Source organism: Bufo gargarizans, chromosome 8 (genome assembly GCF_014858855.1).
Source record: "Bufo gargarizans isolate SCDJY-AF-19 chromosome 8, ASM1485885v1, whole genome shotgun sequence".
NCBI classification, from domain to species: Eukaryota; Metazoa; Chordata; class Amphibia; order Anura; family Bufonidae; genus Bufo; species Bufo gargarizans.
Window position 1 is genome coordinate 133,863,883 of NC_058087.1, and position 144,179 is coordinate 134,008,061.

The 144,179-nt window shown below is 44.2% G+C and overlaps 1 protein-coding gene across 1 annotated transcript; it reads right to left on the reverse strand.

The window, feature by feature from the left end:
• Nucleotides 1–5,402: 5,402 nt before the first annotated feature.
• On the reverse strand, nucleotides 5,403–93,524 carry C8H16orf89 (chromosome 8 C16orf89 homolog). Its single transcript, XM_044304871.1, has 6 exons — nucleotides 93,502–93,524; nucleotides 62,244–62,361; nucleotides 37,398–37,536; nucleotides 11,029–11,133; nucleotides 9,092–9,172; nucleotides 5,403–5,522 (listed from the first exon to the last, which is right to left on the reverse strand). The coding sequence occupies exons 2-6, from the start codon at nucleotides 62,310–62,312 to the stop codon at nucleotides 5,446–5,448; spliced, it is 471 nt and encodes a 156-aa protein (XP_044160806.1). The 5' UTR covers nucleotides 62,313–62,361; nucleotides 93,502–93,524; the 3' UTR covers nucleotides 5,403–5,445.
• Between the last annotated feature and the right edge of the window lie 50,655 nt (nucleotides 93,525–144,179).

Genomic DNA, 144,179 nt, shown 5'->3' on the forward strand with positions numbered 1-144,179 from the left:
CAAGGCTCCACCGGTTCAGCAGAAGGGAGCTGTCTGTCTGTCCTATCGTCTGCTGGTCCTGAAGCTCCTGCTCCTCCTTCTCCTTTTCCTCGCCAGTCATTCCGCAGCAATCAATCACTGAAGCGATTGCCAAGAGACAGCAGTCTGCATGCACGCAACGTGCTCCTGGCCAAGTTGGTGATGCTGCAGTCCCTCCATTTCCAAGTGGTGGACTCTGCACCTTTCAGAGAACTGATGTCTTGTGCCAAGCCGAGGTGGAGAGTCCCAAGCTGTCATTTCTTTTCACAAAAGGCAGTACCAGCCCTACACACGTATGTAAAAAAGGTGGGCCAGCCCTTGAGCCTGTCTGTGTCTGCCAAAGTGCATGGTAGCGCCGACGTGTGGAGCTGTAACTACGGTCAGGGACAATACATGTCCTTTTTGGCCCACTGGGTGAATGTGGTTCCTGCACAGCCACACCAGCAACTTGGCCAGGTGATGCCACTTCCGCCTCCACATTGTCACACCATTTGTCCTGCAACAATGTCTGCTTCTGCCACCTCATCCTCCACCATATCCTCAGCCTCCACTGTAGGGACAGTGCCCCTCCAGCATTCCACATGTGCAGGGCACGGCAGTGTCACGCGGTTCTGCACCTGGTTTGCCTGGCTGAACGTAGTCACACAGGGGAGGAACTGCTCCGTGTCCTTCATAAAGAAATCGACAGCTGGCTTTCTCTGCGACAACTTAAAAATCGAAACCATGGTGACCGACAATGGGAAGAAAATGTTGTCGGCCCTCCGTCAAGTAAGGCTGAGCCATGCGCCCTGCATGGCACACGTGTTCAATCTGGTTGTCAAGCGGTTCCTGAAGTCTGCAAGACATCCTAAAAATAGCCAGGAAACTTTGCATGCACTTCAGCCACTCATACACCGCAAAGCACACCCTCCTTGAGCTGCAGTGGCAGAACGACATCCCCCAACATAGGCTGATATGCGACGTTTCCACCTGTTGGAATTCCGCCCTTCATATGTTGAACCGACTGTACGAACAGAGAAAGGCCATCATCGATTTCTTGATGATCCAAGCGGATAGGAGTACTCCCTTTTGTAACTTCGATGTCAGCCAGTGGCAGCTCATGCGTGACACCTGCCGTTTGCTCAGGCCCTTTGAGGAGGCCACGTTATTTGTCAATCGCCAGGACTATGGGATGAACGCCGTCATTCCACTGCTTCATGCCCTGGAACAGATGCTGGTGAATATGGCTTGTCAGGGGACTGGAGACATGGCGCCTAGATCTCACGGCCATGTGAGCCCTGTGGGGGCTTAAATGGAAGAGGAGGAGGGGGGGAGGAGGACATTGGAGCACAGGCAATATGTAGCTAATTGAGTGGTTTTTCTACTGCGGTGACAGGAGAGCAGGAGCAGCCGGAGTAGCAAGAGGGCGATGAGGAAGACAAGACAAAGGACCCAGACACACTGTGGCTGTATGCAGTGGAGATGTATGCAGGGAATCCCTCAGAGTCACTTACACAAATAGCTTGCTGCATGCTCACTTGTTTGTGTAGCGACAGCAGAATTGTCACCATTCGCCAAAGGGATGACTTCGGGCTCTCCACCATTTTGGACCCTCGTTACCATTCCAAAATGGCGGCCTTTTTTAGACCCACTGAGAGGGAGGAAAAACTGAAGTACTACAGAGACATCCTATGTCAGTTGGCCTCTGCCTATCTGTGCCATCGTCCATCCTCTTGCAGGTCTGACTTTGGGTGCCCTCTGCGCTCACATTCCACTGCCATGGCTGCTGGGGAGGGGTGAAGTGGTAGGAACAGTAGCAGCTCCATCAGCAGCAGCCTGAGTCTAGAGTCCATGATGAGCAGCTTTCTTCACCTGCATAGTGAAGAAACTACTCAGCAGCAGCAGGTACACCTGGAGCAGGACCTGAACCAGCTTGTGGTGGCATACTTGGACAGCACCCTGCCACCCCACATTGAACATCTGCTGGACTACTAGGCAGCCAAACTGGATTGTGCCCGCAAGTTTGCTCTGGAAAAACTGTCCTGCCAGGCCAGTAGTGTGGCATCAGAGTGGGTGTTTAGTGCGGCGGGGGCCATAGTTAGCCCAAAAACTTGCCTGTCCACCCAAAATGTGGAGAGACTTACTTTTGTCAAGATGAATCAGGCATGGATTTCCACCCACCGATGCCTGATGCAGCAGATTAGATCATCCATCTCCACACCATGTCACCATGCCACTCTGTGTCCTCCTGATGCTTCCATCTCCACACTATATCACCTTGCCACTCTGTGGTAACATGCTGCTGGCTGCTGTTGTTGCTGACATCTCTACAATATGTCACCTTGCCACTCTGTGGTATCATGCTATTGCTGCCATCTCCACACTATGTCACCTTGCCACTCTGTGGTATCATGCTGCTGTTGTTGTTGCCATCTCCACACTGTCACCGTGCCACTCTGTGGTATCTTGCTGCTGCTGTTGCTGCCATCTCAACACTGTCACCTTGCCACTCTGTGGTATCTTGCTGCTGCTGTTGCTGCCATCTCCACGCTATTTCACTGTGCCACTCTGTGGTATCATGTTGCTGCCATCTCAACACTGTCACCATGCCACTATGTGACCTCCTAATGCTGCCATCTTCACACTGTCACCTTGCCACTCATTTTTATAATGATGCGCTTAAAAGACCTTAGACTAATCACCCATCCCACAATCTAATTTAGGTTTTGGAACCGACAAACCCAACTTGCTTTTGAGGGCTGCATTAATCTGCAGGTTACCGTCGTACAGATAACTTTCCATCTGCATCTTTCTCAACAATCTGTGCCCTCAGTATATTATCCAGACTCTGTCATTGTACCACTATGTGGAATCCTAATTCTGTCATCTCCACACTATGTCACCTTGCCACTCTGTGGTATCATGCTGTTGCTACTTGAAGGTCTTGGACTTATCACCTGCCCCATGATCTAATTTAGGTTTTGGAACTGACAAACCCAACTTGCTTTTGAGGGCTGCATTAATCGGCAGGTTACCGTCATACAGCTCTACAGATAACTTTACATCTGCGTATTTCTCAACAATCTGTGCCCTCAGTCTTTTATCCAGACCCTGTCATTGTGCCACTCTGTGGCCTTGTCATACTGCTGCGAACTTCACACTGTGTCATTGTGCCACTCTGTGGCCTTATCATACTGCTGCAAACTTCACACTGTCATTTTGCCACTCTCTATCCTTCTTGACGCTAACATGGACCTGTAGAACTGAGTTAATACTTGAGTTATTTGGTCAGTTTTGGCCCTGTGACCGCCCAAATAAGTGAAGTGTGCAGTGATTTTAATAGCGACGTCTGGCATCTGCATGTCTGTGGCCTCCTGATGCTGTCGCCAATTCCAGACTCATTCATTGTGTCACCCTGTGGCTTTTTCATACTGCTGCAAACTGCACACTCTGTCATTGTGCCACTCTGGCCTCCTCATGCTGCCGCCACCTCCAGAATCTCTGTCATTGAGCCACTCTGTAGCCTCCTGATGCTGCCACCAACTCCAGACTCTGTCATTGTGCCACTCTGTGGCCTTGTCATACTGCTGTGAACTTCACACTGTGTCATTTTGCCACTCTCTATCCTTCTTGACGCTAACATGGACCTGTAGAACTGAGTTAATACTTGAGTTATTTGGTCAGTTTTGGCCCTGTGACCGCCCAAATAAGTGAAGTGTGCAGTGATTTTAATAGCGACGTCTGGCATCTGCATGTCATACTGACTGACAGTATTATTTCACTACCCCAGCACACTCCCTATGCATGTTACTGCAAGGCACAGTGTTCTACATGCATATAAAGGCTCTCTGCATCCCGGAAATAGCCATTTTTTAACGCAATTCGCCGCAAATAAATTCGGATTAAAGTGCATTTTTTGGGGACAATTCGTTGAACCAGCCGAATTGAATTTGAGAAATTCGCTCATCTCTACTCCACACACTCACTGATCATCTTTTTCTTGCAGCCTCTGATGCTGGAAATAGCACTGTGAATATTAAAGGGGTTGTTTCATCTCAGACAATGGGGGCTGTTGTCGCAAATTCTACGACACACTTCTTCTTTGTGTGGCTCCAAATCAGTTAGAATTATAAGTATGAGCTCATACAGCTTTCTCAATGAGACCAATACAGGCTGGTATCATGGAAAATATGCAGTGCTTTATTACAGTTACATACACTTATATAGGCAATATGAGGTAGAGAAAAGGGTGGTCCTAGATGAAAGTTTATTGGCTCTGTGACAAAAAGGGAGTAGTTTACTAACTTTATTCCTGAGTTTGATTGGCACATTTGAAACTAGCAACTTAACTCCTCCTTTCTTTCACTAATGATCTTAGAACAAAGAAAATGTGCACGAGGCACTTAATTGATTTCTAGTGGAGAATAATGTGTACTACAGCAGAGAGACAAAATAAAATCCTGTCTCTCACAGGGCCTATCTGTAGGATATGCCCCCATTATAGGTGGGGGTCCCAATGCTGGGATCCGCACCTATATAGGTGACAGAGCCATGCAAGGTGTTGGCTGGAGGATTCCGGTCTGGCCCCCACCAAGCGCTATCCCTATAGAAGTGAATGGGAGCACACTGGGCATTACTGGTCACCGCTTCTATTCACTTCTATGTGCCCGATGGAAATAGTTGAGCCAGCACTCGGCTATTTTCAGCGGCCCCATTAAAAATAAATGTAGGGCGGCTGCCCTCTACCATTTTCGGCTGCCCTCCACCACTTTCGGGGATCCGTTCTCCATATAGGTGCCCACACCTATAAGACAAATAGGGGCATATCCTAGCAATATGCCCCCATTGTCTGAGATGAGACAACCCATTTAAGGGCCTATCCTGAGGATAGGTCATGAATATCAGGTGCCTGGAAAACCCCTTTAAAAGGATTGTTCCATTACAACAGTGTATCCCTTTTACACAAGATAGAGCATAAATGTCTGATCTGTGGAGTAGAGGGCTTCAGGAGGAGAGACCAACACTGTGGCCCCCTGCCAATCACGAGAATGGGGGCCCATATTCCCAGAGATCTATGGGGCTCCCAGATATAGCCAGGTGCTTGTACTCGGCTAGCTCTGGCAGTCCCTTAAAATGAATGGAGGGGAGGACAAACATGACCTTTAAAGAAAATACCTTTTCAGTTCAGTTATGAATCATTCCTTTGGTAAATAGTAAGGACATTAGATATAACCCTTCTACTATTATGTATGTGTTTATTTTTCTGCATATTCTACATGCAGTATGTACAGCTTTCTGACAAATAAAAGGAAATTAAGTTGTCAATAATGTACCCTGCATAAAGTAGGTTCTAGTAGTATACTAAATAATTCCTGCAGTATGCAATAAAACAAACTTTTTAGCATTTTTATTTGAGTACATTACTTTACATTGTTTTATTACAATAAGTCACATGAATGTAAAGAAATACAGAAACCCCCCGAGGGCTCCTACTGCCACTGCTGTCTTGTGGCTCAGGCATACATCTGTGGGCAAACAGAAAATGTATTAGTACGTTATAGAAAAAAAATGCAATAATTACCAGTGGCACAAATACAGTACATAAATGAATAAACTAGGCGGTGACTAAAGATGAGATTCATTTACAACTTCCCAAAACTTTGGCTTTTGCGATTCGATTCGGGTGAACGGCTCAAAATTGCATTTGCCATTTTACAGATCAAAAGTCAAAAGATCAAGACATCTGCACCAAAAAGGGATAATTTTTGGACTTTTACTTTTAAAAACATACAGAATCTGACACTGCTACCCATGCATTTACCCATAGCCAAGTACTGTTTGTCACTGTGACATTACTAATGTTGTCTTTGAGTTAAAGTGCCTGAAAAGAATTGGATACACTTCTGCCCCAGATACATGACTTTTCAGGGCAATCTGAGCACTTTTAATTTGGATCATCAAATGTATCTGTACCATGTAGAATAATGTTCACATACATAGGTTACTTGTTTTGAGCAGTTGTTTGCTGAGAGCTTTATGGAGGCACACAAAGTACCAATGTGCCTGTATTAGGGAACTGTAGGCACTCGGTGCATCTCCATATGGTACCTCCATGAGGTATAAGAGCTCATTCACATGAATGAATCCATATTTTTTATATACAAATAGATCCATGAAAAACTGATAGCAAACGTATGTGTTCCATCAGATTTTTTTCAATAAATTGGCAAGTCTGATCTGCAAACATGGGTCAGAATATGACTCACTTTCAGTTTCCTCCCTGGATGCACTTCCGCAATCTGGCATGACATTGTCACTGAGCGTCAGGCAAAAGTACAGTTAAAGCCATACCGGGTACCTGAGGCTCGCAAGCCATCGCTGAGGAAGTGCAGCTAATGCTGCGGCTAGACGTCATCGAGGAGTCAAAAAGTGAATGGGCCAGTCCAATAGTCTTAATACCCAAGCCAGACGGGACGTTACGATTCTGTAGCTACTTCCGCAATCTTAAAGGGGTATTATCATCTTAATGATCACTGTTAAATCTGTTAATGATTTAACAGTGATCATTTTTCTAAATATATTTTATTAACAAATCCCCACCCCTTAGAAAAAAAATAAACCTATACTTACCTGACTGTTGTCTTCCGTCTCCCCTGGTTACGGCCACCGCTCTTCTCAGGAATCGCGGTGGCCGCGTGTGCGCAGACGACTTTTCTTTTCTTCTCCCGGCTGGCCGCGCGCTGTACTGAATGCGCACACCGAGTCCGCGCATGTGCCCTGGTGACTTCTTCCTGGCCAGTATACTATACTGGCCAGGAAGAAGTCACCAGGGCGCATGCGCGGACTCGGCCGGGAGAAGACAGCAATGAAGATGGAGCCCGCCCCCTGCCGAGTGCCGAAACCAGGAAGTGGAAGGCGCACCGGGACCAGGTAAGTATGAAATAGCCTGTGGAGAAAACCCCTTTAATGAGGTTTCCAAGTTTGACGCGTATCCCATGCCCCAAGCGGATGAGCTTATTGAGAAGTTAGGTCAAACCCGGTATTTCTCTGTTTTGGACCTCACCAAAGGGTACTGGCAGGTACCCTTGACGGAGGCTACCAAGGAGAAAATGGCTTTCATCACACCAGAGGGGCTGTATCAGTATAAGCTATTCCCCTTTGGTCTACATGGCAGTCCCACCACGTTTTAAAGGCTAATGGACATTGTACTCCATCCATATCATCAGTATGCTTCTGTGTACCTAGACAATATTGTTATCCATAGTACCGACTGGGAAAGTCACCTACCTAAGATACAAGCTGTGGTGGACTCCCTTAGGAAGGCTGGCTTGACTGCTAACCCAAAAAAGTGTGTGATAGGGTTAGAAGAGTCTAAATATCTTGGGTATGTCATTGGGCACGGAGTCATCAAATCCCAAGTAAACAAAATGGAGGCAATACGGAATTGGCTCCGACCTGTCACCTCTAGGCAAGTAAAGTCATTCCTGGGGATGGTGGGCTATTACATTAGGTTCATCCCGCACTTTGCTTTGATAGCCGCGTCATTGAAAGGACTTTTGAAGGGACATAAGTCTATGATTGTTTGCTGGGATGATCAGGCAGAAGAGGCATTCTCCGCTTTGAAGTCAGCTGTCACGGATAGTGTTGCAGAAAAATAGAAGACACAAATGAAGAGCCGACTGACTTGATCCAAAACTAAGGAACAAAAGGGTAAGCCCTGTAACAGCCCTAGCACTCTCCCTTACTGCTCAGCCTATGCAAAAATCTCTATGGGAGATAATTGCATACCCTCGTTCCTCGACTGTATGACACCTGAACACCCTATAATAGTGAGGGGACATGACCACCGGCTCCCTACACTTAATACTGATGGAGTCAGGGTCACCTAGGATCAAGACCACAGGAAAACAAAAATAAAGGAACAGACTTATCTTGTGGATGCAGCAGTAGCAGCTTCTAGCATCAGCACAGTCCAGGAAGTTGTATAAACCGCAAAGTGATGCAGTATGGGAGGGGATTTAAAGGGATGCAATTAGTGCAACTAGATGACAGCTGAGAGAGGGAAACGAGATGACAAAATGAAAGCAAAAGAAAAGAACCTCAAGCAGGAGGTTCTGAAGAACGTCTGTCAGAGCTTCTCAGATGTCTGGCGGTGACATCGGCCCTATGTGGGTCCCCGGTTTTGGTGACGTACCGACTTCAAGCGGGATTTTATAGTATAGACGGATGCTTCCGAGGTGGACCTCCGTGCTGTACTGTCCCAGGAAGTCAACGGGGAGGAGCATCCCGTTGTCTTCCTCAGCTGTAAGCTCACCCCAGCCAAGACCAGGTACAGTACAGTGGAGAGAGTGCCTGGCTATGAAGTGGCTCTCAGGTGGATGATCCAGGCCAAAGACAGAAATGCCTGGGTCACTTGATGGTTCCTGTCCCTACAGAACTTTAAATCTACAGTGGAACACAGGGCAGGCCAGTTACATGGAAACGCTGAATGCCCTGTCCTGAGTACATTGTCTGGTGAGTGTTCACCCCCTCAGGGTTGAACAAAGGGGGAGGGGTATGTGACACAGTGAAGGGTATGGTCTGGGAGGACAGGCATTTTCCTCCCAGTGTGTGCTACTGGGCTGATTTGCAGCTAGGTGTGGTCAAACACCGGTCTGGGTTTTGAAACACCTAGCTGTCCTTAAAAGACAGCTGGGCTCAGCAGCAAGTGTCTCTGTTTTGGGATCTGAGGCATGGTGCTGCGCTAGAGGGCTGAGAGCCGCATGCGAAGAAACAGGCCCCCTAAAGCCTGCTTTGGACCGCTGGAAAAACCTGCTAACAAGGTGACTATTTCGTTCTTTGGACTTTGCTTTGTGTGAACGAACACTAAGACTGAAAAATGTTTTGTTTTTGCCTTGTGTGTGAATAAACACTGAAGTTTTGTTTTACAAACAGTTTTTTTGCCTCTGTTTTGCGTCCGCTTACCCTGCCTACCAGAGCGAATTCCCACAGGAGCCATATTATATGTTTATGGGGCAAAAAAATAAGGCAAACTGTTAAAGACTACAGTAGGAGATTATGATAATAATGAATATATATTTTTTCTTCAACTTACCTAAAAACATTCTCTCTCTTCTTTTTACCCTTTTTGGAAAGGGATTCTCATTGGCAGCATTCTCTGAATCTAACTCATGTCCTAGGATGAATTTTGAATGACATTACATGGAAACCTTGATTTACTGTAGCCATTTATGTGTTTAGTGCTCTTTACTCTGGGTCATGAAAGCAGAATTATTTTCAGTGCAAGGGTTACAGAACACAGACAGACATTTGTAATAGTTTAACTGCAATCTGACCAAACAAAGGAAGAAAAACTAATGGAGAAAACATGCATTCCAGGTGCTAAGCAGCAATGATCAATCCAAAAGCAAGACGTCTAACAGTCTGCAAGGTCAAAAGGGAACCCAAGAAAAACTCTAAGCAGCTAAGGCCTTTCTCACATTAGCTAATGTTAATCTTCATGAGTCCACCATTAGGAGAACACAAAACACAAATGGTGTGCATAGCAGAAGAACATTGCTGCCCATCTGCAGATTGCCAATTATCACTGGAACATGCCAGAAGGCTATTGAAACAATGTGTTGTGGATGGATTGGACCAAAATAGAACTTTTTGGTATAAGTGAGAAGCATTATGTTTCAAAAAAGAAAAACACTTATTTCCAGCATATAAATGTTGTCATCCTATCTATAAATTGTGGTGGCATCATGGTTTGGGCCACTTTTGCTACATCTGGCCCACGACAACTTGCCATAATTGATGGAACGATGATTTATAAATTATACCAACAGATTCTGAAGGAAAATGTCAGGACATCTGTCTGTGAGCTGAATCTCAAAAAAGCAACAAGACGATGACCCTAAGCACAAAAGTCATTCTACCAAAGAATGGTTAAAGAACAATAAAGTTAAAGTGTTGGAATAGCCAAGTCAAAGTCCTGACTCTAATCCAATATAATGCCTCATTCACGCGTCAGTGTTTTTGTCAGTGATTTCCATCAGTGATTGTGAGCCAAAACCAGGTGCAGTTCTAAACACAGAAGAGGTGCAGATCTTTCCCTTATACCTTATGTTTATTGGAAGCTTCAATACTGGTTTTGGCTCACAATCACTGATGGAAATCGCTGACCAAAACACTGACGTGTGAATGATGCTTAAAAGTTGAAGTATCTGAAGCGAGCACTTAATGGAAGAAAACTCACCAACATAACAGAGCTGAAGATGTTTTGTACTGAGGAATGGGCTTAAATTCCTCCAAGCTGATGTACAGGACTAATCAACAATTACCAGAAATGTTTAAATACAGTTATTGCTGCACAAGGGGTTCACACCAGATACTGAAAGCAAAAGTTCACATACTTTTACCACCTACAGACATTTGATGATTTTCCTTAACAAATAAATGACTATGTCTAATATTTTTGACTTTGGTTATCTTTATCTACTTTTAGAACATGTGTGAATCTAAGGTTAAGGTCAAATTTCTGCAGAAATCTAGAAAATTCTGAAGGGTTCACAAACTTTCAAGCACCAATGTATATAATATAATGAATTATGATGAGAGCTTTGTGTAATATCATGACAGTTGCTGTAATCCATTCTGAAACCCATGAATATGCTGAGTTACTTTTGTAAAAATGACTCTTTTAAGTGTTCCTGGCCATTTACAATGATGGCAGGTGTTTGCATCTACGCCAAACTATTTAAATGAGGAGACTGGATCTCTTAATTGGTTTATATGTGACACTGACTTATAATCAAAAATATAATTATAGAGGATTCTGGTTAAATTGTAATAATGATCAATTCCAAATAACTCAGTGATTATACATTTTCTCTACAAATTAGCTGAAAATAATCCTGCTTCAAGAGAAATTTTCTGTAATAAAAAATAATTGTTACTGGAACCGAATTGCTGCTCTGAGTAACATAATGAAACCTATAGATGAACTATCTGTATGCAGAGAGCTGAAATGGCGACTATAAATCTCACCTGTCTCACTGAAACATCCAAGGATCGGATCTTGCCAGCTGATAATTTTATTCATCCATTCTAGTTTGTAAAAATCTGAATATCCACATAAACCACATAGCATTACTGCAAGAAAAACAAGAAGACTGTCTGAAAGCATAGAAAATATCTGCAGGCAAGTGATTTCTGAAAAAATAAAATAGACATATATTAGCTCCCGATATCCCCATAATTTTATGCATGAAGGAAAACTGAATAAAAAAGGGGCCATTGTGTCTTCTGATGTAACCAATATTCAGTTTTTTGCGGAAAGATTTCAGATTACATTTACTAGTCTATAATTTGACTTAAAATGTTCCAAAATGTGCCTACTGTATATATCCAAAGCCAGTTTTAGGGCTATATGGGATAGGTGAGAGGTAGGGAGGGCAGCAGCAGTCAGCCTGGAGGGCATCTCCACAATTCAGTAAATAGAAGACGGGGAGAGCTGCTAATGCAAAAATGAGCCACTTCAGGGTTATTTTTCTAATAAAAATTTGCAATTTCAGCAATTAAAGCATATTACTAGTGTTGGGCATGCTCTGCCGAACACTTATTTTACTCGAGCCTCCTCACATGTTTGTTGGCTACTACACAGCCAATAAACGTGCACGGGGGTACTGGCATTCACTGTAATAGTCGGCCGGAACTCATCATCGGATGCTATATTGCACCTGATGACACGTGTTCGGCTCAGTCTTAGGCTCCATTCACACGTCCGTGATGTGTTGCAACACACCAGCCCGGCTCCCCCATAGAAATGCCTATTCTTGTCCGCAAGCTGGGACAAGAATAGGACATGTTCTATCTTTAGCGAAGATCGGGGCCGCGCTCCGCGATTGCGGATGCAGACAGCACACTGTGTGCTGTCCGCATCCATTCCGTCCCCATAGAGAATGAATGGGTCCGCACCCGTTCCGCAAAATTGCGGAACGGATGCAGAACCATTTTGCGGACGTGTGAATGGAGCCTTAGTCAGGGAGAGCTGTGCTGAGGAAGGGACAGATAGTGTAGGGAGTGAAATAGTAATATTTTTGTGAAAAAACTTGTTAGAGACCCAAAAGTCCTTAAAAGGACTATTGTTGTATCTGGCAGCAATATAATTATTAGTGCAACCTGTGCTAAATTGCGTGGAATTGTTAGTGCTGCTTCTGATAGGGACGCAACCTCTGCTACATCTTTTATTTTACATTTACGCATCTTAAATATCTGTGACATTCAGCGCAATTGTTTGGAGCTGGTGACAGCGACATTACCAGCACTACATCTCCTGTATAATGTTTGCACATCCTAAATATCAGTGACATTAATTGAGGGTAATTTTTTTTTTGCCGCTGGTGACAGAGACATTACTTGCGCTATACCTCCTGTATAACGTTTGCGCATCCTAAAATTATCTGTGACATTCAGTGTACTTTTTTCAAAGACGCTGCAGGTAGCGACATTATCTGTGCTACATCTCCTGTTTAACGTGTGCACATCCTAAATATCTGTGACATTCTGCACTTCATTTGCTCATACACAAAACCTGCGCTACTGTACGTGTGACATACTTGGAAGCATGTATACCATTTAATATGTGCAAGGTGAGCAGTAAAGGACGGAGAAGTGGCCATGCTGCTAAAGGTGCACGCAGAGGCCATGGCCCTGGGCGCGGTAAAACAGTGCCTGCTGCCAGAGCACTAAAAAACACACTCATCCACAATACCTACAGGGTGGGCCATTTTTATGGATACACCTTAATAAAATGGGAATGGTTGGTGATATTAACTTCCTGTTTGTGGCACATTAGTATATGTGAGGGGGTAAACTTTTCAAGATGGGTGGTGACCATGGTGGACATTTTGAATCCAACTTTAGTTTTTTCAGTAGGAAGAGGGTCATGTGACACATCAAACTTATTGGGAATTTCACGAGAAAAACAATGATGTGCTTGATTTTAACGTAACTTTATTCTTTCATGAGTCATTTACAAGTTTCTGACCACTTATAAAATGTGTTCAATTTGCTGCCCATTGTGTTGGATTGTCAATGTATAACCCTCTTCTCCCACTCTTCACACACTGATAGCAACACCGCAGGAGAAATGCTAGCACAGGCTTCCAGTATCCGTAGTTTCAGGTGCTGCACATCTCGTATCTTCACAGCATAGACAATTGCCTTCAGATCACCCCAAAGATAAAAGTCTAAGGGGGTCAGATCGGGAGACCTTGGGGGCCATTCAAGTGGCCCACGACTACCAATCCACTTTCCAGGAAACTGTTCATCTAGGAATGCTCGGATCTGACACCCATAATGTGGTGGTGCACCATCTTGCTGGAAAAACTCAGGGAACGTGCCAGCTTCAGTGCATAAAGAGCACACATCATCAGTGTGTGAAGAATGGGAGAAGAGGGTTGCATTGACAATCCAACACAATGGGTAGCACATTGAACACATTTTATAAATGGTCAGAAACTTGTAAATAACTCATGAAAGAATAAAGTTACGTTAAAACCAAAAGTTGGATTCAAAATGTCCGACTTCAAAATGGCCGCCATAGTCACACCACCCATCTTAAAAAAAGTTTCCCCCCTCACATATACTAATGTGCCACAAACAAGAAGTTAATATCACCAACCAGTCCTATTTTATTAAGGTGTATCCATATAAATGGCCCACCCTGTAGTTTTATGTCCCAGTTTGCAGGGCGGCGCAGGACACCACTCTCGAAGTCAGACCAGTGCGACCAGGTGGTCAGTTGGATTGTAGCAGATAATGCTTCCAGGCGATTAGGAACCACCCTGTCTTTCTCAAAGTCCAGTCTCAGTAGCCAAGAGTCTGGTCAACAGAATCCTCACCCTGTTACTCCTTCCTCCCACCATGGAGAATCTTGGCAAACAAATGATCGCACACTCGGATATTCAGAGGAGCTCTTTTCATCGCCATTCCTTGATTGGGGCTTCTCGACAAGCTCGCTTGAAAAGGGACATGAGAAGATATTGTGCCCTGATTCCCAAACTCTTGAGCATCCACAGTCACAAGAAGATGACGGTGGGGAATGGCAATTCGGGTTTCACGAGGTGGATCATGATGATGAGACATAGTTGCCAATATGTCAACCACAATTAGTGTCTCAAGAGGTTCATGATGAGGATCATAAACAGTTGTCAATAACTGAGGTTGTTGTTAGGTCAACAAGTCAGGAGGATAACCAGAGTGAGGAAGTGGAAGAGGAGGTGGTGGATGATGAAGTCACTGACCCAAACTGGGAAGGTGGCAAGCCGAGCGAGGACAGCAGTACAGAGGGGGAGGGATCCGCAGCACCGCAATAGGCTAGAAGAGGCAGTGGGGTGGCAAAAGAGAGAAGGCGTGCCACAACAAACAAGCCTGCAACTGTTCCCTGGAGCACCCTCTTGTGGCAATCTCCCTTCCCAAGGTGTAGGTGTTCCGCAGTCTGGCGCTTTTTGGTGAAAGTGCGGACGATAAGAGAATTGTCATTTGCAACCTTTGCCATACCAAAATGAGGAGGGGCGTGAACACTAGCAACCTCACCACCACCAGCATGATCCGCCACATGGCATCAAAGCACCTTAACAGGTGGGCCGAACGCCTGGGTCCACAATCAGTGCCTGCGGGTCACACCACTAACTCCTCTGTGTTACATGCTGACCAATCCCCTGTCCAAGACACAGTCCCAGATGCCTCCTGCCATGCACCTGGACCTTCACAAGCATCATCAGCTAGCACATCCACTTGTGTGTCCCAGCGCAGCATACAAATGTCTATACCCCAGGCCTTTAAACAAAAGTGCAAATACCCAGCCACCCACCCACAGGCCATAGCACTAAAAGTGCACCTTTCCAAATTGCTGGCCCTGGAAATGTTGCCATTTAGGCTTGTGGACACTGAGGCTTTCCGCAGCATGATGGCGGTGGCCGTCCCTCGTTACTCTGTCCCCAGCCAATATTTTTCACGGTGTGCAGTTCCAGCCTTACACCAGCATGTGTCCCGTAACATCACCGGTGCCCTGACCAAAGCAGTTATTATGAAGGTCCACTTAACGGATGACACATGGACAAGTACTTTTGGCCAGGGACGCAAAATTTCCCTGACACACACTGGGTGAACGTTGTGGAGGCTGGGAGCGAGTCGTACCCTGGGATAGCACAGGTGCTACTGATGCCAAGGATTGCTTGCCCTACTTCCATCAGGGTTTCCGCCACCACCTACGTTAGTGGCTGCAACCCCCCTTCTCCTCCTCCGCCTCCACTTCCACTTCTGAATTATCATCTTGCAGCACCAGTTATCCATCAGTCAGTAGCTGCAAGCAGTGTAGCACTGCAGTGGGGAAGCGGCAATAGGCAAACTTAAACTGATCTGCTTTGGTGACAAACAACACACCGTCGCAGAGCTGTGGCAGGGGATAAGGGACCAGACAAAGCTGTGGCTCTCACCACTCAACCTACAACCAGGCATGGTTGTGTCTGATAATGGCCGTAACTTGGTGGCGGCTTTGGAGCTCGGCAAGCTCACACACATACCATGCCTAGCCCACGTGTTCAACCTAGTGGTTTAGTGGTTTCTCTAAACCTACCCCAATTTTCCTGAGCTACTGGTGAAGGTGCACCGTGTGTGTCTCCATTTCTGAAAGTTATCGACAGCTTCCGTCGCTCTGGCAACGCTGCAGCAGTGCTTGCAATTGCCAGCTCATCTACTGTTGTGCGATGTGAGCACACACTGGAACTACACATTCCACATGTTGGCCACGCATTGTGAACAGCAGAGGGAAGTTGTGGAATACCAGCTGAAACATGGTCGTTGCCTTTCCAGTCAGCTTCTGCTCTTCACAAGCGATGAGTGGGCATTGATGTCTGACCTCTGTTAGGTTTTACGCAACTTTGATGAATCAACACAGATGTGAGCGGCGATAACGCTAATATCAGCGTAACCATCCCACTTCTGTGTCTACTCAAACGCTCGCTGCTCACAATTAAGGTGGACATTTTGCATGTGGAAGAGTTGAAAATGGGGGAAGACAGTACACAGGGTGATAGCCAGACCATCCTCAGTTCGTCTTCATGATAATGAGGAGGAGGACCTCTACAGAGGGTAGTACCCATGGAAGTTTTATTCCATCTGTTCAGTGTGGATGGGTAGAAGAGGAGTAAGAGGATGAGAAGATTGGGAGTCATCCTCCTGATGAGGACAGCAAAGTCTTGTCTGTTGGGACTCTGGCACACATGGCTGACTTTATGTTGTGCTGCCTTTCCCGTGACCCTTGCATTTTACGCATTTTGGCCAACACCGATTACTGGTTTCTCACCCTTCTTGATCCCCGCTACAAAGAGAACTCCTCATCTCTCATTCCTGTGGTGGAGAGAACGAGCAAAATGGTGCAATACCAGAAGGTGTCACGACCATGGTCATGGCCGTGACTCCTGGAACCGCAAGCAGTTGCCTGCGGTCTTGTCTTGTGGTCAATCACAAGTGAGGGCTGAAGTATGTTGCCTCACGTGTGGTTGCCGCTGGCAACATGTTGTATTGGCAGTATAGCAGCCACTATTGCTAGGCAGCTTGCTGTCAGGTGCATGCGGTTGCACTTGGCAACCTGTCTTTGTAGTTGTGCCTTTTATCTGTTTGGTGTAAACAGGGTTTATGTGTATGTGTGTGCACTTCCCCTTTAAGTGGCTTCACTACCCTGTCTGGCGTTGGAAGGGTTAATCCCCTTTCCACTGTGTGTCTGTGTGGGTGTGGCTACTTGAGCTATTTAGCCTCTGCTGAGATCTGAAGCTGAGGGGTACTCCAGCCTTGTTGTAAGCTGGAGTCATCCTCCTGGTCTCTTATACCATCTGCCAGTGAGGGCCACCCTTGTGGCCATAAAAGTTATGCGTGATGTTTATTTTATGTTCTTGTGATGTCTTATCTTACTGCAGCTATGGATCTGGGTTCCTGTGTGTTTATGTGTGTGTGCTGTGTCCTTTTATGTTTGGTATGGACATTCAGCATGTGAGCACGGGATCCAGTCAGTGTGTCTGTGGCAGGTAGGTGTGGAAGTGGTTTCACTCACCTGCCATATCCATAGGCTTTTATGTTTCCCCTTCCTTGCAGTTTGTCCAGTTTAGACTCCTGTTCCTCCGTGTCTAGGAGGAACAGGTTGTCTTACCCAGCTCCTAGCTCAGGGATCTGCTGAGGGCTAGTAGGGACCCGAGGTTCCTGAGTATGAGCCCTCCTACCATCTGTTCGGCTCATACAGTTAGGAGTCAGGGTCAGAGTTAGGGACGCTGTAGGAGGTAACCTGCTCCCTAATTCTGTTGTCCTGGCCAAGCAGCTTCCACATAGGTTTAAAATCGCACGGCTGAGGGTTTCCCCCATCCGCAGTTGTGACAGAAGTTCCTTTTGGAAAATTGCTCCAAAAATTTCCAGCTGACAATGCTGGCAGCAGAGTACGCAATTCCTTGGCCAACTGAGGAGGGGATATGAGGGGAACACACAGCAGTTCCAACAGAGGCAAGGCAACAATCTCCAAGGTCTGGGACAGTTTTATAATACCCCACCAGCACCCTCAATCTTATGCGCGGCCTAGTGTCACAAGGAAGGAAAAATTTTGGAAGATAGTGAAGGAGTGTCATGAGCAAGGACCGCAAATTGCCTATGGTCTGAAACACGTAACAGAACTTAAACTGTCATTTGAAGATTTTTAACTGCTAATAAAGCTATGATTATTCGCTATCTTGGAGCTGGATTTTTCTTAAATTTTCAGCTACACAATTATTGCATCCAGGTGCGCTATCCAGGCTCACATAGTGGAGGGGAAGGTGAGACCTGCCTTATGCTTCCACAGTGAAGGAGTACGTAGCAGACTGTGTCAGCGTCCTCAATGATCCCTCTGTGCCTTACAACTATTGGGTGTCCAAGCTGAACACGTGGCACAAACTAGCACTCTACGCCTTGGAGGTGCTGGCCTGCCCTGCCACCAGCGTTTTGTCAGAGCTTGTATTTAGTGCTGCTGGGGGTATAATAACTGATAAATGCATCTGCGTGTCATCTGAAAATGCTGACCGGTTGACTCTTATAAAAATGAACAAGGCCTGGATTGCCCCTGACTTCTCTACTCCACCAGAGGAAAGATGCTGAACTTAAAGGCACTCTAAATGTGTCTTTTAAAGTGTACTGAATACACTGTATTCCCAAGCACCCCCTCCACCACTAAAGAGGGTACATGGTTTAATCTCCGTTTTTTCATCCTCCTCCTTCATCATATCAACATGCCTATTAGGCTGCCCTCGCTCCTAACGTTTTAGAGGGTCACCAGCAGTCCCTTGCCCATAATGTTTTTGCGGGTCACCAGCAGGCCATCGCCCATAATGTTTTAGAGGGTCACCAGGAGGCCCTTGTTCATAATATTTTAGAGGGTCACCACAAGCCCTCACCCCTAATGTTTTAGATGACCAGATCAGCAGCAGGCTCTCGCCCCTAATGTTTTAGAGGGTCATCTCAGCAGCAGATCCTCGCCCCTAATGTTTTAGAAAGTCAGATCAGCAGCAGGCACTCGCCCCTAAGGTTTTAGATGGTCAGATCAGCAGGCCCTTGCTGCAATAGTTTTTGAGGGTCACCAGCAGGCCATCAATCATAATTTTTAAGGGTGTGTAGGATGCCCTTCTTTATGTGTAATAAAGGGTGTATTGTAGTGCCGGTTCCTTGTAATTTTTGGCAGCCCTTTAACTTAGTGCAGGGGTGGCTAACCTGAGGCTCTCCAACTGTTGCAAAACTACAACTCTCATCATGCCAGGACAGTGTACAGCTATCAGCCTACAGCAGGGCATGGTGGGAGTTGTAGTTTTACAACAGCTGGAGAACCACAGGTTGGCCATGCCTGACTTATTGCATAGGCTTTATGAGTGTAGGAGTCCCACTATCTGAACAATTGTACCACAATGTGAATGAGACCCTCCTTTATGTGATATACAGGTTGTATCGGAGTGCTTCTTCCTTGTAATTTTTGGCAGCACTTTATATACAAGTAAATATACAGGAAAGAATGTTTCCTAACAATTTTTCCTCTAAAATCGATTTTATCTTTGGTTTTGTGCGTATTATTGTCAGTCTGTAAAAGTTGCGTACCACTCGGACAACATAGTTCCCAGCAGTGACCTGGGAGTCCAAGATGCATCTAGACATCCTCTCCATGCTGTTCCTGAACCATTTCAGTGGTGTTTCCATCAATTTCTGAACTTTTTCTGTGAACCAGACACCCTCCCCTCATCAGAGCAGGGACTGCCTGGTTTAATGCTCTGTTTCTCCCATTGACTTCCATTGTGCTCAGGTGCTCTGTAGAGCACCCGAGTATCCCGAGTTTGGTTTTTGACCAACACTAGTCATTGCCACTGCCGCTAAACATTATAAAAATAAAAATGACAGTTACATTTGGCTGACAAGAGGAGATCTTTATCATGCTGGTTGAACTGCAAATGACACTGAGATTCAAAGAGCATCTTCCTGTTGGCTGCATATGACCTTGGATGTCAAATGGTCATCTATTTCACTGCCCATAACTGTGGCTAGACACCAAGTAATTTGCTTTCTGCTGTGGGAGACTAGTTTGATTTCTGCAAGCAACGTGGCTGTTGTAGGCAGGTATAAAATATTCAGGTGAATGGGTTAGAACTGTCTGTAGGAAAAAAGTAAAGTAGTATTACGGATAAAGTTATGGTTAGCTCTCTGTTTTGTAACTACAGTAGTCTGTTCCAGCAAAGAAACAGACTACTGGAGTGAACATACAATCCTGATGAAAAGTTTAAGACCACTTGAAAAATGACAAAAAATCATATTTAGCATGGCTGGATCTTAACAAGGTTCCAAGTAGAGCTTCAACATGCAAAAAGAAGAAATGGGAGTGAGACAAAACATTTTTGAGAATTCAATTTAATGAAAACAACGAATAAACTGAAACAGGCTGTTTTTCAGCTGATCAAACTTTTAGGACCACATGCCTTTTAAAAGGCCAAATCTGTGCAAAGATAAGGATTCATTGTCATTTTCTGTCAGGTAGTCACACGTTTTGATGGCAAAGTAAAAAAAATCTTCCTTTTTGAACATGGTCGGGTTGTTGAACTGCATAAGCAGAATCTCTAACAGCGCGCCATCGCTGCTGAGGTGGGAAGCAGTAAGACAGTCATTTGGAATTTCTTAAATGATCTTGAGGGTTATGGAGCAAAAAAGTCAAGTGGAAGACCCCAAAAAATTTCATCAGCACTGAGCCGCAGGATCCAATTGGCTGTCCGTCAAGACACTGGACGGTCCTCGACCCAAATTAAGGCCCTTACTGGTGCTGACTGCAGCCCCATAACCATCAGATGGCATCTGAGACTGAAGGGCTTCAAAAACAAAAAAACATCTTCAAAGATTTAGTCTCCTTGAATGCCACAGAACTGCTCGTTTGGACTTTGCAAGAGAGAACCAAACATGGGACATTCAAATGTGGAAGAAAGTTTTATTCTCTGATGAGAAATAATTTAACCTTGATGGTCCTGATGGTTTCCAACATTACTGGCAAGACAAGCAGATCCCACCTGAGATGTTTTCTGCGCGCCACAGTGGAGCGGACGCCATAATGGTCTAGGGTGCTTTTTCCTTCAGTGGAACAATGGAGCTTCAGGAAGTGCAGGGGCATCAAACGGCCGCTGGCTATGTCCAGATGTTGCAGAGAGCATTCCTCATGACTGAGGGCCCTCGTCTGTGTGGTAACGACTGGGTTTTTCAACAGGACAACACTACAGTACACAATGCCTGCAGGACAAGGGACTTCTTCCAGGAGAATAACATCACTCTTTTGGCCCATCCTGCGTGTTCCCCTGATCTAAATCCAATTGAGAACCTTTGGGGATGGATGGCAAGGGAAGTTTACAAAAATGGACACAGTTCAAGACAGTAGATGGCCTTGGTGCGGCCGATTTCACCACTTGAAGAAATGTTCCCACTTGTAAACGCTTGCATTAAGCATGCCGAAACAAATTTTTTAAGTGATAAACAATAACAGCGGAGCTACTCATTACCGAGTTCATGTTTGGCAGTTGGATCTCTGTTTTGGGGGGTTTAGTTTTTTTTTTTGGAGGTGTGGTCCTAAACTTTTGATCAGGTAAAAAAAACAGCCTGTTTCAGTTTATTCGTTGTTTTCATTAAATTGAATACTCAAAAAATGTTTTGTCTCCCTCCCATTTCTTCTTGTTGCATGTTGAAGTTCTACTTGGAACCTTGTTAAGATCCAGCCATGCTAAATATGATTTTTTACCATTTTTCAAGTGTTCTTAAACTTTTGATCAGGACTGTATCTGGCATAGCCCACTTTTTCCTCACACTTTAATGGGATCCGAGGATGATCAACAAGTTTCTGGCATAAGTTCTTGCCTTCTGAAAGAGAAATACTGCTGCATGCAGCAGTATTTCTCCAGTAGAAAGCTGGCATTCATGTAGGATACCTGCCAAAACCCATTATAGCAAATAGGAATTTGGCGGAGGCTGGAGGTGTCTTGCTATCCTGGATACAGTAAACCTAAAACAGTTTTCTGAATAGGGTTCCCTGAAACCTGGGCCCAGGTTCCCCTAGACACAGTAGCAGAAAAACCTGGCACTTTTATAGCATGGATGGCAACTTTATCAAAGATGTTTGAAAAAAACATGCAGCAAATCTCAATCAGAATCTAATAGGTAAGGATTACATTTTGGATTGTTTCACCAGTCCTTACACAAAGCTTCTATGAGGTAGTAATGGGAATCAAGGTTCCCAGTGAATGCGAAGAATATTCATTAGAGGAATATTGTTAAAAGGCAATTATACTTATTCCACATTTTACTACTACTATTTTCTTTCCAGAAACATACTGTAAACTCACTAGAACTTAAACATTATTAACAGGATGTGGAATAAAATCTAAAATACATGGTATACTTCAAAAATATTTTCAGCTCCATACAGAGACTAATATGGCCCGGCTGAATGATTCTTTTATCAGATGCCAAAATGTATGTCTATACAAGAAATCAAAAGACTCTTTTTATTTTAAGTCTGAGCTTTTAAGGATGCATGTTGTTTCGGATAATCTGTATTTCCATACAGTTCTGTTTGTACAATGCTTAGATAATACCATTTTTACTGTACTCAAAAGAAATTTTTTGATAATTGAGGCTCTCTACTGAATTGTATTTTTCTGCAAATCATAATAATTTATGTAAAGTAGTCGTAGTTTTGCTTCATACTTGTCTGTGATATATTTTCTAAATCTTAGTAAAATGGAACCCTGGAATTGTACTCGATGTCCTTGTCAAGGAGACCTTGAAGAACTTGTCACATTTACAGTAGTAAAAAGTTTCAATATCTTTCTAATGGAATTTTTTTAGGATTTCATTTAATTTAAAGAGACCATTCAAGCACATCTTCCTTCCAATAAAACAGTACAGTCACATGCATTGCATATTGTAAACCTTTTGTCCAAGTGAGATTCTAAAGATGAAAGAGAACTGCAAAAGGATACTGTAGATAAAAAAATAATAATACATAACCATAAATTGGAATAATAGAGAATAAAAGCATAACAAAGGCTCAAGTTTTTTCTCTTTAAAAGAAACAGCTATATGTCAGCTATGTCAGCTCCAGCAGACCCATAGAGTTGAGTAAAGTGGTGGTGTGCATCCTTCAAGCCCCTGTTACAGTGATCGATCACCCGCTGACCAGATGCTTATGCTCTATCCCAGGCATGCTCAACCTGCGGCCCTCCAGCTGTTCCAAAACTACAACTCCCAGCATGCCCGAACAGCCTACAGCTATCAGCCTACAGCAGGGCATTGTGGGAGTTGTAGTTTTACAACAGCTGGAGGGCCGCAGGTTGAGCATGCCTGCTCTATTCCTATTATCCTGTCAATAGGGAATACGTTGTAAAACATAAGGATAGATCACAGGAACCATGGGTCCCTTAGCAATACCTATCTTTAAGCTTGATACTGGACAGGAGTTGCCAAAATGTTGATTTACTGCCTTTTTACTGGTGATGCTGGGATACCTTAATAAATTATTGTAATTGCTTCTGAACCTAGAAGTGATGTCGCACTTCTCTGGGGTGTATGCTTGGGCAAACTGATCAGGGACTGCCCTCATTTTAAAAAGGTAGTCACATCTGTGGTCTTCTGCTAGGTGTACATCTCTGCCTAGCATACCTTGTTACGTCACCGGAAGTATAGAAAAATCCCTTGCCCTGCAAGATGCAGCACGGGGCAAGGGGGAGCAAGAAATTCTCTGATGCTCCACTCATATATGCTGAATGAGTGAAGAGGATGTTATGTCGAGGTTCAGCTATGAACCCAGAAAACCACTTTAACCTTTGTAGAACTGTAACAGAGGGGATATATATGAACACTGGCCCTAATTAAAACACAGGAAGTGGAGACAGAAGCGGCCATGAACCACATTTTAACAATAAGAATTGAAAGTTTTTTGGGGGAATAGAACTGGGTTTTGACTTTACAATGTTCACAATACAGTATGACATGCAATTATGGTGACACCAAAGTGATATATTTTTTATGTTTTACTACTGTTACACAATAAAATAACTTTTTTTTAAATGTAATCATATCTTGAGAGGCATAACTTTTTTTTTTTCCCTCTGATGAACCTGTGTGAGGGCTTGCTTTTTGCAGAATGACTTGATGTCTTCCTGGCACCTAGGCTTTCTACTGCTTTAAATGAAAAATAAATTGGTGCCCCTCTCCCACAAGTGTTGTAGCTTTCCAATGTGCATGTCAGAAAATCCAAAGCAAATGCTCTTTATGTTGCTGAATTTTGCTTAAGATCAGGCATTAAATCCAAGCGCCATCATAAAACCCAACATGAGAATTTAGACTTTACTGTAAATTGAGGCTTGTCTTTAGAAAAAAAAAAAAATTCACAATTTGTATTGTCTTCTTTTGCGGTTGTTAGTAAAGGGGTTAAGAGTCTATGGAAGGGAATAAGTCAAGTATCTGGTGACCAATGGTTAGTCATCTCAGGCTTCAGTGCTCAGAACTGACCACAAACTGTATTCAGACACAAAACCCAGAGTAAATAGACAATAAAATAAGTACAAACTAGTGCAGGATTGACATCCTTTTCAATTTTCGAACTGAACCAAAAATCATGGTTAGCGCAAAGTTTTTACAGACATGCACCACGACCTGACAGTATATGGGACAAGAGTGGTACTGTGCAGTGTCCATATATACAGGATAAGAGCAGATACTGAGAATTACACCCAGTATACAGGACAAGAGAAGTGGTACTGTGCAGTGTCCATATATACAGAATAAGAGCACATACTGACAATTACACCCAGTGTACAGTACAAAAAAAGTGGTACTGTGCAGTGTTCATATATACAGGATAAGAGCAGATACTGAGAATAACAGCCAGTATACAGGACAAGAGAAGTGGTACTGTACAGTGTCCATATATACAGGATAAGAGCAGATACTGAGAATTACACCCAGTATAAGGGACAGGAGTAGTGGTACTGTGCAATGTCCATATATACAGGATAAGTGCAGATACTGAGAATTACACCCAGTATACAGGACAAGAGAAGTGGTACTGTGCAGTGTCCATATATACAGGATAAGAGCAGATACTGAGAATTACACCCAGTATACAGGACAAGAGAAGTGGTACTGTGCAGTGTCCATATATACAGAATAAGAGCACATACTGACAATTACACCCAGTGTACAGTACAAAAAAAGTGGTACTGTGCAGTGTTCATATATACAGGATAAGAGCAGATACTGAGAATAACAGCCAGTATACAGGACAAGAGAAGTGGTACTGTACAGTGTCCATATATACAGGATAAGAGCAGATACTGAGAATTACACCCAGTATAAGGGACAGGAGTAGTGGTACTGTGCAATGTCCATATATACAGGATAAGTGCAGATACTGAGAATTACACCCAGTATACAGGACAAGAGAAGTGGTACTGTGCAGTGTCCATATATACAGGATAAGAGCAGATACTGAGAATTACACCCAGTATACAGGACAAGAGAAGTGGTACTGTGCAGTGTTCATATATACAGAATAAGAGCAGATACTGAGAATAACAGCCAGTATACAGGACAGGAGAAGTGGTACTGTGCAGTGTCCATATATACAGGATAAGAGCAGATACTGAGAATTACACCCAGTATACAGGACAAGAGAAGTGGTACTGTGCAGTGTCCATATATACAGGATAAGAGCAGATACTGAGAATAACAGCCAGTATACAGGACAAGAGAAGTGGTACTGTACAGTGTCCATATATACAGGATAAGAGCAGATACTGAGAATTACACCCAGTATAAGGGACAGGAGTAGTGGTACTGTGCAATGTCCATATATACAGGATAAGTGCAGATACTGAGAATTACACCCAGTATACAGGACAAGAGAAGTGGTACTGTGCAGTGTCCATATATACAGGATAAGAGCAGATACTGAGAATTACACCCAGTATACAGGACAAGAGAAGTGGTACTGTGCAGTGTCCATATATACAGGATAAGAGCAGATACTGAGAATAACAGCCAGTATACAGGACAAGAGAAGTGGTACTGTACAGTGTCCATATATACAGGATAAGAGCAGATACTGAGAATTACACCCAGTATAAGGGACAGGAGTAGTGGTACTGTGCAATGTCCATATATACAGGATAAGTGCAGATACTGAGAATTACACCCAGTATACAGGACAAGAGAAGTGGTACTGTGCAGTGTCCATATATACAGGATAAGAGCAGATACTGAGAATTACACCCAGTATACAGGACAAGAGAAGTGGTACTGTGCAGTGTCCATATATACAGGATAAGAGCAGATACTGAGAATAACAGCCAGTATACAGGACAAGAGAAGTGGTACTGTGCAGTGTCCATATATACAGAATAAGAGCACATACTGAGAATTACACAAGGATATAAAGGACAAGAGAAGTGGTACTGTGTAGTGTCCATATATACAGAATAAGAGCACATACTGACAATTACACCCAGTGTACAGTACAAAAAAAGTGGTACTGTGCAGTGTTCATATATACAGAGTAAGAGCAGATACTGAGAATAACAGCCAGTATACAGGACAAGAGAAGTGGTACTGTGTAGTGTCCATATATACAGAATAAGAGCACATACTGAGAATTACACCCAGTATAAAGGACAAGAGAAGTGGTACTGTGCAGTGTCTATATATATATATATTAAAGCAGATACAAAGTATTACACCCAGTATAAAGGACAAGAGAAGTGATACTGTGCAGTGCCTATCTATATGTACAGAATAAGAGCAGATACTGAAAATTACACAGAGTATAAAATAAAAGGTAGCTCGCCTTCAGCAATAATATGACAAGATAATGAGCAAGCACAGATATTTTTTTTTACTCACAAGTCACAAAAGATGCTGAAAATGGTCCCAGATATATATATATATATATTATATATATATTTATTTATTTATACACACACACAGTATATATAGTTACATTGGTCTCAGTTCTCTGGGATGTACCATTCTTGAGATATTGCAAAAAAAAATATGTATTAGCCAATAGAGCTCACAGGTCCTTCACTCATATACTAAATACAATTCACAAGGCTTTCTCCAGACTTAAACACGCCCTCTTCCTCCTAAGTCATTGATCACAAATTTTTATCGCAAATTTCGTGGGAGCCCGCACGCAGCATTCGGGATTGCCCACTACTACATCCTCCATCTTCTGTATATAGAAGATAGGAGACGGAGGACACCTAGCAACGCTGTTTTAGCCACACCACTGAAATGCCTGGGGGAGGAAAGAACATGCTGCAATTACTAGGTAATTCAATACCTATACAAAAGTATTAACTAGGGAACTAAGGCAGACTTAGTCAGACCAATCCAATTACAAAAAAAATATGACAGTTACCCTTTAAGGGGGCAGTGTTGTGGAGGTCACTGTTAAGAGAGTGTAGGGCTGTGGAGATCACTGTTAAGGGGACAGAGCACTGTGGAGGTGTCACGCCGCCCCGGAAGGAGAGAGGGAGAGCGTGCACCCACTAGTCTGCCACCCATGCCCCTGTCCCTGCCTACTTGCACTTACCCATCCTAGGCGACGGAGCGCAACTAGGCGGCGATCCCTAACTTGAGTAAGTGCGGGAGGGACAGAGAAAAACAGAGACAGGCAATGGGCGGTGTACGGCGACAGGAGCGTACAGTAGTTGAGAAGGGTCAACAAATTAGCAAAGGTCACAACGAGAGGTCACGTCAAACTACGAGGGAGATGCAAAGACAATACCAATAACAAGCCGGAGGTCAAACCTGGAGGTTGCGTCAGAGTACAAGGGAGAAGCAGGAGCGTGGTCAAATAACTAGCCGTCGGTCAAATACAAGAGCAATGGAGCAGAGTATCAAGAGCCCATATAAACAATATCACAGGCAACCTGTGGCCAGCAGGTTGCCTGCTTATATACTGAAGGGCTAAGGTCATGTCATGTGGCCAGCGCCACATGACCTGTCCCAGGACTGATAGCTGAGTGCAGAGTGTCCGGCTCGGCGCTCAGCCCACACAGGTATCCTGGCAACAGAGGAGTATCCTGGCAACATAGAAGGAGTGTGCGGCCGGGCGCGCTCTGCCCTCCGTTGCCATGACAGCGGAGACAGAGAGCGGCTCCCCGCTCTGCGCGGAGGCGCCTCCTGCAGCCGCCGGAGAGGAACAGGACGTCAGCAGCGCCAGGGAAAGGACACGCGTCGCTGGCGTCCTGTGACAGGAGGTCACTGTTAAGAACGCAGGAAGCTGTGTAGGTCACTGTTAAGAGGGCATGGTGCTGTGAACGTCACAGTTAAGGGGGAGGTTAAAGAGGTTTTCTGAAACCTCAAGATAAGGTCATCAGTATCCGATTGGTGGAAATACGACACCCAAGATCCCTGCAGATCAACTGTTCAAGAAAGCAGTGGCACGCTCTCAGCTTTTCCCAGGCCAGTGAGAACACGTTCATCGGTCACATGGCCTGGGCACAGCTCAGCCCCATAGAAATGAATGAGGTTGTGCTTCAATACCGAGCACATCTATTATGAAATGTACGGCACTGTGCTTTGCGAGCTGTGAGAAGGCAGCGGTGCTCAGGAGCGCCAAAGACTACTCAAACAGCTGATCGGCTAATCCTGAGGATAGGTCATCAGCATAAAAATCTCAGAAAACCCTTTTAGGTCTCCTAAAGGCACTTAAAAGGTGAAAAAAAAAATAGAGCAAATGTTAAAAAAAAATGTATATAAATTAATCACACAAAAAAAACAAAAAATTCAAATTAATCACCTTTCTTAATTTTGCATATAACAATAAACAAAAAAAACTTGCTGCATCCAAAAATGCCCAAACTATTTATAAAAGTACATATTGTATGTGGAAAACAGGCACTCTTCTCCTGCCTGGTAGTGCACTACAAAGAGCAATGTAGACAGGTTGATGGGTAAAAATATGTATTTATAGCCTCCAACTTTTATACCTTTTTAGGTGATCACTATCACTGATGACTACATTTTAAATCAAATCCTACGAATTTATGCACACGATCCCCCCTCCCATTATATTATATACATCTTATTAATGATATTGATACCTAATAAATACATATTTTTGCCCATCAACCTGTCTACATTGCTCTTTGTAGTGCTCAGGTGAAGAGTGCCGGTTTCCACATACATTTTATTGCATACTCTTCCTCCCTGATTCGGTGAATCAGTCAAACCTAGAGCACCTACACATTGTATTGGCCAGGTGATCCACCAGCAACCCGTTTTCAAAAGTACATATTGCCTACTGTAAATGCTGTAATGGAAAAAATAAAATAAAAATGGCCGAATCACTGCATTGTGGGCACTATTCATCCCCCCCAAGATCCCAAAAACGTGTCAATAAAAACGATACCCTGCCTTCCCACCTTCAGGGTTTGCTCATGCGGTCAGAAGATCAGGGTCAGGATTAGGGCGGCTGTCGGTTGTGGCCTGCACCCTTCATTGTTGTCTGGCCTAGTAATAGTTCCCATTATACGGTGGGGGAGTTTCCCCCACTCCCCACCGTGACAGTATGTTCCATAAGGTGGCCCTCAAGGACTGGGCTGGAACACCCAGGCAAGGAGCAAAGCTCCAACACCAAGCAAGGCTTGGTAGAACAGCACCCAACCAGCAAGCCACAGGTTTATCTCAGGCTTGCGGCCACACCCATGAAACACCTTAATCCCCACTAGCCAGAAGATTAACCCCTTGCTCACCAAACAGCAGGGAGGCACACCTTAAAAGGGAAGTGCATGTGCAAACCACAAACAACACGTTGCCCCTGGCAACCAGTCTGCACGGCAACCGCGTCATGGTCAAACACCAATATGACCATGACAGCATGACATGTTTAACTACATTTTGCCATTAAAAAATACGTGTCCTGCAAAAAACAAGTCTTCAGATAATTACGTAAATGGAGACATAAAAAAATATATATGGCTCTTAGTAGGTAGTGGGGAAACAATTTTTTTAAATTTGCCTCATCTTTAAAGAGGTTGTCCTCAGGATAGGCGATCACTATTTGACTGTCTGGGGTCACACATCCACTCCCCTGATAATCTGTTGTTCTTCAGTAGTTCTGGCTATGCACTTGAACTACAGAGCTCCATCTGTTGTGCAATGGACAGACCAGGTTATTCAGTGCTGCTCCATTTCACTTCAACAAGACATACTGAAATAAATCATCATGGTGGTCTATCCCAAATGGAGAATATGAGGAAAACAACATTGCTTACCGGTAATCGTTTTTCTTGATACCCATGACGGCACCCTATGCGACTCAGGACCTCCCATCTGGACAGGAAACCTGAGATGATAAAATGGACCCCCCCCCCCCCCCCCCAAGCACCAGTGGAAGAAATAAATTGTTCTCCAGAGAGAGAAGTGGTACATATGTACAAGAACATTCACTTAAGGAAGGTATATGGAGAACTCCAGGTGGCTGCCCTACAAATTTGAGCTAGAGAAACATCTGCTCTCTCTGCCCAGGAGGTCGAGACTGCTCTAGTAGAGTGGGCCCCGAATCCTGATGGAGGAGGAAGCCCTAAGGAAACATAAGTCTTAACTATGGCCTTTTTAACCCATCTAGCAATGACCCCGGAAGACACCATGCACCCTTTGTGTTTGCCTAGAAACTGAACCAGGAGATTTTCCTTCTTTTCTCCAAAGGGAAGTGGCGTTTAAATAGGCCAGCAGGCATCTTCTAACATCTAGGCAGTGGAATTTTTGTTCTGAACTGTTGGAAGGGTTAGGAAAGAAAGACAGCAATACAATATCTTGGCTCCTGTGAAAGTCAGAGACTACTTTGGGTAAAAAGGTAGGAAGGGGTCTGATGACTACTTGGTTATCCTGAATAGTAGTGTAAGGAGGATAAGCCAAAAAGGCTTGGATTTCTGAGATACTCCTAGCGGAGGTGATGGCTAAGAGGAAAGCCATATTTATGGACAGGATGTCTATCGGAATTTTAGAGGTTCAAAGGGCTCCTGGGCAAGAGCTGTCAATACCCTGTTTAGATCCCAGGGAGGGGAGAGGGGTCTTAGGGAAGGATGGAGTCGAGCTGCTGCAGATAAAAAAACGCTTAACCCAAGGGTGGACAGCTAGTTGGAAGTCAAAAAAGTAGCTCAACGCCGCCACCTGCACCTTTAAGGATCTTATGGACTTCTGGAGGACTAAATGGATCTGGACTGGATCCCAAAAAGGAAGAGAAGATTTTGCAGACTCTATCATATTTTCTAGCCGTAGAAAATTTCCTGCTGCCTAAAAGGGTGGAAACCACTCTGTCGGAAAGGCCTCTTCCTAACCAGATATCCCTGTCAACTTCCATACTGATAACTGCAGAATCTCTGAATTGGGATGTAGGACGGGGCCCTGTGAGAGAAGATCCTTCCTTAGAGGAATGATCCAAGGGGGCTCATTGGATAGGTTTATCAGGGTTGAATACCACGCTCTCTTTGGCCATCTTAGGGCTACCAATATTATGGAGGCTCTTTCCCTCTGAACTTTCTTCAGGACTTGGGGAATTAGGGAAAAGGGAGGGAAGGTGTATCCGAAACTCCTGATTCCAGTCCTGAGCTAGACCGTCTATTGCTGTAGGATTTTCTGAATGATTTAGGGAGAAGAATCTTTCCACCTTCCTGTTTTCCGGGAGGCAAAGAGGTCTATTGTCGGAGACCCAAATTTTTACACAATCTGAGAGAATACTTCCTCGTTCAGACTTCATTCTGCTTGACTGAGCTTGACTCTACTTAGAAAGTCAGCTAGAATATTTTCTTTCCCCCTTAGATAGATTGCGGATAGAAAAAGGCTCCTCCCTTCCGCTACCTGAAAAATCTCCTGGCAGAGGGAGAGAAGGGATGGTACTTTTGTTCCGCCCCGGGCAATTTATATAAACCACTGTTGTTGAGTTGTCTGAGTAGAAGACCAGTTTTCTGTTTGAGACTTCTTGAATTGCAATTTTTAGGGCCATCACTACAGCTTTGAGCTCTTTGAAGTTTGAAGTGCATTTTCTTGTTTTTAAATCCCACCTTCCTTGCCAGTATCTTCTTTCGGAGTGTACACCCCAGCCGCAGGGACTAGCGTCCGTAGTTATCATGATGGGATCTGCAAAAGACCAAGGCATTCCCACAGAGAGGTTTTTTTTGGGATGTCCACCACAGAAGGGAGGATCTTGCTCTGGAGGAGAGATGGAACCTTTTCTCCAGTGTTTGTGGAAGTCAATTCCACGCCTGCAATATATCCACCTGCAGTGGTCTTGTGTGAATCTGTGCGAAGGGTACAGCCGGAATTGTAGCCGTCAAATGTCCCAGTACTATTATTGCTTCTCTGAAAGAACACTGGAAGGAACGAAACAGGCCCCAGACATGCTCTATGGTGGACGAGACTTTCCTCTGTGGGAGGATTGTCTTCTGGGACCTGGAGTATAACTGCATTCCTAAAAAGGTGCAATTCAGAGACGGGGTTAGACAAGACTTTCCCTGACTTATCTTCCACCCAAGATCCTTTAACAGGGAGCATACTAGATCTAGATCTTTTTGTAATTGGTCCTTTGTGTGGGCAATGAACAAGACGTCGTCCAGATAAGGTATCAACACTACCCTGGACAGTCGGAGAAAAGCCACCATCTCTGCCACTACCTTTGTGAAGATTCTCGGGGCCTGTGAGACCCCGAAGGGGAGTGTCCTTGTAACGGGGTTCTGAAGGCGCACTCGGTCTCCCATCAGCCGCAGACCTGCTGCTTAGCTTCAGGAGCGAGAATCTGTTTGACCTGGTTCCCAGGGTGGCTTTGCTAGCTGGGAGGCTCCCTGCTCCTAGGTCTGCCTTGAGTGCTGAGCTGATCACTCGGTGCTCGACTGGTCGTTCTGTCGGTCATGTGACGCTGGCCACGTCATATGACCCTCACTCCCCACTATAAATACAGGCAGCCTGCTGGCCACAGGTTGCCTGTTAATTTAGGTTCCTGGCAGTTGTTGGATACCTGTGTACTTACCTGATCCTGTTCCCTGACGATCCTTTGCCTGCTCCTCCTGTACTGCGCATCCTTCCTGGTATATTGACCTTGGCTTCCACCTGACTATTCTTTGCGGACTCCTTTGGTACTTCTCGACTCTCCTGGTATTTATGACTCCGGCTTCTCCTGACCTTTCTTTGCTTATCCCTCTGTCCTGCGTTGTCCTCTTGGTTTTGACCCGGTCCGTTCACTATCCGTTATTTGTCTTGTCTGTCCTTCCCACACGTATTCTAAGTTAGGGACTGCTGTCCAGTTGTCCCCTGTCATCAGGACTCGTGAGGCAAGTAGGCAGGGCCAGGGGTGAGGGTGGAGCGCAGTGGTCACTATCCTCCCCCCTGTGTGTGTGTGTACGTGACCGTTACAGCCCTGTATTGTAGATGCAGAAGCTGACCATACATGTTGACCGCTGTTCTAAAAATTTTTGGGGAGGAAGCATGAATTGGGATATGATAATAAGCATCCTCTAGATCTATGTTCGCCATCCAGCAGTCCCTGAGTAACAGATCTAGGGTATTTTTTATTGTCTCCATACGAAACCTTTTGTATTTTAAACTTGTTTAGCTTTTTTAAGTTCAGTATCATGCAAAAGGATCCGTTGGGTTTTTTGACCAAAAATAGAGGGGAGTAAAACCCTTTGCCTTCCTCCCTCTTGGGTATCTTGCAGATTACTCCTTTGTCTAATAATAAACGGACTTCCGATTCTAGCACCTTGGACTTTTGGAAGTCTCTTGGAAGGGGAGTGCAGGTGAAAGAGTCTTGAGGATAAGAGAGGAACTCCAACCGGAATCCCTTCCTTATCCCCCCCCAGGACCCACTTGTTCTGGGTAATCCCTGTCCAAGTCAGGAGAAAGTAAGATAACCTTCCCCCAACCTGGAGTCTGGCGTCATTGTTGCTTTCCTTTCGGTGTATTATCCTGGGTCTTAAAGAGGAATCCACCTGATCATTTCTGAAACCTGTCTCTCTCTTTTTGTCATAAGGTTTGCCCCTCTGTCTCCTAAAACCCTGCTGGGGTTTACGAAAAAAAGGATTCCTCTGAGGTGTAGGAAAACCTTTTTTCTTGTCCGAGGCCTTCTCCAGAATTTCATCCAGGCAAGATCCAAAAAGTCTGTTCCCTTCACATGAAAGGGCGCAGAGTCTGGCCTTAGAACCTTGATCTCCTTTCAATGATTTGAGCCAAATAGCTCTTCTAGCGGCATTAGTCATGGCCGAGGATTTGGCAGTAAAACGGATAACATCAGTAGATGCATCAGTTAAAAAATCTGCAGCCTTAGAGAATGTAGATAAGGATGCTAGGATTTCCTCCCTAGGTTTCTTTTCTTTAAGGTGAATCTCTAGCTGGTCCAACCAAAGACGGAGAGACCTAGATACCCAGGTAGCTGCGATAGCAGGTCTGAGACAAGTGGCTGATGTCTCCCTGGCACGTTTTGAATAAATATCGACTTTCTTATCTAGTGGATCAGAAAGACAACCTAGATCATCAAAGAGAAGTGCTGCTTTTTTGGCTATTTTGGCAACCGGGGCGTCCACTGTAGGAGCCTTATCCCATATTTAGGATACTTCTTCATCATACGAATATTTTCTCTTTACTGAGATGGGAATAAAAAACTTCCTGTCAGGATTTCTCCACTCTTTTTTGATTGTAAGCTTTCGTGCATAGTAAAAACCCTATGTTTCTTAGGGCCTAGAGCTTGGAAGGCTTGGTCCGCAGCAGATCTAGTTTGTTAAATATCTTCCAGCTGCATAGCGGATCTTACAGCTTTCAGTAATGGCTGCGTATCCTCAGGGGGGAAAAAGGATCTTCCTGAATATTCATCATCAGAGGAATCAGAGTCACTGGAAAACAACTGTCTTCATTCTTTATCTTCATTATCAGAAGAGTCAATATCTACGCTTTCATTTTCTGTAGATCTATCCGGGGACTTGGTACGGCCTTTACTGAATGCTTTAAGTGAAGCCTTCACTTCTGACCTAATTAAACATCACATGGACCTGGTTAAACTCTGGGACTCTTCCGCCACAAGCTTATCTATGCATGCTGAACACAGTGGTTTAAGATATGGGGCAGATAGGGCCGTTTTACATCCTGCACATTCCTTATGTTTGGTCTTGCTAGAAGATTTTTTAGGCGGCTTTGAGGTCTACGACAATCAAATAATATACCATTAGTAAGGAAAAGAACGTTCTCACCCATAGCGAAGACATTTTCCTTCCCCACTCCTTAGGACCGGTACCAGGCTTGCGGGCCTCAAGGGTTCCAGGGGTTCAGCGCGTCCATCCGAGGGTTCCGTCATACTGCCCAAGATGGAACCTCTTCAGCACAAACACTGTGTGCCTTTCACGGTGGCTGCCTGCTCCTGCAACAGCATTTATACAGATGAATGGCTACTTGGGAAGTATTTGGTGTTGCTGGGCAATATTTAGTGCTACACTTTGGTATTTTATTCTGCTAAAGTACTATTTGTGCTGCAATGTAATATTTGGTTCTGCTTGCATAGTATTTTTGTGCTACTCTATCATATTGCTGACTCCACCTACTTGTTTAGCCCCACCTACTTGTGTTGGCCAAACCCTCTGTCAATATGGGCCTGTCTTCTACACAGGCCACTTTTATTTTTTTATTTTTTCCCAAGGCCACTTTAAGTTCCTAATCAACATTGATGTTGCTTTATCAGCACTAATAGCACAATGACCATTCTAGGGACCATGACCAGGGAATTCCTTAGACAGAGCACCCCAATCTAATCACCAGCAAGCGGATTGTGGGTTTGAGTATCTACATTTTGAGTATGTGACTATAACAATCTGTTGGGACATACCTACGACATGGCTATGACATGGCGGTCCTTTGTAAGGTCCCCATGCTGTTCACTTCCATCCTGACAATTGCAATTGCCAGGGATAACAGAGGAAAAGCAAAAGGGAGCTTCCTCTTTTTGTTTACACCCAGAGGTTCAGCCCATCGACAGTTGATTGTGGTGGAATATATACGCTTTTCTTGGACTGCATTGTGCAACCCAATTAGAAATCAATATAACTGGTATATGTAGTGAAATAGGGGTTTTATTGTACACATAGTAACATAGTAACATAGTACATAAGGCCGAAAAAAGACATTTGTCCATCCAGTTTGGCCTGTCATCCTGCAAGTTGATCCAGAGGAAGGCAAAAAAACCCTGTGAGGTAGAAGTCAATTTTCCTCATTTTAGGGGAATAAAAATTCCTTCCCAACTCCAATCAGGCAATCAGAATAAATCCCTGGATCAACAACCCCTCTCTAGTAGCTATAGCCTGTAATATTATTACGCTCCAGAAATACATCCAGGCCCCTCTTGAATTCCTTTATTGTACTCACTATCACCACCTCCTCAGGCAGAGAGTTCCATAGTCTCACTGCTCTTACCGTAAAGAATCCTCTTCTATGTTTGTGTACAAACCTTCTTTCCTCCAGACGCAGAGGATGTCCCCTCGTCACAGTCACCGTCCTGGGAATGAATAGATTATGGGATAGATCTCTGTACTGACCCCTGATATATTTATACATATTAATTAGATCTCCTCTCAGTCATCTTTTTTCTAAAGTGAATAACCCTAATTTTGATAATCTTTCAGGGTACTGTAGTTGCCCCATTCCAGTTATTACTTTAGTTGCCCTCCTCTGGACCCTCTCCAGCTCTGCTATGTCTGCTTTGTTCACTGGAGCCCAGAACTGTACACAGTACTCCACATGGGGATACATACTGTAATGGACAGTGGGTATGGAACCAATGTACCAACGAATCGGTCTGGCTATGGGCCTTTACTAATGTTGTTATCCTGGCAGTCACCTGGTTTTCACACTTTAACCCCCATACAGGGATATGGTCTGCGCTGCAGGGGAGCAACCAGGCCACTACCTCTTGGGATAGTCGGAGTATAGTTGGAAGCTGACCCACGGGGGCCAGAGACACTGGGAGACGCGTGTGCAGCTAAATGCAGGCTGCAGCCTCCAGTGGGGGAACCAATTACTTCAGCTATTGACCCTACCAGAGGAGGGGAGAGGAGGGCTGGCAGGGGTTTGCTGCTGGGCAGCATAAGAAGTGGGATGGAAATGGGAGTGCAGTGGTGCTTTGTCACATCCTATAATCCGTATTTTGGGAAATAGCTGGAAATATGCTTAACTATTTACTGGGCATGAATAAAGTAAAGGAATTGAAATAAATGGCTCATAACTTTATCCAGACATCATTTAGTGCTAATTATATTGCAATTTTCCAGCGGCCACTATTTTCTTTTCAAAAACCAAGCAACGTTTTAATAATTATCTGGTAATTTATTAACGACAACCATGGTACCTAAACAGAGAAGATAGGAGAATTCAACATACAATCTGTTATCACACTATATTTTAAGTTACCCAGCAGGTTGCACAATTATGTCTGTAAATCAAACATTATTCTTTCTCAGCTGAGCATCAATCCAAAAATCAAATTTACATGTCAATGATAAACAGACAAAAAGCAATTGATGACAATTTAAATCACTGTTACACTTCTGTCTTATTTATATAAACAAAAGTAGTAAGTGCATAAAAGGCAAGAAAAAATTACATTTTTGGGAGTAATCAATTCTGTTCATTTCACTACATTTCCAAAATCATATCAAAACAGAAATGCTCCATAACATGGCTTCTTTCATACATTTGAGGGGAAAAACTAATTTGGGGGATTGTAAATTGTGATGGGTGGAAACATATTTGATTCTAAGTTTTGATATTTGAAACGCTCTTACTGTTTTCCATGAAAAGGTCTTGTTGATGCGAGGGGTAACCACTGTGCTCAATATCTAGGTTTATTTTCATCATATTGGAGCAAAATACATTTGTGTAATAGCCAAAATCCTGCACAAACGGATCACTCCTGCAGCGTTTCTGTGGAAAACAAACACAAACAGATCTCTCTATGTGAATCCGTATATAGCATATCCAAAAAGGGCTGAAAGGATATGTGACACTGGATGACTAGCTTGGGTTGCACTGGTATATGTGGAGTCATATGTAAACTCAATATTATATTATAGAAATAAAATAAAATGGAAACTCAAGAAAATATATTACAGGGCGAACTGTTGGGAAGTAAAGCTACTGTGTCAGCAATCAAACTGATTTAAAGAGTTTATTATGCAATTAAATATTCATTTACTCTGTTAGATCAGGCGAAACATAACAACTTTCCAATTTTAATAATTTAAAAGAACTGCTCCCTCATCTAGATATTACAGTCACAGTTAAGGCGTCCCCTGCTGCTCTTTTTATTCCCTCTCCTAATATCTTCCTCATGTTCAAAACTGCTGAGAATCTGCTTCTAATGCACCAGTTCTTATTGGTTCCATGCACAAGCGCAGGAATCACTGCTGTCCATGTACAAGAGGAACCAGGCAGTATGACTGCGCTACTGAGCATGTGTGACCACTGCCACCAAATTCATTAGGTGGATGTTCTGAAAGGGTATTAAAAGAATAGTAGAGGGGGTGTAACATGTAAGTAAAAGTAATATCAACACAAGGGAGCATTTTTAAAAATGAATCCAAATGAAAACACTTTATGTTTTTTGTGATTTAACTGAATAGATTAAAGGGGATGTGCAGGCAGTATATCAATATCTGATCTGCAGGAGTTCGACGCCCAGCACCCCCACCGCTCAGCTGTTTGAAGAGGAGAGAGTGCTCCATGCGAGCGCAGCGTCCTTTTCACTACACTGCTCATTGTTTCCCTTGTGGAGGCGGGGTGGTGTAATTATTAGTATTCACTACATTCAAATGCGTGGAGCGAGAACTTACATTGTTCTATATCAAGGGCAGAAAAACAGAACTGGATCGCACATCCACAATGCTATGCTTAGATGTAATTAAACTCGCTTCTCAGCGCAGTATTAAAGTGTATAGCCCCCTATACTGCATGCTGTACAAGAGGCCCACTCACCACGCCAAGGTCGCCTCTTTGAGTGGGACCTACTCTGACAAAAAGGCGCAGCGACAATGCAGTGACAAAGCGGCACTGCCCTAGTAGGCGGTGGGACCCAGGAGTCACGCAGCAACCCTGCTGTCTGACAATGCCCCCCATGGCACTGGGTCTCACCAACCCACCAGCATAGCTCCACAAAAACTAAGGCCACCATGCAGTACTGCACCATATGAACAGTTGTCTAACACAACAAGTCCAAGTCATCATATATACTGCCTGCACAACCTCTTTAATATATATTCATAGTGTTAATCTAAAGACACTAGTAAGATATATATATATGTCTGTCTGTCTAGATGCCTGTCTGTCTGGACGTTCTTTATGCACGACCAAACGACTGGCACACAGGTACATCAGGTGTCCGGGAAGGTTTTAGACCAGGTCTCAGCTCTCTAGGACTTACTGTTCCTGAGATATTCCCAATGACCGGCATTAGCCAATAGAAGCCAGCAAGCCTTCCACTTAAATCCGAACTGCCATTTACACGGTCACATGTCCCTTATTAGACAATAGAAGCTCCTACTCCAGGTTGCCATAATTACTCATCACAGGTTTTAGTAGTTTGCGGGTCCTTAAATATTCAGTCATATGACGTATGACGGCACAACTACACTGCTATATGCATAGGGGGGCGCAGGGCCACTATTAAAGGGACGAGCGCTGTGGAGTTCACTGTTAAAGGGGCGGCCACTATGAAGGTCACTGTTAAAGGGGTGGTCAATTTTAAAGGAGCGGGCACTGTGGAGGTCAATGTTAAAGGGCGACCACTATTGACCTCTTCAGGACACAGGGCATACGGTATGCCCTGATGTCCTGTGTATCTCCGATCACCCCCGCCCGGCTAAATGCGCGGGGGGGCCCGTGACCCCCCCCCCCGTGTCGGCGATCGCCGCAAACCGCAGATCAATTCAGACCTGCAGTTTGCGGCGGCGATCGGTGGTGCCATCGGGTCCCCATGCAGCTGTAGGGGGGACCCGATGGCATGGAAGGCAGAGCGATGCCTAAGGAAGGCATCGCGCTGCCTTCCTGTGACGTGCCTGTGAGAGCCAGCCCCCTGGATCTCACAGGCCGGAAGCTGTATGAGTAATACACACAGTATTACTCATACAGCCAATGCATTCCAATACAGAAGTATTGGAATGCATTGTAAAGGATTAGACCTCAAAAATTCAAGTCCCAAAGTGGGACAAAAAAATTAAGTGAAAAAAAAAGTTGAAAGAATAAAGTTTTCCCCCAAAAAAGTTTAAAGTAAAAATAAACAAACGTCATTTTCGCCAAATAAACTTTAAAAAAATGGTAAAAAAATAGGGGGGAAAAAGTATACATATTAGGTATCGGCGTGTCCGTATTGACCGGCTCTATAAACATATCACATGACCTAACCCCTCAGATGAACACTGTAAAAAATAAAAACTGTGCTAAATAAACAATTTTTTGTCACCTTACATCACAAAAAGTACAACAGCAAGCGATTAAAAAGGCGTTTGCCCACCAAAATAGTACCAATCTAACCGTCACCTCATCCTGCAAAAAAAGAGCCCCTACCTGAGACAATCGCCCAAAAACAGAAAAAACTATGGCTCTCAAATATGGAGACACTAAAACATGATTTTTTTTTGTTTCAAAAATGATATTATTGTGTAAAACTTACATAAATAAATAAAAAGTATGCATATTAGGTATCGCCGCGTCCATATCGACCGGCTCTATAAACATATCACATGACCTAAACCCTCAGATGAACACCGTAAAAAATAAAAAATAAAAACTGTGCAAAATAAACCATTTTTTGTCACCTTACATCACAAAAAGTACAACAGCAAGCGATTAAAAAGGCTTTTGCCCACCAAAATAGTACCAATCTAACAGTCACCTCATCCGGCCAAAAATGAGACCCTACCCGAGACAATCGCCCAAAAAATAAAATAATTATGGCTCAGAATATGGAGACACTAAAACATCATTTAAAAAAAAACTTACATAAATAAAATAAAAAGTTAACATAGAAGGTATCTCTATTTCCGTATCAACCGGCTCTATAAAAATATCACATGACCTAACCCCTCAGATGAATACCGCAAAAAATTTAAAATATAATCTGTGCTAAATAAACCATTTTTTGTCACCTTACATCACATAAAGTGTAATAGCAAGCAATAAAAAAGTCACATGCACCCCAAAATAGTGCTAATAAAACCGTCATCTCATCCTGCAAAAATAATACCCTACCCAAGGTAATCGCTTAAAAACTGAAAAAATTGTGGCTCTCAGACTATGGAAACACTAAAACATGATTTTTTTTTGTTTCAAAAATGATATTATTGTGTAAAACTTACATAAATAAATAAAAAGTATACATATTAGGTATCGCAGCATCTGTAATAACTTGCTCTATAAAAATATCACATGACCTAACCCCTCAGATGAATACCGTAAAAAATTTAAAATAAAATCTGTGCTAAATAAACAATTTTTTGTCACCTTACATCACATAAAGTGTAATAGCAAGCGATCAAAAAGTCACACTCACCCCAAAATAGTGCCAATAAAACCATCATCTCATCCCGAAAAATCATACCTTGCCCAAGGTAATCGCCTAAAAACTGAAAAAATTATGGCTCTCAGACTATGGAAACACTAAAACATGATTTTTTTTTTGTTTGAAAAAATAAATCATTGTGTAAAACTTACATAAATAAAAAAAGTATACATATTAGGTATCACGGCATCCGTGAAAACCTGGTCTATAAAAATATCACATGATCTAACCTGCCAGATGAATGTTGTAAATAACAAAAATAAAAATGGTGCCAAAACAGCTATTTCTTGTTACCTTGCCTCACAAAAAGTTTAATATAGAGCAACCAAAAATTATATGTACCCTAAACTAGTACCAAGAATACTTCCATCCTATCCCGAAGTTTCTAAAATGGGGTCACTTTTTTGGAGTTTCTACTCTAGGGGTGCATCAGGGGGGCTTCAAATGGGACATGGTGTAAAAAAAAAAGTCCAGTCCATAAATATTGAGTTTGGTTTGGCTGTTATTCCTTGCTTTGTTACTGGGAAAAATGGATTAAAATGGAAAATTTGCCCAAAAATGTAAATTCTGAAATTTCATCTCCATTTGCCAATAACTCTTGTGGAACACCTAAAGGGTTAACGACATTTGTAAAAATCAGTTTTGAATACCTTGAGGGTGTAGTTTCTTAGATGGGGTCACTTTTATGGTGTTTCTACTCTAGGGTTGCATCAGGGGGGGGCTTCAAATGGGACATGGTTTCAAAAAAACTAGTCCAGCAAAATCTTCCTTCCAAAAACCGTATGACATGCATTTCCTTCTGCGCCCTGCCGTGTGCCCGTACAGTAGTTTGCAACCACATATGGGGTGTTTCTGTAAACTACAGAAGCAGGGCCATAAATATTGAGTTTTGTTTGACTGTTAACCCTTGCTTTGTAAAAGTAAAAAAATATTAAAATGGAAAATCTGACAAAAAAGTGAAATTTTTAAATTGTATCTCTATTTTCCATTAATTCTTGTGGAACACCTAAAGGGTTAACGACATTTGTAAAATCAGTTTTGAATACCTTAAGGGATGTAGTTTCTTAGATGGGGTCACTTGTATGGAGTTTCTACTCTAGGGTTGCATCAGGGGGGCTTCAAATGGGACATGGTGTCAAAAAAAAAAACAGTCCAGCAAAACCTGCCTTCCAAAAACCGTATAGCATTCATTTCTTTCTGCGCCCTGCCATGTTCCCGTACAGTAGTTTACGACCACATATGGGGTGTTTCTGTAAACTACAGAAGCAGGGCCATAAATATTGAGTTTTGTTTGGCCGTTAACCCTTGCTTTGTAAAAGTTTAAAAAAAATATTAAAATAGAAAATCTGCCAAAAAAGTGAAATTTTGAAATTGTATCTCTATTTTCCATTAATTCTTGTGGAACACCTAAAGGGTTAACGACATTTGTAAAATCAGTTTTGAATACCTTAAGGGATGTAGTTTCTTAGATGGGGTCACTTGTATGGAGTTTCTACTCTAGGGGTGCATCAGGGGTGCTTCAAATGTGACATGGTGTAAAAATAACTGTCCAGCAAAACCTGCCTTCCAAAAACTGTATGGCATTCCTTTCCTTCTGCGCCCTGCTGTGTGCCCGTACAGCGGTTTACGACCACATATGGGGTGTTTCTGTAAACTGCAGAATCGGGGCCATAAATAGTGAGTTTGGTTTGACTGTTAACCCTTTCTTTGTAACTGGAAAAAAAATATTATTAAAATGGAAAATCTGCCAAAAAAGTGAAATTTTTTAATTGTATCTCTATTTTCCATTAATTCTTGTGGAACACCTAAAGGGTTAACGACATTTGAAAAATCAGTTTTGAATACCTTGAGGGGTGTAGTGTATAGAATGGGGTCATATTTGGGTGGTTTCTATTATGTAAGCCTCGCAAAGTGACTTCAGACCTGAACTGGTCCCTAAAAATTGGGTTTTTGAAAATTTCAGAACAATTTCAAGATTTGCTTCTAAACTTCTAAGCCTTGTAACATCCCCAAAAAATAAAATATCATTCCCAAAATGATCCAAACATGAAGTAGACATATTGGGTATGTAAATTAATAGCTATTTTGGGAGTTATTACTATGTATTATAGAAGTAGAGAAATTCAAAGTTAGAATTTGCAAATTTTTCCAAAATGTTGGTAAATTTGGTATTTTTTTATAAATAAAAATGATTTTTTTTTTTACTCAGTTTTACCAGTGTCATGAAGTACAATATGTGACGAAAAAAAACAATCTCGGAATGGCCTGGCTAAGTAAAAGCATTTCAAAGTTATCACCACATAAATTGCCTGGTCCTTAAGGTGAAATAAGGCTGTGTCCTGAAGGTGTTAAAGGGACGGGCAATGTGGAGGAGGTCACTGTTAAAGGGACGGGCACTGTGTAGGTCACTGCAAAGGGGCAGTCACTGATAAAAAAAAGCGGGCATTGTGAAGGTCAATATTAAACCCCGCCCTGGACACTTGGAGGTCACTATTAAAGGGGCATCACTGTGGAGGTCACTGTTAAAAGGGGGCAGTCACTGTTAAAGGGGCGGGCACTGTGGAGGTCACTGTTAAAGGGGTGGGCACTGTGAAGGTGTCTGTTAAAGTGGTGGGCACTGTGGAAATCACTGTTAAAGGGGCGGCCACTATAATGTTCACTGTTAAACGGGTGGTCAATGTTAACGGGGCAGGCACTGTGAAGGTCACTGTTAAAGGGGCATTGTCACGGTAGGTGAGGGAAGGGAAGTAAACCAAACACAACAAAATTAAACAAGGTCACCTCCTGACAATCCCTGGGCCTTTCCCTGACTACTACCAACATGAACAAATCTCGATGGTAGAAGAGTTCATGCACCCCAACCTAAGCCCTGCTGCAACTGACACAAACCCTCAGCTAGGGAGAAGGCGAAAAGACAACTGGTTCCTTGGCCTAGCCACTACAAACAACAGAAGGGAAGGAAGGAGGACTTAACTGAAGACTGGGAGCAGGAGATCCACCAAACACCAGAAGAGAACGCCAGGAGAAACTATAAACCATAAGGGCTATAGTGAGAGGCAGATATAAATAGCATCACTAACAACCTAATAAGCAGAACCTGTGAGGGGCTGGGATCCTGCCCAAAGCCAAAACAAAGCAATCTGTCAGATAGATTCACGTGCAGCAAGTCTGACAGATCTTCTCAGATCACTCACAGGGCAGGGCGTGACAGGCTGTCACTATGAAGTTTACTGTTAAAGGGTTAGTCAATGTTAAAGGGGCGGCACTGTGGAGGTCACTGTTAAAGGGGCAGGTACTGTGGAGGTCACTGTTATATGAGCAGGCACTGTGGAGGTCACTGTTAAAGGGGTGGGCACTGTGGAGGTCACTGTTAAAGGGGTAGTCAATGTTAAAGGGGCGGCACTGTGGAGGTCACTGTTAAAGGGGCAGGTACTGTAGAGGTCACTGTTATATGAGCAGGCACTGTGGAGGTCACTGTTAAAGGGGCAGACACTGTGGAGGTCACTTTTAAAGGGGCAGTCACTATTAAAGGGACAGACAATGTATAGGTCACTGTTAAAGGGGCAGGCACTAATCAGGTCAATTTTAATGGGCAGGCAATGCAGAGGTCACTGTTATAGGGGAGGGCACTGTAGAAGTCACTGTTAAAGGGGCGGGTACTGTGGCAGTCACTTTTAAAGGGGTGGGCACTGTGGAAGTCACTGTTAAAGGGGAAGGCACTGTGAAAATCACTGTTAAATGGACAGCCACTATGAAGGTCGCTGTTAAATGAGTGGTCTGTTAAAGGGGCAGGCACTGTGGAGGTCATTTTTAAAGGGGCGGGCACTGTGGAGCTCAGTGTCAAAAAGGCGGGCACTGTGGAGGTCACTGTTAAAAGGGTGGGCACTGTGGAGGTCACTGGTAAAGGGGTGGACACTGTGGAGGTCACTGTTAAAGGGGTGGGCACTGTGGAAGTCACTGTTAAAAGGGGTAGGCACTGTGGAGATCAATGTTAAAGGGGTGGCCACTGTGGAGGTCAATGTTAAAGGGGTGGCCACTGTGGAGGTCATTGTTAAAGGGGCAGGTACTGTAGAGGTCACTGTTATGGGGGAAACTGTTTTTTTACGACACGCGGAAACATAAAATGAAATAGATTAAATATACCCGTGCAAAGCCGTGTCCTTCTGCTAGTACTGTATGTATGTATATATATATATATATATATATATATATATATGCTAGCAGAAGGACCCGGCTTCGCACGGGTATATTTCATCTATTTCATTTTATGTTTCTGTGTATCTTAAAAAGATATCGACCGTTTCCCCCATAACAGTGACCTCTTCAGTACCCACTCCTTTAACCGCCTCCGGACCGCCTAACTCAGATGTGCGGTCCAGAGGCGGCAGCCCTGCGCACGACGACGCATATACGCGTCATTTCGCGAGGGCCGGGATTTCCTGTGAACGCGCGCACACAGGCGCGCGCGCTCACAGGCGCGCGCGCTCACAGGAACGGAAGGTAAGCGAGTGGATCTCCAGCCTGCCAGCGGCGATCGCTCGCTGGCAGGCTGGAGATCCGAATTTTTTAACCCCTAACAGGTATATTAGACGCTGTTTTGATAACAGCGTCTAATATACCTCCTACCTGGTCCTCTGGTGGTCCCTTTTGTTAGGATCGACCACCAGAGGACTCAGGTAGCTCAGTACAGTCGCACCAAACACCACACTACACTACACCCCCCCCCCGTCACTTATTAACCCCTTATAAACCCCTGATCACCCATGATCACCCCATATAAACTCCCTGATCACCCCCCTGTCATTGATCACCCCCCTGTCATTGATCACCCCCCTGTCAGGCTCCGTTCAGACGTCCGTATGATTTTTACGGATCCACCGATACATGGATCGGATCCGCAAAACGCATACGGACGTCTGAATGGAGCCTTACAGGGGGGTGATCAATGACAGGCGGGTGATCACCCATATACAATCCCTGATCACCCCCTGTCATTGATCACCCCCCTGTCATTGATCACCCCCCTGTAAGGCTCCATTCAGACGTCCGCATGATTTTTACGGATCCATGGATACATGGATCGGATCCGCAAAACACATGCGGACGTCTGAATGGAGCCTTACAGGGGGTGATCAATGACAGGCGGGTGATCACCCATATACACTCCCTGATCACCCCCTGTCATTGATCACCCCCCTGTCATTGATCACCCCCCTGTAAGGCTCCATTCAGACGTCCGCATGATTTTTACGGATCCATGGATACATGGATCGAATCCACAAAACACATGCGGACGTCTGAATGGAGCCTTACAGGGGGTGATCAATGACAGGCGGGTGATCATCCATATACACTCCCTGATCACCCCCCTGTCATTGATCACCCCCCTGTAAGGCTCCATTCAGACGTCCGCATGTGTTTTGTGGATCCGATCCATGTATCCATGGATCCGTAAAAATCATGCGGACGTCTGAATGGAGCCTTACAGGGGGGGTGATCAGTGACAGGGGGGTGATCACCCTGATCACCCCCTGTCATTGATAACCCCCCTGTAAGGCTCCATTCAGACGTCCGCATGTGTTTTGTGGATCCGATCCATGTATCCATGGATCCGTAAAAATAATGCAGACGTCTGAATGGAGCCTTACAGGGGGGGTGATCAGTGACAGGGGGGTGATCACCCTGATCACCCCCTGTCATTGATAACCCCCCTGTAAGGCTCCATTCAGACGTCCGCATGTGTTTTGCGGATCCGATCCATGTATCCATGGATCCGTAAAAATCACGCGGACGTCTGAATGGAGCCTTACAGGGGGGGGTGATCAGTGACAGGGGGGTGATCACCCTGATCACCCCCTGTCATTGATAACCCCCCTGTAAGGCTCCATTCAGACGTCCACATGTGTTTTGCGGATCCGATCCATGTATCCGTAAAAATCATGCGGACGTCTGAATGGAGCCTTACAGGGGGGGTGATCAGTGACAGGGGGGTGATCACCCTGATCACCCCCTGTCATTGATAACCCCCCTGTAAGGCTCCATTCAGACGTCCGCATGTGTTTTGCGGATCCGATCCATGTATCCATGTATCCGTAAAAATCATGCAGACGTCTGAATGGAGCCTTACAGGGGGGGTGATCAGTGACAGGGGGGTGATCACCCTGATCACCCCCTGTTATTGATAACCCCCCTGTAAGGCTCCATTCAGACGTCCGCATGTGTTTTGCGGATCCGATCCATGGATCCGTAAAAATTATACGGACGTCTGAATGGAGCCTTACAGGGGGGTTATCAATGACAGGGGGGTGATCAGGGAGTCTATATGGGTGATCACCCCCCTGTCATTGATCACCCCCCTGTAAGGCTCCATTCAGACATTTTTTTTGGCACAAGTTAGCGGAAATTTTTTGTTTGTTTTTGTTTTTGTTTTTTCTTACTAAGTCTCATATTCCACTAACTTGTGTCAAAAAATAAAATCTCACATGAACTCACCATACCCCTCACGGAATCCAAATGCGTAAACATTTTTAGACATTTATATTCCAGACTTCTTCTCACGCTTTAGGGCCCCTAAAAAGCCAGGGCAGAATAAATCCCCCACATGTGACCCCATTTCGGAAAGAAGACACCCCAAGGTATTCCGTGAGGGGCATATTGAGTCCATGAAAGATTGAAATTTTTGTCCTAAGTTAGCGGAAAGTGAGACTTTGTGAGAAAAAAAAAAAAATCAATATCCGCTAACTTATGCAAAAAAAATAAAAATTTCTAGGAACTCGCCATGCCCCTCATTGAATACCTTGGGGTGTCTTCTTTCCAAAGTGGGGTCACATGTGGGGTATTTATACTGCCCTGGCTTTTTAGGGGCCCGAAAGTGTGAGAAGAAGTCTGGGATCCAAATGTCTAAAAATGCCCTCCTAAAAGGAATTTGGGCCCCTTTGCGCATCTAGGCTGCAAAAAAGTGTCACACATGTGGTATCGCCGTACTCAGGAGAAGTTGGGCAATGTGTTTTGGGGTGTCATTTTACATATACCCATGCTGGGTGAGAAAAATATCTTGGTCAAATGCCAACTTTGTATAAAAAAAATTGGAAAAGTTGTCTTTTGCCAAGATATTTCTCTCACCCAGCATGGGTATATGTAAAATGACACCCCAAAACACATTCCCCAACTTCTCCTGAGTACAGCGATACCACATGTGTGACACTTTTTTGCAGCCAAGGTGGGCAAAGGGGCACATATTCCAAAGTGCACCTTTCGGATTTCACCGGTCATTTTTTACACATTTCGATTGCACAGTTCTTCTCACACATTTGGGCCCCTAAATTGCCAGGGCAGTATAACTACGCCACAAGTGACCCCATTTTGGAAAGAAGACACCCCAAGGTATTCCGTGAGGGGCATGGCGAGTTCCTAGAATTTTTTATTTTTTGTCGCAAGTTAGTGGAATATGAGACTTTGTAAGAAAAAAATAAAAATAAAAAATCATCATCATTTTCCGCTAACTTGTGACAAAAAATAAAAAGTTCTATGAACTCACTATGCCCATCAGCGAATACCTTAGGGTGTCTACTTTCCGAAATGGGGTCATTTGTGGGGGTTTTCTACTGTCTGGGCATTGTAGAACCTCAGGAATCATGACAGGTACTCAGAATGTCAGAGCTGCTTCAAAAAGCAGAAATTCACATTTTTGTACCATAGTTTGTAAACGCTATAACTTTTACCCAAACCATTTTTTTTTTTTGCCCAAACATTTTTTTTTTATCAAAGACATGTAGAACTATAAATTTAGCGAAAAATTTATATATGGATGTCGTTTTTTTTTGCAAAATTTTACAGCTGAAAGTGAAAAATTTCTTTTTTTTGCAAAAAAATCGTTACATTTCGATTAATAACAAAAAAAGTAAAAATGTCAGCAGCAATAAAATACCACCAAATGAAAGCTCCATTAGTGAGAAGAAAAGGAGGTAAAATTCATTTGGGTGGTAAGTTGCATGACCGAGCGATAAACGGTGAAAGGAGTGTAGTGCCGAAGTGTAAAAAGTGCTCTGGTCATGAAGGGGGTTTCAGCTAGCGGGGCTGAAGTGGTTAACAGTGACCTCCAAGGTGCCCCACCCTTTAACAGTGACCGCCCCTTTAGCATTGACCACCCTTTTAGCAGTGACCTTCATAGTGGCTGCTTCTTTAAAAGTGACCTTTACAGTTCCTGCCATTTTAACAGTGACTTCCACAATGCCCGCCCCTTTAACAGAGACCTCCATAGTGCCCACCCCTTTAACAGCGACTTTCACAGTTTTTTTTTTGCCTTCCTCTGGATCAACTTGCAGGTTAACAGGCCGAACTGAATGGACAAATGTCTTTTTTTGGCCTTATGTACTATGTTACTATGTTACAGTGACCGGCCCTTTAACAGTGACTTTCACAGTGACCGCCCCTTTAACAGTGACTTTCACAGTGACTGCCCCTTACCAGTGTCTTTCACAGCTACCGCCCCTTTAACAGTGGCCGCCCCTTTAACAGTGACTTTTACAGTGACCGCCCCTTTAACAGTGACCGCGCCTTTAACAGTGACCGCGCCTTTAACAGTGACCGCCCCTTTAACAGTGACTTTCATAGTGGCTGTCCATTTAACAGTAACTTTCACAGTGACCACCCCTTTAACAGTGACTTTCACAATGACCGCTCTTTTACCAGTGACTTTCACAGTGACCACCCATTTAACAGTGACTTTCACAGCGGCCGCCCCTTTAACTGTGACTTTCACAGTGGCCGCCCCTTTAACTGTGACTTTCACAGTGACTGCCCCTTTAACAGTGACTTTCACAGTGACCGCCCCTTTAACAATGACTTTAACAGTGGCCGCCCCTTTACCAGGAACCGCCCCTTTAAAAGTGACTTTCACAGTGACCGCCCCTTTAACAGTGACTTTCACAGTTATCGCCCCTTTAACAGTGACTATCACAGTGACCGTCACTTTAACAGGGACTTTCACGGTGACCGCCCGTTTAACTGTGACTTTTACAGTGACTGCCCCTTTAACAGTGACTTTCTCAGTGATCCACTGCTTTAACAGTGTCTTTCACAGTGACCGCCCCTTTAATAACAGTGACCTCCACTGTGGCCGCCCCTTTAAGCAGTAAAGAAAAATGGCCTGGTTGTTATGGAAACCTGGAGTAAAACTGTGTTTATGGCAGTTGGGATTTGAAGAGAATGACTTGCAGACTTGCATTTTTTGGGGAATATCTCAGGAACGGTACATCCTAGAGCACTGAGACCCAGTCTAAAACCTTACCGGACACCTGATGTACCTGTGTGCCAAATTTGGTCAAGATCGGTCCAGTCGTTTGGTCGCGCATAAAGAATGTCCAGACAGACAGACAGACAAACGTCTAGACAGACATAGACAGACAGACAGAAATTCATTTTTATATATATAAGATATATATACAGGTCCTTCTAAAAAAATTAGCATATTGTGATAAAGTTCATTATTTTCTGTAATGTACTGATAAACATTAGACTTTCATATATTTTAGATTCATTACACACCAACTGAAGTAGTTCAAGCCTTTTATTGTTTTAATATTGATGATTTTGGCATACAGCTCATGAAAACCCAAAATTCCTATCTCTAAAAATTAGCATATCATGAAAAGGTTCTGTAAACGAGCTATTAACCTAATCATCTGAATCAACTAATTAACTCTAAACACCTGCAAAAGATTCCTGAGGCTTTTAAAAACTCCCAGCCTGGTTCATTACTCAAAACCGCAATCATGGGTAAGACTGCCGACCTGACTGCTGTCCAGAAGGCCATCATTGACACCCTCAAGCAAGAGGGTAAGACACAGAAAGACATTTCTGAACGAATAGGCTGTTCCCAGAGTGCTGTATCAAGGCACCTCAGTGGAAAGTCTGTGGGAAGGAAAAAGTGTGGCAGAAAATGCTGCACAACGAGAAGAGGTGACCGGACCCTGAGGAAGATTGTGGAGAAGGACCGATTCCAGACCTTGGGGGACCTGCGGAAGCAGTGGACTGAGTCTGGAGTAGAAACATCCAGAGCCACCGTGTACAGGTGTGTGCAGGAAATGGGCTACAGGTGCCGCATTCCCCAGGTCAAGCCACTTTTGAACCAGAAACAGCGGCAGAAGCGCCTGACCTGGGCTACAGAGAAGCAGCACTGGACTGTTGCATGTCATTCGGAAATCAAGGTGCCAGAGTCTGGAGGAAGACTGGGGAGAGGGAAATGCCAAAATGCCTGAAGTCCAGTGCCAAGTACCCACAGTCAGTGATGGTCTGGGGTGCCATGTCAGCTGCTGGTGTTGGTCCACTGTGTTTTATCAAGGGCAGGGTCAATGCAGCTAGCTATCAGGAGATTTTGGAGCACTTCATGCTTCCATCTGCTGAAAAGCTTTATGGAGATGAAGATTTCATTTTTCAGCACGACCTGGCACCTGCTCACAGTGCCAAAACCACTGGTAAATGGTTTACTGACCATGGTATTACTGTGCTCAATTGGCCTGCAAACTCTCCTGACCTGAACCCCATAGAGAATCTGTTGGATATTGGGAAGAGAAAGTTGAGAGATGCAAGACCCAACACTCTGGATGAGCTTAAGGCCGCTATCGAAGCATCCTGAGCCTCCATAACACCTCAGCAGTGCCACAGGCTGATTGCCTCCATGCCACGCCGCGTTGAAGCAGTCATTTCTGCAAAAGGATTCCCGACCAAGTATTGGGTGCATAACTGAACATAATTATTTGAAGGTTGACTTTTTTTGTATTAAAAACACTTTTCTTTTATTGGTCGGATGAAATATGCTAATTTTTTTAAATAGGAATTTTGGGTTTTCATGAGCTGTATGCCAAAATCATCAATATTAAAACAATAAAAGGCTTGAACTACTTCAGTTGGTGTGTAATGAATCTAAAATATATGAAAGTCTAATGTTTATCAGTACATTACAGAAAATAATGAACTTTATCACAATATGCTAAATTTATGAGAAGGACCTGTGTGTATATATATATATATATATATATATTTATACAGTATATATGTTTCTGATTTTGGCTTCTTAGTCAGTGTAAAAACTGCAGAATGTCATGATTTTTTTCTCCTCTATACCTAGTTTCGCTTTGTAACACGTGCAGCAACCATTTTAGGAAAAAAAATATTTGTTGTGTGTGAGGAAATTCGGATTTGTTGCGTATAAAAGTTTTCCAAAAAATTTGACTGAATTCCACTTTGAATGATTTGTTTAACACTAGTAGGGCGTGTTGCTGGCCTGACTGAGCCAGTGTTACTACTGTCACAGCGTGTCTCTGCCTATGCAGAAGTAAGTGGGTGACTTTAGGCCCCACACAGATGTGAGAACCATATTGAACCCAGTTTATCGTGGCTCTTTGTAGGTTCATCATGTGTTTGATGCTGCTCCTGGACCAGGCTGTAGAAGGTGAGTGTTTGCACTGGTAGAGGGGGCTCTGGTATCTGATGTAGACCAGACTGGGACCATACAGTCTTAAATGAGCTATGTATAGAGGAGAAGTTCAAACATGAGCTGTGTATAGAGGAGAGGTTCAAACATGAGCTGTTTATAGAGGAGTGGTTCATACATGAGCTGTGTATAGAGGAGAGGTTCATACATGAGCTGTGTATAGAGGAGTGGTTCATACATGAGCTGTGTATAGAGGAGTGGTTCATACATGAGCTGTGTATAGAGGAGTGGTTCATACATGAGCTGTGTATAGAGGAGAGGTTCATACATGATCTGTGTATAGAGGATAAGTTCATACATGAGCTTTGTATAGAGGAGAGGTTCATACATGAGCTGTGTATAGAGGAGAAGTTCATACATGAGCTGTGTATAAAGGAGAGGTTCATACATGAGCTGTGTATAGAGGAGAGGTTCATACATGAGCTGTGTATAGAGGAGAGGTTCATACATGAGCTGTGTATAGAGGATAAGTTCATACATGAGCTTTGTATAGAGGAGAGGTTCATACATGAGCTGTGTATAGAGGAGAAGTTCATACATGAGCTGTGTATAAAGGAGAGGTTCATACATGAGCTGTGTATAGAGGAGAGGTTCATACATGAGCTGTGTATAGAGGAGAGGTTCATACATGAGCTGTGTATAGAGGAGTGGTTCATACATCAGCTGTGTAAAGAGGAGAGGTTCATACATGAGCTGTGTATAGAGGAGAGGTTCATACATGAGCTGTGTATAGAGGAGAGTTTTATACCTGAGCAGGGTACAGAGGTCACACATGAGCTGTGTACAAAGAAAAGGTAAAAGCAAAGTCTGCTTTGCTGTGGGGCTCCAATGTGTAAAACATGCCCCCCCCCCCAATGCCCGGGCCCCTCATATATATTATACTTACCCTGCCCGCCAGCACCCGTGTCGCTCCTGATGCCCACACGTCCACCACTGCAACGGGAAGTTGGGCTTTGAGAGTGGTGGTTGGGGTTCTCTTAGGAGAAGGGGCACAGAAAGTGGTAATGGTTCTTTGGGGGAAAGGAAGTCTCTGGGGACTCTGGGGCACAAAGAAGATCATGCTGGCTCTTTGGGGCCACAGATTGTTGCAGGCAATCTGTGGGGAGAGTAGTGGAGGGGCATAGAAGAAAGAGGGGCCAGGAGGGAGACAATAGGTGACTATGGACTGACTTGACACTGCATTGACACTAAACTTTGCATTGACTGATCACAGCGTTTACACTACATTGTGGATTCACACAGCATTTACACTAGACTATGGGCTGACTGACAGCACCGTTTACATCAGACTATGGGCTGACTGACTGCAGCATTTAGACTAGACCAAGTCTCTCCTGAACAACAAAATATTACAAACTTTCCAGGATGTGTTTTTCAAGCACTTCACCATAGTCCATAATACCTGCTTCTTACCTGTCTGAGGCACAATACAAAGTCCATACATTACCAGTTTGTGATTCAAGAAGCCCAGATCACAAGTATGCTTCAGCAACACAACCACCCTCCTCCATAAGTTATGTACATACAGTCGTGGCCAAAAGTTTCGAGAATTACATAAATATTGGAAATTGGAAAAGTTGCTGCTTAAGTTTTTATAATAGCCATTTGCATATACTCCAGAATGTTATGAAGAGTGATAAGATGAATTGCATAGTCATTCTTTGCCATGAAAATTAACTTAGTCCCCAAAAAACCTTTCCACTGCATTTCATTGCTGTCATTAAAGGACCTGCTGAGATCATTTCAGTAATCGTCTTGTTAACTGAGGTGAGAATGTTGACGAGCACAAGGCTGGAGATCATTATGTCAGGCTGATTGGGTTAAAATGGCAGACTTGACCTGTTAAAAGGAGGGTGATGCTTGAAATCATTGTTCTTCCATTGTTAACCATGGTGACCTGCAAAGAAACGCGTGCAGCCATCATTGCGTTGCATAAAAATGGCTTCACAGGCAAGGATATTGTGGCTACTAAGATTGCACCTCAATCAACAATTTATAGGATCATTAAGAACTTCAAAGAAAGAGGTTCAATTCTTGTTAAGAAGGCTTCAGGGCATCCAAGAAAGTCCAGCAAGCACCAGGATCGTCTCCTAAAGAGGATTCAGCTGCTGGATCGGAGTGCCACCAGTGCAGAGCTTGCTCAGGAATGGCAGCAGGTAGGTGTGAGCGCATCTGCACGCACAGTGTGGCGAAGACTTTTGGAAGATGGCCTGGTGTCAAGAAGGGCAGCAAAGAAGCCACTTCTCTCCAAAAAAGACACCAGGGACAGATTGATCTTCTGCGGAAAATATGGTGAATGGACTGCTGAGGACTGGGGCAAAGTCATATTCTCCGATGAAGCCTCTTTCCAATTGTTTGGGGCATCAGGAAAAAGGCTTGTCCGGAGAAGAAAAGGTGAGCGCTACCATCAATCCTGTATCATGCCAACAGTAAAGCATCCTGAGACCGTTCATGTGTGGGGTTGCTTCTCATCCAAGGGAGTGGGCTCACTCACAATTTTGCCCCAAAACACAGCCATGAATAAAGAATAAAGAATGGTACCAAAACACCCTCCAAAAGCAACTTCTTCCAACAATCCAACAACAGTTTGGTGAAGAACAATGCATTTTCCAGCACGATGGAGCACCGTGCCATAAGGCAAAAGTGATAACTAAGTGGCTCGGGCACCAAAACGTTGACATTTTGGGTCCATGGCCTGGAAACTCCCAAGATCTTAATCTCATTGAGAATTTGTGGTCAATCCTCAAGAGGCGGGTGGACAAACAAAAACCCACTAATTCTGACAAACTCCAGTGATTATGAAAGAATGGGTTGCTATCAGTCAGGAAGTTGATTGAGAGCATGCCCAGTCGAATTGCAGAGGTCCTGAAAAAGAAGGGCCAACACAGCAAATACTGACTCTTTGCATAAATGTCATTTAATTGTCGATAAAAGCCTTTGATACGTATCAAGTGCGTGTAATTATATTTCACTATCACAGAAACAACTGAAACAAAGATATAAAAGCAGTTTAGCAGCAAACTTAGTGAAAACAAATATTTGTGTCATTCTCAAAACTTTTGGCCACGACTGTACTTGCAATTCCACATTACGTGGAGAGAGGTTTCATCCATAACACAGTCACTTCTTGGACACTTTGCCGTTGACACCATTCCTCTCCTGAGCTGAAAGGCTCTCCTCGGTAGACAATCCTGCATTACCATCCAAGCTAAGTCTTTTAAACAGTTCGAGAGGTTAGCACAATTACACAGCTTCCAACATTACAAAGACTTGGCTTCTGTATAATTTGAGACTGGACAGACTTGTTCCTTATTATTCAGATGTTGTGTTATTTTTTTAGCATTATCCAAACAGTCTCTTTCACAATTCTCTAGGGAGTACTGTCGAATGATTTTCTCAATTAACAACACTGGTTCTGTTAAAGGAATTTGTATCCATTGGCATTTGTGGAACAAATGTCCTGCTGCACACATACTTTAGTAAAAAAGACCAGGAATTCTCAGTTCTTTGAATCATCCTGAAGCACAGGGACAAGAAAAGCAGGTACGGAATTTTCTTAATATTAGGTATCCCTTTGCCTCCGAACTTTATTTCTTTATACATTGTCTCCCTGTTGACTTTCTCCATTTTTGAGCTCCAAATAAACTGAAAGATTACTCTGAAGATATTTCAGGCACTGATCACTTGGAGGGAAAACTACATTCAAGTACAGTAGAATTGGGATTATTAGGGCTTTAATTATCTTTTTTTTCCTTCTATTGATAATTTGCGCAGCTTCCAAAACTCCACTTTCTTTTGGACTTTTGTTTTGACTTCCTCCCAACTCTTTTGACCATTGTTATTGTCATCAAAAATTACTCCAAGTTTTTGTATATTTAGATACGGTATATTTGCTTTTCTCCAGTCTCCTATGGCAAAGCAATCACACCTCATTCTATTAAGACAAAAGGCAGAAGCTTTGCAAAAGTATTCCGTAATTTGTACGGTTCTTCTCAATGCAGGTATTGTTGTACACAAGATTGTGACATCATCCATGTAGGCCCCTGTTTTACAGTAAATCTATTACCACCAGGTAAAGAGACACCCTTGATTACCTTGTCTGTTCATAGTAACAGGAGTAGTGGCTCCAAAACACAAATAAACAGAATGGGTGACAAGGTGCAACCTTGCTTGATGCCGGAAAACAAATTGACTTTTCCAGACAGAAAAAACATTAATAAGATTTTGGCTGAAGGATTCTTTGTAGAGCAATGATCTGTTTTATTACATTTGGAAAGTTCATTTGCTTCAGCACCAACCACAGAAACTCATGTGACACTGTCATATGCTTTGAAAAAGTCCATGGATAGTTTGGCTAGATCTTGTTTTCTCTCATTCTGATACAGTCTTTTATTAAGTTGAGATTTTTCCATACTCTTCTACCTGGGACTGCACATACTTTATCTTTATGTATTACTTTGCCGGTTCACAAGCAACTTGGCCATTACTTTGTAATCCGCATTTTCTAAGTGCGATTTGTAGCCTTTTTTCTATAGTAATGTCACGATACCTTTCCTCCAAGATTCTGGCAACACTTCTGTATTTAAAGCTTCCTTGAAGATAGCCATTAGGTCTCCTTTCAATACATTCCAGAGAGATATGTAAAATTCTATCAGTCCCTGGCGTTAAATTTTTTGCAAAACCATTAAAAATAGCATGCAATTCTTCTAGCGAGATGTCCTTGCAGAGCATTTCTTGCTCCTCTTTTTCCAGCTTGTTTTCTAAAGAGTTTAAGGCATCTTCAACAAAGGCTTTATCTATTTGTTTTTATTAAACAGCTCTTGATAGAATTGTATGACTTTTTTAACACCTTAAGGACCGAGCTCATTTTCACCTTAAAGGGACTCTGTCACCAGTTTCTAACCCCCCCCCTTTTAAAACTATTGTTCTCTCCATGGTGCCCTTGTCATTACAAAGCTGTTGTTATAAGATAAATCCGCCGTGTAGTTTTGATAAAAATCGCTTTTATCTAACCTGTCAATCTTCTGGATAAGGTGCCCAGGGCGTTGTTATAAGATAAATCCGCCGTGTAGTTTTGATAAAAATCGCTTTTATCTAACCTGTCAATCTTCTGGATAAGGTGCCCTCCTCCTTTTCAAAGATCCCGCGCGTGCGCACAGGCCTGTGCCTGATGCGCCCGTGCGGACTTTTAGATTCTGCCTCGTTGAGCGAAGTGCGCATGCGCGCGAACATGCGCGATCTTTGAAAAGGAGGAGGGGGCACTGAGGAGAGCCGGAGGCGGATTTCATTACATCGAGGTGGCGCTGAAAGGATCATGGGAGGAGCTGGGCACCAACGGCGGTGGCGGAGAGCGGCAGATTCAGACCTTCAGAAACGCCCTGGGCACCTTATCCAGAAGATTGACAGGTTAGATAAAAGCGATTTTTATCAAAACTACACTGCGGATTTATCTTATAACAACAGCTTTGTAATGACAAGGGCACCATGGAGAGAACAATAGTTTTAAAAGGGGGGGTTAGAAACTGGTGACAGAGTCCCTTTAAGGACCAGCCCATTTTTTGCAAATCTGACTAGTGTCACTTTATGTGGTGATAACTTTAAAACGCTTTGACTTATCCAGGCCATTCTGAGATTGTTTTTATGGCACATATTGTATTTCATGACACTTGGTAAAATGAAGTCAAAAATAATAATTTTTATTTATAAAAAAAATACCAAATTTACCCAAAATTTGTAATAAAAGTTTCAATTTCTCTACTTCTATAATACATAGTAATACCTACAAAAATAGTTATTACTTTACATTCCCCATATGTCTACTTCATGTTTGGATCATTTTGGGAATGACATTTTATTTTGTGGCGATGTTACAAGGCTTAGAAGTTTAGAAGCAAATCTAGAAATTTTTAAGACATTTTCAAAAAACCCACTTTTCAAGGACCGGTTCAGGTCTGAAGTCACTTTGTGAGGCTTACATAATATAAACCACCCAAAAATGACCCCATTCTAGAAACTACACCCCTCAAGGTATTCAAAACAGATTTTACAAACTTTGTTAACCCTTTTAGTTTTCCACAAGAATTAATGGAAAATAGAGATACAATTTCAAAATTTCACTTTTTTGGCAGATTTTCAAATTTTTTTTTCCAGTTACAAAGCAAGGGTTAACAGACAAACAAAACTCAATATTTATGACTCTGATTCTGTAGTTTACAGAAACACCCCATATGTGGCCGTAAACCACTGTACGGGCACACAGTAGGACACAGAAGGAAAGGAACGCCATACGGTTTTTGTAAGGCAGATTTTGCTAGACAGTTTTTTTGGACACCATGTCCCATTTAAAGCCCCTCTGATGCACCCCTAGAGTAGAAACTCCATAAAAGTGACCCCATCTAAGAAACTACACTCCTCAAGGTATTCAAAACAGATTTTACAAACGTCGTTAACCCTTTAGGTGTTCCACAAGAGTTATTGGCAAATAAAGATGACATTTCAGAATTTAAATTTTTGGGCAAATTTTCCATTTTACTATTTTTTTTCCAGTTACAAAGCAAGGGTTAACAGCCAAACAAAACTTTATATTTATGGCCCTGATTCTGTAGTTTACAGAAACACCCCATATGTGGTCGTAAACTGCTGAATGGGCATATGGCAGGGCGCAGAAGGAAAGGAATGCCATACGGTTTCTGGAAGGCAGATTTTGCTGGACAGTTTTTTTGGACACCATGTCCCATTTGAAGCCCCCCCTGATGCACCCCTAGAGTAGAAACTCCATAAAAGCCAATCTAAGAAATTATACCCATCTAAGAAACTACACCCCTCAAGGTATTCAAAACTGATTTTACGAACATCGTTAACCCTTTAGGTGTTCCACAAGAGTTATTGGCAAATAGAGATGAAATTTCAGAATTTAAATTTTTTGGGCAAATTTTCCATTTTACTATTTTTCTTCCAGTTACAAAGCAAGGGTTAACAGCCAACCAAAACTCATTATTTATGGCCCTGATTCTGTAGTTTACAGAAACACCCCATATGTGGTCGCAAACTGCTGTATGGGCACACGGCAGGGCGCATAAGGAAAGGAATGCCGTACGGTTTTTGGAAGGCAGATTTTGCTAGACAGTTTTTTTGGACACAATGTCCCATTTGAAGCCCCCGTGATGCGCCCCTAGAGTAGAAATTCCAAAAAAGTGACCCCATTTTAGAAACTACGGGATAGGGTGGAAGTTTTGTTGGTACTAGTTTAGGGTACATATGATTTTTGGTTGCTCTATATATCACTATTTGTGAGGCAAGGTAACAAGAAATAGCTTTTTTGGCACAGTTTTTCTTTAGCTATTTACAACATTCATCTGACAGGTTAGGTCATTTGATATTTTTATAGAGCCGGTTGATACGGACGCGACAATACCTAATATGTATACTTTTTATTTATTTATGTAAGTTTTACACAATGATTTCATTTTTGAAACAAAAAAAAATCATGTTTTAGTGTTTCCATAGTCTAAGAGCCATAGTTTTTTCAGTTTTTGGGCGATTATCTTGGGTAGGGTATGATTTTTGCGGGATGAGATGATGGTTTGATTGGCACTATTTTGGGGTGCATATGACTTTTTTTGATCACTTGCTATAACACTTTTTGTGATGTAAGGTGACAAAAAATTGTTTGTTTAGCACAGTTTTTATGTTTTATTTTTTACGGTGTTCATCTGAGGGGTTAGGTCATGTGATATTATTATAGAGCTGGTCGATACGGATGTAGCGATACCTAATATGTATACTTTTTTTTATTTGTTTAATTTTTCACAATAATATCATTTTTGAAAAAAAAAAATACTGTTATACTGTCCCCATAGTTTTTTTTATTTTTTGGGGCCATTGTCATGTAGTGGCTCATTTTTTGCGGGATGAGGTGACTGTTTGATTGGTACTATTTCGGCGTACATGCAACTTTTTTAATCACTTTTATTACCTTTTTTGGGAAGTAAGGTGGGCAAAATTTCAATTTCCTGGCGTTCACCGTGCGGGGAAAGTAACATGACCGTTTTATAGATCAGGTCATTACGGACGCTCACCTAGATCATTATCATTAGGGTGACAAAAATAGTAAATTTTGGGTCATGTGACGGACCATGTGATGAGCTCAATGACGTTACCAAAGGTCCTTTTCCTCAAAGAAGAAGACAGAAGAGAAGTCAGGCTGCACGAACAAGTGGATTAAGGTAAGATTAATTTTAATTTACATTTTTTTAACCACTCTATCACTATTTTACTAAGCATTCTGTATTAAGGATGTTATTATTTTCCCTTATATCAATGTTATAAGGGAAAATAATAAAATCTACAGAACACCTAACCCAAACCCGAACTTCTGTGAAGAAGTCCGGGTTCGGGTCTGGGTACCAAATATGCCAATTTTTCTCACACGCGTGTAAAACGCATTAAAACGCTTTGTATTCGCTGGGAAAAATCGCGCATTTTGCAATAAAAATTAGCGAGTAGAATATTCACACTCAACACTATGGACCGACAGACTGTAGCATTTACATTGACCGTGGACTGACCAGTGGCAGCCTTTATACCAGACCTTAGTATGGCAACAGTAGACAGGTATGTAGTTCAGGGACACCAGGTCCACCCTCCCACCCCCCCGTAGCCAAGTTAAAAATGTATGTTATGTCCCCCCACGCAATTTTTTTGCCCAGGGGCCTCCACCAAGCTAAGGCCTCTTTCACACTTGCGTTGTCCGGATCCGGCGTGTACTCCACTTGCCGGAATTACACGCCGGATCCGGAAAAACGCAAGTGAACTGAAAACATTTGAAGACGGATCAGTCTTCAAAATGCGTTCAGTGTTACTATGGCAGCCAGGATGCTATTAAAGTCCTGGTTGCCATAGTAGTAGTGGGGAGCGGGGGAGCGGTATACACACAGTCCGTGCAGCTCCCGGGGCGCTCCAGAATGATGTCAGAGCGCCCCATGCGCATGGATGACGTGCCATGCGATCACATCATCCATGCGCATGGGGCGCCCTGACGTCACTCTGGAGCGCCCCGGGAGCCGCACGGACGGAAAGTGTGCTGCTCCCCCGGTCCACACTTTACCATGGCTGCCAGGACTTTAGCGTCCCGGCAGCCATGGTAACCATTCAGAAAAAGCTAAACATCGGATCCGGTAATGCGCCAAAACGACGTTTAGCTTAAGGCCGGATCCTTTCAATGGGCATTAATTCCGGATCCGGCCTTGCGGCAAGTGTTCAGGATTTTTGGCCGGAGCAAAAAGCGCAGCATGCTGCGGTATTTTCTCCGGCCAAAAACGTTCCGGTCCTGAACTGAAGACATCCTGATGCATCCTGAACGGATTTCACTCCATTCAGAATGCATTAGGATAAAACTGATCAGGATTCTTCCGGCATAGAGCCCCGACGACGGACCTCTAAGCCGGAAGAACGCAAGTGTGAAAGAGCCCTTAATTCGGCCCTGCACTTACATACATCATTAGATTCCTACAATTCCATTTCTACAACTCCTTCTTGGTGCATTATTTTATTTCAATGAATGTATTTATTTACCACACTTACCATTCTTCCAGCAATGAAAAACAGTAATTGATGGGACAAGGAGTAGCCAGTACACCCCTTCTTCTTCATCTTCTTCCAGCAAGGTGCAGTCACAACACATGGCTCATTGTTTTCATTGCTTTAGAACAAAATTAAGCAAATATAGTTAAACCATTTTATGTATTACACAGGACTTCAGGCTGGCGGTTTAATACATGCAAAAATATTTAAGATCCACAAATTCTGAAAAGAACAACATCTTACCTACGTGCTGTTTATGTGACAGCCTTAAAAACATTGGACACAGCACTCCCTGCTGCTACAGTTAATGAGCTCACTTTGAAATAAATCTGTTCGAAATTAGGGATTTCATTTTTATTAATTTTTATGCTCTTTTCAATTTTCAGTGGCCACTTGTTTTAGTTCATTGTGCTGTCACCTTTTCACCTCTATTATATTTTTAGACATACAAAAAAATGAATCAGTATTTTATAGACAATTTAACCCATAAAGTTATTATCAGAGACAATTGTTTCTATACAAATCAAATTTGTTAGGAATTTCCCAAAATATTTTAACTCAAAATGGTGATCACCAGATGTCAGAGAGGAAGACATTTGCCACCTAAGGCCGAATGCCCACGGCCGTGAGCAGTCCGTGGAACCGCGGCCTGGATTCCTGCTGAGAGCAGGAGCGCACGGCGTCATTGGTTGCTATGACGCCGTGCGCTCCCTGCTGCCGCCACAGTACAGTAATACACTGGTATAGATCATACCAGTAGCAACCAATGACGCTGTGCGCTCCTGCTCTCAGCAGGAATCCAGGCCGCGGATCCACGGACCGCTCACGGCCGTGGGCATTCGGCCTAAATGGGATACTTTTTAGGCTGTTTTTAAATAAAAAAATATCAGACAATGCAGTGTGTTATTAGCCAGGCTGTTTGTTACCAGAGGCTACCATCTGCTTACCCATAGTCATATACTGTATGTCAGTCACTTTTACATTACTAATGTTGTCTTGGCATAACGAGTGGTTGGATACAGTCCTAGGAGACCATAGCGTCTCATACATGACTTTTCATGGCATCTGGGGCATTTGTGATTTAGATCAAATTTATTTGGCATTGAATCTGACATCCAAGTCGTTAGAATTATAACTGAAATGAGTAATTTGCTTATCTCGTGTTATCATACTAGTTAACCCTATAAACCTACTCCCAGCGTGCCCTAATAGCTGTAGGCTGTCCAGGCATGCTGGGAGTTTTAGTTTTGCAACACCTGGAGGGCCGCAGGTTGGGCATCACTGCTTTAAACCAATGAAGCCACAGTTGTCCGTCAGGTCATAAATGTCTCAGGTTACAATATTAACTAACAATGACCTTTCCTGAGACGTGGTAACAGACAATGGCAATCTGCAGCAGAAGTCATAGGCTTCCTAGCCAGCCAACTAGTGAGCGCATGTCATTGTGACTGGCCACCACCAATCAGGTATAATTTTTGGGGTAAGTAGAGTCAATTAGCAGGTGCTCTGTTAGGCCTCATGCACACGACCATTGTGGGTTTTGCGGTCCGCAAATTGCAGATCCGCAAAAACCAGGATGGCGTCCGTGTGCATTACGCAATTTGCGGAACGGCATGGACAGCCATTAATATAACTGCCTATTCTTGTCTGCAAAACGGACAAGAATAGGACAGGTTATTTTTTTTGCGGACCACGGAACGGAGCAACGGATGCGGAAAGCACACGGAGTGCTGTCTGCATCTTTTGCGGCCCCATTGAAGTGAATAGGTCCGCATCCAAGCCGCAAATACTGTGGCTAGGATGCGGACCAAAACAACGGTCATGTGCATGAGGCCTTAAGTGTTTTCGCTGATTGAGATCTAGGAGCACCTTCAGTACATGTACTTTTATGCATCAACATTTAAGCTACTTTTATGCCAACTGATGGCATTTGTAAGACTGATCAGGATCCTGATCAGTCTTAAAAATGTCTGATCAGTCAGAATTTTGTCATCCAGAAAAACAGAACCGGCATTTATTTTTTTCACCTTTTTTTCGGTCTGCGCATTCAGGCAAGTCTTCAGTTTTTTTGGCATGCTGTGGTTTTCTCTTTTGCCTGATCAGTCAAAAAGACTGAACTGAAGACCTCCTGATGCATCCTGAACGGATTGCTCTCCATTCAGAATGCATGGGGATATGCCTGATCAGTTGTTTTCCGGTATAGAACCCCTGTGACGAAACTCTATGCCGGAAAAGAAAAACGCAAGTGTGAAAGTACCCTTACCAGGACAAGCTACTCCTTAAAAGAAAAAAGAAAAACACGGCCGGCTCTTCGCACTCAAATGGATGAGGCAAGTATGATTTTTTTATTTTTTTTACCGCCATTCAGGGAAAATTGATTCGCTACCACGAAGCACGAGGAAATTCAGCTCTGCGGCGAATCGAATTTGTCCTTGAAATTCAGATCGTAGACTTCAATTTGCTCAATACTAACCTTGAAATATGACTAGCTATGGCACAATTTGGCAGCTAGAAGGGAGAGTTATTTAGGGACATTTAGTATCCAGCAGTCCCTACCACAGCTTTGCAGGCTATGTTAGTAAAGTGTGAAGATTCAGGGGGTCATTTACTAACAGCTATACGCCACTTTTTGTTGTATCTCTGTCACAGATTGCGGCGCAAAGCTTATTTGCGCTGCAATCTGAAACTTTTCCCCGCTCACGCCAGGTGTTAAAAAGGTGGTGTGGTTTGGGCGGGGAAGGGGGCCGTCCAGCAGGCCTGTCTCATTTATCATTTTCTACACTTGTTTTGTCACGGTGCGGTTCACTGTGACAGTTGTGGCCGTGTAGGCTGGCTGCAGGCTCTCTCACGTACTGGCTGCAGGCTGACACCTGTGTATGCTGGTTGCTTGGGACTGCGTGCTGTAACCTTGTGTGTGAGTTGGGTCTGATAAATGGATGCATTTCTGTTTGTATCACAGTGTGGCTCAGTCACTCCTTGTTGTTGTGTAGGCTGGCTTCCTGTAACCTCATATTGGCTCAGTTAGCCTATGTATGCTGGTTGTCGTTTGGGGCGTGACGGCTGCAGCATTCTGTGTCTGGTGTGAACTGACACTTGTGATTGTGTTCTGTGCTTCTGGTACTCCTGGTTCTGGTGGGGTTAACATTCCCTGGTCTGTTCCTGGTTTTGGCTTATCAGGTGCTCTGGTTATTGCAGCTATTTCTATCTTTTGCCTTGCTGGGTGTAGCCCCCTGCTGCTCACCCAGGGGGTTTTGCCATCTGCTCTTCTGTGTGGTGTTGCCTGGTAAAGCATTGTTGAGGTTATAGCCTTGCCTGATCTTCTGTACCTGTTCTGTGTCTTGATCCACTCTGTTCCATGTTTAGCCTAGCAGTGCTCTAACTGCGTCTGAAATCATGGCAGTGATAAACTGCTTCTGATCCAGTATGTTCCTTGTATTGTCTGCAGTGTCTTACTGCTTCTGTTCCTGTGTATGTTCTGCCTTCATCAGAGGGCTCCTGGATTCTCCGGAGGGTGGATCTCTAGTTTGTGTGCAGCTCTGCCTGAAACCGCCATGCTTCCATTCCGCATGGGGTCTGGATGCTGGAGCCTGCAACGATTTTATTTTAGGCCACGGGATTACAGGCCCCAAACAATAGGCATTCACCGGACAGGAGGTATATTAGACGGTCATTAGATATCAATTTTACTGCAGACCAGTGGATTACAGGCCCCAAAAATTAATCAATCATTCAATGTACAGAAAAGAACAAGCTTTATCTTCTTCTCATTGTCTGTCGCTAGTAGAGGCCTAAGCATGGCAGGCAGGTTCCCCCAGAAGTATCTTGCTGGATGAGCAGCCAATACCGCACTTGCATCAATCTTGACAGGATTCGGCTCCAGGTGTAGAGGAATAGTTTTTTTGGAATGCTTTCTCCATCGCAACACCCTCCACATCGTTGAATAAACTGAAGACTGGCTGATTCTCTCCTAAGATTTTTTTTTAATGTTATTATTAAATTTATTAAACATTTTATTATGAAATTAATTCCATATATATTTTAAATTCGGTGTCTCCATTATCAATCTGCAGCGTGGGGGTCCCACACTACGCACTTCCAAAATTAAGTTCTACGCACTTCCAAAATTAAGTGGGGCGAATAGATGGCGGATGATCGGGACGCTCCATGATCTTCCCAGGAGCTGATTTTGGGAGCCGCGGTTCATTTCTGAGACGCCTGTGTGGGGATCCAAAGACCATCTCCATCTCCGTGCACCACAGGATGTCCTCCTCCTCCTCCTGTGTTAGGAAAAATGTAATTTTTATTATAAAATGTATTAAACATTTTATTATTAAATGTATTAAATATAATAAGGATGCTTTCCATTCCATGATGATTGGGAACCCCCGACAAAAAGACTGGGCCTTGGTTGGTTTGAATCGTGATTAAATTTGCAACTCTTCCGGGCTCCAAGCAATCTTGAAGCTTTGTCTTCTCATTGTCTGTCGTTAGTAGAGGCCTAAGCATGCCAGGCAGGTTCCCCTAGAAGTTTCTTGCTAGATGAGCAGCCAATACCGCACTTGACAGGATTCAGCTCCAGATGGAGAGTAATTTTTTTGAGGGAATTCTTTCTCCACCGCAACACCACGTCGTTGAATAAACAGACGTGGTGTTGGAGCACAGTGGAGCACACAAACACACGTTGCCAAGGGCAACCGCACGCATACCTGTTGTCCGCGGCAACCGCACTTGAGGCAAACAACTAAGTGCCCCCAGCTGCGGTTGACACAACACCAAACCGCGGGAACTGCATGCGGCTCCCAAGGAGTCACTGACCATGACCAAGGGTCATGACACTCCCACCCCTCAAAGCCCTCCCAACCGAAAAGGGAAGCTGGTGGGACCAAACAACAGGGAGGGGGGAGGGGCAATGCCTGATAACCACCAGTGTCTCCCTCCAGAACTGCTGCCAACAAACCTGGACCGACACAACGGTCCCAGGTCATCAGCCACCAAAGCAGACTGAAGGAAAGAACAACTGGAGGCACTGCCAGACAGGTACCCGTATCCTTCTCCAGAACTGCCGCCAACATACTCGGACCGACACCTCGGTCCCAGGCAGCCAGCCACCAAAGCAGTCTGGAGGAGGGACACTGGACACCGCGTCCGACTCAGTAAACGCTCCCACTCCAGGTCGCTGCCAGCAGCCACTCCCCAACCAGCACACCGCCAGAACACCAAAGGAATGCTGCCAGCAGACGACCAGAGATAGGAACCCTGAGAGGGACGAGGGGTCACCAACATGGACACGGTTAGCAAGGTGGCGGGGAAAAGCCACCAACCGTGCAGTTAACGGTGAACCCCATAACGCTCTCCCTCCGGAGAACGCGCATGCACCCCATCAGCCTATGGCGATGCATGCTTCACCCTCTTTCGAGGGAAACCAGGCGAGGATGCATTCTGGTCATACTGTCACGGCTGGGGATGGGGGAAACCCTCAGCCGTGCGGTACCCGTAGATGTTTGGTCGCTGCTTGGCCAGGACCACAGGATCAGGGAGCAGGTCCCCTCCTAAAGCCTCCCTAATCTGACCCTGACTCCTAGCTGCATGAGCCGCCCTTAAAGGTAGGAGGGCCCATGCTCAGGAACCTCGGATCCCTACTGACACTTCGTCGTTCCCTGAACTAGGAGCTGGGTAGACATCCCGTTCCTCCTGGACACAGAGAAACAGGAGTCTAAAGTGGCCAAGCTACAAAGGGAACAGAAACACATACTGTCACGGCTGGGGATGGGGGAAACCCTCAGCCATGCGGTACCCGTAGATGTTTGGTCACTGCTTGGCCAGGACCACAGGATCAGGGAGCAGGTCCCCTCCTAAAGCCTCCCTAATCTGACCCTAACTCCTAGCGGCATGAGCCGACCTTAAAGGTAGGAGGACTCATGCTCTGGAGCCTCGGGTCCCTACTAACCCTCCGCAGGTCCCTAAGCTAGGAGCTGGGTAGACTACCTGTTCCTCCTGGACATGGAGGAACAGGAGCCTAGAATGGCCAAGCTGTAAATAAGGGGAATCCAATACAACTTATGGCAGTGGCAGGTACGTGGAAACTACAAACTCACCTACCTGCCACAGACACACAGCCTGGAACCCATGTAAAAGTGCTGTTGTCCACAACAACAGAAATGACAACAGCACACACCATACATCACACGGGAAACCAGGAAACCATAAGGTGCAATAAACAAGCAACCGCATACACATAGACATCACATCAGACAAGGTAACAATTTTATGACCAGAAGGGTGGCCCCCACTGGCAGTTGGTAAATAACCAGGAGGATGTCTCCAGCAAGCATGGCTGAAGCACCCTCTTTGACTACTGCCTTCCACTGAGGCTTTATAGGGCCAAGAAGCCACACCCAACAGCCAGACACACCCAGTGCACACACACACTAGAAAGGAAGTTAACCCTTCACACACCAGGGAAGGGAAGACAGCAACTTAAAGGGGAATACACACAATAACCCCCGTGCACACAAATACACATTGCCAAGGGCAACCGCACGCATACCTGTTGTCCGCGGCAACCGCACTTGAGGCACACAACTAAGTGCCCCCAGCTGCGGTTGACACAACAGCAAACCGCGGGCAACTGCATGCGACTCCCAAGGAGTCACGACCATGACCAAGGGTCGTGACACAACTGCTGCACATTACAAATGCACTATAATATATGTTCTATGTTAGAAAGTATATTATAAGTGTATTACACCCCTCTGTACTGCACACCTATCAATAGTACATCTATACCAGACCTTAAAAGGACTTTTGTGGCCCTATTAGATAGCGTTTGGTGTCCCTAAAAGTCTGTCCCTGCTCCACACAGCAACCTCTCCCTCGGAGGGTGGATTCCTGCACCAACATAGGCCAGGTACACTATTGTACAGCCAGGGCACATGTGCAATACACCTTTTTTCCATCCCTGATACAGAAAGATAATTTATCTGTATGTTCAATCTGTGACTGACCTTCCTACAGCAATTTTTGGGTGGGCGCAATGCAACATATAAAATAAATATGAATAATTTAGTACTTAATCCGTCTGTTAGTTCGGTGGGCGACAAAACTATTTTTTGGTGAATTACACCTGCACCTGCAAATGTGCCAGGGACAATAATATAGTTAATCTGTCTCTGAGTTCAGGGGTTGACATATTTGCATTTTTGGCTGTGATATACCCCTGCTCTACATGGCGAACAGGGAAATAAATTTCACAAATTCATCTGTTACATTGTTGGGTGACACTAAACAATTTTTGGCTGTGATATACCCCTGCTCTACATAGCGGACAGGGAAATACATTTCACAAATTCGTCTGTTACATTGTTGGGTGACATTCACCACTTGTTCGTAATGTGGACTATAATTAGACATAATTTTTTTGGGAGAACCGCCATGTGGACATATGGAAACGGAATGCACACCTAGTATATTCCATTTTTTATGCAGATCCATAGAAGTAAATAGATCTGCATATTGGCCACAAAAAAAAAAAAAAATACTTTACTTGAATCAACATTTTTTAAAGCGGCTCTGTCACCCAGATCAACCATTCCCTTCCAGGCATATACATTGACAGCGCTAAAATAGTGGCAAAAAAACAGGCAAAAAACGGAATATCAAATGGCGGCTAGATCAGATTTATTTATAAGGTAGGGGGTATGTCCATGTGCTGAAACGTCTCAATTGGCTGTCCTGTACCACCTGAAGGATGTGTCATGGGTCAAAGTTCTTCACAATGTAAAAGAATATGGTGCCATCGGAAATAGCCATATGTTCGCCATGTTCGGTGAACCGCAAACTAGCAAAGTTCGCCGCAAAACGACCGCCGGGCGAACCGCAAGGCCATCTCTAGTGACAAAACCCCTTTAACTTTCTACTTGGTTTCAGATATCCTGAGATGAGTGGCACAAGATGACCAACCTTTAAAGCGGCTATGTCATCCGGATCAACCCTACCCTCCCAGGCATACAGCCTTGTAGGGTGGATACTGCTGATTAATACGATACCTGTCTTATGTCTGTCTGCGGAATCGTTGCGGAGAAAAATGAACTGTTACACTTATGCAAATTAACTATTCTAGCGCTGTCAATCTATATGCCTGGTAGGGAAGGGTTGATCCGGGTGACAGAGCCACTTAAAAAAATGTTGATGCAAGTAAAGTTTTTTTTGCGGCCAATATGCAGATCTATTCACTTCTATGGATCTGCATAAAAAATTGAATATACTACGTGTGCATTCCGTTTCCATATGTCCACATGGCTGTTCTCCCAAAAAAATGATGTCTAATTATAGTCCACATTACGGACAAGTGGTGATTGTCACCCAACAATGTAACAGACGAATTTGTGAAATTTATTTCCCTGTCCGCCATGTAGAGCAGGGGTATATCACAGCCAAAAATGCAAATATGTCAACCCCTGAACTCAGAGACAGATTAACTATATTATTGTCCCTGGCACATTTGCAGGTGCAGGTGTACTTCAAAAAAAATAGTTTTGTCACCCACCGAACTAACAGACGGATTAAGTACTAAATTATTAATATTTATTTTATATGTTGCATTGCGCCCACCAAAAAATTGCTGTAGGAAGGTCAGCCACAGATTGAACATACAGGTAAATTATCTTTCTGTGTCAGGGGTTGAAAAAAGGTGTATTGCACATGTGCCCTGGCTGTACAATTGTGTACCTGGCCTATGTTGGTGCAGGAATCCACCCTCCGAGCCACTTGTGAATGACTGGCCTGACAAGTGTTGAAATGTCACCCAACATGCAAACTGATGGATTTGCTGAATTTATTGGCCTGGCTGTCACATATGCAGTGCAGGCGGCAGGGTTAGTTGAAATGCAGTGTCCCACTACCCTCGTGGGTACTGCAAAGTTGTCGTGTTATGCTTTGTATGCTTTATTTAACCTGTCTTATGCTGCAGTGCATCTTTATGCATAATCCCTGCCAACAGGTGTGTTAGATTGCATTACACTGAGCCTACCACTAGGGGGAGATAACATATCCCATATATATAGCCCAGCTCAGGCCTAGTCGGGGGTGTGCAGTCTAGCAGTTCAGTCTGGAGTCTTCAGCCCTGAGTTTAAGTGGTCCACATACTCAGAAGGATATTAATCCAGAAAGCACTAAAGAAGCAGAGACCCAAAGGGTTACGACCATCGTTATACACGCCTTAGGACCTTTGGAGTTACAAGTGAAGGATTTACCAGCCTCCGGCAGCCTCACTAACCTGCTCTGGGATAACAAGGACCAGCATAAGGTCCCTTTCACACGAGCGAGTTTCCCGCGCGGGTGCAATGCATGACGTGAACGCATAGCACCCGCACTGAATCCTGACCCATTCATTTCAATGGGTCTGTGTACATGAGCGTTGTTTTTCACGCATCAGTTCTGCGTTGCGTGAAAATCGCAGCATGTTCTATATTCTGCGTTTTTCACGCAGCCCTGGCTCCATAGATGTGAATGGGGCTGCGTGAAAAACGCATTGCATCCGCAAGCAAGTGAGGGTGCGATGCGTTTTTCACTGATGGTTGCTAAGAGATGTTGTTTGTAAACCTTCCGTTTTTTATCACGAGAGTGAAAAACGCATCAAAACGCATTGCACCCGCGCGGAAAAAACTGAACAACTGAACGCAATCGGAGACAAAACTGACTGAACTTGCTTGCAAAATAGTGCGAGTTTCACTGAACACACCCTGAACGCATCCGGCCCCAATCCGCAACGCCCGTGTGAAAGCAGCCTACCAGTAAGAACATAAATCTGTATCAATAGCTTGAGAGACAGACGTCACACCTGTCAGCAGTGGACCTGTTGCAGCTTTACCTCTGTCCATCTTAAAGAGACAGTTTTCTATATGGATGTAACTGTTACTAGGAGCAACGATCAGTAAAAGTTGTAAGTTGGATTGCACCATTCTTGCCTCAGTCTTCAGTTCCTCAATTAACACTACAGTAAATGGTTGTACCACCACAAAAGGTACTGGCGTCACGGCTACAAGAGACCTTGCCATAAGCACATTAATACAGATCATCAAGGGCACCTCGAACCACCATCTGACCTGTGTCCCTTACCCCAGAGTGTGACCCAGAGAATTCTTGTGCCGTTCTCCTTATCACTTATGCGAGCCTGCCCAGGGACGACATAACCGTGAGGAACCAGAACTGTATTTACCTCGGCCCACCTAATGCTCACACCATGACCTCACATGTAATTCCCCAGTTGGTCTGGCATACCGCAAAAAGATCAAACTGTGAATATGTCACCCCACAATCCAACAGATGAATTTAGTCTATTTATTTGAGCAGCTGTCACATATGCAGCACAGGCCGCAAGGGTATTTTCTGACGAAAGAAAAATATAAATTTTTCACCAACAATGAAACAGATGGTTTTAACAGATTTTCTTTCACCAACACAAATACAGTGCAGGCCGCAAGTATTAAGGCTAAGGTATTGCCGTATTTGTGTGAGGGGAGGCTCCCTCTCACGGCATATAAGGCTAACCCCCCGTAACCCACGTCGTGCGGCTCGTTGCGTTTCCGACGAGTTCACTTCCGGGTCAGCAGAGCAAAGCGCGGTCGGAGTCTCATCGTCGCTCTGATCTCCGGCGGCTAGCGTTCAGTATAAGGTGATATGGTTGGGGGACGGGGGGGGGGAGGGTTTAGGCATTAGACGCCGGTATTTTGCATGGATGGCGCTGGTTTGCAAACATGTGCGCGGCGGTCTCTGGCCGCGCCACTTACCCGGCACCGCGGCAGTCAGCCGGCGTAGCCTCGGTCCCATCCGTGGGCATGGTAGGCGTGTCTTACGTCCTGCGGCATGTGCCACCGCCACAAGTGCCTTGGTAGTCGGCATCTGGGTACGGTGCTTGCGTTCTGGCAAGGCATGGTTCCCGCGGTGGGGGTCGCACTTACAGTACTCCTGGTCAGGGCAGTCTGGGAGTACCTTGGTGCCCTCAGGCCAGGCCATCAGGGCCATGGCCTGGTCCGGCTCCTGGACACTGTGCAACTTAGGTACCAGACTTGTAGTCACTGCAGGCAGCAGGCCATGTCGCACTACATTGTGGCTTCTCATTCACACGCGTAGTAGCCTCTATCTTTAGTCAGCAAGAGTCAAAGTGTAATGGTGGCACATCTATACTCATACATTGCTCATAATAGTTAACCTGTTAGGGTCCTAGGTCATAACCACGGTGTCTTTTACAGGTCAGTAGGATTGTCATCCCACAGCACGTATTTTGCCACTACGTATATCCTGGCACCTTGTTCCGGCAGGTAAAGGAAAAAAAAATAAAAATCATTATAATATACGTGGGGGGGGGGGGGTGTTAGGGGAGGTAGAGGTGGTATGATGTATTGAGTGCTTTTTCCTTTTCCCCCTTTAACTCACAGTAGTGAGGCATACCTGCATTAATTCAGGTAGGTGACTCAGGTCCGTCGCGGGGGGGGGGTTTCACGGTCTGGTAGCACGGGGTGTGGCACATTCAGTACAGGGTGTTCCACTCCTGAAAAAAAAAAATAATAATTTTTTTTTTTTTAAAGGGGCAGACGTATATTTTCTTCACCATTTGTCACGGCCGTAGGGCACGAAGGCCCGTCACAGCAGCCCTTGTGTCGGGTGTTGCGGGCACTGACGTTCGTGATCTGCACACGCTCGTTAGTCTGTCACGGCTACAGACGCTCGATAGTCTGTCACAATTACAGACGCTCAATAGTCTGTCACGGCCACAGACGCTCGATAGTCTGTCACAATTACAGACGCTCGATAGTCTGTCACAATTACAGACGCTCAATAGTCTGTCACAATTACAGACGCTCAATAGTCTGTCACGACTACAGACGCTCGATAGTCTGTCACGACTACAGACGCTCGATAGTCTGTCACGACTACAGACGCTCGATAGTCTGTCACGACTACAGACGCTCGATAGTCTGTCACGACTACAGACGCTCGATAGTCTGTCACGACTACAGACTCGTTATAAATCCGTCATGTCCACAGGTCACAAGGTATTTATATGTCTTGGGTAAAACGTGGATGTGGCAACAGATTCAGGAGTGCGATGCCCGCTTCACTGGGCAGCACCGAGTTGTGTTAGCAGGCTCAGGTATCACGCGTCCGGTGACACTGGTGTTGGGAGCACGCGAGTAGATACCCATAGGTAACCATAGTTTCCTTTAGTTAGGATGTCTCAGCAATCTCAGGTGGAAGAGAGCGTCGCATCTCACAGTAATGAAGATGTCCAATCCGAAAGAGAGGCGGTTCCAGCTCTCAGATCCTGGACTGTGCCGAGGCTCACGGCAGAACTGTTGAGGAGAAGAATTCCTTTTCCAGCGACCGCTAGGAAAGCGGAACTTTACAGGTTGCTGTTCTCAGAACCCCCGGCTGCAGGGGAGGACTCGGGGTCCACGGACATGATACAGAATTCCTTGTCACAACTCCATGCTGTAGTCAATTCAATGGCATCATCTTTGTCCCGCTTTCAGACCAGGTTAGAGGCGATGGAAAATGCGGCCTCTACTTCGAATGCGGTTGCCCCGAATACTACCGTGCAGTTACTCACTCAGTCTTCAATGATGGGCCCCCAGGTCAACCCTCTAAATATAGCGCCATGTCATTTCATTCCAACCAATGTGCGTCAAGACATATTAGATGGTAAGGATGTCAACCTAGCTTCCTTGCTCATAGCCACGCATGAAATGCCGGATAATAAGACCATAGCGAGTGGAGAGGTGTCAGTGATCCTGAAGTCTAGAGATGTTAGGCTTAACAGGAAACTTACCGTAGCAGAGTTCGTACTTGCATTTAGCTTGTTCAGAGATGTAGTGTGTTCAGTGAGTCCTAATAGAAGAGAGGAGCTGGATCTGTATTTGTACAAGGTTGTGGATCTAGCCTAACAAATATGGCGGTTCGGCGTTTTACGAATACCATAGGTCTTTCTCAGCTAAAGCGGCAGCGGCGCAGAGGCAGTTCCAGCATACCGTTGACTGGTCCGTAGTCGACACCGAGCTGTTTTGCCGGCATTTTGCAGGTCTCAAAGCCCCGGCGTGTAGTAGCTGCGGCTCTTATGCTCACGCCACAGATTGGTGTGCTGGCGCCAGGCCAGAACGAGCACAAGCTAGCTATACTCCCCAACCTCCGTTTGCCAGGCTTACAACAGGCGTAGACAAGTTAGGGCGGCCGATTAAATACCTTGGTAAAACACAGATATGTAACAACTTCAACGCCGTGGGTTGTTTTTATAGTCATTGTAGGCTGCTGCACTTGTGTACCCTTTGTTTTAGGGCTCATTCTGTCACCGTGTGCCCCCAGAAGGGGCAACATGCGGCATGACTAAGCGTGGTAGACACGGATCTGCTGGCCATATATTTACGAGATCATCCAGATCAGAGTTGGGTACAGTTTCTGATCGACGGCCTTCGGCATGGCTTCCACACTGGTCTGGTGGCACTGCCGCAGGTTACGTATGAATGCAAAAACCTGTTGTCAGCCAGCAGAGACCCGGTCTCCGTTTCACTCTTGCTAGCGGGCGAGTTAGAGAAGGGATATTTAATAGGTCCAATGGCACAGTCCCCATATGATTGTTGAAGGGTCAACCCCATTGGTGTCGTCACGGGGAAATTTTCAAATAAAAAAAGGGTAATCTACGACTTGTCAGCTCCTCATTCACTCTCCATTCCAAGTCTGAATTCGCTGATACCCTCCGAGGAAGTTTCCATGAAATATTCTTCCATAGATGAAGCCATACAGGTCATTCTGTCACTAGGCAAGGGAACCTGGGTGTCGAAAGCCGACATCACGGATGCCTTTAAGTTGTTACCCCTTAAACCTCAGCTGTGGCAGTGGCATGGCGTTAAGTGGCAGGGACAGTATTATTTTGCGAATAAATTGACTTTTGGCGCTAAGTCGAGTCCCTGGCTTTTCGATCAGTTTGCCCAAGGCTTGCATTGGGTACTAGTGAATGTGTTTCGGGTGCACCACGTAATTCACTACCTGGATGATTTCCTGCTAATCGAGCCACCCACACAAGCCCCACGAGATCTCACGGTGTTGAGAGGAGTTTTTGAAGACCTTAAAGTCCCCGTAGGCCCCAATAAAGTAGAGGGTCCAGGTAATACCATTACTTTTCTTGGCATTTGCTTGGACACAGTCAGCATGCAAGCAAGTTTGCCTCACGACAAGTTAACCAGGATTAGAGAAGTAGTACACAAACTCGCTCGTGTTAGAGTCACCACCAAAACAGATCTCCAGAGTCTACTTGGTATGTTGAACTTTGCGATGAGGATAATACCACAAGGTAGATCATTCATTTCCAGGTTGCTGAAACTTCTACCCTTAGCCCCGGATCAGGATAGCGCACTTAGGTTAGATCAAGATGCGTTAGCAGATCTCGTGATGTGGGACGAATTTTTGGCGCAGTGGAACGGAGTGTCGTTTTTTGTCCCCTCTGTGTCTAGTCACTCTCCGGTTGTCCACACAGACGCAGCTTCTTCTACCGGGTTCGCGGCCATTTACAAGAAACATTGGATGGCCAGTCCTTGGCCGCCTGAAGTTTTATCTATTCCAGGCTTTCTACAGTCGTCCACTCTTTTTGAGATATATCCGGTAGTAGCAGCAGCTCATACGTGGGGTAGTCTGTGGGGTAACCAGACCGTGTTGTTTCTGACAGATAATGCAGCACTGGTGGACATCATGATGAAGGGCAGGTCTGGGTCCAGAGAAATCATGGCATTTTTGAGGAGGTTTGTGTGGTTGTCATTACAGTGTAGATTTAATTTTGTTTTCACGCATATTCAGGGACAGAGGAATCTTGCTGCAGACGCGCTATCTAGGCTCAATGTTCCATTCTTTTTACAGGTTTCCCCAGGGGCAGACCAACTACCAACTACGGTCCCGCAGCACAACCTGCTAGTCATGCAGTAGCACCACTACTCCTCACCGCTAGATCCCTGGTGGAAGAATCCCTCTCCGTGAACACATTGAAGGTGTACAAGACAGCCTGGTTGTTATTCAATAAGTTCAGAGTCTCACATCCACAACTAGATATGGGACACATAACCTACCTAATGGCTTTTATTGGGTTTTGCCACTCTAATTTGAAGTTAGCTTACAACACAATCAAGCTATATTTAGCAGGAATCCAGCATTACTGCTATCTGGCTCACCCGGAGCAGCCCTCCCTGTTTTCTGCCTATCCCATCAAGGCTATGTTACGAGGTATACAGAAAACCACCTTTCAGAAAGCCACAGGTCGTCAGCCGTTCACAGGTCCCATGTTTAGGGCAGTCTCCGACATGCTACGTAACCGGCCCTTCGGGCTAGAAACTAGTAGACTAGTAGAGACGGCGTTATACCTGGCATTTTTCGGCTTCTTAAGACCCGGGGAATTTACGTGCACAGCCTCTTCCACCAAGTTCCTTCGTAAAAAAGATCTAATTCCTGATAGTTCAGGGTTCTTGCTTAATCTAGAACAGTCTAAAGCTGCTCGTCCAGGGGAGATGGTACGCGTCAGGTATTTTCCCACCGGGGGTCAGTGGTGTCCAGTCGAAGTCCTAAACCAATGGTTACTTCATATACGCACATCGCTACCAGACTCGCCGTTGCTGCCTCACAACGGCACACCTCTCAGCATTCAGGTTTTCTTGAAATACATTAGGACACTACTTGTCAATGTCAATGTTGTCCCAGCTAGCATCACGGGTCACTCGTTTCGTATCGGCGCTGCCTCAGCCGCCTCCAAGAACGGTGTCCCAGTCCATGTCATCAAGAAACTAGGCAGGTGGAAGTCCTCGTCGTACCTTTCGTATATTCCAAACCCATGTCATGAAATGTCTGTTGCTTTTCATAATCTGTTGGCATAATTCGTGTTCATTAAAGCACTAGCTACACTAACGTTTGTACTTTTTGGCCACTTTAGGCTACCTTTACGACAGCAGTTATGGCATAATTCTACTGCTTATTATGGTTAGGGGGTCGTGGTAGGGCACGCTTCGGATAGCCGTCCGAACACAAAGGTACTTTAAAGCAAACATTTTTTTTTACTGATTATATTTCACTGCAAAAGACAGCAAAATGTGCTTAAAGAGGACCTTTCATCTGGCAAAACATTGTGAACTAAGTGTCATGATCTGTACAGCGGCGCCCAGGGATCTCAATGCACTTACTATTAACCCTAGGCGCGCGCTCCGTTCTCCTGCTATGCCCTTCGGTCACTTGGTTATAGTAGGCAGAGACTTAGGGGACTTGGTTATAGTAGGAGGAGACTCCCAGGCTGTAGCGCTGGCCAATCGCAGCGCATAGCTCACAGAAGGAAACACCCAGGAGAATAAGGGCAGTCTCCTCCTACTATAACTAAGTGACCGAACATACTGGAGGGCATAGCGGGAGAACGGAGAGGCGCCCAGGGATAATAGAAAGTGCAGTGAGATCCCTGGGTGCCGCTGTACAGATCATGATACTTAGTTCACATTGTTTTGCCAAATGAAAGGTCCTCTGAGCATGGCAAGTGCTCAGCAAACAAATGTGGATAGGGCAATGACTTAAAATAACATAAAATACGTAAAAATAAAAAATAATAATGTTGATCTAGGAGGTGGAGATCCATATGAAGTATGTGGTTGAGGAGGCGGTGGACGTGGCGGTGTAGATGGAAGTGGCGGTGGAGGAGGAGGAGGAGGAAGCCAACCCTGTTTTTTTTTTATTTATTTTTTATTAAGGTTCACCCCAAAACATTGGGAAATATAAAAAAATAAAACAATGAGAAAGTGCGCTGGAGTATAACAATGGCTGGGTGAGACCAGTATACATGTCTATTCTGCACAAGGAATGGACCATTCCTGTGGGATCCATGCCTGTTTCATTTTAATAAACATGAGCTTGTCCACATTGGCTATGGACAGGCAGCTGCGCTTGTCTGTGATAACGCCCCCTGTAGTGCTAAACACACGTTCAGACAATACACTGGCTGCAGGGCAGACCAGCACCTCCAAGGCGTAAAGGGCAATCTCAGGCCATATGCCCAATTTGGAGACCCAGAAGTTGAAGGGGGCAGACCCATCAGTCAGTATGTGTAGGCGTTTGCACACATACTGCTCCATCCTGTTGCTGAAATGCTGCCTTCTGCTAAGACGTTCCATATCAGCTGGTGGTGCTGGTTGTTGTGGCGTGCTGACAAAACTTTCCCACATTTCGGCCATGAAAACCCTGCTTTCTGAGGTGCTGGCGGTGCCCCAGCTGCGTTGGCGACCACTTCCTCCACCTTGTGCTTCCACTGTGACCCCGCTGTCAGGTGGGAATGCCATCAGCAGCGCCTCTTCCAGCGTGCGCTTGTACTCGCGCATCTTACGTTCACGCTCCAGTGACGGAATTAAGGATGGTACGTTGTTCTAGTAACGGGGATCCAGCAGCGTGGCCACCCAGTAATCAGCACAAGTTAGAATGTGGCCAACTCAGCAGTCGTTGCTGAGACACTGCAGCATGTAATCGCTCATGTGTGCCGGGCTGCCCAAAGCAACGACAAGCTGTCCTCTGTGGGAGGTGTATCGTCTGTGTCCTTTGTATCCCCCCAGTCACACACCAGTGATGGCCATGAGATGGTCTGGGTGCCACCCTGCTGTGAACACGGTTCCTCCTCCTCCAACTCGTCATCCTCCAGAACTGTGCCCTGGCTGGACAATAGTGTACCTGGCCTATGTTGGTGCAGGAATCCACCCTCGGAGCCACTTGTTAATGACTGGCCTAAAACCCTAGGAAATAATCCCTCTTCCTTCTCCTCCTCCTGTGCCACAACCTCTTCCATCATCGCCTGAAGCGTTTTTTTAAGGAGACATAGAAGGCATGAAAATTGTAGATTCACACTGAAGGCATCAAAACTATGAATTAACACATGTGGAATTATATACATAACAAAAAAGTGTGAAACAACTGAAAATATGTCATATTCTAGATTCTTCAAAGTAGCCACCTTTTGTTTTGATTACTGCTTTGCACACTCTTGGCATTCTCTTGATGAGCTTCATGAGGTAGTCACCTGAAATGGTTTTCACTTCAAAGGTGTGCCCTGTCAGGTTTAAAAAGTGGAATTTCTTGCCTTATAAATGGGGTTGGGACCATCAATTGCATTGTGGAGAAGTCAGGTGGATACACAGCTGATAGTCCTACTGAATAGACTGTTAGAATTTGTATTATGGCAAGAAAAAAGCAGCTAAGTAAAGAAAAACCGAGTGGCCATCATTACTTTAAGAAATTAAGGTCAGTCAGTCCGAAAAATTGGGAAAACTTTGAAAGTGTCCCCAAGTGCAGTCACAAAAACCATCAAGCGCTACAAAGAAACTGGCTCACATGCGGACCGCCCCAGGAAAGGAAAGGAAGTCACCAGCCTCAGAAATCGCAGGTTAACAGCAGCTCAGATTAGAGACCAGGTCAATGCCACACAGAGTTCTAGCAGAAGACACATCTCTAGAACAACTGTTAAGAGGAGACTGTGTGAATCAGGCCTTCATGGTAGAATATCTGCTAGGAAACCACTGCTAAGGACAGGAAACAAGCAGAAGAGACTTGTTTGGGCTAAAGAACACAATTGCTTTGATTACTGCTTTGCACACTCTTGGCATTCACTTGATGAGATTCAAGAGGAAGTCACCTGAAATGGTCTTCCAACAGTCTTGAAGGAGTTCCCAGAGATGCTTAGCACTTGTTGGCCCTTTTGCCTTCACTCTGCGGTCCAGCTCACCCCAAACCATCTCGATTGGGTTCAGGTCCGGTGACTGTGGAGGCCAGGTCATCTGGCGCAGCACCCCATCACTCTCCTTCATGGTCAAATAGCCCTTACACAGCCTAGAGGTGTGTTTGGGGTCATTGTCCTGTTGAAAAATAAATGATGGTCCTACTAAACGCAAAACCGGATGGAATAGCATGCAGCTGCAAGATGCTGTGGTAGCCATGCTGGTTCAGTATGCCTTCAATTTGGAATAAATCCCCAACAGTGTCACCAGCAAAGCACCCCCACACCATAACACCTCCTCCTCCATGCTTCACGGTGGGAACCAGGCATGTAGAGTCCATCCGTTCACCTTTTCTGCGTCGCACAAAGACACGGTGGTTGGAACCAAAGATCTCAAATTTGGACTCATCAGACCAAAGCACAGATTTCCACTGGTCTAATGTCCATTCCTTGTGTTCTTTAGCCCAAACAAGTCTCTTCTGCTTGTTGCCTGTCCTTAGCAGTGGTTTCCTAGCAGATATTCTACCATGAAGACCTGATTCACACAGTCTCCTCTTAACAGTTGTTCTAGAGATGTGTCTGCTGCTAGAACTCTGTGTGGCATTGACCTGGTCTCTAATCTGAGCTGCTGTTAACCTGCGATTTCTGAGGCTGGTGACTTGGATGAACTTATCCTCCGCAGCAGAGGTGACTCTTGGTCTTCCTTTCCTGGGGCGGTCCGCATGTGAGCCAGTTTCTTTGTAGCACTTGATGGTTTTTATGACTGCACTTGGGGACACTTTCAAAGTTTTCCCAATTTTTCAGACTGACTGACTTTCATTTCTTAAAATAATGATGACCACTCGTTTTTCTTTACTTAGCTGCTCTTTTCTTGCCATAATACAAATTCTAACAGTCTATTCAGTAGGACTATCAGCTGTGTATCCACCTGACTTCTCCACAACGCAACTAATGGTCCCAACCCCATTTATAAAGCAAGAAATCCCACTTATTAAACCTGACAGGGCACACCTGTGAAGTGAAAACCATTTCAGGTGACTACCTCTTGAAGCTCATCAAGAGAATGCCAAGAGTGTGCAAAGCAGTAATCAAAGCAAAAGGTGGCTACTTTGAAGAACCTAGAATATGACATATTTTCAGTTGTTTCACACTTTTTTATGTATATAATTCCACATGTGTTAATTCATAGTTTTGATGCCTTCAGTGTGAATCTACAATTTTCAGTCATGAAAATAAAGAAAACTTTTTGAATGAGAAGGTGTGTCCAAACTTTTGGTCTGTACTGTATATATATATATATATATTGCAGTTGCCTGGCTGCCCGTGTGTGAGAGGCTGCAGGCTCAGTCACAGACAGCACTGTGTGCACTGCACACCATTCATACAGGGTGTGACAGAAAATACCTCGCAGATAAAAAAAATTATATTTAAAAATTTTCTGTGATATAATCACATTTGCAAGCCCATATGTGTCAGGCCCACACATACTGTATACTGCTAGTGGCTAGACCTCCACTCATACCGTTACAGGGTGTCATTCACTCAAATACCTTGCAGATGAAAACAATTATATTTAAAAATTTTCTGTGATATAATCACATTTGCAAGTTCGTGTGTGTCAGGCCCACACATACTGTATACTGGCTAGTGGCTAGGCCTCCACTCATACCGTTACAGGGTGTCATTCACTCAAATACCTTGCAGATAAAAAAATATTATATTTAACATTTTTCTGTGATATAATCACATTTGCAAGCCTATGTGTGTCAGGCCCACACAGACTATACTGTGCCCACTGCCCACCACTTATATAGGTTGGCACAGTACCTTGCACGCATAGTACCACTTCACATAAAAAAAAATAATGACAGGCAGAGGTAGGCCACCCCGCAGGGGCCGTCGTGGTCGTGGTGCTGTGATTTCCACTGGCCCTGGAATAATGCCCAATGTTCAGAGGCCACGTACCCTGAACCCAAAAAATTCTGAGAAAATAGTTGACTGGCTTACACAGGACAGCCAATCTTCATCAGCTTCCGCTAAGAACCTTGACGCACCATCCTCCTCCAGCTCAGCTTTGGTCACCTGCTCTCAAGTTGCCACTCTCCCGCCCGCCGCCACCACCACCACTACCACCACAGCCACCACAGCCGCTTCACTTGATCCCTCAGAGGAGTTATTTACACATCAGTTGCATGAAATTAGTGATGCGCACCCATTATTGCCAGGGGATGTAGATAACACTGATATGTCTCAGTCAGGCAACATTACACACATAGACGTACACAGGGCCGGCCTTTGGGGTGTGCGGGCTGTGCGGCCGCACAGGGCGCCATAGCAACAGGGGCGCCGGGCGGCCGACAGTCCGCCGCAAACTAAGTATACTCATTACTATTTTGCTGCGGCCGCCGGCTAACTAACAGCGCTGAAAGCGCACAGACTATTGGAAATAGTGAGGAGGGGGCGGGGCCCGCGGCCGCTCTGAGCTTAGGGCATTGTAATCCTGTGCCCTGCTGTCACTCACTGCAGCGCCGGCAGCCGGGTGATCAGCTGAGCGCAGCGCTCCAGTCCCGAGCCGAGTCCCTCCTCTCCCTGCTCCCTCCCTCCTCTATCTACACTACAGTGATGCGTGCCGTGCCCCCAGCCAGGCGGTCTCCCTCCTCCTCGCTCCTCCCCTGCCTGCGGCTGCCTCCCAGTGACCCTGCCTCCTTCTCTCTGATAAGGAAGTCAGGTGACCGTCCACAGTCAGGAAGTGACATCAGAGAGAGAGGCAGGGAGCTCCTTCACCGTGGGAGAATTAAAATCATTCCTCTTCACTTCTCTCCAGTCCAGGCAGCCTGCCCAAGTAGTGCCCTGTGCCCAGCCTGCAGGCTGCAGTGCAGCAGCAGTGGTTTTTCAACCTGACCAACTAAGACAGTCCTGAGTCCTGAACTGAACTCTGAGAGTCCTGACACCTGTTGTCCTGGATAGTCACTCACTTACTTCTAAAAAGGTATAAATATAAAACATTTGAAGTGTAATGTAACAGTGTTTAAACAGGTTTCTGAAATCTGTCAATCATCAGAAAAAACGTTATGTAGCTGACTGACATTAGTGATGGGCTGATGTCAGCAGTACATAACTCCCTGCCTGCCGCTGCGCCGTTCTCTTAAAATAAAGACTTATAATATGCTAATGAGCCTCTAGGTGCTATGAGGGCGTTCCTGCAGCACCTAGAGGCTCCGTCTATTCACCCTTTGGCAGTGGTACGCCCATGACCAGTTGATTGACGTCTCGGGTTCTCCTCTTCGTCCCGTAAATCCCACGCCTGAGCCGTCCCGTTTAGTATTCGGCGCAGGCACGGGATTTATGGGACGAAGAGTAGAACTCGGACATCAATCAACTGGACATGGGCGTGCCACTGCCAAAGGGTGAATAGACGGAGCCTCTAGGTGCTGCAGGAACGCCCTCATAGAACCTAGATGCTCATTAGCATATTATAAGTCTTTATTTTAAGAGAACGGCGGCAGCGGCGGGCAGGGAGTTATAAAACACTCTGTTATGTACTGCTGACATCAGCCCATCGCTAATGTCAGTCAGCTACATAACAGAACGTTTTTTCTGATGACAGAAACCCTTTAATAAAAAATATTAATTGATTGGACGACAACTATCAATAAAATGGATTTTTCACTAGCATGAAATTTAGGTGTCTGTATTGGACGATATGTATTATTGCACATATAAGATGCCCCCCACAAAACATGTCACTGGTTACCTGTGGCATTTCTTTATGGGGGCATATTTTAGGTGCAATACTAACAAGTGCCTTGCCCTGCACTCGCTCAGCTGTGCTCGCATACATATCGTGCCCTGTGTCCACTGTCCTGTGCCCACTCTGCTAAAGCCTGGCATAGCCCAGCTATGCCCAGCTTTACCAAAGCAGACAGGCAGGAACTGTGATGTGATCATATTTATTGTATGCATGTGTGTGTGTCCGTCCCTGTGTGTGTGAGACTGTCCGTCCCTGTGTGTGTGTGGCTGTCCGTCCCTGTGTGTGTGTGTGTGTGTATGTGTCGGTCCCTGTGTGTGTGACTGTCCGTCCCTGTGTGTGTGACTGTCCGTCCCTGTGTGTGTGTGTCCGTCCCTGTGTGTGTGTGGCTGTCCGTCCCTGTGTGTGTGTGGCTGTCCGTCCCTGTGTGTGTGTGTGTCCGTCCCTGTGTGTGTGTGGCTGTCCGTCCCTGTGTGTGTGTGTGTGTCCGTCTCTGTGTGTGCGTGTGTGTGTGTGTGTCTCTCCCTGTGTGTATCACCATGCCCACAGTGTTCCTATGTCTTGACGCAGCTGCATCAGAAGTTCAGAATGTTCTGTGCGGGGCAAGAAGAAGATGGAAGAGGAGGCAGCGCCAGCATGGAGTCCGTGCGATAGACACAGGGAGGCACACTAAGGACGAAGGTAACACTTCCACATGATCTACACTAGTGTTATCTGTGGTTTTACATAGGACTGCAGGTAACACTACCACATTAGCAGCAACACTACTACATTTACGGAAATCAGAGAGCCATCACTGTGTTATCTGTATTCAGAGAGCTATGTGGTGTTATTTGTGGTGTTACATAGGACTGCAGATAAAACTTTTATGGTATATCCACAGGAGTCCCATAGATTCAGATACCGTATCGTGTAGCAGCATTATGGGTCCCAAAAAACCAGGGGTAAGGGGGGGGGGGGGGCCACAAGGTTAGCTCGCACAGGGCGCCTGAACACCTAAGGCCGGCCCTGATACCGGCAGCACACCTCATCCGGATTGAACCCCTATTCCCCCCACCTTTGCAAGTGTTGTGCTGATACAAGCATAACACCAGAAGGTGAGTGTAACTACTGACACAGTACTCTCTCTAAAACTATTTACCATACATTACTACCCTATGAGCGCCCTGTCTCTCGTTAATCCCGCCAAAATTGCCAGATGTGTGAGAAGAAGTTTGCAATCAAAATCTGTAAAAAATGACCGGTGAAATCCGAAAGGTGCTCTTTGGAATGTGTGCCCCTTTGCCCACCTAGGCGGCAAAAAAGTGTCACACATGTGATATCGCCGTACTCAGGAGAAGTTGGGGAATGTATTTTGGGGTGTTATTTTACATATACCCATGCTGGGTGAGAGAAATATCTTGGCAAAAGACAACTTTTCCCATTTTTTTTATACAAAGTTGGCATTTGACCAAGATATTTATCTCACCCAGGTATATGGGTATATGTAAAATGACACCCCAAAACACATTCCCCAACTTCTCCTGAGTACGGCGATACCACATGTGTGACACTTTTTTGCAGCCTAGATGCGCAAAGCGGCCCAAATTCCTTTTAGGAGGGCATTTTTAGACATTTGGATCCCAGACTTCTTCTCACGCTTTCGGGCCCCTAAAATGCCAGGGCAGTATAAATACCCCACATGTGACCCCATTTTGGAAAGAAGACACCTCAAGGTATTCCGTGAGGGGCATGGCAAGTTTCTAGAATTTTTTTTATTTTTTTTGGCACAAGTTAGCGGAAATTGTTTTTTTTTGTATTTCCTCACAAAGTCTCCCTTTCCGCTAACTTGGGACAAAAATTTAAATCTTTCATGGACTCAATATGCCCCTCACGGAATACCTTAGGGTGTCTTCTTTCCGAAATGGGGTCACATGTGGGGTATTTATACTGCCCTGGCATTTTAGGGGCCCTAAAGCGTGAGAAGAAGTCTGGAATATAAATGTCTAAAAAAATTTACGCATCTGCGTTAGGTGGTCCGGAGTTGGTTAAGAAAGGTTCTGTGATAGGACTAAAATGTTGCTGTCTTTGCCTGAGTGAATAACCCACCATTGAGGATGGATCACTGCTGGAGTGCTGTGACGTTTTCTTTAGTTGTATCTTCTCGGAACCTGGATCTTGATCCTGGTTGCTTGCTGGCACCCTCCTTTCAACTTTTTGATGTGATGTGCTGCTTTTCACATTGGGTTTTCACTAACATAGTGATTAATAAGGTTCAAGGGGTAGTGTTTTTAATAAAAATAAACACAAGAACAAGGGGGCACAATCTTAAATCAGTTGGGGGGGGGGGGGGGAATCGGAACCAATGTCAGAAAATATTAGTACCCTGAAAAAGTAGTTGAGGCTTGGAACAAACTCGCATCAGAGGTGGTTGGGAAGTCAACACTAAGTGAATTTAAACATGGCTGGGATAAACATGTCTATCCTAAGGTAAATACGAAATATGCACCATTGACGCACCCAGATAGAAATGTTGGATTGCTTTAAAAATCTGCATGAATGTCTCAGGCAGATATGTAACTGAATACAGGTGTGGTCTGATTAGACACTGGGTCTTGCTATAAGAGGAGATACAATTACTTTCCCTGCTGCCTTATAAAAAGGCTCTCAGAGGATACTTTTGAGTAGTGTACCTCTTGGTAAGAAATCATTGACTGCTAGATATCTGCAATGCACTCAAAGGCATTTTGCCCAGTTGACAGACTTTAAGAGGGGCGCAGCAGAATAAGAGAAGCAGGGTGCCCGCCGTCTAGGCTGTTCAGAACTAGCCAATAGATGATGTTGGAAGAAATGGTTACATGGCGAACAGGCCCACATAGGCGACCAGAAAAGAGGATAGTTTGATCAACCAACAATTATGAGCAGCCCTCATAGTTTCCACCATCCAGACACATTCAGGCGCTTAGCAGAAGAAATGTTGGCGTCACAGAGCCCATTACATGTCCTGGACTGCTATGTCTTTAGCGACAAATCCAGGTTGCATTTAGGATTCCAAAATAGTCGGGTTCGAGTATGGAGGCCTCGTGGTGAGCTCTTCAATCCTGCTTTTGCTATGGAGTGACACACTTTCCCAACTGCTGGTGTGATGATCTGGGGAGCCATCACATACCATAGTCACCAATAGTAGTGATATAAGGAACACAAACAGCTCAGCAAACCTATATGCCTCCATGCCCAACCATTTCTCATCTCATATCCTGGATAGACATGGCTCAACAGGGTCCTAGAGCCTCCTTTATATTGAGCACTTTTCCCCAATAAATTTATCCTTTCAGTCTAATATTATCAGTTACATATATCATCATTACATTCACACACAAGGACTGTATAACGGCACAGTAGATGGACCATGTAGTCTTTTTCTGCCGTCCATCTTCTATATTTCTATTAACCTAAAACGAGAAAACCCATTGCAATCTCTTTTTGTCTGTAAATATTGAGGGCTGCTTTTGGCTCATCAAGTTAAATAATAAAAGATATGTTTTTAGCAATCTTCAAAAGACAGCGGATGACACCTATAACTAGAGATGAGCGAATTCCCGCTTATGAACTTCGTTCACACTTTGTTTGTTGGTAAAAGGTGAATTGCGTTATGGATTCTGTTTCCACGGACCATAATGTAATTCTATGACGGAATGCATAACGGAATGCCATTCCATCATAATAGAAGTCTATGGGCTACAAAACGGATCCATCCCGTTTCCATTATGCAGGGGAGTCCACTGCATAACGGAAATTGGACGATCCTTTTTGCAGCCCATAGACTTCTAATATGATGGAATGAATAAACTGAAAGCCTCTAAAGGCATTGAGTTATGCATTCCGTCATAGAATTGTGTTATGGTCTGTGGAAACGGAATCCATAACGCAATTCACCTTTTACCAACAAACGAAGTGTGAACGAAATTCTAAATCTGAAATTCACTCATCTCTACCTATAACCCTAGCACATTGCTCTACTATTCCACCCTTAATACATGCATTCATTGAAATAGAAATATAGACATATACTGCCACTAGGTGGTCAAAATTGGTGCTACAACATCCTCAGTTTTGTTTTCTTCCTAAAGTGACCATGTTGGAGATTTATAATAAATCTTTTTAATAAAGTACAAATAAAATATTTAAATACTATTTAGCAAGGTAACAAAAGTTCTGATTCTATTTATGTAATGCATTTGTAATTCTTATATTGTGGTCCTCTCCGCTCAAAAAATAGAAACAATGGAAATTGTATTGCAGTCACCACATATGAAATAACAGGTTTACTCCTATGTAATATATTATACACTTGCCTTGACAGTTTGGAAAAGTGTTTTACATAAGCTAAGAAAAAGTAATAAATGATGCCAAATCTATGACACCATTTTTTCTATTTGTCCCTATGTAAAGTATGTAAAATTAAAAATAAAGCAACTTTCAAATAGGTTTGGAGTTACAATTTCCTATCATTTTCTCTTTGCAGCAGATTTCCATGGTAACAAGCAACAAACTGTGCGATCAGATGGAAGGAAATACGGTGGCAGGATCACACAGTATTTGGATGCCGAGGTTTGCAAAGGAGCTTAAGAGACAATGATGGGACTGTTCAATCAAGGCCCATTTATTTATTTATGCAGTGTCCCACCGCAAACTAGTTTTACTGTGTTTTATTGTCATATATTATGCCTGTATGCTGTACTTCATCTCATGTCATATTCTCCCATGTCTCTCCCTGTTGGCTCCACAGCACAGGGTTAAAGCCACAAGATTCAGCCCAGAGGTGAGAAATCTACTCCTATAGCTCGCTCTTCTGGGGTGACCAGTGTCCAGCTACAAACAGCAAGTATTCAAATTTATTCAAGTCAAAGGATAGCAAACGGCCGTACTCAATGGCTTCCCAGGCACCTTTGCAATTAGGTGTAGGACACAGCTTCCGGCATCCACACCTCCAGTTTAAACCCTGAGGGCAGTTAGGCCACCTGTCAGAAAACACTGGAAAATAGAGGTTCAAGGATTCTGAAAACCACTTTTAATTCAGGTTAGAATAAGGCGAGAGTTAATACCAGCCTAAGACTTTTTATACTTCAAAAGCCTAGAGTGAAGCAGTAGCTTTCATATATATAAAAGACAAAGAGCCTGTTTTATCTGAGGTCTTACAGTATCCTACCCCTGTATGCATGAGACTGTATTTCATATCTGGATGTACAAGAGACTGTTTTATACTTGGATGTAACCATTACTAGGAGCAACATTCAGTAGAAGTTATAAGTTGGATTGCACCCTCCTTGTCTCAGTCTTGAGTTCCTCAATTAACACTACAGTAAATGGTTGTACCACCATAAAAGGTACTGGCGTCACGACTACAAGAGACCTTGCCATAGGCACATTAATACAGACCATCAAGGGCACCTCGAACCACCATCTGGCCTGTGTCCCTTACACCAGAGTGTGCCCCAGAGAATCCTTGTGCCGTTCTCCTCGTCACTTATGTGAGCCTGCCCAGGGACGACATAACCGTGAGTAACCAGAACTGTATTTACCTCGGCCCACCTAATGCTCACACCGTGACCTCACGTATAATTCCCCTGTCGGTCTGGCATACTGCATTTAGATGTATTGGGACAATAAAAATTGATTTCAAAGGGGGACATAGCCTTGAAGGGAAACCTTAACAATCCTATGAAGGGGTTTCATATCTGATTTAGCTGGATTGCAGCTCAAGTGCATGGTGCCAGCAATGTTTCCCCTGCACAGGTTGGTGGCTGGTAGCACCACTGCACAGGCTGAATGAGCACTGAAACCGTTCATTCTCATGGTCAAAGTGATAGCATATTCTATGTCATCACTTTAAGGGTCCATTCACACGTCCACCTTGCGGAACAGGTGGGGACCTATTAATTTTCAATGGGGCTGCAAAAGATGTGGACAGCACACTGTGTGCTCTCCGAATCCGTACTTCTGTTCCGCGGCCCCGCAAAAAAATAGAACATGTCCTATTCTTGTCTGCAGCCACAGACAAGAAAAGGTATTTCTATTGTAGTGCCTGCCATGTGTGGTCCGCAAAAATCGGAAAACACATTGCCGGTGTCTGTGTTTTGCGGATCCGCAATTTGCGGACCGCAAAACAGTTGCGGACGTGTGAATGGGTCCCCAAGAGGTGGGAATACCCCTAAATAGCCCTTTATCAGACATAGTAAGGTAGTGAATAACAGCAGTGATGGCCAGCTCGCATTGTTCACCCGCGAACATATGCAGGCTGCCATCTTTTTTCACAAGTCCGGCGAGGCACAGGTAAGCCCTTACCTGTGCCTGTGCCGTGAGACGGTCTGAAAACAAATGCGGTCACCGGGAGCAGGCAGTTCTGAGAACAGCCACCGGGGGCCTTCATCGTGCTGTTCTCGGAACTGCCTCCTCCCGGTGACAGGCCAGGACCGTGGGAGCGCACATAGGCTGGTGCTTTTTCCTATAGTTTACAAGCACGACCCCCACTGCTGGAGTGTAGGGTGGTCGTAACCATGGAAACAAGCAGTGTGTAATGTGATGGAAAAATGTATCTAGCCAGCAAAGGAAGCAATATGGATAATAATACATTAGTAAGGCGCTTGTATTAACTTTCTGTACATAATAAAGGCCATTTGCTGAAGTGACACACCTTGAATCCTTCAGTTCAGTTCAGCTTCTAAGTAACTCATTTCAACTGATCTCTCACCACAACCTTCTTCTCTTTACATTCAAGTATTCTCATCCTTTTCAGGATACTCCTATCTATCACAGAAATTAGTTTGTCATTAAAGGGCCCTTTACTCAGACCAAGAATCTGCTAGATAATCGGTAACGATCATTGATAGGAATGCTCATTTATCTGCCGGTGTAAAGGTGCTGCCGATTACCCCATAAACCAGCAAAACGTTCATTCATCGTGTAATTGAATTGTTTGTGTAGGCACCTAAATCGTCCTATGCCGGCAGCAGCCATCTAAACATGTAAATGCAGGGGTCTCCATCACTGACGAGCAGGCAATTGCGTCCTTCCCGACAATCGCCTGCTTGTTTGCCCCATGTAAAGGGACCTTTATTCTCTTCCCTCTTCTGTCCCAACCCGCTTGCCAAACATTATAATGAAATCCTCCCAAGTGCCCTGGAATAATCTCCAAAGACAAACAGAGGCAACCCTGGCACACACCACAAAGACATTTTATTCTAAAAAAATAAATAAATCATAACTCAGTCCTACTCTGCTACAAACGGACCTATCGCCAATCTCCACTTCATCTCTAAACTTTGGATGTATAACATCATTTCCTGAAAATGAAATCTTATGATAAGAACTCTATGTTGGTTCTTCTGGATCTATCTGCCACATTTGCCACATTTGACATCCCTTGTAATAAATGCCTATCCTTGTCCGCAAATGTGAAAAAAGTAGGACATCCACAATTTTTTTTTGCTAAAGGGAAACACGGACAACGGACGTGGAACACAAACGGATGAACTATCAGCATTTTTTTGCTGACCCATTGAGGGTCAGATTTCCCTGAGGGTCACATGACCTGTGATGTCAGATTCTCTTCCTGCTCTGATGATGTTTTGTGCACAAGCCTGAGAGAGCAGATATGTGTCTGTATACAAGACGTCACACGTCACTGTGATGGCCACGACCCCTGCACTGCGATCACTGTGCTGCCCCCCCCCCCGCACTGGCTGAGCTGCTATCTTCTCTTTCCCTGGACTTTTCAGGAAAAATGTAACCCCTTTAGCAGCACAGACTCAGGGCTGAAGGCTTTACTGAGTAGCTGCAGGCAGTGAGGAGACAAATGCTGGGAACAGGAGGTGACAGACTAGAGGAGTTCTGCAGAGTATTGTACAAGTACAGGAGAAAGAACATCCTGTGTGTATCAGCTGTGTCATTGTACAGCTGGGACTTGTAGTACTACACATACAACATGCTCCTGAGTATCCTAGCAGGCAGACATGTCACTCAGGGCAACACTTATATTCACTCCCTTTGCAGAGCCGGGGGAGGGGCAGAGATTGTTGTTATTGTTGGTAAACAAAGGGCCAGATGAGAACCAGGGAAATGAGGAAATATAGATTGTTTTGCCTAAAACTTACTTAGCTTAGTTATGTATTGCTGCCCATCAGATTTACAGTGCTATATTTTTTATTTTTTTTATAACTCGGACAACCCCTTTAAGTTTGCTAACATCACAAATTAGTTCAATATACAAAAGAAATATGTGCCCACAAATACATGCTATAAAATACAAACATAATTGCATTTTATAACTTCCTACAACATATTACATGCCGTTTTCATAAATACATCACCTAATATTCAGAGATAATCCTGGATATCTCTGTATGCACTACAATGAGTGTTGGAAGCACTAAAACATCAAAATAGGTTTAAATTGGGGAATAAATCTGCAACAAATTACAATGTAGAAGAGCAAAAATTGCAGGAAAAAAAAAAAGACAAAGGAATTTTCGGTTTAAAGTAGAATTCATTGTATAAATTCCACACTGTACCTAATAAGATCTTGTAGCCTGCCATGCCGTCCAGATTGAATTCCTCATATTCCTTCTTGAGGAGAAGTACAGCTTTCCAAATGGCTGATAGAGCACTTCTAAGAGCCGTCTCATTACTGGCTGTACATGGAATCAAAAGGGCTAAGGGAACAAGAAGAAGAAGTAGTCGCATTGTAAACTGAGAATGAAGTATACCTGCAAATTCTGGTGTAAGGCGTCTTCTGCTTGCTTAATAGCTTAAGACCTGTATGTAGGGTGTAACTGAAATGAAGTTAGTTGTGGGAGGGATCTCTCTAATGTCTTACTATTAACCTCTTCCTACAGAGCAGAGTGGCACAGGAATCAATAGACCTGTTCAAGTCAGTATTTCAACATCACTATTAATATGCACAGCAACAGCTTATAAATATTGGCACTGGCACCTATGGGAGTCAGACAGGTACATTAGGGTCAGGGGCAGAGCTGCCAACCAGAATTTTTCTTTTTTCTGGACAACTTATCCCAAAATCACGGGCATCCAACATTATTTACGGACAAACTAGAAAACCATAATGAATGATAAAGATTATAAGTAATACATGTTTATGATTCAATATACTGAGAAGAACGTGTTACCAGCATGTGCTGTGAGCAGTAAAATGATGATAACTGGCACCAAGATAATCTAGTCAAGAACCACCAGCCTGAAAAAATCACATGGATTTTTTTTCACGGACACTGAAAAAAAATTATCTATTTTTACGGACTGTCCAGAAATTTCTGGACAGTTGACAACCGTGTTCAGTAGGGAGTAGAATGTGTAGAAATTGATGGTATCTGTACTTCATATGTTTTTTTTCACCTGAACTTCACATGAGATTCATAGCACCAAGTTTGTTGTAGTTTTACCCCAAGCTCAGTTCATGTGTGTGTGAAAACAGAATAGTTTAACCTCTTTAGGTGGTGTTTTTTTGCACTTTACAATTTTTAGTGGCATTTTTGCACCTGTGTTTTTTGGGGGGTAAAATGCCAGTGTCATGTGTTTCCTGTTAAACAGGCAACTTCTGCCCATAGTAGCCTGTGATGTGTCTTGTCTCACATACTTAGGGCTCCTGCACACGAACATGTGCCGGCCGTTCCGTACAATGCACGGGCAACAGTCATGCGGTTTCCGCAGACAGATGCAGACCCATTCATCTTGATTAGGTCCGTGATCCATCCGCACTTGTAGTGCAGAGGCATGGCGGGAAACACCACGGAAGTGCTTCAGTGGGGTTCCGTGCCACCTTTCTGCAAAGAACCTTCTGGATTGCGGATTCAGCTGGCACACGGTCATGTGCATGAGGCCTTAGTTTGTGTTTCATGGGGATTCCTGGATTTGTGACCTTCTGCCGAAGGTACACAAAGACTAATAAGAAAAGAAAACGCTGTTGCAGCCTGCAAGAAAACGCCTCTAAAATAGTATACATGAATGCAACCTTAGGACACATTCACACATCTGTGTCAGTGGTATGTCTGTGGCGGCACAGTTCCCGTTTCATCCATGCCACTGTCCGTGATTCATTTCTGATTTTCAGTCTGTGTATCACCCATATTTCCAGGACATTGCTAGGCTGATAATGAGTTTGCACATCATTTTCTAGCAGTGATCCGTGAAAACCACAGACCAAACACAAATGTCATCCATGCCGTGGCTTTCATAGACTCATCCCAGTGTAAAATACAGTCTCATGCATACAGGGGTAGGGAAATGTAAGTCCTCAGAAGAAACAGGCTCTTGTACTAAATATATATGCAAGCAAGCTACTGCTTCAGACTAGGCTTTGAAGAAATAACAGTCTTTGGCTGGTAAAAACTCTCGCCTGATTCTAACCTGACTTGAAGGTGTTTTGCTGAATCCTTGAACCTCTATAATCCAGTGTTTTCTGACAGATGGCCTATGTGTCCTCAGGGTTTAAACTGGAAGGTGTGGATGCCGGAAGCTGAATTGGACATTTTTATCTTACTGGGGTGTGATGTGTGAAATGTGTAAACCTTTATTTATTTAGTTCGAGGGGTGTATATGTAGTGTTTTCACACGTGAAGGGGCTTGTCATAAATTTGAAATAAAATTTTGAAGAAAAGTTTTAAAAAAAAAGTATTTTCTGTGCAAAAAAATAGTATTTTCTGCGCAAAAAAAGTATTTTCTGCACAAAAAATATATTTTCTGCTCAAATAAAAAGGTTTTTGTTTCCTGAAGCCATGTAGGGTATTTCAACAACAACTTTATTCAGACACAAATAAACTGTCATATCTATATAGCCTACAGGTGGCAGTAAACATGTTAACATGATTTTTTCTTGATCAGGACGCAGGCCTTCTGCTGTGAGTAAATGGCCCATGTATGGTACCGAAGACAGCCTCAATCTCAGCTTCTTTTTATTGAATTTTAGGTTCGGCTTTCGTGCTCTCTCAATCATGACAATCAAATTCTTGTCATGATCCTTTGTGGCCTCCTCCACCAATATATCATCTGCAATAACTTCCACTCCGGGCAGGTCTTCTACTGCTTCATGTTGTCTACGTTGATATTCTTCTGGTGCAGTAGCAATCCCAAAAGGCATGCGTAGCCATCAGTAACGCCCAACGGGCATCCAGAATGTAGTGAGATAACTGCTTTTAGTGTCCAGTTTTACTTGCCAGAAGCCATCCTTAGCATCCAAGACAGAAGATACTTTTGCATTTGTTAAACTTGGCAGGATTTCCTCTATAGTAGCATTGGATAATGTGAGCGTATTAGAGCTTTATTTAAGTCTTTGGGCTCAATGCATATTCGCAGCTTGCCTGGTTTCTTAGCAGCAACCATACTACTTATCCATGTCGTAGGTTCTATGACCCCTTTTATCACTCCCAATGTCTCTAATCTCTCTATTTTTGCCTAAGTCTGCTTTAAGTGGAGCCGGCGCCCCCTACGTGGTTGGTGTTGAACACAAGGTATTGCTTCATCTATTTCTAGGTGACACTCTCCAGGTAGACACCCTAGTCCTTTGAAAATGTCTCTATATTCAGTTGTGATCATTTCATAAGAAAAGGGTGAAGTTGTAGTTGTTTGCTGGTCATCGTGTAATAATACATTATCTTCTACATCCAGTGTAAGGAGGCCCATTTTGTGACATGTTTCCGCTGAGAGAAGTAGTTTGTGTTTACCTTGGGCCCCTTGGAATTGCAGTGGATACGTTTTATCGTTGTATGTACAATTTAGATTACATTGGCCCATAGGTATCATATAGGTATCATCGTACCATTTAAATTTGACATTACTCTTCTGTAATGTTGGCTTTCCTTCTTTAACAATTTTGCAATAGTCTTTGTATGTGATAAGGTTGCAGGTGGCCCCACAGTCTAACTGACAGTGTAACCCTTTCCCTGCTTCTCTGTCAATGCTGAGTTCTAGTGGTACACACTAGTGATGGACGAACAGCTGCCGGGACGGTTCACGGTGGGTCACATTCATTTTAATGGCAGGCGAACCTGAAAAACCTTCAGCTCATATTTGCAGCCAAGAAATAATTACTAGAAGTGCAAAAATAGTTCCACAACATGGACAGTGACATACCAGATGTATTATTTGAATTAGCAATCTCCATTCATTATTTTTTCAATGCAAAATATCGGCAATATAATTTTTGCGTACGCGCATGTGCAAATGCACTATACAGTACCCAAATGCACTATAAAGAAAGTATATTAGTATATAGCACCCCTGCTTCAATCAGTTTTTTTTGGGGGGGCAACTGGTAAATCACACCAATAGAAATGATTTGTTCCAATAGCATTTGTCCCTCTATATACCTGCAGTATCGCAGCAGAACCGCACACAACTGCTGCACAATGCAAATGCACTATATATACTTTCTAACATAGAAAGTATATTATAACATTGTACACGGAAGGCAATCCATTAGATAAAACGTAACCTTTAATAATTTTACTATGAGGGTCCATTCACACGTCCGTAAGTGTTTTGCGGATCCGCAAAACACGGACGCCGGCAATTTGCATTCCACAATTTGTGGACTGCACATCGCCGGCACTATAAAAGAAAATGCCTAATCTTGTCTGCAATTGCGGAGAAGAATAGGACATGTTCTATTTTTTTGCGGAAATGGAAGCACAGATGCGGAAATGCGAATCCGCAAATGCGGATGCGGACAGCACATTCCGGCCCCATTGAACATGACTGGGTCTGCACCCGTTCCGCAAAATTGCTGAACGGATGAGGAGACCCATTTTGCGGACGTGTGAATGGAAAAGATATCCCTCAAAATGAAAATAAATTAAATTATTAAAGTTAAAGGGGTTCTACACTTTGTTTTAACTGATGATCTATCCTCTGGAACTGTCCCTGATATTGCCCTACAGTCGGGTGCTATTCTGGCCCTGATAGCCTAACCACAGACCACCCGCCCTGATAAGAGCGACCCCGTCCGGAACCTTACCCTATATAAAAATGGCCCTAGTAAGCCCCTAGGCCCCTGACTTCCAGGTGATCACTTTATAGATCTATCTGTTTTTGACTCATTATAAAAGTATATCGCACCCCTCTGTGTATCACATATAGAGATAGCACACCTATACCAGTCCTTAAAATTACTTTTGTGCCCCTATTAGCTAGCGATTTGTGTCCCTAACAGCCTGTCCCTGCTCCACACAGCAACCTCTCCCTACACTGGCAAAACACTGTTTTATTTATAAGGTAGTGGGTATGTCCAAGTGCTAAAACGTCTCAATTGGCTGTCCTGTACCGCCTGATGGATGTGTCATGGGTCAAAGTTCTTCATAATGTAAAAGAATATGTCGGGCGTGAATTTATCCATATGTTCGCATGTTCGGCGAATCGCGAACACGCACAGTTCGCCGCTAAACGACCGCCGGGCGAACCGCAAGGCCATCTCTACACACCACTGTGATCTCGGACTGCTTACTGCTCCTATTTGATGAATAATAGTGATTACTGATTCTTCTGAGCCGCTGCTCTTGATCTGTGCAGCCATATGTATTCTGGCATTTGCTTTCTGCCTGCATACTCTAGAAAAATGGTTTTGCTTTTTGCATTTAATGGAGGTTTTTCTATATGCAGGACAGTGGTCTCTGCCCCAGGGGTGGTTGTTTCCACAGTATCTACATCTGATGTCAGCAGACTGTGTTTTTGTTTTTACTTTGCTTTCTTTCATGGGCTTTTTAGATGTTTTAGCAGTATAATGTACTTTTGCTTTCTTGCATTGCTTGTATTTGCATTTCTGTAAGTTCATGGCTTCTACACATATCGATGGCTCTCTGTAGGTTCAGGTCTGGTACTCTGGGCTTTCTTTTTCTAGCATTAATGTCTTTTGATCCCAGAACTATTCTGTCTCTGATAAGTTCATCATGTAATACTCCAAACTCAGATGTAGCGGCTAGCTGTAATGCATCCAGAGTTTTCTCTATGTCCTGCTTGTTGGCATCAGAGAGTGAGAGACGCTGATAAATACGCAGACTGAGCGCAGCGTCGCTATCCTTACCTGGGAGTCTATCTTATCGAGTTCAGTTGCCACCTCAACCTTCCCAATGGGATTTGAAATATGTCCAGTTAACTACACCAAATGAACAAAGGGACACACATATTAGATAATCAGAGATTTTTATTAAGTAATAAACATTACAAAAGACATAAAACAATAATGATATTAGCAGCAGCAGCAGTGCAGACTAGCGCTACGACAAGCAGCTCAAGGTCGAAGAAGCGGAGCGAAACGTATGTCGGGTGCGCTCTTTGTCGATTTAGGGTCTGATCCTCTTGTGATCCTATTAATTTTAGGGAATATGCTGCTGTTTTTACATGCTTGTTATTACTACTGATGCCAGTTCTAATACTGCCTATGAGCTATTTGTTGGAGGTGCTTTCTAGTTGGCCCTCATAATGCTAATATTCGTGTGGTTTTATATATTTATAGGGATTATTTATATGTAAGTGGGGTTTATTTCCTGCTTTTGCGGTATTTGTCCCCCCCCTGTATTAGGATCAGGTACACCCCTTATCTGACAAATGAGCTGCTTGTCGTAGCGCTAGTCTGCACTGCTGCTAATATAATTATTGTTTTATGTCTTTTGTAATGTTTATTACCGTATTTTTCGCCCCATAAGCCGCACTTTTTCTTCCCCCAAAAGAAATGGGGCAAATGCTTGCAGTTTTACATTGCAAGCTGCGATGTAGGAGCGAGCGGGGACTCGGGGAGGGACTGGGAGGAGGATCTGGGGGCTGGCAATAGCGGCGGGGCGGTGCAGTCAGTGTAGTATAGCCCCGCCGCGCCGCTCCGGTATGCTAATATAAGATGTCATAATAAATTAATAGTTATTAAACATGCCCCCTCACTCCTATTACTACCTTACATCCTAATCGCTTCTGTAGAATTCAGGCAGGCCAGGCGGGCGGCAGCGTAACTCGTGTCAGGTGCCTGCGCCGCCTACTTTATGAATGAAGCAGGCGGCGCAGGCAAGTGACGTCAGTGAGAGACGCGCCGCCCGCCCGGCCTGCCTGCATTCTACAGAAGTGATTAGGATGTAAGGTAGTAATAGGAGGGGGCATGTTTAATAACTATTAATTGAATATGACATCTTATATTTGTATACTGGAGCAACGGCAGCGGCAGGGGGGGGATCTGTGGATGGCACAGTTATGGGCTGGGGGATCTGTGGATGGCACTGTTATGGGCTGGGGTGTGTGGATGGCACTGTTATGGGCAGGGGGGTCTGTGGATGGCACATATATAAGAGTGCCACCCACAGATCCCTCCTCTAACAGTGCCATCCACAGATCCCACAGACCATAATAGTGCCATCCACAGATCCCCCCCCCTGTAACAGTGCCAGCCACAGATCCCCTTGTAACAGTGTCATCCATAGATCCCCCTGTAACAGTGCCAGCCACAGATCCCCCCCCCCTGTAACAGTGCAAGCCACAGATCCCCCTGTAACAGTGCAAGCCACAGATCCCCCCATAACAGTGTCTGTCACAGATCCCCCCCATAACAGTGTCCGTCATCCACAGATGCCCCCCATAACAGTGTCTGTCATCCACAGATCCCCCATAACAGTGTCCGTCATCCACAGATCCCCCCATAACAGTGTCCGTCATCCACAGATCCCCCCATAACAGTGTCCGTCATCCACAGATCCCCCCATAACAGTGTCCGTCATCCACAGATCCCCCCATAACAGTGTCCGTCATCCACAGATCCCCCCATAACAGTGTCAGTCATCCACAGATCCCCAGTAATAGTGCCATCCACAGACCACCATTAGTTCCAAACCCACCAAACACACAGCACACCTTTTGGTTAAAAATATTTTTTTTCTTATTTTCCTCCCCAAAAACCTAGGTGCGTCTTATGGGCCGGTGCGTCTTATAGGGCGAAAAATACGGTACTTAATAAAAATCTGTGATTATCTAATATGTGTGGCCCTTTGTTCATTTAGTGTTGTTATATATTGTCACACATTCGCTTCATCAGTATTAATGATTTAGTATGTTGTATGTCCAGTTAACTGCCAGGTCTCCTTTACAGTCCATGGGAGACGGCACAGGTAAGTTGTTTGCAACCATTTTCTGTAACGCTGTGTGTCTCTTATTAATAAATTACCAGAGAAACAATTCTTGTTAATTTTTTGTTCTGATATTAGGACTTTAGTGGTTTCTAAAACACCAAAGCCCTCTCCACTTCTGACACCATGTTTCCTGAAGCCATGTAGGGTATTTCAACAACAACTTTATTCACACACAAACAATATAACAAAGGTTATAAACTGTCATATCTCTATAGCCTACAGGTGGCAGTAAACATGTTAACATGTATAACTCCTAACAGTTTTCTGCACAAAAAAAAGTATTTTCTGCAACCAAAAATAAAAAACTTGCAGTGCAAACTGAGCAGACGCAATCAGTAATGGACACTACTGATTCGTGCTCAGTGGTTGCAAAAAGCACGTATGCAGATGGTGCGTTTGTGCAAAAATCTAAACTCACACTAACTGAAATTTATACAGTACAGACCAAAAGTTTGGACACACCTTCTCATTCATAGAGTTTTCTTTATTTTCATGACTATGAAAATTGTAGATTTACACTGAAGGCTTCAAAACTACAAATTAACACATATGGAATTATATACATAACAAAAAAGTGTGAAACAACTGAAAATATGTCATATTCTAGGTTCTTCAAAGTAGCCACCTTTTGCTTTGATTACTGCTTTGCACACTCTTGGCATTCTCTTGATGAGCTTCAAGAGGTAGTCACCTGAAATGGTCTTCCAACAGTCTTGAAGGAGTTCCCAGATTAGCACTTGTTGGCCCTTTTGCCTTCACTCTGCGGTCCAGCTCACCCCAAACCATCTCGACTGAGTTCAGGTCTGGTGACTGTGGAGGCCAGGTCATCTGGCGCAGCACCCCATCACTCTCCTTCATGGTCAAAGAGCCCTTACACAGCCTGGAGGTGTGTTTGGGGTCATTGTCGTGTTGAAAAATAAATGATGGTTCAACTAAACGCAAACCGGATGGAATAGCATGCCACTGCAAGATGCTGTGGTAGCCATGCTGGTTCATTAGGCCTTCAATTTTGAATAAATCCCCAACAGTGTCACCAGCAAAGCACCCCCACACCATCATACCTCCTCCTCCATGCTTCATGGTGGGAACCAGGCATGTAGAGTCCATCCGTTCACCTTTTCTGCGTCGCACAAAGACATGGTGGTTGGAACCAAAGATCTCAAATTTGGACTCATCAGACCAAAGCACAGATTTTCACTGGTCTAATGTCCATTGCTTGTGTTCTTTAGCCCAAACAAGTCTCTTCTGCTTGTTGCCTGTCCTTAGCAGTGGTTTCCTAGCAGATATTCTACCATGAAGGCTTGATTCACACAGTCTCCTCTTAACAGTTGTTCTAGAGATGTGTCTGCTGCTAGAACTCTGTGTGGCATTGACCTGGTCTCTAATCTGAGCTGCTGTTAACCTGCGATTTCTGAGGCTGGTGACTCGGATGAACTTATCCTCCACAGCAGAGGTGACTCTTGGTCTTCCTTTCCTGGGGGGGGTCGCATGTGAGCCAGTTTCTTTGTAGCGCTTGATGGTTTTTGTGACTGCACTTGGGGACACTTTCAAAGTTTTCCCAGTTTTTCGGACTGACTGACCTTAATTTCTTAAAGTAATGATGGCCACTCATTTTTCTTTACTTAGCTGCTTTTTTCTTGCCAGAATACAAATTCTAACAGTCTATTCAGTAGAACTGTCAGCTGTGTATCCACCTGACTTCTCCACAACGCAACTGATGGTCCCAACCCCATTTATAAGGCAAGAAATCCCACTTATTAAACCTGACAGGGCACGCCTGTGAACTGATAACAATCAAAGCAAAAGCCGGCTACTTTGAAGAACCTAGAATATGACATATTTTCAGTTGTTTCACACTTTTTTGTTATGTATATAATTCCACATGTGTTAATTCATAGTTTTGATGCCTTCAGTGTGAATCTACAATTTTCATAGTCATGAAAATAAAGAAAACTCTTTGAATGAGAAGGTGTGTCCAAACTTTTGGTCTGTACTGTATATATATCTAACTAACTACCACTAACTGCAGGTCTTTTTCTACTGATCAGTGCTCTGCAGCATGCACGCACACAGATCATGCGTGAGTGCAAAAACTGTAGTATAAAAATTCACTACAGTGCTCTGCAAAATGTACGCATGCAGATGGTGCGTTCCTGCAAAAACCTAAACTCACACTAACTTAAATTTATATATATGTATATATAACTTACTACCACTAACTGTAGCTCTTTTTTAACACAGAGAAGTACAAAAAATCTGTGCAGCTATTCCAGATGTTCTTCTTTTCTTATTTCTTCTTTTCAGCAGGAAAGGAGTCAAATGCACAGTGGTGTGCACCAGAAGTCCCAGCAAGCCACAAGCAGCTTAGAAAGGCACAGTTCTGCGTTGTACCAGCCAATCGCAGCACTCGCAAAGGACCCAAAACACTGGTGTCTCCTCCCTAACCTCGAAAGTGACTGGTGCTGACCTGCTCAGCACCTGCCACCTCCCCCTGACCTCCTTCCGACCCTCCCCGATGCCTCTGACAGCTTCCTGTGCTGCGTTGTGCTGTTCTGATTAATCAGCCAATAGCAGCGCTTGGAGCTGCAGGGGGCGGTGCAGCACCATGCTGCCCTTACCCAGCATGGCTGCCTGCCTGTAAGAGCAGGCATGGTGCCGCGACTCCCCGCCGATCGTTCCCCAGAGCTCAGCGGACTTTGCACCGTACATTTACGGCACTGGGCGTTAAGTCACGTCCAGTTGCACTGTACATGTGTGGCATTGGGCGTTAAGGGGTTAAAGGGGTTGGCAACTTTCTGGTTCTTGTTGACCAATGTGTATATGAGATGACTATTTGGCACTTACTAATATAGCCTTTGTTGAAATTCTACAGGATTTTCTATATTTCATAAGCTATGCCTCTTTGTCCACACAAAGGTCCTGTCCATAAAATGGCTGCTGATGGAGGGTCATGTGACCTGGCAAATCACCTCCATGTGATGTCTCCTCCATTCAAATACACTGCAAATAACATGTAACACATAAGTTGTTAGGGGTGTAGTACAGGTGCTGTGTGTTTGAATGGAGGAAGCTGAGTGATGTCTGGTCACATGATCCTCCATCAGCAGCCATTTTATGAACAGGACCTCCTTGTGAACAGCACAAAAGACTTGTCAAACAATGGTGCATACTTTGCAAAATATAGAAAATGGCACAGAATTTCAACAAAGGCTATGTAAGTGTCATAAAGTCATCTTAAACAGATTGGTCAGCAGTAGCCAGAAAGTGGCCAACCTCTTAAAGCAATGCTCTTTGGCCTTCACCTTCCATAAGCCCTACTCTGTGGGGTGCACATCTTATAGTGGTCCTATGGACAGATGCTTCCATCTCCGCTGTGAATCTTTGGAGCTCCTCCTGTGTCATCGTTGGTGTCTGTGTTAAATCTCTGATTAATGCCCTCCTCATCCAGTCTGTCAGTGTTTGTAGGTGGCCTCCATATGTCAGGGTTGTAGTCCCATATTCTTTACATTTTGTTGTAATGGATTTAACCCTTTAAAGATCAACCAGTTTTAGCCTTAAAGGGGCTGTCTCATTACAAACACCTATTCACTCTCCAAGTGATAGCAGATTAATGACTAATTATGGGGGGTCTAACCACTGGGGCCCCTGATGATTATTATGAGAACTCTCCCATTTGAATGAAGTCATGAATGCTACTGCTCTATTAAACTCTGTAGGACTGCCGGAGATCGCCGAGTATTTCTGCTCAGGTATCTCTGGCAGTCCCATATATTTGAATGGAGAGGCAGGTCTCACCCCTTTTGATCAGACGCTGTCCTATGGATAGGAGATAGTTTGTAATGGAAAAACCTTTTTACAAATGCAGTCCCATTTTTTAAATCTGAGGGAGTGTGTGGTAAATTGGTAATATCCTTTTACTTTTCCAAGTGATAGTGAGACTTTTTTTTCATGAAGACATATTGCCCACATTTACTAACAGTGATGGGCAGTTCGCAGTGTTCGCCAGAGAAAACATGCGGGCTGCCATCTTTAGTAAGGTAGACTCACCCGTCCGGCGATGCACAGGTAAGCCCTTACCTGTGCCTGTGCCAGGAGCTGATAAAGGCCCCCGGTGGCTGTTCTCGGAACTGCCTGCTCCCGTCATTTGATTTCAGACCGGCTCCCAACACAGGTAAGGTCTTACCTGTGCATCACCGGACGGGTGAGTCTACATTACTAAAGATGGCGGCCCGCATGTGTTCGCTGGCGAACACTGCGAACTGACCATCACTGTTTACTAATACTGTCTAAAAGGAAGACAGAGTAAACTTACACCGACGGTCATAATCTGCAGCAGATTTATCAAGGTGGCTGATGGTACATGATAAATCTACCGCACCTATAGGTTGTCTAGTTTATGGTTACATCATCTATTTCTTTGCTTAGTTTACTTCAAAAGATTTTTTAAAATTTTGGCACATAAGGTGCCAAAAGTGTCTAAAACACTTAGTAAATATCTTGCAAAGCGTGCCTGCCAGTTTTTGGGATGCCAATTACAGAATTCTGCCACCTTTTGACTAATAAATCCACCATATCATAATAATAATCTTTATTTATATAGCGCCGACATATTCCACAGCGCTTTACAATTCAGGGATTCTTGTACAGACAGACATAAATAACATAGCAACAGACAAGTCAATAATTAGAACAAGAGGAATGAGGGCCCTGCTCACAAGAGCTTACAATTAGAGTTGAGCGAACACCTGGATGTTCGGGTTCGAGAAGTTCGGCCGAACATCCCGGAAATGTTCGGGTTCGGGATCCGAACCCGATCCGAACTTCGTCCCGAACCCGAACCCCATTGAAGTCAATGGGGACCCGAACTTTTCGGCACTAAAAAGGCTGTAAAACAGCCCAGGAAAGAGCTAGAGGGCTGCAAAAGGCAGCAACATGTAGGTAAATCCCCTGCAAACAAATGTGGATAGGGAAATGAATTAAAATAAAAATTAAATAAATAAAAATTAACCAAAATCAATTGGAGAGAGGTTCCATAGCAGAGAATCTGGCTTCCCGTCACCCACCACTGGAACAGTCCATTCTCAGATATTTAGGCCCCGGCACCCAGGCAGAGGAGAGAGGTCCCGTAACAGAGAATCTGTCTTCATGTCAGCAGAGAATTAGTCTGCATGTCATAGCAGAGAATGAGGCTTCACGTCAGCCACCACTGCAACAGTCCATTGGCATATATTTAGGCCTAGCACACAGGCAGAGCAGAGAGGTCCCGTAACAGAGAATCTGGCTTCATGTCAGCAGAGAATCAGTCTGCATGTCATAGCAGAGAATGAGGCTTCACGTCACCCACCACTGCAACAGTCCATTGGCATATATTTAGGCCTAGCACACAGGCAGAGCAGAGAGGTCCCGTAACAGACAATCTGGCTTCATGTCAGCAGAGAATCAGTCTGCATGTCATAGCAGAGAATGAGGCTTCACGTCAGCCACCACTGCAACAGTCCATTGGCATATATTTAGGCCTAGCACACAGGCAGAGCAGAGAGGTCCCGTAACAGACAATCTGGCTTCATGTCAGCAGAGAATCAGTCTGCATGTCATAGCAGAGAATCAGGCTTCACGTCAGCCACCACTGCAACAGTCCATTGTCATAAATTTAGGCCCAGCACCCAGGCAGAGGAGAGAGGTCCCGTAACAGACAATCTGGCTTCATGTCAGCAGAGAATTAGTCTGCATGTCATAGCAGAGAATCAGGCTTCATGTCAGCCACCACTGCAACAGTCCATTGGCATATATTTAGGCCCAGCACCCAGGCAGAGGAGGGAGGTCCCGTAACAGAGAATCTGTCTTCATGTCAGCAGAGAATCAGTCTGCATGTCATAGCAGAGAATGAGGCTTCACGTCACCCACCACTGCAACAGTCCATTGGCATATATTTAGGCCTAGCACACAGGCAGAGCAGAGAGGTCCCGTAACAGACAATCTGGCTTCATGTCAGCAGAGAATCAGTCTGCATGTCATAGCAGAGAATCAGGCTTCACGTCAGCCACCACTGCAACAGTCCATTGGCATATATTTAGGCCTAGCACACAGGCAGAGCAGAGAGGTCCCGTAACAGACAATCTGGCTTCATGTCAGCAGAGAATCAGTCTGCATGTCATAGCAGAGAATGAGGCTTCACGTCAGCCACCACTGCAACAGTCCATTTGCATATATTTAGGCCTAGCACACAGGCAGAGCAGAGAGGTCCCGTAACAGACAATCTGGCTTCATGTCAGCAGAGAATCAGTCTGCATGTCATAGCAGAGAATCAGGCTTCACGTCAGCCACCACTGCAACAGTCCATTGTCATAAATTTAGGCCCAGCACCCAGGCAGAGGAGAGAGGTCCCGTAACAGACAATCTGGCTTCATGTCAGCAGAGAATTAGTCTGCATGTCATAGCAGAGAATCAGGCTTCATGTCAGCCACCACTGCAACAGTCCATTGGCATATATTTAGGCCCAGCACCCAGGCAGAGGAGGGAGGTCCCGTAACAGAGAATCTGTCTTCATGTCAGCAGAGAATCAGTCTGCATGTCATAGCAGAGAATGAGGCTTCACGTCAGCCACCACTGCAACAGTCCATTGGCATATATTTAGGCCTAGCACACAGGCAGAGGAGAGGTTCATTCAACTTTGGGTAGCCTCGCAATATAATGGTAAAATGAAAATAAAAATAGGATTGAATGAGGAAGTGCCCTGGAGTCCAATAATATATGGTTATGGGGAGGTAGTTAATGTCTAATCTGGACAAGGGACGGACAGGTCCTGTGGGATCCATGCCTGGTTCATTTTTATGAACGTCAGCTTGTCCACATTGGCTGTAGACAGGCGGCTGCGTTTGTCTGTAATGACGCCCCCTGCCGTGCTGAATACACGTTCAGACAAAACGCTGGCTGCCGGGCAGGCCAGCACCTCCAAGGCATAAAAGGCTAGCTCTGGCCACGTGGACAATTTAGAGACCCAGAAGTTGAATGGGGCCGAACCATCAGTCAGTACGTGGAGGGGTGTGCACACGTACTGTTCCACCATGTTAGTGAAATGTTGCCTCCTGCTAACACGTTGCGTATCAGGTGGTGGTGCAGTTAGCTGTGGCGTGTTGACAAAAGTTTTCCACATCTCTGCCATGCTAACCCTGCCCTCAGAGGAGCTGGCCGTGACACAGCTGCCTTGGCGACCTCTTGCTCCTCCTCTGCCTTGGCCTTGGGCTTCCACTTGTTCCCCTGTGACATTTGGGAATGCTCTCAGTAGCGCGTCTACCAACGTGCGCTTGTACTCGCGCATCTTCCTATCACGCTCCAGTGCAGGAAGTAAGGTGGGCACATTGTCTTTGTAGCGTGGATCCAGCAGGGTGGCAACCCAGTAGTCCGCACAGGTTAAAATGTGGGCAACTCTGCTGTCGTTGCGCAGGCACTGCAGCATGTAGTCGCTCATGTGTGCCAGGCTGCCCAGGGGTAAGGACAAGCTGTCCTCTGTGGGAGGCGTATCGTCATCGTCCTGCCTTTCCCCCCAGCCACGCACCAGTGATGGACCCGAGCTGCGTTGGGTGCCACCCCGCTGTGACCATGCTTCATCCTCATCCTCCTCCACCTCCTCCTCATCCTCGTCCTCCTCGTCCTCCAGTAGTGGGCCCTGGCTGGCCACATTTGTACCTGGCCTCTGCTGTTGCCAAAAACCTCCCTCTGAGTCACTTCGAAGAGACTGGCCTGAAAGTGCTAAAAATTACCCCTCTTCCTCCTCCTCCTCCTCCTCCTCCTGGGCCACCTCCTCTTCCATCATCGCCCTAAGTGTTTTCTCAAGGAGACATAGAAGTGGTATTGTAACGCTGATAACGGTGTCATCGCCACTGGCCATGTTGGTGGAGTACTCGAAACAGCACAACAGGGCACACAGGTCTCGCATGGAGGCCCAGTCATTGGTGGTGAAGTGGTGCTGTTCTGTAGTGCGACTGACCCGTGCGTGCTGCAGCTGAAACTCCACTATGGCCTGCTGCTGCTCGCACAGTCTGTCCAGCATGTGCAAGGTGGAGTTCCACCTGGTGGGCACGTCGCATATGAGGCGGTGAGCGGGAAGGCCGAAGTTACGCTGTAGCGCAGACAGGCGAGCAGCAGCAGGATGTGAACGCCGGAAGCGCGAACAGACGGCCCGCACTTTATGCAGCAGCTCTGACATGTCGGGGTAGTTGTGAATGAACTTCTGCACCACCAAATTCAGCACATGCGCCAAGCAAGGGATGTGCGTCAAATTGGCTAGTCCCAGAGCTGCAACGAGATTTCGCCCATTATCACACACCACCAGGCCGGGCTTGAGGCTCACCGGCAGCAACCACTCGTCGGTCTGTTGTTCTATACCCCGCCACAACTCCTGTGCGGTGTGGGGCCTGTCCCCCAAACATATGAGTTTCAGAATGGCCTGCTGACGTTTACCCCGGGCTGTGCTGAAGTTGGTGGTGAAGGTGTGTGGCTGACTGGATGAGCAGGTGGAAGAAGAGGAGGAGGAAGCCGAGAAGGAGGAGGTGGCAACAGGAGGCAAAGAATGTTGCCCTGCGATCCTTGGCGGCGGAAGGACGTGCGCCAAACAGCTCTCCGCCTGGGGCCCAGCTGCCACTACATTTACCCAGTGTGCAGTTAGGGAGATATAGCGTCCCTGGCCGTGCTTACTGGTCCACGTATCTGTGGTTAGGTGGACCTTGCCACAGATGGCGTTGCGCAGTGCACACTTGATTTTATCGGATACTTGGTTGTGCAGGGAAGGCACGGCTCTCTTGGAGAAGTAGTGCCGGCTGGGAACAACATACTGTGGGACAGCAAGCGACATGAGCTGTTTGAAGCTGTCTGTGTCCACCAGCCTAAATGACAGCATTTCATAGGCCAGTAGTTTAGAAATGCTGGCATTCAGGGCCAGGGATCGAGGGTGGCTAGGTGGGAATTTACGCTTTCTATCAAATGTTTGTGAGATGGAGAGCTGAACGCTGGCGTGTGACATGGTTGAGACGCTTGGTGACGGAGGTGGTGGTGGTGGTGTTGGTGGTACATCCCCTGTTTGCTGGGCGGCAGGTGCCAACGTTCCTCCAGAGGCGGAGGAAGAGGCCGAGGCGGCAGCAGCAGAATAGGCCGAGGCGGCAGCAGCAGAAGAGGTAGCAGGGGGAGCCTGAGTGACTTCCTTGGTTTTAAGGTGTTTACTCCACTGCAGTTCATGCTTTGCATGCAGGTGCCTGGTCATGCAGGTTGTGCTCAGGTTCAGAACGTTAATGCCTCGCTTCAGGCTCTGATGGCACAGCGTGCAAACCACTCGGGTCTTGTCGTCAGCACATTGTTTGAAGAAGTGCCATGCCAGGGAACTCCTTGAAGCTGCCTTTGGGGTGCTCGGTCCCAGATGGCGGCGGTCAGTAGCAGGCGGAGTCTCTTGGCGGCGGGTGTTCTGCTTTTGCCCACTGCTCCCTCTTTTGCTACGCTGTTGGCTCGGTCTCACCACTGCCTCTTCCTCCGAACTGTGAAAGTCAGTGGCACGACCTTCATTCCATGTGGGGTCTAGGACCTCATCGTCCCCTGCATCGTCTTCCACCCAGTCTTGATCCCAGACCTCCTGTTCAGTCTGCACACTGCAGAAAGACGCAGCAGTTGGCACCTGTGTTTCGTCATCATCAGAGACATGCTGAGGTGGTATTCCCATGTCCTCATCATCAGGAAACATAAGTGGTTGTGCGTCAGTGCATTCTATGTCTTTCACCGCTGGGGAAGGGCTAGGTGGATGCCCTTGGGAAACCCTGCCAGCGGAGTCTTCAAACAGCATAAGAGACTGCTGCATAACTTGAGGCTGAGACAGTTTCCCTGGTATGCATGGGGGTGATGTGACAGACTGATGGGGTTGGTTTTCAGGCGCCATCTGTGCGCTTTCTGCAGAAGACTGGGTGGGAGATAATGTGAACGTGCTGGATCCACTGTCGGCCACCCAATTGACTAATGCCTGTACCTGCTCAGGCCTTACCATCCTTAGAACGGCATTGGGCCCCACCATATATCGCTGTAAATTCTGGCGGCTACTGGGACCTGAGGTAGTTGGTACACTAGGACGTGTGGATGTGGCAGAACGGCCACGTCCTCTCCCAGCACCAGAGGGTCCACTAACACCACCACGACCATGTCCACGTCCGCGTCCCTTACTAGATGTTTTTCTCATTGTTATGGTTCACCACAACAACAAATATATTATTTGGCCCAATGTATTGTATTCAAATTCAGCGGGATATAAATTTGAGGCCTAGTATTTAGGCGCTGGGTGACAGGTATGGGTTTAGTGACAGAATTAGATTTGGAAATGCACAGTAGCGGGTGTGTGAAGTTATTCTGAATGACCCTATGTGCACCTTGAATATTATATACCCTTTTAGGGATAGATTTCAAATAGCTCTGATATAGCAGAAACCACTAAATTATGAAATTGCTAAATTGGGAATTGTATTTCAACCCAGAACAAGAAATGTGCTTGAACGGACACTAAATAACTCGCCCAGCTACAGCACTAGGGACAGATTTAGCGGGATATAAATTTGAGGCCTAGTATTTAGGCGCTGGGTGACAGGTATGGGTTTAGTGCCAGAATTAGACTTGGAAATACACAGTAGCGGGTGTGTGTGAAGTTATTCTGAATGACCCAATGTGCACCTTGAATATTATATACCCTTTTAGGGATAGATTTCAAATAGCTCTGATATAGCAGAAACCACTAAATTATGAAATTGCTAAATTGGGAATTGTATTTCAACCCAGAACAAGAAATGTGCTTGAACGGACACTAAATAACTCGCCCAGCTACAGCACTAAGGACAGATTTAGCGGGATATAAATTTGAGGCCTAGTATTTAGGCGCTGGGTGACAGGTATGGGTTTAGTGCCAGAATTAGACTTGGAAATACACAGTAGCGGGTGTGTGTGAAGTTATTCTGAATGACCCAATGTGCACCTTGAATATTATATACCCTTTTAGGGATAGATTTCAAATAGCTCTGATATAGCAGAAACCACTAAATTATGAAATTGCTAAATTGGGAATTGTATTTCAACCCAGAACAAGAAATGTGCTTGAACGGACACTAAATAACTCGCCCAGCTACAGCACTAGGGACAGATTTAGCGGGATATAAATTTGAGGCCTAGTATTTAGGCGCTGGGTGACAGGTATGGGTTTAGTGCCAGAATTAGACTTGGAAATACACAGTAGCGGGTGTGTGTGAAGTTATTCTGAATGACCCAATGTGCACCTTGAATATTATATACCCTTTTAGGGATAGATTTCAAATAGCTCTGATATAGCAGAAACCACTAAATTATGAAATTGCTAAATTGGGAATTGTATTTCAACCCAGAACAAGAAATGTGCTTGAACGGACACTAAATAACTCGCCCAGCTACAGCACTAGGGACAGATTTAGCGGGATATAAATTTGAGGCCTAGTATTTAGGCGCTGGGTGACAGGTATGGGTTTAGTGCCAGAATTAGACTTGGAAATACACAGTAGCGGGTGTGTGTGAAGTTATTCTGAATGACCCAATGTGCACCTTGAATATTATATACCCTTTTAGGGATAGATTTCAAATAGCTCTGATATAGCAGAAACCACTAAATTATGAAATTGCTAAATTGGGAATTGTATTTCAACCCAGAACAAGAAATGTGCTTGAACGGACACTAAATAACTCGCCCAGCTACAGCACTAGGGACAGATTTAGCTGGATATAAATTTGAGGCCTAGTATTTAGGCGCTGGGTGACAGGTATGGGTTTAGTGCCAGAATTAGACTTGGAAATACACAGTAGCGGGTGTGTGTGAAGTTATTCTGAATGACCCAATGTGCACCTTGAATATTATATACCCTTTTAGGGATAGATTTCAAATAGCTCTGATATAGCAGAAACCACTAAATTATGAAATTGCTAAATTGGGAATTGTATTTCAACCCAGAACAAGAAATGTGCTTGAACGGACACTAAATAACTCGCCCAGCTACAGCACTAGGGACAGATTTAGCGGGATATAAATTTGAGGCCTAGTATTTAGGCGCTGGGTGACAGGTATGGGTTTAGTGCCAGAATTAGACTTGGAAATACACAGTAGCGGGTGTGTGTGAAGTTATTCTGAATGACCCAATGTGCACCTTGAATATTATATACCCTTTTAGGGATAGATTTCAAATAGCTCTGATATAGCAGAAACCACTAAATTATGAAATTGCTAAATTGGGAATTGTATTTCAACCCAGAACAAGAAATGTGCTTGAACGGACACTAAATAACTCGCCCAGCTACAGCACTAAGGACAGATTTAGCGGGATATAAATTTGAGGCCTAGTATTTAGGCGCTGGGTGACAGGTATGGGTTTAGTGCCAGAATTAGACTTGGAAATACACAGTAGCGGGTGTGTGTGAAGTTATTCTGAATGACCCAATGTGCACCTTGAATATTATATACCCTTTTAGGGATAGATTTCAAATAGCTCTGATATAGCAGAAACCACTAAATTATGAAATTGCTAAATTGGGAATTGTATTTCAACCCAGAACAAGAAATGTGCTTGAACGGACACTAAATAACTCGCCCAGCTACAGCACTAAGGACAGATTTAGCGGGATATAAATTTGAGGCCTAGTATTTAGGCGCTGGGTGACAGGTATGGGTTTAGTGCCAGAATTAGACTTGGAAATACACAGTAGCGGGTGTGTGTGAAGTTATTCTGAATGACCCAATGTGCACCTTGAATATTATATACCCTTTTAGGGATAGATTTCAAATAGCTCTGATATAGCAGAAACCACTAAATTATGAAATTGCTAAATTGGGAATTGTATTTCAACCCAGAACAAGAAATGTGCTTGAACGGACACTAAATAACTCGCCCAGCTACAGCACTAGGGACAGATTTAGCTGGATATAAATTTGAGGCCTAGTATTTAGGCGCTGGGTGACAGGTATGGGTTTAGTGCCAGAATTAGACTTGGAAATACACAGTAGCGGGTGTGTGTGAAGTTATTCTGAATGACCCAATGTGCACCTTGAATATTATATACCCTTTTAGGGATAGATTTCAAATAGCTCTGATATAGCAGAAACCACTAAATTATGAAATTGCTAAATTGGGAATTGTATTTCAACCCAGAACAAGAAATGTGCTTGAACGGACACTAAATAACTCGCCCAGCTACAGCACTAAGGACAGATTTAGCGGGATATAAATTTGAGGCCTAGTATTTAGGCGCTGGGTGACCGGTATGGATTTAGTGACAGAATTAGACTGGGATATGGCCAAAAAATAAACAGACTATTGCTGGTTAAATGCACTTGGTGTGACAGCTTCACCCTGATGTAGGCTTTAGCCAAAAAACAACCACACCATTGAGGGTTAAATGCACTTGGTGACAGGCGCAGCTTGCCCCTGATTTAGTATATGGCCAAAAAATGAACAGACTATTGCTGGTTAAATGCACTTGGTGTGACAGCTTCACCCTGATGTAGGCTTTAGCCAAAAAACAACCACACCATTGAGGGTTAAATGCACTTGGTGACAGGCGCAGCTTGCCCCTGATTTTGTATATGGCCAAAAAATGAACAGACTATTGCTGGTTAAATGCACTTGGTGTGACAGCTTCACCCTGATGTAGGCTTTAGCCAAAAAACAACCACACCATTGAGGGTTAAATGCACTTGGTCGCACATAATGACACAAAATGGCCGCCGATCACCCCAGAAAAATGTGACTGACAAACGGTCTGGGCAGCCTAAAAACAGTGAGCAATTGAGGATCAGCAGCTCAATGATCCACAGCTGCAGATCGATCAGTTAATCAAGTCCTTTGGAGGAGTTAATCTGCCTAATCTCGCCCTACTGTCGCAGCCGCAACCTCTCCCTACGCTAATCAGAGCAGAGTGACGGGCGGCGCTATGTGACTCCAGCTTAAATAGAGGCTGGGTCACATGGTGCTCTGGCCAATCACAGCCATGCCAATAGTAGGCATGGCTGTGATGGCCTCTTGGGGCAAGTAGTATGACGCTTGTTGATTGGCTGCTTTGCAGCCTTTCAAAAAGCGCCAAGAAAGCGTCACAAAAGCGCAAAGAAAGCGACGAACACCGAACCCGAACCCGGACTTTTACGAAAATGTCCGGGTTCGGGTCCGTGTCACGGACACCCCAAAATTCGGTACGAACCCGAACTATACAGTTCGAGTTCGCTCATCCCTACTTACAATCTATGAGGAGATAGGGGGTGACACAAAAGGTAAAAGTGCTTGCTTTGTACAATGGTCCAGCCATCCTGGGAAAATAGGGAGTAGATATAAAGCTACATGAGGCGGTCACCAGCTGATATCTGTAGTGCTTCTGGGTGAATGGGGGCGGTGGACAGTTTGATTGATAGACCACCCTAGAAAGATGTGTTTTTTAGGGAGCGTCTAAACTGTGTATATTGTGGTTTAGGGCTCTTTCAGACGACTGTTTGTTGTCCACATCCGTAGTTCTGTTCCATGGCCCCACAAAAAAGATAAATCAAGGTCGTTTTTACATGAGTGAGTTGTACACTCCGGACTTGGAGCGCGAGTATAAGACAGCTCCCGTCCTGAACTTCCAGCACTGCCAGGGTCGCATAGCATTGTATTGATTTATGATGCTATGTAACCCTTACAGTTCTGGAATGCATTGTACAGTGGGATGCGAAAGTTTAGGCAACCTTGTTAATCGTCATGATTTTCCTGTATAAATCGTTGGTTGTTACGATAAAAAATGTCAGTTAAATATATCATATAGGAGACACACACAGTGATATTTGAGAAGTGAAATGAAGTTTATTGGATTTACAGAAAGTGTGCTATAATTGTTTAAACAAAATTAGGCAGGTGCATAAATTTGGGCACCACAAGAAAGAAATGAAATCAATATTTTGTAGATCCTCCTTTTGCAGAGATTACAGCCTCTAAACGCTTCCTGTAGGTTCCAATGAGAGTCTGGATTCTGGTTGAAGGTATTTTGGACCATTCCTCTTTACAAAACATCTTTAGTTCATTCAGGTTTGATGGCTTCCGAGCATGGACAGCTCTCTTTAAGTCACACCACAGATTTTCAATTATATTCAGGTCTGGGGACTGAGATGGCCATTCCAGAACGTTGGTTGTACTTGTCCTTCTGCATAAATGCCTTAGTGGATTTTGAGCAGTGTTTAGGGTCGTTGTCTTGTTGAAAGCTTTGTCACTGATTCCTGGACAGTGGTCTCCAGAATCTGCTGATACTGAGTGGAATCCATGCGTCCCTCAACTTTGACAAGATTCCCAGTCCCTGCACTGGCCACACAGCCCCACAGCATGATGGAACCACCACCATATTTTACTGTAGGTAGCAGGTATTTTTCTTGTAATGCTGTGTTCTTTTTCCTCCATGCATAACGCCCCTTGTTAACAGCACCTTATTCCAAAATGAAGCTGGCTTGTCGAAATGTGCTTTAGCCCACCTCAAGCGGCACTTTTTGTGCTGTGGGCAGAGAAAGGGCACAGTGACTCCATCTGCAGCAAGATGATGTTGTAGGTCTTTGGTGCTGGTCTGTGCGTTGACTCTGACTGTTCTCACCAGTTATCGCTTCAGTCTATCCGAGATTTTTCTTGGTCTGACACTTCGAGCCTTAACTTGAACTGAGCCTGTGGTCTTCCATTTCCTCAATATGTTCCTAACTGCGGAAACAGACAGCTGAAATCTCTGAGACAGCTTTCTGTATCCTTCCCCTAAACCATGATGGTGAACAATCTTTGTCTTCAGGTCATTTGAGAGTTGTTTTGAGACCCCCATGTTGCTACTCTTCAGAGAAAATTAAAAGAGGAGGGAAACTCACAATTGACCCTCTTAAATACTCATTCTTATAATTGGATTCACCTGTGTATGTAGGTCAGGGGTCACTGAGCTTACCAAGCCAATTTGAGTTCCAATAATTCGTTCTAAAGGTTTTGGAATCAATAAAATGACAACAGTGCCCAAATGTATGCACCTGCCTAATTTTGTTTAAACAATTATAGCACACTTTCTGTAAATCCAATAAACTTCATTTCACTTCTCAAATATCACTGTGTGTGTCTCCTATATGATATATTTAACTGACATTTTTTATCGTAACAACCAGCGATTTATACAGGAAAATCATGACTATTAACAAGGTTACCCAAACTTTCGCATCCCACTGTAACACTAACAGCATTATGTCACTGTTATCCAATACATTCCAGACCTATAAGGGTAACATAACATCATAAATCATATACGGAACCATTCATTACAATGGTTCCGCAAAAAAAAACTGATTGTACTCCGTATGCATGCCGTTTACGTATTTCCGTTTTTCCGTTCCGTTGAAAGATAGAACATGTCCTATTATTGCCCGCAAATCACGTTCCGTGACTCCATTTAAGTCAATGGGTCCGCAAAAAAAACGGAACACATACGGAAATGCATCCGTATGTCTTCCGTATCCGTTCCGTTTTTGCGGAACCATCTATTGAAAATGCTATGCCCAGCCCAATTTTTTCTATGTAATTACTGTATACTGTATATGCCATACAGAGAACAGAAAAACGGAACGGAAACGGAAACACAATGGAAACAAAAAAAACTGAACAGCGGATCCGTGAAAAATGGACCGCACAACACTGAAATAGCCATACGGTCGTGTGCAGGAGGCCTTACTTATACTCATATTATGTGACAGATCATGTGACACTTTGATTGCACAGGGGGACAACTAATGTGATTCCAGAAGTTAATTAGTTTCGGGATTTCTTAGCAGACAGGGTGAATACAGTACTTATGCACTTACTATTCTTTAAGCAAAATATTTTTTGTTATTCTACTTTAACAATTTTCAGTATTTTGTCAGATCAATTACATAAAATTTAAATTAAAATTCTTTTTAATTACAGGTTGTAATGCAACAAAACAGGGAAAACACAGAGGCGCTGTAATCAGTCACAATCTAACACCCCCACCCACTGACTTTAGAAATGAAAAGAAAAGGAACTTTCTATCTCAAGAAGCAAAGCTGCTATTCACAGATCTCTTCTAAATTCAGTTTTATGTTTATAACATAAAATTCTTTGTTTAATTGTTCCTATTTCCCTTCTTTTTTTATTCCCCTGCATTTGGTATTGTATAGAGCCTTTTATGTACAGTAATTAATGTTCTGTATTTAAAGCTGGTTTATATTACTACTTACTGAAAAATATATGTCATTAGATAATGGCATTAGGATCGTGGATGACATGACAATTAACAAAGCTGGGAAATTTACTGTAAATGGCCATATTATTATATTATCCTTCCACTAACTGATGCTTACTTGAAATGACATTAGATGTAACCCTTAATCCTTCAAGTTTGAAAAACATTCTGCCATACATGCTGAAGGTACTCTCAATTTAAGGAAAGACCAGGTCTGGGTATGTTGGCAACAGGAGTTGCTGCTCCGAGTGCTCCAGAACCATGAAAATCCAGTCATTCCCTGAACAGCAGAAGTCTTGGTTAATGTTCACCCGCAGCTCTTCAGCCACACCAACTGTAGGATATGTTCCCAGGGGGTGGATACACTGGCGATTTCCCCACCACAAAATGGTGGTATTTTACAAAATCTCGTCCACATTCAGAGGAAACAAAAATAGTACAGGTTCTGCATAGAAATTGACCTGCAGTGTAGATTTTAAAGGATAACTGTCACATTTTTTTTTATTTGCTAGTTTTTTAGGGCTAGGCATGTGTACCTGAGTTAGTCTGTCAGTGATTGTCAAAAGATCTGCAATTGCCTTATAATAACAGCTTTTATTAATGTCCCCTGTCCCTTTCCACTGCTCCCTTAAAAGACCATTGCTATGGCTTTTCTGTCTTCCTTTTAGTATAAACAGAAGACAGAGGGGCAGTCCTTCACACTGCATGCCTGCATTAGGCTTCAGAGTGAGGAGGCGTGTCTCTCGGTAATCCAATCTGATTGGCTGTCAGGGAGCTGCTGGCTACAGCAAGTGTGTATATGAAGTGAGGGAAAGCAGTTTTGGCCTCAGAGAACTGGCAGAGGAGCCATCTTGAGAAGGTCCTCATATTGTAAATGTTTAAACAGCTTTAACTAAGGGAAAAACTCAAGGAAAACAGTGGTATGTAAAGAAACTAAAGATTGATTTATGCATAATGCTGCTGCAGCAGTAACATATGCTACAATTGTTTTTTTTCATGAAAACATGACAGTTACCCTACTATCATGTTTATTTCCAGAATGGATGACACCCCTTACAATGCAGGGTGTGAAATCTGTGCAACAAATCTTGTCGCAGATTCATTGCAAATCTTTCTGCTACACTGCAACAACCCATAGGGTACGGCCACATGGCGGTTGTTTCACAGTAATCATGCTTTGAGTAGCGCATGGCCAAGGGGGTCGCAACAGGCTGTAAATTGGCTAATAATGACCGCACTGTTCAGTGAGTCTGTATTGTTGAGGGGGTTTTGTCACTTCAGCAAATAGCATTTATCATGTAGAGAAAGTTAATACAAGCCCCTTACTAATGTATTGTTATTATCCATATTGCTTCCTTTGATGGCTTGATTCATTTTTCCACTACATTATATACTGCTGGCATCCATGGTTACGACTAGTGATGCGCAAAGTTATGAGAAATTCGGTTTGTGACAAACTAGTTTGTCAGGAAGTGCATTCAGTGGGCTTTTTAACACGATCGGATGCCGTGCGTGGAATCCGCTGCACGAAAGAGTGCAAAGCCCTGCTCTGGACAGCAGAGACACGGAGCATTAACATGGTTGATAATGCTCCATGCCTCTCTCTGATCTTTTTACTACAAAATCATGGTGACAACTTTATCTCACTGTGATTTTGTAGTAAAAAGATCACAGAGAGGCATGGAGCATTATCAATCAAGGTAATTCTCCGTGTCTCTGCTGTCCGGAGCGGGGCTTGGCTGTCTTTCACGCAGCGAATTCTACGCACGGCATCCGCTCGTGTGAAAGAGCCCTTTGAATGTAGTGGGTGCTGTGATTCTGAATTGTGCCCCCCCCCCCATCATTAAACCCCTCAGATGCCATATTCTTCACTGATTGCGGCATCTGATGCTACAATTATATGCTTTTAGGCGTTAAACCGGAAAAAAAAAATACACACTCACCTTATCCATTTGCTTGCGGAGAGGCAGTCACGGCCATCTTGAGTGAAGACACGTGGCACAGTGACGTTACACATGAGCCCATGTGAAATTTCGAGTGGTATCTTCAATCAAGGTGGTCTTGACTGCCTCTCTGCAAGTAAATGGATGTGGTGAGAGTATGAATTGTTTTTGTGCCGCCCATTCAGGAAAAATGTATTTGTTACCACGAAGTGCGAGTAAATTCAGGTTCACGGCAAATCTAATTTTTCCTGAAATTCAGATCAAAGTCAATTCATTTGGCTTCAATGCCCTCAACACTTGTTATAACACCCTGCAATCCAGCAGCATGGCCGTGCTTGTACACTATAGAAAATAGCACCAGCTTATGTGCGCTCCCACGGACCCGGCCACCAGAGATGCTTTTTCCAATAGTGTGCAAGCATGACCACCACTGATGGATTGCAGGGTCGTCGTAACCATGGAAACAAGAAGTGTATAATGAGCTGGAAAACTAAATCCACCCAGCAAAGGAAGCAGTATGGATATTGACAATACATTAGTAAATGCCTTGTATTAACTTTCTCTACATGATAAATGCTATTTACTGAGGTGAGAAAACCCCTTTAATGGCCACTCTGCACCTTCGATACCGCGTGGCCATTAACAATACAAACTCACTGAACTGTTCATTAGTTAAATTAGAGCCCACTGTGGCCCTTTTGGCTGGGCGGTACTTAAATGCAGCATGGCCACATCAGTAGTAAGAGGGTATATGTTTCGTCAAAGTGACAGGTACCACGCCCCCTTTTATACTCCCCTTTTATATAGCTTGATATTAATTTTATATAGCTTGATATTAATTTTATAGTTCTAGCTATTAAAATTTATAATGTTTGATATAAAATTTATATTGTTTGATATTAAATTTATACTTCTAGCTATTAAAATGTATAGTGTTTGATATTAAAATTTATAGTGTTTGATATTAAATTTATAGGGCTAGCTATTAAAATGTATAGTGTTTGCTATTAAAATGTATAGTGTTTGCTATTAAAATTTATAGTGTTTGCTTTTAAAATTTATAGTGCTAGCTATTAAAATTAATATTATTTGCTATTAAAATTTATATTGTTTGCTTTTAAATTTATAGTGCTAGCTATTAAAATTTATATTGTTTGTTTTTAAAATTTATAGTGTCAGCTATTAATATTTATAGTGTTTGCTATTAAAATTTATAGTGCTTGATATTAAATTTATCGCGCTTGATATTAAATTTATAGTGTTTGATATAAAAATTTATAGTGCCTGATATTAATTTAATATAATAGTATTAAAATCAAATGATGACAAATATAATTCGGTTAAAAAGCTTTATTCATTTCCTTATTTGCAACATTTCCGTAGGGACAGACACGTTTGATTGTAATTAAAGCATCGTATACATAAGCATTTCATGCGTTTTGTTACAAATGATCACACAATGCAGTCATTTTTTCTAAAATCATTAGTGAACATTTTTAAAACATTTTCAAAATATATTCCTTTAGCGAGACATTGTAAGATATAGATACAGTAATGGCCGCAGACGGAACTAACAGCGTCTTGTATTTGTCTGTTTTGATATCTTATAGTCTTAGAATTTTTATATAAAAACTGCATAAAGTCGCCAGGAAATATTTCATTTGCTGGTGATAAACCATAACTATCAAAAAAAATAGATATATCATTCGGGTATAATACACTACGTGCAGAATTATTAGGCAAATGAGTATTTTGACCACATCATCCTCTTTATGCATGTTGTCTTACTCCAAGCTGTATAGGCTCAAAAGCCTACTACCAATTAAGCATATTAGGTGATGTGCATCTCTGTAATGAGAAGGGGTGTGGTCTAATGACATCAACACCCTATATCAGGTGTGCATAATTATTAGGCAACTTCCTTTCCTTTGGCAAAATGGTTCAAAAGAAGGACTTGACAGGCTCAGAAAAGTCAAAAATAGTGAGATATCTTGCAGAGGGATGCAGCACTCTTAAAATTGCAAAGCTTCTGAAGCGTGATCATCGAACAATCAAGCGTTTCATTCAAAATAGTCAACAGGGTCACAAGAAGCGTGTGGAAAAACCAAGGCGCAAAATAACTGCCCATGAACTGAGAAAAGTCAAGCGTGCAGCTGCCAAGATGCCACTTGCCACCAGTTTGGCCATATTTCAGAGCTGCAACATCACTGGAGTGCCCAAAAGCACAAGGTGTGCAATACTCAATGGCCAAGGTAAGAAAGGCTGAAAGACGACCACCACTGAACAAGACACACAAGCTGAAACGTCAAGACTGGGCCAAGAAATATCTCAAGACTGATTTTTCTAAGGTTTTATGGACTGATGAAATGAGAGTGAGTCTTGATGGGCCAGATGGCTGGATTGGTAAAGGGCAGAGAGCTCCAGTCCGACTCAGACGCCAGCAAGGTGGAGGTGGAGTACTGGTTTGGGCTGGTATTATCAAAGATGAGCTTGTGGGGCCTTTTTGGGTTGAGGATGGAGTCAAGCTCAACTCCCAGTCCTACTGCCAGTTTCTGGAAGACACCTTCTTCAAGCAGTGGTACAGGAAGAAGTCTGCATCCTTCAAGAAAAACATGATTTTCATGCAGGACAATGCTCCATCACACGCATCCAAGTACTCCACAGCGTGGCTGGCAAGAAAGGGTATAAAAGAAGAAAATCTAATGACATGGCCTCCTTGTTCACCTGATCTGAACCCCATTGAGAACCTGTGGTCCATCATCAAATGTGAGATTTACAAGGAGGGAAAACAGTACACCTCTCTGAACAGTGTCTGGGAGGCTGTGGTTGCTGCTGCACGCAATGTTGATGGTGAACAGATCAAAACACTGACAGAATCCATGGATGGCAGGCTTTTGAGTGTCCTTGCAAAGAAAGGTGGCTATATTGGTCACTGATTTGTTTTTGTTTTGTTTTTGAATGTCAGAAATGTATATTTGTGAATGTTGAGATATTGGTTTCACTGGTAAAAATATATATTGGTTTCACTGGTAAAAATAAATAATTGAAATGGGTATATATTTGTTTTTTGTTAAGTTGCCTAATAATTATGTACAGTAATAGTCACCTGCACACACAGATATCCCCCTAAAAATAGCTAAAACTAAAAACAAACTAAAAACTACTTCCAAAAATATTCAGCTTTGATATTAATGAGTTTTTTGGGTTCATTGAGAACATGGTTGTTGTTCAATAATAAAATTAATCCTCAAAAATACAACTTGCCTAATAATTCTGCACTCCCTGTATAATTAAAATCCAATGCTTCCCCCGCTGATACGAATTATCCGTATTTACAATGTAGGCCGCGGGCCTGTCGATGATTTTAACCCCCGGTAATAAATCACATGTGAATACACCTTTAAATATGCGCCGGGCGTTAATATCAGCTTTAATAACACAGGCAATTTCATAATTATTCATGTTTATTGAAAATCATATAATACCTCCTGACGATTATTTATTTCAATAATATTTTCATGAACTGAATATACAATCATATTAATTGTGTTCGCAATCGGTTCGGCAAATCTAATTTCAGCTCGCAGATTGACAGTTTTTACTAGAGAGAAATGACCACCGGGCTCTTGATCCGGCGATAAATCAAAAGCGAACAAAGTGTAACCGTTCAAAAACTCGTGTCGATCGACGGATAAAGCATTGTCGGCCTTGTGTTTCCCCGAAATATGTACTAGGGACATACAGTATATTCACGAACAGCTGATTCGTCTTGGAAGTTAGGTTGAAAAGGTTTTGCCGGTATCTGTTGACCATCCAAATATAAGGCTGCATAATTCACATTATAGTGGCTGAAGCACAAAGGATTTCTTTGGTAACTCCCGGAAAATGATTCGTTATCCACAAACGCTAGTATTACTTTTTTTTTCGTAGCTTTCCGAGGAAAAGATTCTCGTGGTTACATATGCCAGTAACGGCGGGTACGCTATACACTATAGGCGACGCCCGATCGATCGAGTACTTTGCGTTAGCTGTTAACACAGCGCGACTGTGACCGATTCTTACAGCGGGCGATACTTGTACTCTTTTGACAAACAGGTAAGCGTGCTGTATTCGTACTTTAAAATGGGCCGCCTCGGCCGACATAAGGCAGAAAGTGTCTTTGTTTCTGGTTAATTTTATCTTTAGATCTAAACCATTCAGTATTAACTTCGGTTGATTAAATATATCGGCGTAAATGGGGCCCATTAATTCAACACTCCTAGATCGGGCTGAATACTTTGCTCTCTTGCTGAAGCCTTCATTACGCCCGTCGAGAACCCTGTCATCATGATGTCCCGCTCTGTCTTTTTAGAATAAACCGGCTGTAAATTGGGACGCTAAAGTTTGTGAATTATAATTTATTATGGACTCTATATACGCTCTATACGTATAAAGGTTGTCGCTTCTTGAAATCAATGTGTCGCCGAGCATTATATACAGTTGATTAAAAAGACTCGCTATAGGGTAGTTGATAAGTGCAACGCGGGATCCTTCTGGTATGGGTGTGTTACCAGGACTAACGATTTTGCAAACGACGTGTAACAATGTGTTATTAAGGTCGTAATAATATTCACCGCTGCCCGTGATGTAGAATTCCAAAGGGGCATTGTCAGTGATTGCTGCGATTGGCTGCACCTCTACATAAAGCTATTTTTCAATGCTTGTTTGGGTAGGCGGTATTTGAAAGATATCCAACTCTGATTTAGCGTACTCGGCAGATGCGTCATGCACGAAAGCCATAGCGTCTGACTAGAAGATGTCACTCGGTGAGCTACTTCTTGTTTTCTGGCGGCTATGTCTCTTAGGTTGTGCTACTTTATTCATAAAAGTTAGTAAGACAATGGCAGCGCGTTCACGTTTTCTTTTACGCGTTTTTTTACATATTTGTACGACACCAGAGCCCTTCTGGCTCTGCGCCGACCTATTTATACGATCCATAAAGGCGGTCGAAGCCGTAGTGACAACGTCTTTAGCGATGTTACGGGCGGCTGCTTTCACGTGCGGTTTTACAAGCTCCACACCTTTCCTAAATAGGGGAACGACACGACGGAACAGACCCCGAAATAACCCGGCTAGTCCAGAACCATGCATGAATTCAGTACCGTGAAATCCGTCCAAACCATGACCGGCTTGCGTTATGTAATAATGCGTATATGCGTCAGGGTCCCCGTACACTCTCTGGGACAACATTTTAGTGCGTCGTCACCGCGCGCGGTCTAAAGTGCAATCGCACAATAGTCTTACCGTATTTGAATTTAACAGGTTTAGCCTAATCCGTGAGGATCGATAGCGTAACCATGTCAAAATGATGTTTACAAACAGGTATATAGTCCGGACGGTGATACTTTTGCGTGACTATATCACCATTTTTACCGCCTAACTCCACAGTTCTTAAAAGTTGTACGTAACTATCGCAAACAAGTTGATGTTGGACGATATCGGTACAAACAAACAATGTATAAAAACCAGCTTTAATATCGGAATAAATGTTTTTCTCTTTTGATGAAACTAGAGCAAGCCCCTTTATACCACCAACATGATGTTCTAAAACAGGTAAGCCGGGTCCTTTGTAGCGGAGAGGGATGTGCTCGGTGTCGACATTCTTGCGCGACGGAGCTTTCGAATACCCCGTCAGCCCCAAAATATTCCCCAACTTCACATAAGGCATGAACTTGTATGCTGGTGAATTCAGTACATAAACGGTTCTGTCAATATCGTCGTATCTTAGACGCAGTTGATCGAGGGGTATTTTTCAAGTTTGCTATTAATGGCTTTGACGAGATTGTGCATATTGGAGTAATAACCCGATTTAACAAAAAGCTCGCTGGGCGACGTAGAATACACCATCTCCGGGGCCAAAGGTTTCCCACGTATGTGGATACTGAATCTCCAATAAAGCCATTTCATAAGGGCCGCGAAGATGCACCGCTTTTGCTAACTTAGCGGTGTAATCGGCGATGCTGTTTTCGGGATAAAGTTTGGCGGAGGCGTTGCAGGGCAGCATGATAAAAAGCGATCCGTCCTCCATAGTTTTCAGACGCATCAACTGTTTTTCAGGCACCCAAGAGTTAAACTTGTCAGGGTAACCTATCCACTTTACAAAACACAACATTTTACCCCAAACTTTCTTCTTTTTCAGTATTTTTTCTATCCTGTAAACTCGTAGCTTGTCGAGAGTTACTTTTTGGACTTCCTCCGGATAGAATGAGTCTTCAATGAACTCATCGGACAGGTCTTTCAACTTATAAAGGGGTCTGAGGCCCCTAGTGTTTACAGCGTGAATTTTAAATATCTCGTCCGTATAGGTTTGTTCATAACCCTTTGTAAAAACCCCCTTATAACGCACAATTCTGGATTTGTTCACCTATTTTTAATACTGGTTTAACTTTTTTATTAGTATCGTAAAACCCGTAGATATTTTTCCAAACGGTTAAAGAGTTCTCTTTTGTCACATCGACAGCTGAGAAGCTCTGACAGAAGCCTTTCAGAACCTCCTCCTTGAGTTTCTTTGTTGTGATGTTCAGTTCCTCATCTCGTTAGCCTCTCTCAGCTGTCATGTGGTTGGACTGATTGCATCCCTTTAAATTCCGCCCCATAATGCATTACTGGGCGGCTTATACTACTTCCTGGAGTGTGTGTGCATGCTGATCTTGTTTTCCAGTCTGCTACAAAGTTAAGTGCTGAACATTTATCTGTTATTTTCTGTTTGCTGGATCCCAGGTGACCCTGACTCCCTCCGTGTCTGGTGTAGGGAGCCGGTGGTCGTGTCCCCTCACTATTGTAGGGTGTTCAGGGGTTATATAGTTGAGGTACGTGGATATGCAACCATCCACCTCTGGGATAGTTGCATTGGCTGAGCAGCCAGGGAAAGTCTCAGGTCTTGTGCAGGGGTCTCCCTTATGGTTCCTTAGCTTTGGATCCAGTGAGTCATATATGCATGTTGCTTTGTCTTGTTTCCTGTACACCGTCCGTGACATTATAATCCGCCAAAACCGTCTCAAGCATGGATCCGGTTTCACTTTTGGCTGAACGCTTCCAGGGTCTTTCATTGGAGGTAGCTGTTCTCCCTAAGACTTTTTCTCAGCTTCAAGTGACCGGTTCAGCTTCCGTTCATGGAGTTTGTTCTGAGCCTAAGATCTCGCTACCGGATACGTTCTCCGGGGGTAGTGAGAATTTTGTGCGTTTTAGAGAGGCTTGCAAACTCCATTTTCGCCTTCTTCCCCATTCCTCTGGTGATGAGGAACGGAGAGTGGGGATCATTATATCGCTGCTCAGGGGTAACGCTCAGTCTTGGGCCTTTTTGCTGCCGGAGGGGGCACGGCCTCTCCGTTCAGTGGATGAATTCTTTTTAGCCCTGGGTCAGATATATGATGATCCGGATCGTATTGCTCTGGCTGAGTCTAGACTACGTCTATTATGCCAGGGTAAACAATCCGCAGAAATATACTGCTCAGAATTTCAGAGATGGGCAGCTGATACTGGTTGGAATGATGCTGCACTCCGAAGTCAATTTTGCCATGGTCTTTCAGAGGGATTGAAAGATGCATTTGCCTTTCATGAGAGGCCTATTTCTTTGGACTCTGCTATGTCTCAGGCCGTTCGTATTGACAGGCGTCTTAGAGAGAGAGGAGAGATGTCCCCTTCCTGTCATACACAGTCCCAGGACAGTGCAGCGGTCTCATTCTGTGCGCAGGGGTCTCGGTCGCTGTCAGCCCCTGCTGAGCAGGAGCCCATGCAGCTGGGGTTGATTGCTTCTGACAATAGAAGATTCAGCTCGCATGGGAGGGTTTGTTTTTGTTGTGGAGGTATAAATCATTTGGCAAATGTTTGTCCTTCTAGGAGATTCAGGCAGTTTTCTGGGAGTAATAAAGAAACAAACAGAAAAAAATCTTTTAAAAATGTTCCGTCTGTTACTATTGGCAGGGTTGAGGTGGAGATTGAAGGTTTTCCGTTTGCTTGTAGTTCCCGTTTTCCCTGGTGGCGCTAGAGAGCAAGAACATTTTTTGTGAGATTTTTGTGGATAGTGGAGAAGCTGTCAATCTCATTGATAATCAATTTGCAATAACTCATGGTTTCCAGGTGCGCACTTTGGGAAAGGATATTAATGTTTTTGCTATTGATTCCGCTCCACTTTCTCAGAAATCATTAAAGGGCATAGTTCACAATATCCGTTTAATTGTGAGTGATGCTCATGTTGAGGATGCGTCATGTTTCGTCCTTAGTGGTTTGCCTACTCCTCTAGTGTTGGGGCTACCCTGGCTCACTAAACATAACCCCACCATTGATTGGCAAGCGAGGCAAATAAATGGTTGGAGTGACTTTTGCAGAGAGAATTGCCTCACGACATCTGTTTCTGAGGTTGCTACTAAGACGGTACCATCTTTTCTCTCTGAATTTTCGGATGTCTTCTTTGAGAGTGGAGTTCAGGATTTGCCCCCGCACAGGGAGTACGATTGCCCTATTAATCTCATCCCAGGCGCCAAACTGCCTAAATCTCGTTTATACACTCTTTCCCAACCTGAGAGGATCGCTATGCGTGCTTATATCTCTGAGACACATACGACCCTCGAAGTCACCTGTTGCCGCTGTTTTTTTCTTTGTTAAGAAAAAAGATGGTTCTTTAAGACCTTGTCTGGATTTCAGGGAGCTGAACAGTATCACTATTCGTGACCCTTATCCGCTTCCTCTGATCCCGGACCTGTTTAACCAGGTTGTTGGGGCTAAAGTCTTTTCCAAATTAGATCTAAGAGGGGCATACAACCTGGTCATGGTCAGAGAAGGAGACGAATGGAAGACGGCCTTCAATACCCCTGAGGGCCATTTTGAGAATTTGGTTATGCCTTTTGGTTTGATGAATGCCCCAGCCATTTTTCAGCATTTCGTGAACAGCATTTTTTATCATTTGATGGGAAAATTTGTATTAGTGTATTTGGATGACATTTTGATTTTTTCTCCTGATTTCAAAACTCATAAGGAACATTTACGTCAGGTCTTGCTCATCCTGTGGGAGAATAAATTATATGCGAAACTGGAAAAATGTGTGTTTGCGGTTCCAGAAATTCAATTTCTGGGGTTTCTTCTCTCCACTTCTGGTTTTCGCATGGACCCCGAGAAGGTCCGCGCTGTGCTTGAGTGGGAGCTTCCTGAGAATCAGAAGGCGCTGATGCATTTTTTGGGCTTTGCCAATTATTACAGGAAGTTTATTTTGAATTATTCCTCTATTGTTAAACCACTCACTGATATGACCAGAAAGGGGGTAGATTTTTCTTCTTGGTCAGTAGAGGCACGTAAGGCTTTTTCTAATATCAAGGAGAGTTTTGCTTCCGCTCCCATCTTGGTGCAACCTGATATTTCTTTACCCTTCATAGTTGAGGTTGATGCTTCTTGTCTCAGGGTTCCTCTCCTGCCAAATGGCGACCGTGTGCTTTTTTCTCGAAAAAAAACTCTCCTCCGCAGAGAGAAATTACGATGTGGGAGATAGGGAATTGTTGGCCATCAAGTTGGCTTTTGAGGAATGGCGCCATTGGCTAGAGGGAGCCAGACACCCTATTACCGTATTTACTGACCATAAAAATCTGGCCTACTTGGAGTCAGCCAAGCGTCTGAACCGAGACAGGCCAGATGGTCTTTGTTCTTTTCTAGGTTTAATTTTGTTGTCACGTTCCGCCCTGGAGTTAAGAATGTGAAGGCAGATGCCCTGTCACGTTGTTTTCCGGGAGGCGGGAATTTTGAAGACCCGGGTCCCATTTTGGCTGAAGGTGTGGTGGTCTCTGCTCTTTTTTCTGAATTGGAGGCAGAGGTGCAGGCAGTCCAGTCAGAGGCTCCTGATCTTTGTCCTCCTGGGAGGTTGTTTGTGCCTCTTGCTTTAAGACACAAGATTTTTAAGGAACACCACGATACGGTCCTTGCTGGGCACCCGGGGGCAAGAGCCACACTGGATCTCATCGCTCGGAGATTCGTTTTGTGGCAGCCTGCGAGACTTGCGCTCGTGCCAAAGTCCCTCATTCACGGCCATCAGGTCCTCTCCTTCCCTTACCCATTCCTTCCCGTCCTTGGACACATCTGTCCATGGACTTCATAACGGATCTGCCTCGTTCATCAGGGAAGACTGTGATTCTGGTGGTGGTGGACCGTTTTAGCAAAATGGTGCATTTCATCCCTTTTCCTGGTTTGCCCAATGCTAAGACGCTGGCACAAGCATTTATTGATCACATTGTCCAATTGCACGGTATTCCTTCAGACATAGTCTCTGATAGGGGCACACAGTTTGTTTCCAGATTCTGGAAGGCTTTCTGTTCTCGCTTGGGGGTTCGGTTGTCATTCTCTTCTGCTTTCCACCCGCAGTCGAATGGCCAGACAGAGCGCGTCAATCAGAATCTGGAGACATATCTGCGCTGTTTTGTGGCGGAGAATCAAGAGGATTGGTGTTCTTTTTTGTCCCTTGCTGAGTTTGCTTTAAATAACCGTCGTCTGGAGTCCTCTGATAAGTCACCATTTTTTGGTGCATATGGGTTTCATCCGCAGTTTGGGACTTTCTCGGGAGAGGGGTCTTCTGGTTTACCTGATGAGGACAGATTATCCTGCTCTTTAGATTCAGGATAATCTAAAGAGCATGAGTGAGAGATATAAACGTGTGGCAGATAAGAGATGTGTACTTGGTCCGGACCTGAATGTTGGTGATCTGGTGTGGTTGTCTACCAAGAATATCAAATTGAAGGTTCCCTCCTGGAAGTTGGGTCCTAGGTTTATTGGGCCTTACAAAATCCTGTCTGTCATCAATCCTGTTGCCTACCGTCTTGATCTTCCTCAGACTTGGAAGATCCATAATGTTTTTCATAAGTCCTTATTGAAAACTTATGTTCAACCCATTGTACCCTCGCCTTTGCCTCCTCCTCCGATTATGGTTGATGGGAATCTTGAATTTCAGGTCTCTAGGATTGTGGATTCTCGGCTTGTCCGCGGTTCTCTCCAGTACCTTGTTCATTGGGAGGGTTATGGTCCTGAGGAGAGGATGTGGGTCCCAGTGACGGACATTAAGGCCTCTCGTCTCATCAGGGATTTCCATAGGTCCCATCCTGAGAAGGTGGGCTCTGAGTGTCCGGAGTCCACTCGTAGAGGGAGGGGTACTGTCACAACCAGACAGCTGAGAAGCTCTGACAGAAGCCTTTCAGAACCTCCTCCTTGAGTTTCTTTGTTGTGATGTTCAGTTCCTCATCTCGTTAGCCTCTCTCAGCTGTCATGTGGTTGGACTGATTGCATCCCTTTAAATTCCGCCCCATAATGCATTACTGGGCGGCTTATACTACTTCCTGGAGTGTGTGTGCATGCTGATCTTGTTTTCCAGTCTGCTACAAAGTTAAGTGCTGAACATTTATCTGTTATTTTCTGTTTGCTGGATCCCAGGTGACCCTGACTCCCTCCGTGTCTGGTGTAGGGAGCCGGTGGTCGTGTCCCCTTACTATTGTAGGGTGTTCAGGGGTTATATAGTCGAGGTACGTGGATATGCAACCATCCACCTATGGGATAGTTGCATTGGCTGAGCAGCCAGGGAAAGTCTCAGGTCTTGTGCAGGGGTCTCCCTTATGGTTCCTTAGCATGAGTCATATATGCATGTTGCTTTGTTTTGTTTTCTGTACACCGTCCGTGACAGACGCCGCCTTATAGTTCTGTGGTATGTGTGGTTATAACTATACACTAAGTCTTGTAACTTGTCGATGTACCTGTATGTGTTTTGTTCTCTAAGATAGCGCCACATTTTATTTTTCAGCGTTCTAATAAAACGCTCGACCAACGCAGCCTTAACAGCGTTTGTAGTTAAAAAATGATGTATTTTATAGGTTTCACAAAGACGCCTCATAGGTTTGTTTATAAACTCACGGCCCCGATCAGTATGGAGCTTTCGGGGGGTTCGGCCGCTTAATTTAAATATCTGCTCAAAAGCGGTAGCCACTTATTTGAAAGGCCCGACACCCAGGCATATTTAGATAGAATATCAACGACCGCCAGCAGGTATTTTACACCATTATTTTCTTTAGAAAAATCTATTATCGACACAAGATCTGCCTGCCATTGAGCATCTATATCAGACACCATAACCTTTTTTTTTTTGTAAAGGATTTTTTAACAGGTTTGTACAATGTGTAAGTATCCTCGTTGTTCAACCAGTTTTTTACAGAGTCTTTTCTTATTCCAAATTTCCGTACTTCTCTGAATAAGGATTCAACGCCCCCATAAGAGCCGACAGCTTTTGGCGTGTAGTACTGTTTTCGCAATATTTAGCTTTTTGCAGGCATTTTAGCTGTGTTTTAAACAGCGTCTACTCAACAACACGTCCTAACTGTTTATACAATTTTAAATAATCAAGCTATTATATTTATTGTAAAAAGAAAAAACTGACTACATTTTTATTTAAAACAGTGTATGTATAGTAAATAAAACATTATAAACACACAGGACACCCGTGATAAAAAGAGCCCTGAAATTCAAAAGCGGTGTGTTTACCGTTAACAAAAGCATACCCGTCCAAAAAATATTTACCGACCTTTTTTTCACCATCCTTTAACGCGTGTTGTATAGAAATGCCTTCAGCATGTTAAAGGTACATGAGCCACTGTATAGTGAGTGTTGAAAAGCGTTTCTGGGTCTTGTGGTAATTATCTTGCGCGGTCTGCGCTTGCTGATGTGTTTGTCCAGAGTTCATACGAGCCGCCGCACCAGTCTTGTTACGACATTCCTGTCTTTTTTTGCTACCTATTCTGTTCGGACACGTCGGCGGCGCATTGTTACGCCGGCAACGCCTTTTTTCTCTAGCTATTTTAGAACGTTTAACTGAAAAACTGATTTTTGTAGCCTGTTTTAACTTTCTAATCCTAGCACTTACAGTTGTTTTTGCGCTTTTAAAAGGTCGTCCACCTCCACCAGTCATCACTAGTCAGTCGCTGCCTAGCAGCTCTTTTTCAAGAGCGTCAAGATGCGTAATCAGTCGTATACATTTGTCACGCGTAGCGTGTATTTGGCCCATAGTATTTTTGTTGGGGCTGTTAAATGCTAGAGACGTAGAGTCTTTAACGTAACATTTTAAATGCAACGCTACGCGTGCCATTTTGTCATTACATTTCGCGATATCCCGCAATGCGTCGTACGTCTCTCCACCCCGGCAATAACAGGAATGGACAAGAGGCGCGTATCTCTGTTGGGGTTTGCTTATCTGTTGTCCGTTACTGCATGTGTCTGGCGTATCAAACGTGATGCGCTTTTACAAGGTATTACATCTTGCGTATTGGGTATTGGTGTTATGTTGCATAAATCTGTAATATCATTTATTACGCTAGTTGGCTCACCACTCTGTAGAACCGGCCGCGGCTTTGTTAGAACTCCAGCTATCGGTGTAAACTGTTCCTGATGCTGTTTTTGTGGTTGATCGCCGTCTCTCTTTAATGACTCTGGCTTTGGTGCTTTCTTTTCTTTTGGCTGAAATTTAAAGACAAACATTAAGATATAAGTATTAAGAATTTCAAGCTCGCTAATTAAAACAACTCCCTGCGAAAGATAGCTAAGTAATTGATACATAGATATGTGTCACGGACGGTGTACAGGAAACAAGACAAAGCAACATGCATATATGACTGAGTGGATCCAAAGCTAAGGAACCAAAAGGGAGACCCCTGCACAAGACCTGAGACTATCCCTGGCTGCTCAGCCTATGCAAAGATCCGAAAGGTGGAGGTTTGCATATCCACGTACCTCGACTATATAACCCCTGAACACCCTACAATAGTGAGGGGACACGACCACCGGCTCCCTACTCCAGACACGGAGGGAGTCAGGGTCACCTGGGATCCAGCGAACAGAAAATAACAGATAAATGTTCAGCACTTAACTTTGTAGCAGACAGGAAAACAAGATCAGCATGCACACACACTCCAGGAGGAAGTATAAGCTGCCCAGCAATGCACCATGGGGAGGGATTTAAAGGGAAGCAATCAGTCCAACTCCATGACAGCTGAGAGAGGCTAATGAGATGAGGAACTGAACAGCACAACAAAGAGAACTCAAGGAGGAGGTTCTGAAAGGCCTCTGTCAGAGCTTCTCAGCTGTCTGGTTGTGACAATATGTAGATTATATAACGCTCAGTGACACGCTGATTTCAAGAAGCGACAACCTTTATACGTATAGAGCGTATATAGAGTCCCTAATAAATTATAATTCACAAACTTTAGCGTCCCAATTTACAGCCGGTTTATTCTATAAAGACACAGCGGGATATCATGATGACAGGGTTCTCGACGGGCGTAATGAAGGCTTCAGCAAGAGAGAAAAGTATTCAGCCCGATCTAGGAGTGTTGAATTAATGGGCCCCATTTACGCCGATATATTTAATCAACCGAAGTTAATACTGAACGGTTTAGATCTAAAGATAAAATTGACCAGAAACAAAGACACTTTCTGCCTTATGTCGGCCGAGACAGCCCATTTTAAAGTACAAATACAGCACGCTTCCCTGTTTGTCAAAAGAGTACAAGTATCGCCCGCTGTAAGAATCGGTCACAGTCGCGCTCTGTTAACAGCTAATGCAAAGTACTCGATCAATCGGGCGTCGCTTAAAGTGTATAGCGTACCCGCCGGTATTCGCATATGTAACCACGAGAATCTTTTCCTCGGAAACCTACCAAAAACAGTAATACTAGCGTTTGTGGATAACGAATCATTTTCCGGGAGTTACCAAAGAAATCCTTTGTGCTTTAACCACTATAATGTGAATTATGCAGCCTTATATTTGGATGGTCAACAGATAACGGCAAAACCTTTTCAACCTAACTTCCAAGACGAATCAGCTGTTCGTGAATATATGTCCCTAGTACATATTTCGGGGAAACACAAGGCCAACAATGCTTTATCCGTCGATCGACACGAGTTTTTGTACGGTTACACTTTGTTCGCTTTTGATTTATCGCCGGATCAAGAGCCCGGTGGTCATTTCTCTCTAGTAAAAACTGTCAATCTGCGAGCTGAAATTAGATTTGCCGAACCGATTGCGAACACAATTAATATGATTGTATATTCATATCATGAAAATATTATTGAAATAAATAATCGTCGGGAGGTATTATATGATTTTCAATAAACATGAATAATTATGAAATTGCCTGTGTTATTAAAGCTGATATTAACGCCCAGCGCATATTTAAAGGTGTATTCCCGTGTGATTTATTACCAGGGGGTAAAATCATCGACAGGCCCGCGGCCTACATTGTAAATACGGATAATTCGTATCAGCGGGGGAAGCATTGGATTTTAATTATATTATACCCGAATGATATATCTATTTTTTTTTATAGTTATGGTTTATCACCAGCAAATGAAATATTTCCTGGCGACAGTTTTTATATAAAAATTCTAAGACTATAAGATGACAAATACAAGACGCCATTAGTTCCGTCTGTGGCCATTACTTTATCTATATCTTACAATGTCTCGCTAAAGGAATATCTTTTGAAAATGTTTTAAAAATGTTCACTAATGATTTTAGAAAAAATGACCGTATTGTGCAATCATTTGTCACAAAATGTATACGATGCTTTAATTACAATCAAACGTGTCTGTCCCTAGGGGAATGTTGCAAATAAGGAAATGAATAAAGCTTTTTAACCGAATTATATTTGTCATCGTTTGATTTTAATACTATTATATTAAATTAATATCAGGAACTATAAATTTTAATATCAAGCGCTATAAATTTTAATAGCAAACATTATAAATTTTAATAGCTAACACTATAAATTTTAAAAGCAAACAATATGCATTTTAATAGCTAGCACTATAAATTTTAAAAGCAAACAATATAAATTTTAATAGCAAACAATATAAATTTAATATCAAACACTTTAAATTTTAATAGCTAGAACTATAAAATGAATATCAAGCGATATAAAATTAATATCAAGCGATATATAATTAATATCAAGCGATATAAAAGGGGCATATAAGAGGGGGCGTGGTACCTGTCACTTTGACGAAACATATACCCTCTTACTACTCACATCACAGCCGTGACACAACCACATTGTGTGGTCGTACCCTTATACAGGTAAGTTGGTTAGTAATCGTTAGGAATTACAAAGCTGATAGTTGAAAAAAGACATGCCCATCAAGTTCAACCAAGGGATGGGTTGGGATGTGAATTCGAAAAAGAGGAGTGAGACCCAGACTTCTACACATTTTCATAAGCATTAAAGGGATTTTCCGATTGTTTGAAGTTATCCACAGGATAGCGGATAACTATTAGATTTGTGTGGTCCTACCGCTGGGACCCCCACTAATCACAAGAATACCCCCTGCAGCCCCCTGAAGTGGACAGAGCGGCCGATCTGATGCCCCTAGTGTTAGATAAGGTCAGGTACCTCCAGTATGTACCAGGCCGGCAGCTGCAGGTGCCCTCTTGAATTTAACTGTATTGCCATCCTCAGTCCAAATGTATAATTTCAAACTGTATTTCGGTATGGCTACTGCATGGCACAGGAATAATTTCTTTGGTGTTCAGTTTTTCCACTGTGTTTTATTCAGGTAAGTCATCTGCACCTGTGTTTTATGTTTTTAAAACCTAACATGACATTTTATACCTGCAGATGAAGATGGACGGCTGTCCTAAGTTTTCCATTGGCAGACTGAAAGCATTGGAGGATAGATCTGCTTCAGAGATAATAGCTGAAAGGTTAATTGATTTATTTGTGGTTTTATTGGATAGAAAATGCATTTCTGTAAAGGGTTAACAAACATATGGTGGAAAAAAAGGGCTTGAAGTCTAACTAATAATTCATATGGTGCTTACATATAAACACTCCTGGAGCATTACCGCTTTCTAAGGACTATTCATACTCTTTCTGAAGAGTTTAATGCATGGGGAACATGCTGCTTGATTTCAGTACAAATTCTAGAAGCTTTTTGTCTGCGAATATCAGCATTCGTGTAATAAATATATTCTAGCATCTCATACAAATACCATCTCATGTCCAAGGAGCTTCATTCCTGAGCAAAGAAAAATGATTTTATTACTACGTTCTGTAACATAACATAAAGCGATTGGTTCTAAAAATCATAAAGAAATCTATTAGCAGATGAAATCTCTGACATATGCATCTATGGCCTCATGCACACGACCGTTCCATTTTTTGCGGTCTGCAAACCGTGGATCCGCAAAAAACGTAAGCCTCGTGTGTGCCTTTCACAATTTGCCGTCAATATAAATGCCTATTATTGTCCGCAAATCGTGGACAAGAATAGGACATGTTGTATTTTTTTAGCGGGGCCGCGGAACGGAGCAACGGATGTGGACAGCACACGGAGTGCTGTCCTCATCTTTTGTGGCCCCATTGAAGTAAATGGCTCCGCATTCGCGCCACTAAAACGGCGGCTCGGATGCGGACCCAAACAACGGCCATGTGCATGAGGTCTAATTCTTTTAGCATATATTTGACTGGTACACATCGACTACGCTGTCCTATACAGAGTGGTATATGTTATTTGGCATTGGGGGTTATAATTAATATGGCAATAAATGTGTTATTGACCGAGAAAGGTTACATGTGGGTTTTGTATCAGGTGTTTTGCCCCCCAAAAATTTCAGCAGCAACTATAATAAAAAAAACTAAAAAGACGTTCGGTTGATCTGTACTTGTCAGATGTGGTCTTACAGTTCAGATACACAGGGATTTTGGTTTGACAATACCAGAATTGATGCATTATCTCCCAGATTTGATATACACTCACCTAAAGAATTATTAGGAACACCTGTTCTATTTCTCATTAATGCGATTATCTAGTCAACCAATCACATGGCCGTTGCTTCAATGCATGTAGGGTTGTGGTCCTGGTCAAGACAATCTCCTGAACTCCAAACTGAATGTCAGAATGGGAAAGAAAGGTGATTTAAGCAATTTTGAGCAAGGCATGGTTGTTGGTGCCAGACTGGCCGGTCTGAGTATTTCACAATCTGCTCAGTTACTGGGATTTTCACGCACAGCCATTTCTAGGGTTTACAAAGAATGGTGTGAAAAGGGAAAAGCATCCAGTATGCGGCAGTCCTGTGGGCGAAAATGCTTTGTTGATGCTAGAGGTCTGAGGAGAATGGGCCGACTGATTCAAGCTGATAGAAGAGCAACGTTGACTGAAATAACCACTCGTTACAACCAAGGTATTGTCACGGCCTATGGTGTGCACTGTGACATTTTCCTGATTCCCAGGACATGGTTGCCACGCATGCCGTTGCCGGCGGTAACAGGTGGAGTGTGTGTTTATGTGTGTATTTCCCTTTAAGTGGTTTCCGTTCATTGCCTGGTGTAGGAAGGTTTAACTCCTTTCTTAGTGTGTAAACACTGGGTGTGTCTGTGTGTGGGTGTGGCTACTTGGGCTATTTAGCCTCAGTTGAGACCTGAAGCTGAGGGGTACTCCAGCCTTGTGGTAAGCTGGAGTCATCCTCCTGGTCTTTTACCATCTGCCAGTGAGGGCCACCCTTGTGGTCATAAAAGTTATGTGTGATGTTTATTTAATGTTCTTGTGATGTCTTATCTTATTGCAGCTATGGATCTGCGTTTCTGTGTGTTTGTGTGTGTGCTGTGTCCTTTATGTTTGGTGTGGACAACAGCATGTGAGCATGGGATCCAGTCAGTGTGTCTGTGGCAGGTAGGTGTGGAAGTGGTTTCACTCACCTGCCATATCCGTAGGCTGTTTATGTTTCCCCTTCCTTGCAGTTTGGCCAGTTTAGACTCCTGTTCCTCCGTGTCTAGGAGGAACAGGTTGTCTTACTCAGCTCCTAGCTCAGGGATCCGCTGAGGGCTAGTAGGGACCCGAGGTTCCTGAGTATGAGCCCTCCTACCATCTGGGTCGGCTCATACAGTTAGGAGTCAGTCAGAGTTAGGGACGCTGTAAGAGGTGACCTGCTCCCTAATTCTGTTGTCCTGGCCAAGCAGCTTCCACCATACGTTTAACATCGCACGGCTGAGGGTTTCAGCCATGACAGGTAAACAGCAAAGCATTTGTGAAGCCACAACACGCACAACCTTGAGGCGGATGGGCTACAACAGCAGAAGACCCCACCGGGTACCACTCATCTCCACTACAAAAAGGAAAAACAGGCTACAATTTGCACAAGCTCACCAAAATTGGACTGTTGAAGACTGGAAAAATGTTGTCTGGTCTGATGAGTCTCAATTTCACATGGTAGACATTCAAATGGTAGAGTCCGAATTTGCCGTAAACAGAATTAGAACATGTATCCATCATGCCTTGCTACCACTGTGCAGGCTGGTGGTGGTGGTGTAATAGTGGGGGGGGGGGGATGTTTTCTTGGCACACTTTAGGACCTTTAGGACCCTTAGAGCATTGTTTCTGATCATGTCCATCCCTTCATGACCACCATGTAACCATCCTCTGATGGCTAATTCCAGCAGGATAATGCACCATGTCACAAAGCTCAAATAATTTCAAATTGGTTTCTTGAACATGACAATGAGTTCACTGTACTAAAATGGCCCCCACAGTCACCAGATCTCAACCCAATAGAGCATCTTTGGGATGTGGTGGAACGGGAGCTTCGTGCCCTGGAGGTGCATCCCTCAAATCTCCATCAACTGCAAGATGCTATCCTATCAATATGGGCCAACATTTCTAAAGAATGCTATCAGCACCTTGTTGAATCAATGAAATGTAGAATTAAAGGGAACCTGTCACCCAAAAATCGCCTATTAAGCTGTTTACAGTACCTTATAGTGCTGTATAGTCGTTTCCTGATGCACTTTTTGTTAGTTTTGCCGCATGTATGCTCAGTCAGAAATCGATGTTATATTCAGCTGCTGCCCCGTGCTTCAAGTCAGGCTTGAAGTCACGGGGGCAGCGGCCTCGGCGTCTTACATGGCCCTCTCCCCGCCCCCTGCCTCTGTGACTGACAGCCGAAATCCGATTCCGGGACCGCGCTCAACGGCCGCATGCGCAGTAAAGGGCGGCAGGAGCGCGGTCCCGGCTGCCGCGCGTACTACGCGCCGTCTTACTTTCGCCGCACTGCGCATGCGCCCGACATCCTGTATCAAACGCGCCCGCGCCCAGATGCCGGGCGCGGGCGCGTTTGATACAGGATGTCGGGCGCATGCGCAGTGCGGCGAAAGTAAGACGGCGCGTAGTACGCGCGGCAGCCGGGACCGCGCTCCTGCCGCCCTTTACTGCGCATGCGGCCGTTGAGCGCGGTCCCGGAATCGGATTTCGGCTGTCAGTCACAGAGGCAGGGGGCGGGGAGAGGGCCATGTAAGACGCCGAGGCCGCTGCCCCCGTGACTTCAAGCCTGACTTGAAGCACGGGGCAGCAGCTGAATATAACATCGATTTCTGACTGAGCATACATGCGGCAAAACTAACAAAAAGTGCATCAGGAAACGACTATACAGCACTATAAGGTACTGTAAACAGCTTAATAGGCGATTTTTGGGTGACAGGTTCCCTTTAAAGCAGTTCTGAAGGCAAAAGGTTGTCCAACACCGTATTAGTATGGTGTTCCTAATAATTCTTTAGGTGAGTGTATACTGTATATATCTTTAACTCCTTGATACCACATATAGTGCTTTACACCCCTAAGGCTATCTATAGTGCTAAATTCCACCCTGCACATTGTCACAGCCTCGGTGTTGTGCACTTGACACGTTGCCGTGCATGCCAGTTGCCAGGGGCAACGTGTTTATGTCAGCTTGTATGTGCCTTTCTCCCCTTCTCCTGGTTCCTTCCCTGTTTGGTGCTGGAGGGGTTAACTACCTTGCTGGGTGTGGTCACTAGGTGCTTCTTGTAAGGTCAGGAGTCAGTTGTACTCCAGCCTTGGTGTGTACTGGAGTTATGCTCCTTGTCTGGATGTTCCATCTTCCAGTGTGAGGACCCCCTAGTGGGACATCGATGTCTCCAGCGATGTCTTCCTTATGCCTTCTCCATTTTCCCTACCTTACCTGTTGTTATGTTTGGTGTGGGTATATATTCTGGGGTTGTTGTGCGTCTAGTTGTTATTCCGTGTCTGGTCAGTGTTTGGTGTATTCTGCCCAGCATGGATGCTAGATGTTCCCCTGTTTGTCTGTTGTGGCCTCCGGAAGGGGGTCTCATCGGGGAACCAAAAGTCAAGTCTGTGAGCTGTTGCTGGAGTTCTGGTTCCTGTTTGTCAGTACGTTCTGCATCAGTTTGGTGTTTGGATTGCAGTTAGTTTGTATGGGTTCCAGTTTATCTCAGTGTGTTCTTCTTTGGTGCCTTTCAGCATCTGCGGCAAGTAAGTCACCAAGTATTCCGTTGTTCTTGGTTCAGTGGTTTCTTACCACTGGATACCTTCCTGCTGTTCCACTTGACTATTATCTGCTACTAGGCCGGTTGAGACTCCTGTTCATCCGTGTCTTGGAAGAACAGGTCGTCTCTCCCCTGCTCTTATGTGAGAGATTATCAGGGCGACTCAGGGCCCTAGGTATCCTGGGTATGAGCTGTCCTACCATCCAGGTCCGCTCATACGGTTAGGAGTTAGGGCGAGGATTAGGGATGCATTTGGAGGTGACCTGCTCCCTTATCCCGGCATCCTCGCCTAGCTGCTTCCCCCGCATACCCATTATCATATGGTGGGGAGTTTTCCCCACTCCCCACTGTGACACACATATACCTCTTACAGACTGCATACCTACCACACATGGATGTCTCACACAGTGGTCACCATCCGTTTTTGCACCATGGACCAGTTTCCCAGTTTCATGCAAATCAATTGTCCCAAGGACTGGGGGTGCAGGGGGAGGGGGTTGGGAAACACACAGAACATGCCTATTTAGTTATAATGCCTGCATTTATGCTCTTACTTAGCAATCATCCCCATTTAGGTCCCAGTTCCACTCAGTCTCAGTGAAAATGTCCATTTGGGCCCCAGTAGTGCCCTCTCTACATACAATTCTCCCCAGTAATGCCCTCTTCACATATAGCACCCCCAATAGTGGCCTCTTTACATATAATTCTCCCCAGTAGTGCCCTCTTTACATATAGCACCCTCAGTAGTGGCCTCTTTACATATAATGCCCCCCAGTAGTGGCCTCTTTACATATAATGCCCCCCAGTAGTGGCCTTTTCACATATAATGCCCCCCAGTAGTGGCCTCTTTACATATAATGCCCCCCCCCCACCAGTAGTGGCCTCTTTACATATAATGCCCCCCAGTAGTGGCCTCTTTACATATAATGCCCCCCAGTAGTGGCCTTTTCACATATAACGCCCACCCCCAGTAGTGGCCTCTTTACATAATGCCCACCCCCAGTAGTGGCCTCTTTACATAATGCCCACCCCCAGTAATGGCCTCTTCACATAATGCCCACCCCCAGTAGTGGCCACTTCACATATAATGCCCCCCAATAGTGGTATCTTCACATATAATGCCCCCAGTAGTGGCCTCTTTATATATTGTCGTCGTCGTCGTCGTCCCCCTTGTAGTAGCCTCTATAAATATAGTGCCTCCCAGTAGTGGTCTTTTTAAATATAGTGCCCCCAGTAGTGGCCTCTTTAAATATAGTTCCCCCTAGCAGTGGCCATTTTAAATATAATGCCCCCCCCAGTAGTGGTCTCTTGCCAATTAATGCTCTCTGTACATATAATGTACCAACCCCTCCTGTAGTTCCCCCGGTAGACTCCACAATCGCCCCCCCCCCCCCAAAAAAAAATACTCACCTCATTCCCACCGTCTGCAATGCAGGCCTCCTCTGGCTTGCTGCCCTGCCTGCATCACGGCACAGGCGGTTGCGAATGTCATTGCAACCTCCTGCACTAGGTCTCCAACGGCGTATGTCGTCACACTGCTTGTGACTAAGCGCAGGAAGTATCAATGATATCATCGTGACCTTCCTGCACCATAGCACTGCCTCATAGGCATATAAGGCTGAACAGCGGAGCACAGGAGCCAATACTCCCCATCCCTGCCGTTCAACTCCGGCACCACCCGCAGACCAATACCAGATGATCCATGGCCAGGTGGTTCGGAATGGCTGATCTCACACAGACATTACACTACATAAATACTAGGTATGCTACACACTATGCTAATCCTCTGCAGTGTCTAGGTCAGTGATGGCTAACCTTGGCACTCCAGCTGTGGTGAAACTACAACTCCCAGCATGCTCCATTTATTTCTACAGAGTTCTGAGAGCAGCCAAGCAAGGGGGCATCTTGGGAGTTGTAGTTTTACCATAGCTGGAGTGCCAAGGTTAGCCATCACTGGTCTAGGTTGTACATCCTGTACATGCAGACAATGCAAAAGGAAATTTAAGAACAGTTTAAGTGCCAATATAATGTTGCTTCGCTCACTCAGAAAGTGTAATGTACTAACGTTGTATGCCAGATTTTTTTTATATAAAATACTCTCAAATGTTGTCATAAGTGCTATTTTGTAACACAATTTGCAGAATTTGAGCTATTTCCAACACCCTTGATGCTTTTCCATTACGTAGGCGGGAGAAGGCGGGATCCCTGTACCCCAAATAACTGTACTCACTGACCCTGCACCCTGTATACACTGTACTGTACCCCATATAACTGTACACACTGACCCTGCACCCTGTATAAACCGTGCAGTACCCCATATAACTGTACACACTGACCCTGCACCCTGTATACACTGTGCTGTACCCCCATATAAGTGTATACACAGACCCTGTGTAAGCCGTGTACCGGGGTGGGCTCCCCAGAATACAGCGAAGTCACAGTCAAGGAAAGCGACACTGACACCAGCTTAATATGCAAGAACAGAAACTTTACTTTGGCAAAGCCAATGGAGGACACAGCAGAGCCTGCAAAGTCAATACTGTGCCGCAGAACAGGACAAACCTAGCCGATGGAGGACATAGTAGAGCCTGCAAAGTCAATACTGCGCTTCAGAACAGTTCTGTACAACTTGGCAATCACACAACCCTAACTATCTATCTAGTTTCAGGCCTAGAGGTAGTCTCTGTTGCTTCAGGCGCCACTAGTATAAAGC

What these genes read in the sequence shown, in the direction of transcription:
- C8H16orf89 (XM_044304871.1), bottom strand. Translation starts at nt 62,312, where the DNA reads ATGAAGAAGAAGGGGTGTACTGGCTACTCCTTGTCCCATCAATTACTG. An exon ending in AGACCTTTTCATGGAAAACA is followed by an intron (nt 11,134 to 37,397) that starts GTAAGAGCGTTT and finishes TTTTTCTTGCAG; the next exon opens with TAATGCTATGTGGTTTATGT. An exon ending in TGGATGTTTCAGTGAGACAG is followed by an intron (nt 9,173 to 11,028) that starts GTGAGATTTATA and finishes AATTCATCCTAG; the next exon opens with GACATGAGTTAGATTCAGAG.